The 109,320-nt window shown below is 41.1% G+C and overlaps 1 protein-coding gene across 1 annotated transcript; it reads right to left on the bottom strand.

The window, feature by feature from the left end:
* Nucleotides 1–12,217: 12,217 nt before the first annotated feature.
* On the bottom strand, nt 12,218–107,983 carry DOCK8 (dedicator of cytokinesis 8). Its single transcript, XM_014965122.1, has 48 exons — nt 107,879–107,983; nt 87,674–87,776; nt 83,287–83,462; nt 80,398–80,469; nt 76,995–77,118; nt 76,583–76,795; nt 75,952–76,037; nt 75,341–75,407; nt 74,947–75,096; nt 73,659–73,739; nt 72,701–72,860; nt 71,957–72,096; nt 71,631–71,724; nt 70,354–70,516; nt 61,413–61,530; nt 59,568–59,638; nt 58,771–58,909; nt 57,236–57,337; nt 56,364–56,459; nt 55,047–55,281; nt 53,967–54,131; nt 52,049–52,224; nt 50,196–50,291; nt 48,791–48,886; nt 47,873–48,022; nt 45,577–45,690; nt 44,406–44,561; nt 41,219–41,358; nt 40,451–40,620; nt 38,695–38,840; nt 37,819–38,001; nt 37,017–37,152; nt 36,353–36,440; nt 33,779–33,875; nt 32,738–32,872; nt 30,780–30,932; nt 29,579–29,737; nt 28,690–28,790; nt 28,057–28,249; nt 21,265–21,408; nt 20,203–20,334; nt 19,375–19,509; nt 18,773–18,862; nt 18,102–18,338; nt 17,322–17,465; nt 16,203–16,309; nt 15,142–15,309; nt 12,218–14,488 (listed from the first exon to the last, which is right to left on the bottom strand). The coding sequence occupies exons 1-48, from the start codon at nt 107,929–107,931 to the stop codon at nt 14,425–14,427; spliced, it is 6,318 nt and encodes a 2,105-aa protein (XP_014820608.1). The 5' UTR covers nt 107,932–107,983; the 3' UTR covers nt 12,218–14,424.
* Nucleotides 107,984–109,320: the final 1,337 nt, after the last annotated feature.

The raw sequence follows: 109,320 nt of genomic DNA, 5'->3' as shown, positions 1-109,320 counted from the left end.
GCCCCCCCCGCAGTGCAACCCCCAGCCCCCCCGCAACAGCGCAGTCCTTCTGCACCTCAGCGCATCCACCCCTCGATGCAGCCCTTCTGCCCCGACATCGCGGGGGGAGGGAGTGGGGAGGGTGGTGAATTGTTTTTGGGCCGGTTTAGGGGGGCGCACGGCGTGGCGTGGGCGTCCGTGGGGCGCCTGCCCCAGGCAGGTCCGGAGGTTGCGTTGGAGGGAGGGGGAAGGAGTTTCCTCACCTCCGTCCAACAGCCCGGGTTGGCGGGGCACCGGGATGCGGGAGCTACTGTCGGGGGGGCTGCGGCTGAAAAGACAGCATTTTGGGGGGAAAAAACCTGGGGGAAGCCTTGGCTGTACTCGGGCTGGAGGGGCTGATTCGAAGCCCACAACAAGAGCGTTGGCCTCGGAAGGGTTTGGGTCAGATCTGGTACCTGGTCAGGGCTGGTGCTGCCTGGTGCCAAGGGGTTCGCCACCGGGGGCTGTCACCTGAAATGCCTTTGTGGGTGTCAGAGCCTCGGCAGAATGTGCCCACCCGCTGCCAGCTGTTGTGCTGCGTGGGGCTGGACGGGGTCCTGGGCCAAGGCTTTCCACAGAGCAAGATGTGCATCAGCTCCCTCTGCATTGCTTCGTGAGCCTCAGCTTGGAAGCAATGTTTTTAATCTTCTGCCTGGATCTTTGCTGGCCAGAACAGGCTGTCTCTAAAGCCTTTCCAGCTGTGAAAGGATACAGTAGTCCCTGTTTTGTGAGCCCTGAGATTCTGCTTAACAGTTTGAATATTCGGAAGGGATTGGGGCATGGTTTCTTTCACTCTGATCTCAGGTGCTACCCCCGTTGCCCCAGGTCCCAGATCCCCAGGAGGGAATGTTTCAGAGGCTTTGTGGTGGTGCCAGGGAGGGTTTCTCAGCTCGGTGTGGGGCAGTCCCTCCCAAACAGAGAGGTCAGCAAGTGAATCCACAGGCCAGGAGTAAGCAAGAAGACTCAGCAAAGTCAGGGGTGTGACAACGCCAGTCTCCAGTGGGACCCTGGAGGTGATTATTGTCAGCTACTTCACAGCACAAAAGGACAGAACAGTGGCACCATCTCTCCTTGCTTTTTCTGGTTTCCCCTCTAGTGTTCTGTGAAACGCTGGCATCTCCTGACCTTCCCTTCTCACGTCCTTCTTTCTGTGTCATTCCTCTGCTTTTCTCCTGCCTTTGCATGCGCAATTCTCCTGAAATATTTCCATATGTGGAGATTTTTGCAGACAAGATACCTGAAGCTCATGAATGGAAGCCAGCAAAGACTGTCTCAATGAATATTGATTCCAGAATAGAACAAAGAGAATATGAAAGAAATTTGTAAATCTCTCTCTCTGTTTTTCCCAGCGGACCACACTCAAGTAATGGTAGACAACAAATGTTAGGGTTTTCTTGTTCTATAAAAAGCCAGCAGGCTCAGTGATATTTCTGTCTAAATCATTTCCAGTATTTCTTCCGAAATCTCTGAAGCCATTAAAACATTTTAGAGATGAAATCACATCAAGTATTTTTGTAAGTAAAGCTGCTATGACGTTGATACAAACCATCTCTCAAACCACTAAGCTTTTATTTAAAAAAAAAAAAAAAAAGCTTTTATACATTTTAATTCAAGAGCACATATTTTTAGAAATATTTGCAGTCCAAATCTGTGACCAGACCCTGCAACTCTTTAAGATGCAACTCTTTAAGATGTGCTAAGTTTCCATCCAGAGGCCAATTTTTATGGCTGAGTTACCAATCCTGGAAAAAATGGGGGACTGATGAAACAAATAGTTGAGACAACAGTGAGCCCCACTTACCATTATTTACATTAACAACCAAAAAGAAAGTATAGTCAGGCCAGCAAACAACTCCTTAGCATCAGCTTATTCATCCGAACAGTTGGGTCAGGACCATGTTGTACCAGAAACTGTACAAACACAGAATGAAAGCACTCCAGACTACGGCAATGAACAGAGCAAGCAGATAGGGCTCTTTCCACTTCTCCCACTTAATCCTTTCTTTCAGGGGTTGCCAACTCTTGACAGTTTAAACAGTGAAATTAAATAAGTAAGTCAATTGTTGCGTTACCTGCGTAAGAGTGACAGCAAAAGACTTCCAGCGTGGCTATGGAGTAGATGGGGCTTTTTTCTTTGATGGTGCCATTAAAACCACCAGGTCTTGGTTCACCCTTCAGCCCTTGGGGCTTGTCTGGCAGTGCAAAGAGCTTGCAAAGTGCACTAAGCAGGAACCTGAGGGTCTGCCAGATGGGACAGAGGAGGGGTACGAGAAAGCAGAAAGTGAGAAGGACCAGTAAGCAGATGCCACTCTGCCCCATCCACCCACCCAGGCCTCCTCCCTGGTTGGGAAAGGGGATGTAGACCCTCCATAGGCTGCCTGTAAAGCACCAAAGAGAGAAACTGGCTTCAGCCTAAACCAACCCAGGCAAAGGTTTCTCAAGGAGAAAGGGGGATGAGGATGTCAGTGTGTTCCTACCCCTCCACAGGTGGCAGGGGTGAAGAGCAGGGTACTGCTCCCCAGCTGGCTGGGGCACTGCCACTGGCCATGTCACCCTTGGAGATGCCTGCGCCACCCCCACTGTTCACATGGGGATGTGGAAGTGCCTGAGTTGGCCTTGCTTTGCCCAAACACCAGGGAGAAACACAGAGCAAGAAATGGGTGCTTTTGCAGGGCTTTTCCAGCTCCCTGGGGTGTTTTTCATTTGAGATCTGCTCTGGCAGGTATGAAGGCTGGAAACACCATTAGCCCCCATCCCCCCCAAAAAAACCCGTACCCACCTATTTCCTCCAAAAAGCCAGATGCCCCATGTCAGTAAGTAGGAAATTTAAGTGGCAAGTCCAGAAAACAGTAAAGGTAGTCCTTGAAGAGAGAGAACACATTGTATTTTTCCATGATCTGGATCTGGTCCAGACAAATACGATGTATGCTTTGGCATAGTTTTCTGTGAGAATTTACGTTGCACACAGCACAGATAAAGCCTACACACACACAGCACACATACGTTAAAAACAAGAAGGACTTAAGAGAAACCATCCCGCTCCGTGTCATTTTCGGTGCACTGAGCAGAGGCTCAGGCAGAGTGGGTTCCTGTGGGCTCTGAGGCCCCATCCCTCTGGCGTTTAACACTCACCGTGCCCGAAACCTGTTTTGTGTTGAACGTCCCACACAGGTTACTGAGGAGCCTTTGGGGCTGCCAGAGCATGAAGGTCACATCAGCAGCCTGGGAGGCTGGAGGTGCACCTGAGCGCAGGTGGTCTGGGGGCTAAACTTAGAGGCAGGTTGCACAAACCCTGCTCCCACCTGTGGCCCATACCCTGCTTGGAAGCGTGAAAAGGAATGGGATCAGACATCCCCTCTGCTCCTGTATTTGGCAGCAATTCTTTGCTTCACTGCAGCCATACAGGAGCACAAGACCCCACACAAATCTTAGATGTTGCCCTAGGTCTTCCCCTATAAAGGGGGTGGGCATCTAACGTCTCTGCAGCAAGCAGCTCCTCAGCAGGACAGTGGGTGGAAAGGGCTGAGGCTAACTCACCGTTTGCACCCCCAAAATCCGAGATGCTGCCGGTCCCACGAGGCTCACAGCTCCAGGGGAACCTCTGAAGCCACAGCAAGCTTCATCTGATTTGTTGGGGTGGTGGAAACGGCCCTGCCCTGTAAACAAAGCAATCCTACTGAAATTTTATAAACAGAATAATTCTGGGTTTGCCAAAACAAAAGGTTGAAATGTTCTTTCCACAGGAAATGTGCTTTCCTGTGCCTTACTTTGTCTATTCTAGACATATCATTGACCTGAAAAAAAAAACCTTCCATATTTTTACCAAAAAGAAGCTTTGGCTTGTAGGAAGCAGCGTTCACGGCACCTGCCTAAGCCTGGCCAGAGCACTATGGCCCTCTCCCGAGCCCCCACCCCAATTCCTCCCTGCCTTTGTGGGGTCTCACACAGAGAGGGGCTGAGGGGGGTCAGAGCGGCGCTCGCTGCTGGGAGCGTCTGCCTTCGGGGGCCTGGGGTGGGCTTCTGCCTGGGAAGGACACTTTGAAGTGCTGATCACTGCTAAGCAGCTGCCCTTGCCAAAGCTGAGTAGCAGCCTAAGGAATTAAGTAAAACCCGACTTTAAAAGCACCGGACCTTTTCTGCCCCGAATACCCTGCGAGCTGCTGTGAAAAGCAGGGGTGACACGTTGGGCTGCTGTGGATGACCCCAGGCAGTGGGCAAGGCAGCTGAGAGGCAGATTCATCCTCTCCGCTGGTGAGCCCGTAAAAGCCCAGCTTTTTCTCTCTGTGCATCTACTGTTCTGGCTGGTTTTTAGGGAAGCAGGGGTTTGGTAGGTGCGGGCGCCGTGGCTCCTTTCTCAGCACAGCACAACCCCCAGCACAGCTCGTGTCTGAGCACCCTCCGCAGAGGAGGGATGTGAAACAAAAGAGGGCAGAGCGTTTTTTTCTGCCCTGGTTGAGGACTCACATGGGTGGCAGGATGGAAACAGTACCACGGGCTTGGCTGTCGGTCCAAAGGGAAATGAAACTGGGTTTCCAACACCTGCCTTTTCAGTGCTGTTCGCCACACGCTGTCTCGGGTCTCACCATTAGGCCCATGGACGTCTGAGGCACAACGGTGTTCTTGATTTGTGCATGAACGCACAGGAATGCAACCCCAGAAATCATTTACTAGATGAAATGGAGCACTTGCCTTTCCCCTTATCTTTAAAGGAGCAGTGTCAAAATACCATACGCCCCAAGGTTTGACCAGCTCTAATAAGACAGAGGAAGAGCTGCCATAACTTTGCCTTCTAGATTTTATCTACCTTTTATCACTGAAATATTTTAAAGAATGCTTAATTCTCCAGAGCTCCAAGACCTTTATTTTACCTCTGAGCTGGGTGAAGAGGCCACTGCATTTTAAGTTGGATCAACAGCATCATGCAGTTGCATTATCAAGCTTAGTTTCTGCAAAAAGCTTTACTTGGACTTGACATCTGTCATGAGTTGTCTGAGAAATTAATATATAATTAATTCCTTAATGGGTACATTTATACAGCAACTGGAGTCCAGAACTACATGGAGGAATCATGCTAAAACCTAAAATTTATCACCCAAGGTCTATTCAGACATGTGTGCTGGGAAAGGTGAGCAGGTCCATGTGCCAGCTTAGGAGAGGGATTGCCAGCTTGGACAAGTTCACAGGATACCTGTCTCACATGCCAGGGCAGGCAGAAAACATTTCACGGCACCCCGACATCAAAATGGAGACTCATAGTAAAAGACAAAAGCAAAAGACAAAAGCAACAACTGTAGGAAGAAAGCAGGAGATAAAATGCTCTGGCAATTTCTTGCTGGAGCAAGAAGTTTGTTAAATGAACTGCCAAAGTCAGATTCAGTTGGCATGATCCTAAATTTGTGCATGTACACCCCAGGGAACTGCAGAATCAGGAAATTAATGATCACAATATTCATTTCCCTGATGTGTGGCTTCTTGGAGAAGTTCCTCATCATAAATTTTGGTGCCACAGCAGGAGGTAAACGGGACCTGAGGGACATTTCGCAAGACCCCTGCATTTTACGTGCGAGACATTTGGAGTTTTCTTTCTATTTTTGTACACTACAAATTCCCAAATTAAAATGTTCTCTGTGCCAGAATTGAGCTACCAAGGACCGTTCTTATGCACAGACAGATTTATTTACTTTGTGATGATTTGATTTCATCAAATTCATTAGTCAATTGTCCTTTTAGAATGGGGTTTCTCAACCTTCATCCTCGTTTCAAATTCAGAGGGGGATTTTAACTTAGAGACATGGTACCTTTTTTATAAAGATGTGATTAGGATATGGAGGGCCTTGGCTGTAAAAGTGCAAGTGGAAAAGCTTGATGTAATTGGGCATTTTGTTGAAAAGGGTGGTCAAGCTACCTTCTCCTGTTTTTCTTACCCTCTGACTGACTTAACAAATAAGGGCCCATCTGGTGGTTATTTAGTGACATGCTGAAGGTCTCACCTTGACCAGTGATCAAGCTGCAGAAGAGAACATGTTCTTCATTCTCCTGTTTTGCAGAGATCAGTGTGAAGCTGCTTTGGCAGAGACTGAGGAAACTTTTAGCTGTTCTTGGAACGCATGCCTCCCTGATTAATCCGTGATTTATAGCCCTGGAGGTGGGTGTAGATCCTCTCTCATAACTCACAGAGATTCTTCATTCTGAAACATCTGATACTGGCTGCTGCACGCGTAGGAAACTGGACGAGCTGAACAGCGTGCCAGGTCTAATAATGCTATATTTATGTTTCAACAAACTCATAACTAGCAGTGGAAGTCTTCCGCCTTCAAATGTACCTCCTGACAGCACAACCTGGCACGGACAGTAAGTGCAGACTCCTCCATGAACTAAGCTGACCTGTTGCTTTATTTTTGCCAGCCAGAGGCTTCACCCGGAATCTGACACTTGTTGTACAGACACAGGTACCCTCTCAGTGTTTCAGACTGACCTGGAACATATGAAGAGTCCCTGGTTTTTTGTGCATCAAGTGCAGTTCTCTTCTCTGGAAGCAGTGAGTGCACTTTGGTATTCTACGGCTGCAGAGTGCTCCTGAGGGTTCAAAAAAAATAAGCATGAAACCCCAAAGAATTTATTGGGTGTGGGCAGTTGGGGGTTAAGCAGCAGTGGGGTTGAGCAGCCCCTTTGGTGCTGGTGTGTCCCAGCTCTTCTGTGTGTGGTCCCAGCAGTGCTCTCCTCCAGCCACGAGCCACAACCACACCTTGGTGGCCGCTCCTTCCTACGCTGGGCTGTCCCACCAGACCCACCTGTGGGCTCACGGCAGTTGGGTAGAGAGACCTTGGGCAGAGTGGCAGAGAGCAGAGATGGGAATTGTTTGAAAGCCAACCGCTGAAGTTAAACAGAGGATTAAACAGGCTCCAGCTTTGCAACCACAAATGCCGTGTGTTGAATGCTTTTCCTTACCAGGCTGTGGGAAGGAAGGCTTAGCTGGCCTTTCTAGGAGGATTGCCTCCCTCAGCAGGACACTCCGAGAGCCAGTGCCACAGGGTCACCACCCTGGTGATGGCGCCTGGCTTGTGAGCAGGACCATGGGCACTGTGAAGCCACTGGAGGCTGCACTTGGCTGCATCCTCCATCCATCAGTATTCACCGAATTCACTGAATTTTTAGAGTTGGAAGGGACCATAGAGATCATCTAGTCCAACTCCCCTGCTGAAGCAGGATTGCCTAGAGCTTGTCAGAGCATGTTACTCAGGACTGCATCCAGGCTGGTCTTGAAAATCTCCAGAGAAGGGGACTCCACAACCTCCCTGGGCAGCCTGTTCCAGGGCTCTGTCACCCTCACCGTGAAGACGTTTTTCCTCATATTTGAGTGGAACCTCTTATGTTCCAACTTGTGCCCATTGCCCCTCGCCCTCTCACTGGGAACCACTGAAAAGAGTCTGGCTCCCTCCTCCTTCAAACCACCCTTGAGATACTTATAAGCATTGATAAGGTCTCCCCTCAGCCTTCTCTTTTCCAGACTAAAGAGTGCCAGTTCTCTCAGCCTTTCTTCATAAGGGAGATGCTCCAGTCCTTAAATCATAGAGATGGTTAGCAGTGACCCAAAACCACAGAAATAACACAGCATTTTGCCTGCCCCCCTGTTTCCTCACACGATGTCTCTCTATGACTGAGTAATTTCTCTCCTCAGCCCCCGTTTTGTGCATAGCCCGTGGAACCAGCGGTCTCTCACGGCACCCGTTACCACAGGAGGTGTGTGGGTCCGTGCCACAGCTCCCAGCCGGCCTGGACCCTGCACTGGAAGTAACGCTTGGTCTGCCTCCTTCAAGGGAGCCATGGCAGAGCACAGCGGGCCTTTTGTTTGCCACTTTCGCAGCTCCCCAGCTCTCGATGGAAACTAGCAAAATCCAGGCAGTCAGCATTAAAGAACAAAAGAAAACCCCCCCAAAAACCAAAATCTGCACCCACCCCCCCAACCTAAGAATATTTTTATTAGAAAAACTAGTATCCCCTATTTTATTATAATTATTATTTTCAATCTTTTGTGATTCCTTTTTGCCTGACAGCTTCCACTAAAGCACAGCAGCCCTTCAGTTTGGTGCAGTCTATAAAGTGGGATGCATTCCGCACTTTAACCTGCCCTTAATTCCATTTCCATGCTACTACTCCCTTTGTTCCCCAAAGTGTGTTGGGCTTTTAATCTTTTTCTCCCCAATTGCTTATTTATTTCTTTATGGATGGATTTCTTTCACTCAGCTGAAGCCTTTGTCCTAGGCTGCAGCAGGCCTTGGGGGCAACTGGGTTTCTCTCCAACCTGAGCTGAGCAATCCTTTCTACGCAGCCACGGAGGACTGGTTTTCATTCTCTTTAACCTGCCACAAGATTACAAGAGTTTTGTTCTTCTTAATTTAATCAATGGTTGAATAAGCCAACCTCTTTGAAATCTTTTAGACCCTGTGCATTTAATATTATTCTCCCAATTTTAAAAGCCAGCAGCATAAAATTACAGTGAAAATGGCATCCTTCCAGGCTGCTGAGAAATCTCCAACCTCTGAGGCAGCACTAGCAGCTTAATTTTTGTAAAACTGTTCTTGCTGGCAATCCCTTCCCTTTCCCCTTCCCCTCCCAGGAAAAATGCCACCCCAAAGGTTTAGGTTTGAGCACAGGATTTTATGCCTTAACTCAAGAAGGAACACTTTGGTTCCTTTGGGAACGTTCCCAACTGTTCTCTGATAGCTGAGAAGGGATTGTTCTTTTCTCTTAAAGCTGAGCTGCAAACACAGGAAAGCATATGGTTTTGTGCCTACCTCCTTTCTTCTCCATTTATTAAGTCCAGAAACACTTGTTGATTTAGTTTTTCTGGCTCTACATCTATCAGCAATGCTATGCTTGTTTATTTCAGTTTTGGGGTTGTTTGGTTTTTTTTTTCATGGAGCTCTTGGGGAACCGAAATTTGTACAGATGTTCCCATTTGGGAAAGTCAGAAATGTGTGGCAGCAAATCTTCCCTTCCAATTGTTTTACAGGTGTTTGTTAAATAGCATCATCGTCCTGACATCCAACTGAAATACCTTGACCCTTTGGTTATTAGAGTTTAACTTTCTTTGTAATTTGGGTTTCACCAGTCCTTGTAGGCATCCAATATATTTTTAGAATTGTTCCATGAATAGAGGCAGATAGGGAAAAACCTTATTCCTGTAAAAAGAAATAGTTTTAAAAGAGGCATTTGATCCACAGATAGACAGGAATATAAAATCACTTTTGTATGTATAGGAAAAAAGAAGTGTGTAATGATTTCGAGCATTTACATTCACATTTAGATATCTTCTCATTCTGTACATGTGGGATTTAAACAAATATATACCAATTTTTCCTCTCACAACTGCTTCCATTGGGAAGGTATATAGCTTATAAATAGTGCATCTGTGCAGTAATTGGGACTAAATGCACGCTTGGCTCTGGACACCACAGCGTATGCTGTGTAAATTCATTTGGGAAAATTAATTTTTTTAAAAAAAAGTAGAATTTAACTTTGTGGTTTTTTTTTTTCCCCTAATGGGAAAGTTCTGTTTTGAAGGGTGCAAAGCAACAGATTGCTTAGAACAGACAAGCAGCACAAAATGTTACAGCTTTCAAGGCTTCTTAAACTAATAATAGAAAACTACTACTGAGGGTCTTTGGGTTTTCAGTTTGTTTGTTTTGATCAGCTAAACATTTAGTTTGATGTTTTCAAGGGTTTTTTACAGAGCAATATTGAGTGAGTACATTGTTTGCAAAAAAACTTCATTGAGGTTAGTATTTAAATTCTTGAACTCTTGGAAAACAGTCAGTTTTTGAATAAAAACTCTTCATTTAAAACAGTCCCTCACTGAGGACATGCAGAGGCACAGAAATATATTCGATTCATGACGTCAAGCACTCAATCAATGCCAGATTTTACTGTTACCTTCCCAAACACTAATTGAGCTCTACTGTGAGCATGCATTGCATTTATTCATGTAATCAAAATGGGCTTTTTCATAGGGGCCCCTTCTCCTTTCAGTGCACTGATTAGACCGGAGCATTACCCAACCTGAGATGACTTATCAAGACCAGTTGATTATTTTTTAATCACTTTAACTGTTTTAAAAGATGGTTAAAACATAGCCAGTCGAGCTGCTCCACAAGTTACTCTGCTCCCAAGTTAATCACTAATGGGAACACCCGGTGAACACTCCTTGCATGTGTTCCTGTACCAGAAGGCAGCAGCACCATAGTGCAGTAAAACACAGTAAAACACTCTTATCGTGTACTTAATTTTCATAAAAAAGCATTGCTTTGAGAGATTATAACACCTTAGAGGGTCCTGGCTTGCTCTATGTCAGGCTGTCCGCCCAGCTTTAATTCCTCTTTTTGAGATATTTGAGATGATGATACTTCAAACCAACAAAAAGGAAAAGCAAACAAACAAACAGAAATTAAGACGTTTGCTTTCATTTTCCCAAGTCTTCATGTTGGTGGGAAACCTAACAAGGAAGCTTTCAGCTTCCAGAGAGAAATCATAGAATCATAGAATACCAGGTTGGAGGGGAGCTCAGGGATCATCTGGTCCAACCTTTCTTGGCAAAAGCACAGCCTGGACAAGTTGGCCCAGCACCCTGTCCAGCTGAAATTTAACAGTGTCCAAGGCTGGGGAATCCCACCAATTTCCTGGGGAGATTATGCCAAGGGCTGATTGTTCTCATTGTGAATAATTTTCCTCTTGTGTGTGACGACAATCTCCCCAGGAGTAACTTGTACCCGTTACCCCTTGTCTTTTCCACGTGACTCCTTGTAAAAAAGGAGTCTCCATCTTCTTCATAGCCACCCTTTAAATACTGGAACATGATGAAAAGGTCTCCCCTAAGCCTTCTTTTCTCAATGCTGAACAAAGCCAGTCCTCTCAGCCTTTCCTCATACGGCAGGCTCCACAGTCCTTTGGGCATCTTGGTGGCCGTTGTTTAGACCCTCTCTGGCTTGTCCAGGGCTGTTCATAGCAGGGACCAAAACTGAACACCGTATTCCAGGTGTGCTCTGCTGAGTGCTGTGTAGAGTGAGATACTGACTTCCTTATCTCTGCTGGTGATGCCCTTGTTGATGCAACCCAGCATCACGTTGTCTTTCTTTGCTGCAGCAGTGCACTGTTCACTCATGTTGACCTTCAGGTACCTTTCCACAGAGCCGCTCCCCAGGTGGGTAGATCTCAGCCTGTGCTGCACTCCTGGATTATGTTTTCCAGGTTCAAGTCCTTACTCTTGTCCTTGTTGAACTTCATCTCCATTATGAAGAAAGACTGAGAGAGCTGGCACTCTTTAGTCTGGAGAAGAGAAGGCTGAGGGGAGACCTTATCAATGCCTATAAGTATCTCAAGGGTGGTTTGAAGGAGGAGGGAGCCAGACTCTTTTCAGTGGTTCCCAGTGAGAGGGTGAGGGGCAACGGGCACAAGTTGGAACATAGAGGTTACACTCAAATATGAGGAAAAACTTCTTCACGGTGAGGGTGACAGAGCCCTGGAACAGGCTGCCCAGGGAGGGTGTGGAGTCCCCTTCTTTGGAGATTTTCAAGACCAGCCTGGATGCAGTCCTGAGTAACATGCTCTGACAAGCTCTAGGCAATCCTGCTTCAGCAGGGGAGTTGGACTAGATGATCTCTATGGTCCCTTCCAACTCTAGAAAATTCAGTGAAATTCAGAGCTATGGAAAACTCCCAGCCGAGACACCCGCGGGAATCTCAGGACCAGGGTGGGTGTAGTTCTGTGCCTCGCTGGCTGGCTCCCCCATGTAATAGTTTAGCCCTGGATGGAACTAGTGTGGACACACTAGTGTGGACACACGCAACTCTCCCTAGTTTTGGGTCGTTCAGACGGCGCGTCATTCAAGAATCAGGCATGTTTCTGCTCTATGCCGACACATCAGAGGAAGAAAGGAGGGCACTTCTGTCACTCAGCTTCCCACTGCCATTTTTCATGCACACTGGATGAAAAAATAAATTAGGAAGCAAGTTGTTGTTACCCCTCCAACACACACAATTTATCCTAAAGAACAGACCACCACCTCCCCTGCCCAAATCTTTGTATTTCCCATTGAATGATGCTTCTACAAAGAAAGGTTGTTCCTACTGAAGGTTTTTTTCCATTGAGGTATAAGGTGCAACGCAAAGGCACTTCTGAACATCCTGTGAAACAGTCACTTTATTGCAAAATGAATATCATAACAGAAAATACACGCAGTTCAATTCTTGAAAGAAATGTACAAACCACGTTTCATTTGTGGAAGGGACAACATGAGCCACAAACTGGGGGCAAGACTGGCCAATGGGTTGAGGGGTGCTCAGCTTGTAAAATCTAAGTTAAAAGTCCTTCAGTATTCATGGTATCTTGAGTATTGTTTGAGTTCAAGGACCACAAATCAGGAAACACTTCATTAGTTTTACCCGTATATTGCATACCTGTAGCAGGTTTTTGTTTACCTGAGGTTTTTGTTATTTAGGCTGTAAAGGATAAGCATCTTGTAAACAATGAGGCTGGATTATGGGTTTGAAAGATGACAGTATGCTGACCTTCCGCCTGAACAGGCTGTTAAAAACAACAGGTAACGGGCTAGGTGCTGATAGGCAGAGATCTCATAGCTTCAAAGCTTTGGGAAATTAATCATCTTTTCAACTTATAACTGTTTCAAAGTAACTTGAATACAGGGAAGCCGCTTTGCAGAGGCATCTTTTGCTTTGAGCTTTTTGCATTTGACAGAGCAATTATTCCTAATTATTGCATTTAACAATACTATGAATGAGGAGGGAAGTGCTTTCTTGCGCTCCAAGTGCTGTGTAAGTAAAGGGTTTATTTCACTGATTTCCACATCTCATCTTGTTGGATCATCCCTGTGAACATTCTACATAGCACATGCAAAATCTGACTTGCTCAGATGTCAATGAAGTGCTGGGAAAATTCATATTATCAAATAGCAAGGCTGCAGTTGACCATAAAAAGTCAAAATGTTTCCACTAACAGAGGCAGCCTCATTCTCCTTTATACTTCCAAAGCAAAGAGTCTTTGCATTTAAAAACACATGGCATCAGTTCTGAGAAAGTTCACTGTAATTTTCTAAAATGAAGTACAAAGAAAAATGTAATTCCATTGTTTCATTTAATTTGGACACTAAATTATGTATTTGGACAAATGGGATTGGTTAATTGAATCAGCATTAAACTGTAATTTCCAAAACCCTGAAAAGGTAGAAGGAAGTAAGTAATATTGAAAGATGCTTTCATCGATCTTTGTTTCAAAATACAAACATTACATGGTAAGCATGGTCACAATACAAACTGTGGCTCTGCCACTGACTCACTGAATTAATACCAAAGTCCTGATCTCTCGCTCTACATCCCCATCTGCAAAATTGTAGTATTACTTCCTTACTTCAAAAAGTGCTGTAAAGATTATTTAGTACAATGTTTCCTCAGGGTTCAGAAAAAAACTAAGTATTAGGTATTATAAATTATGTGCTAATTTCTCTTAAGATGCAGTAAAGCCTGAGTGAAGTGCTTTGTGGGAAATCCCCACTGCGCGCTTCTGTAGTTAATTTTGGATAAGGTTATTTACATAAGAGCATTGTATAGGAAAAGAATCACTTGTAGCTTAGCGTCTTCTTTTTAAACTATTACTTGTTAGCTCTGCTAAACATGACACTGATTATTAAGAAATCCAACTGCATGTCAAGTCTATAGTTAAAAAAAAACATTAGAAGATCTATAAGAATTATTTGTAGCTACTTCTTGCTTTCCAAGCTTTGGTTAAGAAAACTTGTGCAGAACTCTCCCTGCAGTTAAGGACCGTGATAGAAATTGGTGACAGAAACTGACTGAGGAAATTATTTTTTCTGCAGCTCCAGGAACACTGAGGAGGTTACCATGTCTCCCCTAATTAAGACAGCATTTAAACACGTGATTAACTTGCAGAATGTGCTGTATTGCCAAAAGCACATGAATAAATGCTGTCTTGGAAAAGGACCATAAATAGACATAATTTGTCAGTGTCCCTGAAACACGCTGTTTGGCTTCACAGAACACCTCACCCAAACTACACAGAGTTGTGTGTTAGCTACTGGTGACTGACCTCATAGGCCACTGACCACTCTAATGGTCCACTCCTCTGTATTATGTGATTATTTTACCATAAATGTAAAAGTATCTAAAAAGCACCCCCTTCTTCCCAAGCCCTCATGCGATATGGCTGATTAAGAGTCATCCCCCAGTTTGTGTTCAGTGCAATCTAAATGCTGTTCTGCATGCTGTCCACAAAGCGCACATGCTGTCCTGTGAAAGATATCTGATTTTATAGATGCTGAAATCCCCATCACTCCTGGCTTGCAGCTTGAAGCTCTTCCTTGGTCAAAGCAGCTGGTCCTTAGGTACTTTGTGAAGAAGTCTGGGCATCGTATTTCCTAAAACTGTGGTTTCGAAAAGATTCCCTGAAATGAAATGGATACATAAATAAAGTTGGAAAATTAAAAAGAATCCAAGAAATACCTGCCATGTGAAAAGTAACAGCTGGCAAATCATCAGCTGAAACATGTTACGTGTTTGCAGGCCAGGGGCATATTCCTTCTTTTGCTCCCACCCCACACTGAACACAATGGCAGTGTGAAGAAGCATATATTGATAAGCAAAGAACTAAGACTTTCTTGTCCCAGACATGGGACTAAAGTGTATTATGTTACCTGGGAGTGAAAGGATCATGCTTACCTCATGTTGGCTAACACCACATAGTGCCCTGTGTTCAAAACAAACTTATACCTGTTCTACCTCCTTCCTGCCTTCAAACGTTGAGGAAATGGCAAGAAGTTTCCAATATCTTTTCATTAGGGCAGAGGGAAGTCTCCTCTAACAATGTGTTAAAACAACATAAACCCTTTACCCCAGGAATGAGCAGCTTGAGACACAGTTAATACTACATTCCAGTGGACTACATGACCAGTGGAAGTCAGTAGACTTCTTTAATCAAGTATGAAGTTGGCACTGTATATTATGGCCTGTTTTTAGCTGCCAGTAAAAGTGCCTTTCTTTCTTGCAAAAATGGCATCTTTTTCTATAGCTACAACACGTAACCCTGTCCTAACTGTACCTTGTGCTATGGACCTTCACTACAGGTTTGTACAGCTCAGGGATCTTCCTCTCAATCATGGGCCTAAGGTTCTCCTTCAGCTTCCCGTAGTTCTTTTTGAGCTCCAGCTGATATTCTCGCTGGTCAGCAGTAATAAGGCGCTTGTTTTTCTCCACTGCTTCACCGCACCTAGGCAAAAGAAAAGAAAAAAAGACTTAACATGGATCACCTACTTCTGTTAAACTCATTAACTTTGTGTTAGGTAATCTGAATGGCCAAGATCCATTTCCTCTGGGCTAGGTATTCCTGTAATAATTTCTCAATTCCAAGGTGATAATGAATTTCTAAGAAACCTCTGTCTTTTCTAAGTACACAAATTGAGGTGATATTTTTAAGACATTAGAAATGCTAATAAAAAAAAAATTGATTGCAGAATACTGAGCTACCTTCCTACTTACTGTAAACAGATGCAATCACAATAGCATAGAGTAGAAGCTGTATCTTCTGCATAAGGCTCATTTTTATTGAACTCAAACTTATCCTTCAGCAATTATGCGCTTTTTTGGGCTAAGGAGAGGAATATCTTGCTATGTGAGTATGCTTGTTAAGATTTACAAACATATCTAAAGCAAAAGCCATATGTGGCTACCACTACCAATGTGTCTGCTTGATAGATAGATAGATAGATAGATAGATAGATAGATAGATAGATAGATAGATAGGGTCAAATGTCTTTTTATGAACAGCTTCCTACAGAAAAATGACATTTTATTAAAAGGAAAATCAAGGCAATAATGTGAAATGCTTGATTTCTGTAAAGCGTCAAAAGATAAAACAAATGGAAGATCCTAATTTCTACACAATTGGTTTGAAGAGTTAAAATTTCCCCCCATTTGGGATGCAAAGCCTACCAAAGCATTGATCATGAGCAGATACGAGTCTGAACTAAGAGTCTAAAGTACGAGATGTCAGGATTTATGACGGTAACTTGCATAATTAATTACACAGTCATATTATCGTTGCATTATTGCGATTATTGTCTTTATTAATTCAGTTCAGCATTTCAATTTTGTTTTACTGACCTCATTATAAACTCTTTGAAGCACAACCTCAGCTTGTTGTGATGTCGATAAAGTTTGGGGTCTGCTGGAATTTCAGCCAGGAACACTTGCGCTACCTCTAGCGGTCCCTTGTAGGAACAACACAGGAAAATGTCAAGAACACGGGCTTAGGCTGGAAAGAGACTACACGTTTGGTTAAGCTGTTATTTCTTGAGCAGAAGTTATAAAAGAAAAGTCACCATAACAGCATGGGGGGGGGCTGCTCCTTTTTTCCGCTTGATACTTCCTTTGTCAAGCAGAGTTTTTGCCCGACATATTTTATCCTCTCCTATTTCCACTTCCCCTCCAGCCCCACAAAAAAGGTAACAGACAAATTCTACTCAGCAGGGAAGAGGTGGGATAGCCCTACTGCCAACCCTGGTTACATGAGAGAAAAACAGCTCCTATTTGTGGCATTACAAGACCCCAGGGCAGTTAAATAAGACCAGTGCAGAAAAGGACCACGCAGCAATATGTTACTTCAGACTAGAAGCTTTGGTTGATGAAGAATCTGGAGAAACTGGGAGTATTTAGGCTTTCAGCAAAGAAAACAAGCTCTGTGAAATAGTGGATAATGCTAAGTTTTCTCTCAGTTTTGCCTTCATTCTTTAATTTTTTTTTAATTGCCTTTTTTGGTAGCAGGCATATTTATGTTATAATTATTGCATCTCAACTTTATTTTGGGCCGCTTAGGTCTTGACTTCACATGTTTTCTGTGGAACTGTGAGTTTGTGGTGGTCTCACAGCAGAATTGTTATTATACTCTCATTCCCCAAGGATACACATGGAGTGAACAAAATGGCTGAGATGGCTAGCATGCTAGAAATGGAAAATCCTTGGATGCATCCACAAGGCTCCCAGGGCCACAAGGTGCCCAGGTGCCACAAGGCACCTACAATCAAGCACTTCCATGGGCACTTTTACCAAAAGTATACCTAATGAACAGCATACAATGACTAAATATCAAGGGATGAAATGCACATTATGACTTAATGTGTGTGACTGTATGTACTTCTTCCAGTGTAAGAGATGAGAATGAAAAGAGTGCACAATGAGAAAAGTATGCAGAAACCTTTCATCTGGCTTATTTGGATACCTTACCTGATTCACAGTGGCTCCAACTGAGCCCTGCAAAACCATCTGGAGCATTTTGGCATCCGGTGGTTCTTGGTTGGTGGCTGCAGTTAGTTCCTGTGTTTTTTTCCGCATGTCTTCAATAGCAACTTCAATTGGAGTTAAAATAAACTAATAGAAATGGAAGAAAAGATGCTTCATTACCTGAATCATGCATGCAGTTGACCTGTTTTAAATCTGGCAACACCACTATCATTATCCTGTGCCAAAAGCAGCAGTTGTGAAACCCAGGAAGACAGTTTAATCTAAATGTCATCTTGGTAGATGCTGCATCTGATCCAAAGCTCTTTGACACCTTATCATTTCCAAGAATAGGATGTGGATCTGACTCCCTGTTTGCATAAATTCATTATTATTATAAGTTACTGACTTCATGTCTGAAATGGTTTTGCACTTTCTATCTCAATAAAGCTTCCCTGTCTCTAAACCAGCTCAGAGCCCAATTTAGTGCTTTGACTGCACTTTATCAGTTAGAAGTACAGCCATAAATACAGCTCCACACATCCTCCTACACAGCATTACTACTGACAGGTCAAAAAAAGAACATACACTCACTATCCTCTTTTTTCCATAGTAAAACCCCATCTTGCATTTGTTTACCCATTCTATGCCATTCCTATTATGAGAGTAACATGTCTGAGAAATTCAGCCTCCTTTTTTTCTGCCAAGCATAGAATTTGAAACTCTTCTCACCCAGAAACTCCCTCAGCCCTTGAGAAATTAGATCTGTCCTTGAAATGCAATTACCTCTTCTTTGTGAATGACGTTGATTCTAGTTTTGATGTAGGGGAAAGCATGCATTGTGGTTAGGATGGTATTCCTCTTGTATTGCTCACTAAGTTCTCCTCTGGGGCGCCCATCCATGGTGAAAGGCGTAGTGTACATGAACCGACAGAGGTTGAAGTTCTTCTCAAAATAAGTTACTCTGTCTTTCATCTCATACTCATCAAAATATGGCTCCACAAAAGTAATTTGTATGTATGCCTGAGAAAAGAGAGAACAACCATTACAGTACTTTACAACCCAAGAAATACAAAAAGAATGATATATGAGAAATATCCTATAGTTCACGTTGGCTGAGCATGGTCTAAAAGAGCACAGAGCTGCAAATCTTTTTGGGCTACTTCTCTTCTTCAGAGCTGACAAAACTTGCCTCCAGGAAGGGTACAGCTTAACCTGTGGGATCAGAGCCACAGCAGGGACCAGCTCAGAACTTCTAATTTCCACACTCTGTGACAAGTTACCAAAACAAGCCTTTCTCAGAACCTTTAAGGATATCCCTGGGCACAGACAAACAGTCAAATTAGGAATTTTTTTTGTGCCTTAATGTTTGAGCAGAAAAGTTTCAGGGGCATCCCCCTTTCTTCATTTCTCTACTGTGATAAAGCATTCAACACTCCCAGTAGGACTTTCCCTACCTTGTTGGGATCCAGCTTTCTTTTGTCTACAGGAGCAGAGTCCTTAATCACTTCCACAGCATCCTCCCCAAAACACTGGCCATAAAATCCCTGGAAAGGAAACAGAATTATCAGAGTGTCCTTAATGCACTGCTAATGATCTATATGCCTCTAGGAGAAAGGAGAAACCATGACAATTTCTGGAATCTGTACAGTCAGTATAATGCTTCATGAATCACAGCTGGCCAGGGTAAGGCATGTTCAATGAAGATCAGTGTGAACTGCTTACAAAAAAGCAGAACTCAAGGTAAAGTGATCAAAAGAGAAGCATGAAAGAGCTGAAAAGATGCCAAAGCATATATCTGGACTGATCAAATTGAGTTAATTGAATATATTACAGGCCTGCCCGTAAGAGATGTGGCCCCAAGAAGATCGATTACTTTCATCATTCTGTTGTAAACAGGGCTACAATGGAAAGGATATACACAAAGAAAATAAAGTGTGGTACAAATCACTTTGTTACTGATTTCTATATAGCAATAATACTATTAGAACTGTGTGGGTTCATTAGAAAGTATAACATAACATTAGAGATCACATTAACACAATGTTTTTTTCTTTACCTCTAATCTGTGAGAAATCTCAGGAAGTTTGGTAATTGCAGGCTCCTTATAAACAAATTCCTGTTCATCCAAGTCCCCAAATTTGGATCCATAGAAACCAACACGGAAGTAAGTTCCAAACATTCGCTTTTGACCCTAATTGATAAATGAAAGAGGAAATTTATAATTACTTTTTTTTAATGTCAATGTTGTAGTATTTGGATGCCTTTTTTCCCTGATTGAGAGATAAGAAAAACTCACTAATCCTACTTTTTCCCTATTTCGGAGACGTAAAATTTAGGTTAATCATGAAGTGACTTCTGCAAAACAAAGTAACTTACTATTTTTTAATTCCATTGGATACACATTAACAAAATTAAAATTTTGCAATGAAAATTGGTAAGAATTTGAAACTGACTAGACTTAGCAATAAGATTCTTCTGGTGAAAGAGAAGAAAAGGGGCAGTGTGAGTGCTGAGAATTTAGCCAGGCTTTTGTATTTCTTCTGTTTATAACTAAGAGCACTAGTTAACTGACAAGGAAGTCCTTTTTCTTAAATAGATGTGGCCAGGTGGAATCATGCATATTTTCATTCTAAGTTTGACTTGTTCAGCTATTTTTCTGTAACTTCAAATGAGTTTTATATTCATCTCTGCTTTTTCCTACAGAGAGGACAGAGCCTCTTGTCACTGTAGACTATCCTTTTTAAGTAGGCCAAAGCAGATGGAAGCTTTTGTTAGAAAAAAGAAATGGATCTATTTCACATAAACATTTTTATTGTCACCAGTCTTTTACAAAAAGTGCAGCCCAGCAATGTGTCTTGCTAGCTGTGCTTTGCCTCAAGACTACCTTATTAATAATGCTGTCAAAGGCCTTCTGCAGCTTGCTGTGTGTCAAGGTAAGCTTCCTGAAGTCTCGATGTGCTTCCAGTATGGGGATGACAATTTTGTACACCTCGTTCACAGTTTCATACAATCCCCCCTTGGGATAAAAGAGAAAAAAAAAAAAAAAAGAAAAATAATAGAAGAAAAGAAGTTAGTCCTCATGCACCCTGAAAATAAACTAGATCTCCATAAATGGCCTGGCTGAAAAGGGGATTTATGGGATTCATTTTTTAATCTGCTATGTTGCTTTTTCTAGCTTTCTAAAAACTACTAATAGCAAATGAATAGTTCTGAGCTGCAAACAACAAATTAGATCTAATTTGGATCTCTGATCTATTGGGCTTTCAAGCCTACATTCCCACGTAAAGCACATGGTTTCTACTTAGGGGCTAGAAAAAAACTATACATGTATAACATGTATCGTTCAGGGCAACCAGAGTTGCATCTGGACACAAGAACCCAAATGATATCTTCAGAGGTGCTAAACCATATATCCTCTTTAGCACTACAACAATATGATGAGCTACTTGAGTATTAACATCATGACTCTTTACATGGTAAGTGTAGATTATGAGGCTGGTGGCTGTATGCTGTGTGTAAAAGCATAGAACTAAATCTTATGGGTTTTCTAAAATCCATAGTTTAAGCAAGATAGCAAGACTTTTTTATATTTTTTTTTTAAAATAATGTACTATCCCATGAAAATACCAACTAAAGGGCTTGTTTCATGCCTGGTATGATCACTTTCTGCTGATGCTGCCTGTAGTCTGCACAGTAGAGGTGGCTATATGGCTCAGCTAAGCTACCTGAAAAACCTAGCTTAGCCAACCTGGCAGAGGCAGGGCTGGGTCAGCCATAAGATGTATCTTATGTCAGCCATAAGATGTGTTTCTGCCTCTTGTTTTTTACAGTTTTCACAGGCCTGATTTAGCAGTAAGCCTTTGTTTCCTTATGCACAGTAAAGTAAGATACAGATCTGGCCCAGACAGCACCACTCCATCTTCCTGTGATTTTGGCCCTCACTCACCGTGCTGAAGAGCTCTGCAGCTTGTTCCAGCAGCCCTACGAGGCCACTTTCTGAGAAATACCTCCCAGAACATATACCATCTTCATCTGGAGACAAAACATCATCTGAAATAGCAGATTCCTCCAGTGCATTGGATGAAATGTTCTAAAGTACATCAGAGCACAGAAATCAGAAACCTAGATCAAAAGTCTATCACGGATATTGAGGCAGAAACAGTTTCAACATATTTATATGACAGGAAGAAGAATGAGATTATACAAGTGCAGCCAGGGGATACACAGTTAAATTCCATTTAGAAGTGAATGTCACATCATAAATCTCTGCAGATGGCAGATCAGGAGTTTTGCTACAAAAATCCTAAACTTTCATTCTCACCCCAGGCTTAAAAGGCAGACACCTGTAGGTTGCAAAGGGGCCTCTCTCTGGTGGCTGGATGTCCATGAAGCTGCAATGAGCCCCACCTCCCAGCCAGAGGGGTCACAACCAAAATGTTCTTCCCACTGCTGGCACCTGGGGGTGGGAAATTCCAAGCTGCACCCCAGACCTCCTGCCACCATCTTGAAGAAGTTGAACTTTCAAGTTGTTGATTTGACTTTTGCAAGAAGAGGAGAGCTAGGACATAGACAACATTGCTTTAAAAACTCCAATAATTGAATGCTGCTTCTCTTTTCAGACTCTGCCATATTACACCTTGATCCCACAGTATTTTTTCAATTTCTTGTTAAAGTTATTGATCTTATTGCGTGTTTAAATAAAACTAGATAAAGTACACAATGTCAGTCACTCCTTAAGATTCTAGACCATGAAATAACACATCTCCAGTTCTTCAGGATCCTTTTGCATAAATGATGCTGGGTAGAGTTAACATTAAAATTTTTATAATATGGAAAAATACATGTAAATGAACATTAAAATATGTGTACATGCGGTATGGAACTAGCATATGTAACTTTCAACAGCAGCAGAAATTCTAAGCTTCGATTTGCTAGTAATTAAAAGGACTTAAATTAGTGTCATAGTGTCTCACTTCAGCAGAAACTGGCAATGACAATCTGTCTGCGTGCAGGATAGATGCCAGCTGGCTAGCTAGCTGAGTCCTTAAAGACATCTTTATAAAATGGCAGAGACACTGAGAGCTGTTACTATTGATCACATTTCAGATAACGAATTGGCACCCCACATCACTAGCAACACAGGACTTTCCCCCTTGGGCTTTGTGGATGTATTTATTTCTCCATGGGTGAAATTTACTCTAGCCATGCTGCCATCACAGTGCCTGGGCTTTGTGGATGTATTTATTCCTCCATGGGTGAAATTTACTCTAGCCATGCTGCCATCACAGTGCCTGGTCTGCGCACCACGTCAGCTCCGCTGGAAGGGTGAGCACAAAGCTCAGGACGTTTGCAGGAATTAAGACTATGTCTGAATTTCATCCAGAGGGAAAACTGCAGCATGTTTTAGCACACCCATGCCACTTTTTACCTACTAGGCTTATTGAAGATAATGATTTCAACCAGAGTTAGCCTCCTTGGTACATACCCAGGGCAACTCTCTGCAACCCATGCTGCGGCTCAATTTCTGGTTTTTCCTTTTTAAACAGTAACCATTGAGGACTGTTTTCACAGAAAGGCATGTGGCCTTTGGTAGCTTTTTTTTCTTTTTGTAGCAAAGGGAAAAAAGTCCAGAGAAGTTATTTATTTTGAAAGTAACCAAGAAAGTCAGATACCAATTATCTCTTCTTAGCCTTTAAACCTGTAATAACTAATGTCAGGCATGTATTTCCATGTTTTACAGTCCACGCACTGTAGTAGGAGAGAGCCCTCATGACATATTCCTGGTGCTTCCATGATCTTTCACAAAGTGGACATGACTCATCCCCCTTTTGCTTTGATCTGCCTCTCATATTGAGGAATACTATATGTCCCTTAAAGGCAATACACAAGTTACCATGCATATCTCTGGCAATTACTTTGGACCTCACAAGACTAGTTTTCTTTAAGGAAATAGACACCTGTGCAAACCTGATGGGCTTTACTGTGATCCCCAGCCCTTATTGCCATATTAGGTATGTCTAGAGTAGCCTGCAACCTAGAGAGCCAAAACATCACAGCTGAATTAGGCTACTGCTGAGCCCAGATTATTAGCGCTGTGCTAATTAACACAGCAGGTAGACACACACACTAATCCCTTGTCTGTGGTAATATAAAGTGGCTTTAAAGTCAGTTCATACGCAATTCATACTCTGAGACTGCCTTAACACTTGCAAAAGGGATTCAGTGTAAACACAAATTAAGGTCAAAGGGAATTTCACTGAAGGTGATCCCATTCTGATTTGAGATAGTTTTGATTGCACAGAGGGAAGCATATATGGTTTTGTCCAGCACAGTATAAGGAAACATGTTGCTCTACTGATAACCAGTTTCCTGGATGCAAACAAAGTTGTTGCAGAAGACCTAGGTCAACTGATTTAATCCTTTGCTGCCTCATTTTACTAATCTCTAACAAGGAGATAACACTTCTGCTCATGCAGAATAATCTTTTTAAATACATGTTATTATCACTCTAAATTCCACAAGTGAATGTATATCACTGATATTAATTAATTTCATATCTGAGCAAAATGAAGGAACGGACACAGAAAGAGTCAATGAACTCCAGGCAAGACAGTGTGAGTAGTGTTCCTCTCTTTTATCAAGGTCATCCAAATAAGATCGTCACAGGTGCTACAAAACACCAACCTGTTTGTAAAGAATGAGAGCTCTTCTCTTGAAAGGCTTTGTAAAAATGCAAAGTGTTATTATAGTTAATTATTGTTATTGAGCAAACTGAAATTCAAAATTATGCTGTCAGATAAAGAATTATGCAATTGGATTTCTGGTCATTAAGGCATTTTATTACCACTCTCCTATGGAGCAACTGTTCCATTGGCAAATGTATTTACACAAGCATTTTGATGAGAGAGATTGATTTGTTCCCTTTAAACTTCTAAGTTTTTGCTTGCCTAGTTCCTTGTAGCATAGACTTCAGTTCTCTGAAATATACCCGTTATGGCATAATCTGCATAATCTGGGAGCACTGGAAGGAGGAATTGGGAGAAATTGGGTCAAGTGTGTGAGATTATAAACTTTCAAGGCAGTTTGGGAACAGGATGACATTGGAAGGGAACGCAGATTTCACCTATATCTAAATGATGATAGTATGTAACAAGTAGGGAGACAAGTAAAAAGTAGAAGTAATGAATGCAAGTTAAAAGTTAGGAAGTACACAAAACTGATAAGGGATGCAAAACTGCAGAAGTATAAATCCATGGCCAGAAGTTTAGCCAGTAAAAGGGACCGGCCGCTTCTTAGCCAGAAGGGACTGACCACTTGGGAAGATTACAAGAATGCTGTTAGAGTATGCAGGGATGAAACAAGGAAAGCCAAAGTCTCCTTGGAATTAAAATCAGCAAGGGATGTCAAAGTCAACAAGAAGGGGTTTTTTTTTCAAGTATATTGGAGGTAAAAGGAAAACTAGAGAAAATGTGGGTCTGGTGTTGAATAAGACAGGTGCCATGGTGGCAGAGGATGCAGAGAAGGCAGAGTTGCTGAATTCTTTCTTTACTTCAGCCTTTACTGCTCAGGCCAGTCATCAGGAGTACCAGAGTTTGGAGGTGACAGAGGAAGTCTGGACAAAGGAAGACTTCCCCTTGGTTGAGGAAGATCACGTTAGAGAACACTTAAGTAAACTGGATATTTGCAAGTCCATGGGTCCTGATGGGATGCACCTATGAGTGCTGAGGGAGCTGGCAAAAATTGTTGCTGGGCTGCTCTCCATCATCTTTAAAAGGTCCTTGAGAACAGGTGAGTGCCCAAGGACTGGAGGAAAGCCAACGTCACTCCAGTCTTCAAAAATGGGAAGAAGGAGGACCTGGGAAACTACAGGCCAGTCAGCCTCACCTCCATCCCTGGAAAGATGATGGAACAGCTTGTTCTGAGCATCATCTCAAAGCATATGGAGGAAAATAAAGCTATCAGAAGTAGTCAAGACGGATTCACCAAGGTGAAATCAGGTGAGACTACCCTAATAGCCTTCTATGATGGCATGACTGGATGGATAGATGAGGGGAGAGTGGTGGATGTTGTCTACCTTGACTTCAGCAAGGCTTTTGACACAGTCTCCCACAGCATCCTCATAGATAAGCTTAAGAAGTATGGGTTAGATGAATAGACAGTAGGTGGATTGAAAACTGGCTGAAAGACAGAGCTCAGAGGGTTGTTATTAGGGGCACAGAATCTAGTTGGAGGTCTGTAACAAGTGGGGTTCCCCAGGGGTCAGTACTGGGTCCAGTCCTCTTCAATATATTCATCCATGACCCAGATGAAGGGATGGAATGTACCCTCAGCAAGTTTGCTGATGATACAAAACTGGGAGGGGTGGCTGATACACCAAAAGGCTGCGCTGCCATTCAAGGAGACCTGGACAGGCTGGACACTTGGACAGAGAGGAACCTGATGAAATTCAACAGCGGCAAGTGCAGGGTGCTGCACCTGGGGAGAAATAACCCCAAGCACCAGTAGAGGTTGGGGGCTGACCTGCTGGAGAACAGCTCTGAGGAAAAAGACCTGGGAGTCCTGGTGGACAACAGGATGACCATGAACCAGAAATATGCCCCTGTAGCCAAGAAGGCCAATGGCATCCTGGGGTGCATCAGGAAGAGTGTGACCAGCAGGTCGAGGGAGGTTATCCTGCCCCTCTACTCTGCCCTGGTGAGGCCACATCTGGAGTAGTGTGTCCACTTCTGGGCTCCCCAGTTCAAGGACAGGAAACTGCTGGAGAAGGTACAGCAAAGGGCTACAAAGATGATTAGGGGCTTGGAGCATCTTTCTTATGAGGAAAGGCTAAAGGACTTGGGGTTTTTAGTCTGGAGAAGACTGAGGGGGGATCTGATCAATGCCTATAAATACTTAAAGGGTGGGTGTAAAGAGGATGGGGCCAGTCTTTTTTTCAGTGGTGCCCAAAGACAGGACAAGATGTAACAGCCACAAACTTGAACATAAGAAGTTCCATTTAAACATGAGGAGGAATTTCATTACTTTGAGGGTGGCAGAGCACTGGAACAGGCTGCCCAGAGGGGTGGTGGAGTCTCCTTCTCTGCAGACATTCAAAACCGTCCTGGACAAGTTCCTGTGCAACCTACTCTAGGTGGATGTGCTTTGGCAGAGGGGTTGGAATAGATGATGTCCAGTGGTCCCTTCCAACCCCATATAATTCTTTGATCCTGTGATTCTGTGAAAAAGAGTATATATAGCTATCTTAAGAGTAAAGGAATTTAAGAATAACACTAGTCCATCACCTAACTGCTAAGGTGGAATTGCAAATATGCCCAACATACTAAACTCAATGCAAAATGTGCCAAGTCATTCAATAATGTTCATGTTTACTATTCTGAAGGAAAAGAAACAACAGATGGTATGGTTATATCAAGGGATGATGAACGTACCAACTTCTAGCGTTAGCCATTTCAAAATCAGCTGGACCATAAAACGTGTCCCTCAACAGTTTAAAAGAGCTAAGCAAAAGGATATTCAGGCAGAGACCATGGACTTGCTATATATTTTAGAAAAGTGTGGGAGTTCCAGAGGAGCCAATACGTTTTGGAGACCACATTTTTTAAAGTAAACAAGATGAGCAGATAGTGCCTGGTTTATCATCCTGCATCCAGGACAAAGTGATGGAAATACCTTTTTTTTTTTTTTACTTAAGGAAAAATTAAAGGTATTGTAATTAATCTGAATCAATACCAGACTATAGAAAGCTGATATTTTTAAAGAGATTACAATCTCATAAAGGTAATAATGCCCAAACAGTAGAAGCCTATAAAACTTCTGAGCTGATTCCGCAAAACATTTCCACTAATTAGTTGGAATGATTCATAATCATTGCAGCAAACACTCTGTAAATGAACAATGGTCTTCACTAGTCTTAGAGAATAATAATAAAGGAGGAAACATCAAGACATGGGAATATTTTCAGGGTTCAGCTATTCCTATTTTTAAAAAAGCTGTAAGATCACTGAATTTGCACATGAAGTCAGTTCAGGTAAGAGTAACCAAACCCGCATAATCTGAAAAATTGTGTATAAATATCTACATTTCAAAATGTCTAACTCTAGCAACAAAAAGTTATGCTTTCATCTATGTGATGTAGAAAAGAAGGGTGAATAACAAAACCCAAGAAAACTCGCTGGAAATGATCAATGTATTACTGAGTAAAGATCTCAACAATGCCAAAAGAACCAGTGGACTCTTTGGAGAGATAAACTGAGAAATACTTCCTAGGCTTAAAGAACTTACGGGACATTTTTATTTGACTTTGATGTGACTGCCTATAGACTATAGTGATTGTGTCATTCACCATGTTGGTTAGTAACTGGAGGACAGTCAAAGGATTGGACGAGATGCCTAAAAGAACTGTGTAGCACGGATTACCTAGATCATGAGAAAGATGTTTGAAAGATGCATATGTCACAGTTGATAAGTAACAGCCCTAGAAAAAGGCATGTGATAACAGAGGGGTTCTACTTAGCAAACAAGAAATTACAGTATCCATCTGCTGGCAATAGACGCTAGACACAGACAGATACTAAAGTACCAGTTTTCATCAGTAAGCATAAATCATCAGAACAGTCTACTGTGAGTGGTGATTGATTGTAATTTTTCCTCCCCCTTTTCTAGTCTGCTTAACACAAGAAGGAATACACATACCAGAACAGGCCATCCCAGCTGTCAGACCCTGGGAGACTTTCCTTACCTGAAAGCTGACGCTGCCCACTGGGAGATAGTTTCGATCTTCAAGCATGCTGAGGTACTCTGCCACCAGCGCTGCCGCATGAACCAGACACATGGCTGCTTCTGTGTAGCACTTCCTCTTGGTGTGCTTCTCTGCCATGTTCTGCAGCCAAGTCAGCCTCAAGTCGGGCGATGTCTGGTATCCTTTGGCAATTCTAACAACACAGGGCAGAAAGGAGGTGTGAACAATCACTTCTTCTCAAACAAAAGGAAGAACCTTTATAATTCTCCACTTTGGCTGAATGGAAGGAGACATCTCTGTCTTTATTCTGTGTAATTCACTAAGCACATGGGAAAAGAAATCTTTAGGCAGGAGTAGGCGGGACACACAGGGGCTATGAGGAGAGTGGAACTGCTGAACCCAAGACTCTTCAGTGTTCATCAGTCCCTGCCTCCTATCCTTGCTTAAGTCTATGACCATCTCCCAGTGGCTCCACCGCAACATGCTCAGTCCCACAGCCTGAGCTCTGCTAAAGTGGGAATGTACACCAACAGAACAGCTAGACGGTTTGTCCACAGCTTGTCCCTAAAACACACTGTTCTTGTGCTCACCTCACTGCAGAATTTCTTCATTAGCAAATCTAAATGGATTCACCTGTACATCAGATCCATGAGCATCTCCGGATCTTCCTGAAACTCCCTCATTTTTACTGTATCTGACAGGATGCTGTTCAGATTACACAGCAGCTCCTCTACCTGCAGTAATAAAAAGATCAACATCCATTTCTCAGGTGTTTATTTTTTCCTTTATAGAAAAATAACAGCATTTACACCAGATGGTGTTACTCTATTTTAGTCCCTTATCCAAGGAAATGTCAGGATTCTGAATTGCTACAAGATATATTTTTCCAACTCTATTCAATGCAGCAAAGACTGTTAGTGTAGCAAATACTATACACACATTATAATTAATAAAATGAGCTGGAATCCGTTGATCTGTTTATTTCTGGATGAAAAAAAATGATCAAACATACGTGCTAATAATCATCTTTAGTTGATCTGTGATCTGATAACAAAGCAGATTTTTGTAAGTCTTTGTAAGTCTTCAGCAAAAGCTGAGTTACTGTAAGAATTTTAGCAAAGCCTCTGCCAGTTGTCTGAAATGTTTTTCCTTATTGCTGCTGTCACCTTATGAATTGGAAAAGAGAAAGAAGTTTCCAAGATGCTACTTGTCTGAAAACATAATGAATCAAATTCCATCTTAGGAAACTCTTATAGGGTACAGTTCCTGCTGGAGTCCAGAGGAAAGCTGCACAAAAGCTAAGAGATGATTCTCCTTTCCATGGAACTTCTTAAGAGTTTATTCTATGGAATTATGCCCTCCACCTCTTTTCCACTTATTGTTGTGTTAGGAATGGACTCATGCAATAACCTCTGCATCTTAATTTTAATTGCTTTGGATGACCAAGGTCTAGGACTTGCTCCAAGCACATTCCTATGTGAAAGTTCCTAATAAAAGCCACAGATGTCATAAATTATTTGACCTGAATGGGAAATGGAGTTGCCTGCATATCCGCATCTTCCTCTGCATAGGCTAGGATGGTTCGTAAGGATCGTCGAAGGAATTCCTCGTTAAACTCAGGTGATTTGCCAACCAGAGAGGCTAGTGACATGGTCACCTGCATCTTCACTCTTGCAAAATTCTTCGAGGAAAAAAAAAAAGCATGAGTGAATGATGGCACTGCACCATGCATATAATTTCACACACCTCTGCCTAGTGTATAAACCAAACCCACTTTCTCCTGCCTACACTGAGTGTGTTAAACTCACCACTCACACAAGTGGCCTCTGGTGTATCAAAGCTAGTCCTGTTTTACCTGGTTAAGCCAAAGTTCCCTAATTCTGGCATGTCTGTACTTTGGGGCAAGACTATACCTTGAAATACATAGGGCGAAGCACCTCTTTTCCCCCTCTGCACAGTGGCCAGTGGATGTGAAAATCAGGCTACCCCCAGAGGAGAAGAAGAGGAAGCAGCACTGGGAAAACATTCTGGAAACAAGTCTGGGAACCAAAAGGCCTCTGAGGCTTTCATGTGCTGATGCATGATGCCTTGCTGAGCATGGTGTCTCAGAGGCACATTTTCCTCCTGCAAAGCCAACAGTTTTTATATATTCAAGGCTTTTAAAATAACAGCTAGTGAGAAAATGCTGTGCAAGTTCATATGCTACCCAAAATGCTAATGTATGTCCTTTGATGCTAAGACATTGTGAACCTACATGCATAACATATGCACTTTGCTCCCTATGTGTTGTAAAAACCAGAGCCTGCTCCTGGGACCAATATAAGCATACAGTAATTCTACTGAGGTTGTATTTGCATTAGAATAGACCTAGTCTAAGTTTAACTAGTTCTGACATAGGAGTGAAAAAAACCCAGCATGGCAAAATGAAGAGTATTGCTTATGCATTGTATAGTCCTTTCTATCAGAAATGCTGTTGCATTTGAAGATGCATTTACAGAGGTTGCAGAAAAAGTCACATTTTCCTAAACAAAGTAATGAACAGTTATTAAAACTACTTTACCCTCTACACTTCTAGCACCTCTTCTGGTTCAAATGTGCTAAACAGCATAACATATGACCATTTATCTGTAGATGCATTCCATTTGCTATCACAACTTTAGCTTCATATTAAATTGATTGCAAAAAAAGGTGGCACAAAACATACTGCCTTCTCAAAATCTTACACTGGTAGAGCTGAAGCTGTATCTCATGAGGAGATAAAGAGTGGCACAGGCTTGAGTCCGTGTAATATCTATGCTGCTGCTGCAGTGATGGAGAACTCTTTGACACAGGTCAGCACATTGTTCAACCTCCTCTTCAAACAGGAAATCTCCAAACTAAGGGGGATAGAGAAGAAAATATTCATTGCTCTCATTTCTGGCCATTAAAACATCATTACCTTAGTGCACAAAAATCACAGGATTCAAAGACTAAAGTTTGCAAAAACTACATTTTATACTTTTAAAATCTGGATTTCAATTCCTGTGATGCTATAGGTTCCATTTTTAAGCTTTTCTACATAGAAGAAGTGTTTGAAAATAGTCTTTGTTTTTAGAAAAAGAGTAGCAGAAAGAGAGAGAATGAAAAAATTTCTGAAAGCCCCATAGCTTTATGAGTTTTTGAAAACATCAGTTACTGCAAAATTCTTAGAATCACAGAGAGTTGCATTTTCAGAATATATAAATGTTGATGAAACATGCAAATAATTCCTTAAGCATAAAGAGCAATTACTAGCTTTTTGCACCAATGCCCTACCCTTCCCTAGCCCTCCAGCGTGTTCTTCCTCCTATGATGTGCCACAAAACTTCCACTGCCCAGACCCTCCTTTACAATGTCTCCACAATGCATCTTGCAAACAATAAACCTGGGGGGAGGATTTCTGCCCTAAGACACTCTCACTGTAGACAGCACAGAGGCACCAGTACTGTATGTACATATGTAGGACTGATAAAGGTGTGCAGGCAGAACACAGGTTATTATTTTCCATTTGCAGGCCCATTTCCCAGTTCTCAATCTTTCTTCACTCCATTATCTCCCTATTTTATGTCTAATTTATATTACAAGCCTGCTGGCACAGGGTTCTATCATTTTTATTCGTAAAATAACATCTATGTACCTACAGTGCAATAGAAATAATTGGAATGATTGCTTCATAAAATACAGAACTGAGTCAGCTTAACTGGAAGATCTATTTCAATGAGAATAACAATTGCTTCACAAAATTCATTATTGTAATTGGAAGTTAGCTTTCAAAGATAAGGTACAATGAAAACATAATTATGAGTTTCATAACTATGCAGATACCTACCCTTTAATTAGGCTTTGTCAGCCAATCTGCATTTAACAGCAGACAGGCATTAATTGGACAGGAGTATCCTGTTCGTTATTTGCATTTTAGAATAGTTCAAGGGAAAAAAAAGATTTCATGGATTTTTCCTTTGTGAAACTCTTCTCTTTGTAGAAGAACAAATTTTAAACAGATTTTAGAGAGTCCCCATGAAGCATCTAACCCATTATGACCCATATTATAAAAATGTTGAGTTAAATTCTGTCCTTATATACATTTTGATTTTTTTTTTTAATTGGTGATACAGAAATGAAAGAGAGGTTAGGATTTGGCTTAGTTTTCAAGCAGGATGAAGACATGTCAACATCTTAAAACCTACTCAGAGTTTTGGAACCCATCTTAGAAGTAAAAACCTAGAATGATCTGCCTGATCTCTGATGAGTTAGCTTTGATTTCCCCACTGCCCAACTGATTGGAAACTAGTCCTGATGATATAATAATTTAATTTTGACTTTATGGAATCTGTGCAATCCTTGGCATTAAGATTCCTAACTAAAATCAGAATGCATGTGAAATATAACATGGATGTTTTACCTTTTCATTAGTATATCACCTGTATTTAAGAGGAGACTGCTAAAACCATGACATTATTGAGATTCAGTTATTCCATCTTGTATGATCAATGAAACAGCCTTACAACATTGCTATATATACACATTTGTATTTACATATGCAAAACATCTTTAACAAATGCCAAAGGTGAAGTGGTAGGTAAATGCACACAGCTCTGCTCTAGAAATGCTGCTCTAATAACTTGATTGGAAGCATGAAAACTTAAGTATGTTAAGAGCATACCTTAGCAATGAGTGCTCTAAGTGTAGCAAAGCAATGAGTCAGGTAAGTGGTGCTCTGATCACAGCCAAGAGAATTTACCAGGACCTTCAAAACTCCTCCCAAAAGATTGTCTCTGCACTCTGCTGCAAAGCTTGCCTACACATGCAGGAAAAAAACAACAATACCTTTGTGAGGTTATTCAGCAATGAACTAGCACATAGGAACCGAAGTTCTGCTCTCCTGTCTATGAGACACATCCAGGAATTTAGAGATTGCAGATTTTTCATTTGTTAACCTCTGCTTCAAAACACTTTTGTAGTGATCAGGAAGACTGAGGGGAAAATGTCCCAAACATTTCTCAATATCTGCAGAACCTTCCATGCATTTTTAAGTTCAGCCAGCTTCTGCAGCGACTCTTGAAGCTCTGTTTGCGCTCCATCCAATCTTTCATATGCCTTGGATCAGGAAATGAACCTGTGGTGGGCAAGCACCATCCTTCCCCTTGTCCCCTCATGCTCTGATTTCCTGGGGCATATAGTCTAAATAGGCATACTGGTATGCTCTGATCAAACCCACAAACCAAACAGGGGAGAGACTAGGTGCTATGAGTGGTGTCATGCAAAAACCATGCCCAGTACTACAGGAGTCTAGTAGCTAATCATTTTTGTACTAACAGGTTTTCAAGAACTAAGTTTTCTCCTTGCTATCTATGAATATGCATGTTGTTCCAACAGTAGTATTCCCATACCCACGAATTTGGACTGTCTCTCCTAAACTAGGAGACCATGTTTAAGCAGAGCCAACTATCATGGTTCCAATGCTGTTGAAGAACCTGTGAAATTTTACTGCATCTGGCTCCTAGAAGCTAAGTAAGTTCTGCAGGCAGGCAGCAATTTCCTTTGGATTCATTGATCTTTTTCCCTTCAAGAGTATACAAGTTTATGGAAGATCTTTAATTAAAACATTTTGCACTGCCTAAGAAACAAAAGGAGAAATGAATCTTCTTTCACTGGCTTCTGAGGGAGCAGGGATTGGTACCAATCCAGCTCTGCCATTTCCCACCTGGATGATGTTCTCTTGCATATCAAGAACGATCAGGTTAGCTTCAGTTGCCAGGTTTCCACTGATCAGAGCTTCTTGATCTAGCTCAGCTTTTGTCCTGCAAAAAGGAGTTCTAATTAAAGCATGCAGAGAGTTCCCCAAGAGTTAGATAGTCTGCTGTTTAAACAAAGTCAAAATACAAACAATACCATTCTGAATGATCCTGTAAAAGCAAACAACGAAAATAGTGTTCAGAGGTGGTTCCTAAGACATACTGTGTCAAATGAGGAGAGCTGTTATCATAGAACAGAAGTCCCAAAGGGGACACCTGAAAACTAGGCGTCTGGATAGTTCAGATAGATGCTTCTGCATCCTTAATAGCAATCTGTGTAATGGCTACTCTGCCCTCAATATCATGTTCAATTGTTCAATAAGCTATGCAGTAATTTCTGAATGCATTACCTGTAGCAGGACACTAAAACCCAAAATGGAATAAAAGGCAACCGATCTGACACTTTTCAGGAAAAAAAAAAAAGTAAAAATAGAGGCTTGGGCAAAGGGGAAATTGCTTCAATGCCACAGCAGCAGTCTTTAATGTAAGTAATTTAAAATGTTGATTCTTGAGACTGTTGACAACATAACACAGCAGGTCCAACAGCTGCAGGGTCAATACAGTGGTGCCCCAGGCAGTTAAGAGAGCACCGAAGCATGTATAAAAGACAGAAGGTGGTGGTAAGGCGATGCGTGATACCCTGTTAGTTTACACTTAAGGATGAGCTGCAACACAGCTCCTCCACAACCGGATGCTCTTAAGCATAGGTGCAGCTCCTAACAGAAGTGTATTTTCAGAGATCACTTCTATGCCAGAAACACAAAGAGGAGGCTTTGTTCTTTCTCCTAAACTGCTTAGAAAAGGGCTGTTTCATGGCCAGAAGCTGCTGTCTAGAACTTGAAATTAGAGCTGCTGTCACTTGGGCCAAAGTTTGTAACATGAATGTCTATGGCTGGAGCAACACCCTTGCAATGACACTTCTGAGTGACTGCAAAATCTGTGGCTTTTCTGCCATGTTCATTTACCTTTTGTGCCCAGCAGTCTTACCCAAAAAGAAAACCAGAAAAGAGCTATCTTTTCGGGCACAACCAGATAGTTCTGGGAAGGACTAGGAAAGGAAGTCATGGAGTTGTACTATTGTTAATTACAATGACTCAAATCAACAAAGAACAGAAGGGTCTGCCAAAAGTGCCATAATCAAGCCAGGGATCGCTAAATATGAGTAAGAACTGAACAAATCAAGCAAACAGCATAGCTGTTTGAACCATTTCCAGCAATCATTCAGCCTTGTGCATTAACCATGCTGACTGAATCCTCTCTGACACCACACTTAGCTTATAACTGCAACTACAATCACAAAGCATGCTGGAGACTGAAGAAGCAGCAGGCTGAGTGAGGCTGAGTGGCCTCACTGTGCAAACCTGCCATGCCACATACTACCTGCAAACACCTTGCTTATGGGACACAGACACTAAAGGGATCCACAAAGAATGAGACCAAGGATCTCGCATACCTCAGTGATGAGTGCTGGGTAAACCAGAAAGGCCTGGACAGTATGAAGAGTTTACTTATGTAACCAGAAATTTTATTTTAAGTGGTTTAACTAAACTCCTGTAAAGAGATATTATAGAGTTGCTGCTTTAGGACTGTTTTGCTTTGATTTCAGTGAAACTGCCTGGGAGAAAGCAAGCTACTTTCAGGGCAAAACAAGAGTATTCACACTGGATCTGCACCTCTTCCAATCCGGCACAGAAGGTGGAAGGATTATTTTTTAAAAGTTTGGAGAAATTGCAAATTAACAATCTTGTGTTAAAAATGGTATGAAATAATCATGTCTACAACAGCATAGCTGCCACATAACAAAATTCAAGCAAGTATCTACGCACAAATGACACATCTCCTTTAGGGAAAAGCAAACAGTTCCATGCTTACAGACACTTAGCATGTACCATATGAAAATGCTGTTACAACACAAATCACCCACAAAAACACAGTTTTCCATAAACCAAGACACTACTACCATATAGCGCTGATAAGGTGAAACGTACTGAGACTTTAAAACTTAAAACCTGCAACGAGAAAAATATTCACTACAGAATCATCTTCCCCTACTCCTGCCAATAACTCTTCTCAATTTTAACACAGAATGTCACACCCAGCTCAGCTGATTTAATGTAGCAAAACTTATACAAATATACTGTATACGGTGAGGAGCCATAGCAACACCAAAATAAATGTCACAGCAAGCCTCTGTGGAGTATTTCATACAACTTGTATCAATAACTGGTGTTTATCACACTGCTAATCAGAAGGAAAAAATGTGTGGATAACTATTTAAACTTCTCATTCGAGTATTTGTAATCTCTTTGGTGTGTCATAGCAACAGTTAAATACTTCTGCCACATAAACATTTTCTATTTCTTTCTCTGACAGAAGAGGGAAAGGATTGCAACTGCTGATTTTGTAATAAAACATCTTAGAACATAAAAAACCCAAACAGCTTGGTTCTAATAAAAGCAGTATATATTTATTAAACTACGTACTTATCTTGTCTCTCATTTGCCTGCCGCCAGTGAGTCTGTTCCTTTCTCCAGCGCAGGTTTTCATTTAGCCCTGCTGACCTGTCATTCCCTGAAAGTGCAACATATATCAGTGAGATTAAAGCAAAAGGGGACACCTGAAGTCTGATAGCCCACTGAAAGAATGAGATACATGTCTGTAGCAGTTTGTCAGAACTAAAAGCATTCAACTTCACAGCCTCAGGGCTCTAGTAAAAGGACAGGACCCCATCACTTTTTTCATGTAGGATTTCTAGAACGTTAGCTTGCTTACAAATGTCTTCTAAGACCTAAACACAAATTGTTCCAATTATTAAAAAAAAACACCTTTTTTTGCTATGAACAATTTGTTCTTATGGGTAGTTCTGACACCATTTCTTGGCTTTTGATTAGACACTAACACAACTTCTCAGAATGTCTTAGGACTTCTTAGTTGGCCTTATATTCTTCAGCTGAGAAGAGCTCACTCCTGGCTACACTGTGGCTAGCTGAAAGCTAATGATACTTTTGTCTACAGCAAAACCAAGAAAGGCCTGCAAGGGAAAGGACTGTGGGTCAAAAATATAAGAACGAAAATGGGGCGTGTGCATAAAACCCAAAAAACTCATTTATGTCTCAAAAGACATGGGGAGATAGAAGTATCAAGTACCAGCTGGTATTCTGCAGCGCTTCATCATTTCTCCTCTGGCTCCTTCACCTCTCAGTAAAGCCTCTTCTAATCGGGCCTTAACGTCTCGCGACTTCTGCAGAGCTTGGGTGCTAACTTTATCTGAGCTTTGTTTGCCCTGAAAGTAAAGTCAAAGCAATCAACACATATGCCTCCATCTTTGGACATGAGTCCAAAGACATTATATCTCCAGAATCAGACACAACAGAAGGACCTGTAGAGGGGGCAAAAAGCAATCGATATGATTGAGTAATATATAAAGGTTAATTAAATTTGCAAATGAGGAAAGAGGTAGTATATATATTGCTAATAAACAGAAATATGTATCTCCAAGTGCTACAGAGAGAGAAATTAAAGCTCAGAGAGAAGGTTATTTGATACATTTCAGACAGTCCCTGTTGGAGAAGGGAGGCCTGATGTCTAGTCCCAGATCATCTACCTAAAGGGTCATCTACCACAAGCTTGCTTTGAAATGGGTAGAGTATAAGGAGAACAGCTGCAGTATTTACTTTTGGTTGTCCACCAAAAATAGCCCTCAAATCCCCAGAAAAGGAAAATAATAAAACAATTTAAGCCAGCTTCATATGACATCCTCAAAGGTTTTGACGGCATTTTGCTTGAAGGCTAGCGTCAGTTATTTTATCTGAATGAATTTGTCCATTTGTAGCATAGATTAGACAAGAGCTAATTTAACAATTGTCAATAACAATTCCCCCCTGACAGCTGGAAGGTAAGGTATAAAAAAAAAAAAAAAAAAAAAGGAATCAGGCCATGTTTCACTCACTTTGTACTCAAAGCATGAGACACAAATGAAGAGGAGGTCTAAAATCCTGTTCAACTGCATGGATGGCAGGTCCGCAATCCATTTCTGTATTAGATTCTGATCGGCGTTTTTCATGATCCAGAGGAAACAGATCAAAAGGTTGCGAGTCGTATCAGGACCTAATGTGGCACTCTGTCTGTAGGGCTAGCAGCAGGTAGTTGAAAGAAGAAAAAGAAGAGGGAGGTCATTCATGTGAAGTAGTATTACTTGAATTTCAGTGAAATCAGATCTCAGGACGGAACTTCAGTAAGTTTAATCTCTTCCAGGTCATATTGTTTGTATTTTTTAAATGTGTGTGTAGTTAGTGACAGGACCAGTTGCACGCATGGGAAACTCAGAAAGAAGCACAAGAGCTTTGTTTGCTACATTTGTGTATTTTAATTACCTTAGAATAATGTAGAAAAATATTATGTAACTTTTTGGTCCCCTTTTGTCACACAGTTATGCCAGTCAAGTTGTGTAGAAAATAAAAACAACCACGAAGAAAGAGACAGAGAGAGAAAAAGAAGGATCTTGAGTCTTATATCCATGGATTCAGGTGAAACTGGGACTGGGAGGGAGTCGGGGAGTCATAGGGGTATTTACTGATCTGGAAATGAGTCTAGGTTGGATGTGGAAATGGATATAGGCATGTGGGAGAAAAAATGGAACTACTTATGGTAAATAACTAGCAGAGAAAAGGAAGAGATGACAGGAGGAACATGAGGCACTTTTTGGAGCTGGAGGAAAGAAGTTCCTCATGACTGCAGTAATTAGTTGCAAGAAAGGATAAAAGGAGAAAACAAAGAAAGAGGAAAACAGATACAAGAAAGAAGATCGGCAGAGCACTGAACATACCAGGGACACCAGAGATATTCCAGAGGTCCTGAGGTTGAACTGATTCCCTGCAATTGCAAGGGCCACATTTTGATTGATTGCACCTGCAGAATCTTGTTCTTCTTCTGGATTTCCTGTGCGTCCTTTTCCACTGCGAGCATCTGAAACTAGATTTGAAATATCTCATTGGAGCTTCAGGAGCAATCTAGTTGTTGCCACTCTTATGTCACAGTCTTCCATCAGGCTGTAACGTAACAGAACAATTGGCACAGTCCTGAAACTGTTGGTCTGGCTGATGTATTAATCAGTGAAAGAGGTACAGCAGTAGCAAGACAGATTGCAGCCATCTGCAAAGGCTGCCAAATTGCTCAAATAAACACAGGGAAAGGAGATTCCAACAAGCTCCATGTGTTCAGAGAAGCTAAATTAAAAGCAAAGGCAGTAGTAAATGTGAGGTTGTCTCTGAAGTTCAAAGGTAAGGCAGTGCATCACAAGACTTGGAACCATCTAGTTCCAGTCCATTTCAGGCAAGACGATCAATGCAAAAGCCATACATGGATCTGGTGATATTCAACAAAGTATGTAAGTCTGCTAACAAGTGACAGAGCCTGTATTGCGTGCTGGCTAAAGAACAAGTTTAATTTTAGGCATCTAGCTGCTTCTATTCCCTGACAGTTCTCAATATAACTTTCAGCAAATAAATTTATTTATACCTAAGTTTTATAAAAATCTCTGATTCTGACTGTCCATTTTGTGCTTAACTAGTCCTGTTTTTCAGAGAAGCTGAGTGACCAGCCAGTCCCAGTGTGTTCAGAATGAAGTCAACAGCCACTTGTGACAGGTAGTCAAAGAGACAGACACTCTAGTACCTAGCCATTCTGGTACACTTGGGCTTCCTGATAATGTCTCCTTTTCATCTGTGGTATAAGGATAATACTTAATCAGAAGAATAGGGTGAGATCTGATTAGCCAATGTACAATAAATGCTTTCATCCTATTTGACTGAAAGTGCTAAATAATATTTTCATAGTGTTGTGTTTTGTCCAGACATCTAAATGCATAGTATTTTCAGAATGAGTGACAAAAATATATTCTTCAAAGATTACACCTTTTTTCTTTATAGCCTTTATTTTATTTATGGAAGTGAAATGTAGTTTTTCAGAGACCTATCTTACAAGAATATGTGAAATAGCTACTTTCAGCAGTATTATATGAACACACATGTAGGAAAATGCAAGGAAACATCTCAGATAACATTGTTTTAAAGGCTTGATAATGTAGATCAAAGTTTATAGCTGTAACGGATGATAAAAATATGTTTCCTGTGTGATGATTACATGTGCCCGAGATTAACTTTGGTATCATGTTAATAGCACTACAGAGCAATAAGACAAGATACAAAGAAGACAGTTATTTAATTGTGATCTAACACAGTGTCAGAACCACTCTTGTTATCTTCCGTACTTGTGTGTTAAACCTATCAATATCTCAGTATTTCTCACAGATCTTGAAGTCTTTATTTGCAGAATCATAATATTTGCACTGATACAGGCAGGAGTACTTACAGATACATCACGTGTCTATCATTTGCTCATGAAGTGAGGACACTGAAGTGTTCCTGCCTTTAATAATCCAGTTTACTTCCAAGTAAAGAAATATTCAACCTTACTAGATTGTGGGGGATTTCTGCACTTAGCACAAGCTCTTTTGTGTTTGACAGATTGTTTAGACAAGTGGCTCTAAGAAGCTGAAAAATATAAAGAGAAAAAGGTCTTACTTGTAAAATCATGAAGTTGTGGCAGTGAATCCAAAATGATACCAACCAAAGGGAGGTAGAGAGCTGCAATTTTAATCTTCACCTCTTTTTTGGAGCAACGTGGGTCTAGGTCATGGGAACTCAGCAGGCTAAGGATAGCACTGACAGCTTTTCTTTGCACCTTGCTAATCCTGTTAACACAAAACGCATCCACAAGTTCCATTAATGGGTCATGCACAAATTATTTATAAATCAAAGATTTAAGAAGCAGAGTGGAGGTGAAAGAAACAAATTAATACACCAATATTCATTATTTAATCTCTTCCATTCTGAGCAGAGATTCATACTCCCTGTAAAAGATAGCTATCTTATATCTCCAAGCCACTTCACCACAATCAGACAGCACCCAAGTCTTTCAAACTTCCCATAAAAATTCAATATGGTGAAGAGAGGTTCTTAAAGAAAAGCATCAGACTGGCAAAAGTTTAGCTAAACTCTTAAGCTCAGACAAGGCAGAGGTGTTTTAGAGAGAAGAGCAACAGAGAAGAGCAACTGAAAATTTGTGTTCTCATTTGTGTTGTATTTAGCTAACGCTACTGCAACAAATATTTTTATTCACTAGGAGCAACATACTGGAGATAAAACAATGACTGGGTTATTGCTATGTTACAGAGTGACTTACTGAAGAGAGTCCGGGAAACAGGACTGCCCTGCAATCAAACCATGACCTTGCCAAGAGTAATAATGTGACACGATTCCACTCTAAAATCTGCAAATTGGGATACCCACCCTTCGCAGTCTGCATCCAGCGCTGCTGCCAATTCAGTGAAAAGTAAGCCAGTCAGGAAGTGCTGCTGACGATATTCAGCTGAGAGGTCAAACATACCAGCAATTTTCTGGTCCTGGAAACTAGAGCAGGAGCTAGAGTTCTGCAGAAGTATATTAGAAGTGTTAAAGAATGATCACTGAAATCAAAGCTTCTTAAAGATGTTGCAGTCACATCTGCTAACGGAAAAAATCTCTACCAGAAGAAAAGCACAGACTTTGAAAGAAGGTTAGACATTTTGGAAGAAAACACCTGAGCATGGAATAAAAAGCATCTGGTTTCAAATTACATGCTTGCTAGGATGCAATCTCATCCTTTCCATTCTTTGTGAGAAACCCATTTGACATTTTTTGAGATGTTAAATTCCTAGCCTCTATTCATGAGTTTGGACAGGACACAAGGTCAGAATTTTCTCCATGTTTACAACTCTTTGTTCTTACTGTTGCAGAGCCGCCACTGGGCAGGAGGCTGCCATTACATTAAGAGGGACCTTGGTGTCAGAAGCTCTGCACTGTGCATTCTTCAGCACCCATGATGTCTAGCAGGGAAGTAAGGTCAGAAAAGACGTGTGAACAGTGTTTCCTTTCACCCTGGAAATCCTTGGCTGAGCTTGCTGGCAGCTAGCATAATTTAGAGCAGCCTTCAAACTGCTGTAACTTATGGCTATGACTGATATACAGCCAGCCCAGGAATGGAAAGTTGCTGCTATATATGTGTTGTGAACTTCTTAGCTTCTCTACTCATAGGTCTGTGCCACAGGTCACCTGGAATGTTTTTGTCCCCCGATCTGGTGAGCATAAGTCTTAGACTCTACTTCCCATTGCAGCTACTGGGGTTTACGAGTCCAAATTTTGCTTTTAATTTATATTCTTCAATATTCTTTCCCAATCTTTCTGTCAGTCACCCAGGAGTAGTCCCAGAAAACAAACACATGAAGTAGCAGTATACCACACTGTGGCAGCTGCCTTCCAGCATACTGGGTCAAATGAAACTCATGTCTCTAAGCAGGCCTGTCTATTGGATCCATGTACTTTAGGCTGCTCCCATCTCAACCTCTAGCAGACAGTCACTTGCTGTCTTTGTGCTATGTTTGTGTGGAATAACGTTAAAGTGAAGAGCACCCAGTTAAGTGAATTTGGCTTCTCTCCCAAGAATTCCAAAAGATTTATTCACAAGGCCACATTTCTTACTGAAAATCTGACTCTAGTAGGGCAGCACTCCTGCAGTCAGATCAAAATTACTGCAAGGGCGGTCAGCTAATGTATTAAATCATCCAAGGGCCGCAAAAGCATTATTGATTTGTGCAGGTTGTACTTCACAGGTTACTCCTAAAGGAGAAAAAGAGTTGATGATGTTGCTTGAAGTAAATAGTTATTAAACTGGTGTCTGCCCAGCTCTGACTTGCTAGAACTAGTTGCAAGAACTGTGCTGATTTCTTTTTTCCCCATAGGCAGAAGAGTCCCATTTCTAGGTCGTTGGCATCCAGGATTAGCATTAAACAAAACTATTGGGAAATCCTGACTCTAGGACCTTCGTGCTTTGCCTCTATGACCAGAGAGGGTGTCAAGAGGATGGGGCCGGTCTTTTTGCAGTGGTGCCCACTGACAGGACAAGAGGAAATAGGTACAAACTTGAATGTAAGAAGTTCCACCTAAACATGAGGAGGAATTTCTTTACTGTGAGGGTGGCAGAGCACTGGAATAGGCTGCCCAGGGAGGTGGTGGACTCTCCTTCTCTGGAGACATTCAAAACCGGCATGGATATGTTCCTGTGCAACCTGCTCTAGGTGGACCTGCTTTGGCAGGGGGGGTTGGACTAGATGATCTCCAAGAGGTCCCTTCCAATCCCATGTGATTCTGTGATTCTGCGGTTCTGTGACCAGGAAAAACTTCAAGACAATATTATTTGTACTATTAACGTCTCAGAACCCTTAAGGTATGAGATGTAGCACATCTTAGTATCCAACCAATTCTTTAGCAATGACACTTGAAAAAGACCTGTAAATTTGAACTGTTCAGCTCCTCAGTGTCTTTCTACTTTCCACCATTCTTAGCTTCAGTTCCATTCCCCTGCATCAAAGGGCTCGGGGGCATTATGGGGCATTGCACTGAAATGCTTCATCTCAGTCCTGACCTCTGCAACACCACTGAGGTGGAAAACAAGCAGGCTAGCACCCTTTTATTAGGGGGTATGCCCCATGGTAAAAGCAAGATACCATCTAAATAGAATGTAGAGAAGAGCACAAGACTGGCAAAATAGTGTATGGCATGCCAGACAACAATTTCTTTATTGAATGTGTTTATGAGCTCCAAGGCCAGGATGATGGATGGGGGGTCCTGATATTCAGAAAGTCTAGAGCTGTGTCAGTATAAGGTCTGAAAAATGTGCACATACTGGGAATTACATCCTGGAGAGATGAGAAGTGATGAGGAGGGGCATTCACAAAAAACATGTGGAGAGGCCTGCTCAGAACACCTGAGTGTTTCCACACAGAAAAAACATAAGGTTCAAATTAAAGGGAAAACATTGTCCAGAAAACCCAGTGAAATCATTGGCAAAGTCATAACACCAACTATACTACTGGGCTGGGGAGCAATCCAAGCAAATAAAGCTACTATTTGAGAAGGAAAGCACAATAATCCTGCTCTGAACAACACTAAGGCGCAAAAGAAATTAATTATTTCAGGATATTGAAAATTGCAGTGTTTTAGTCACTAACTTACATAGTGGTAGCATCTACATCTACTTTGCTAGAAGATAAATGCACAGAAAGTTTGCTGCGCACGGCCGTATGCCATAATTCTCTAAAAAAGATACTGAAATCTGCATTTGTGGTTGTGTATGCATGGGATATAAGTGTGTCTGTAAACTAGCCTTCAGAGCCTTTTAGACATTGCATGTCTACCTTAACAGTGGTTTTCAGTTTGCATGTTTCTAGAGGGGCACATATCTGTGTTGGGTTGTTTTAACTTGTGTAGATGCAGTTTTGTGGTAGTATTCCCTTAGTCTTTATTCTTCTGGCCCTTTTCTTTCAGGAGGGAAGTTGTCTCTGATCCAACAATGGCTAATTCTAACCTTAACCAATGTAAGTCTTTCTCTACATGTGTGCTTCATGTGACATTCATGCAATACTGTCTAACGGATGCCTACCTGGGAGGATAAGGAAGGGCAGGGGGATGCTGGAGCAGATGCGGAGGTCATGAAGAATAGGTTCAGATTAAGATAATTCTCATGGCTGCAGAGAATCCTCAGGAACTCCAGTCTCATGGAAATCAGGGTGGAGAGTGAATTCAACTTGTTCGAGAGCTACAAAAGCAAGCCAAAAAAGTGTCATGTGATGGGCGTGCACTATTTAAATTACCATCCTGCTTCCTGAAACGGAAATACACAAATAGCCCAGCATGCATTAAAATGCTTACTGGTTCCCTGTACCTAACCAGTGTTCGTCCATCAGCTGCTCTCTGTTTGGCAGTGGTGGTGTCCATCTCCCCACTTCCCTGCTGACTTACCAGCTTCCCAAGAGACAATCAACTGTGTTTTTTTCTTTCCCTCCCAAAAGAAAAACATACAGTATTTTTTCCCTTTTGCATAGCACAGAGATGAAAACCAAACAAAACTCTACTGTGTCTGTAGCAAACTATTAAAAATTCCTACTAGGCAACACAGAACATCAGCTGTCCCATCATTTCCCTTCAAATCAACAATGAAATCAGTGGAGCATCGCACAAACTACAGGAAACTGGAGTGGTAGCCCCCTTGCATTCTCCTACATACCACCAGCTGACAGAGGGCCTTCCTTTGGTAGAAAACTACAGGAAGTATATCAGGTCACAAAACAGAAGGAAAACTTTCTCCTTCAAATGCCACAAATAATTTCGTAACAACATCTTGCATCATCTTTAATTTTGGGAGTCATCCAGAGCAAGAAGACAGAGATGGATCATTTTGGTTGAACCCCCCAAATCTAAATACTCCATCACAGTAGTGCACTGGAAAAGCCAGAGATGAAAAGCTGCTCTGTATGGTCTGCAGACCCTGAGTCTAAGGGATGTAAAAAGTAAGGGAAGAAAAGTAAGGCTCCATGGATGCTCTGCAGCAGTGCAAAGTATGACATTTCTAAAAGAGTCTTAAGCTGCACTCAATTTTTTTCTGCAGACCACAAATCAAACAAGGTTTAAAGTCTCTGCATATGCAATAGAAAGGAAATTTACCTGGACCTTTAACACAACTCAAAGGATTTTGATGGATAAATGAATCAAACAGAACATAACACTGGACTGGCCGTAAGCCAAATGCAATCCCAATCATGCATTCTGCCTACCTGGTTACAGTAATGTTTGATGAGATTAAATACAAATCCTCGGTCCATTAAAGAAAGAAGATCATACAAGAAAAACGCCAGGCTGATATTAATTTTTTCTGCTTGCTCACTTTCCTTTAAAAAAAAAAGGAGAGAAAAATTGATGTATTAAACTTACATAAGGGTGGAAGACATTTTAGAATCATTAAAAAATAGTACAGGGAACAGCTCCTAGAACCATCTCATGAAACATACTGGACGAGGTTATTTCAGTTCACTTTATGTGATCTTGTTAAAATTATATAGAATTACTCCTGTAAATTATTTCAAATGTTGTAGCTCTCACAGAGGAATATTGCAGGATGAATGAACAAGTTTGTCTATGCAAGCCTTTGGGCTGACAGCAATTAAATGGAATTTGAGACCTGTTCTGAATTCCCTATGGGCTGCAATTCTGCATATGCCATTTTTTAAAAAAATGGAACCTTTAACATTAGAGAATGCTGGCTTAGGTACTTAAAACATAAAATATTACTTTAAAATATTAATAAAAATCTGCATTGGCTCTGCTGATGGAATGCCAAGTATTTTGTTTAGAAATTTTAAGTGTAAAACTGATTAAAAAAAATACCGGTAAGATAAACCTGTGGGGTTTACCATTTAGCAGCTAAGTTCTTACATGCTTAGAATTGGCCTGATTATCAGATATATGCAGCCCCCAAGTAAAAATAATGAAAAACTTCATGTGCCCTCTAAAATAAGTCTACAGTTACTTCAAATATACCATTTTAAATCATAAAATCTCTGTAGCATATGTAGTTCACCAAGAGGAATTTGTGGAGGTGTCTGAGGGATTTGCACACATTTAATGCTCAGAGCCCTCAGGTGGGTTCAATCAAGACTGACAGAAGAGATGACTGAGAAAAATGTTGCCCCTACTCATGTCTCTGACTAGTGAGAACAGGTGTGCAGCACCTCAGGGTGGTTATGATTTAATTTTTCATTTTTCAACCTTTTTGTTGCTGTTCAGGAATAGAGATTTATGTATTTCCTATGACCAGGAATTTACACAGCAAGACATTTTTCTACTGTGAAGAAAAAATTAGTTTTCCACTACCCTACTGGGTAGGTGAAAATATGCCAGACATATCACTGTAGAATCCCAGGGCAATCTGACATGCTCAACCATGTATTGAAACATAGATTATTACTCTTGGATTTAAAAATCAGACACACATTACCTATTGCTGCTCTGTACAACTAACCAATGGCCCTAATTCTGCAAGCACTGCAGTGGGATTTTCACACATAATCAGGTTCTATACACTCACTCTATCAAAATGGAATTGAATTAACAGCCCATAAACCCCTGTGTATTTCTTGTGAGGAAGCCATAAAATACTAATCTCTCGGCAAAACCTAGAGTTCCGTTAAAACATTTTTAATGTAACAAATTTTTATTACACAATGTATTAAAAAAATTATGTCACTGGCACCTTCAGTAAACATTTCTGTGGAGACAATTTCTCTGAACGTGGCTATCACAGAAGCACTCCAAAGGATTGAGCAAAGGGTAAAAAACTTCAGGAATGACTTCTTAGTGTACAGTGACAATCACTTCTGCCGTTCTCCACCCTCAGTTGCCTGGTCTCTCCAGCCTGGTCTGCCCTGTGGCACAGCACACCGCTGGGCTAGCACACTGCATTTGGCACTTCCAGGGCATGAAAACAAGTCGGTTGCAAGAACTGAACAACTTTATAATCCATTGGATCAGTGCAATTAGAGCTTATTTCTTGACCTTAATTTTCTTGTGGCCAGTGCTTCTTTAAAGAGATCTGGGGTGAATTTTGTAAGCCTCAAGAGAAATACTGCCTTCATATTGCATAGCCCACTGCAGTCAGAGAAGTCAAACGTGGAATAAACCACTATTCAGCAGAAATGAGAGTAACAGGAAAGGAATGAGCCTTGCCTGGGCTGCAGTTTGATGCCCTGCATAAGCTGGCATAAAGCAGCACTGCCACTGAAAATGGGTGTCCAGCCTTTCCCATCAATGGGAAAGGGGGCTCCCTTCCTGTACCTTGCAGCCACACCGACAAGCAGGCTGGGGAGCTGAGCTGAATAAAACCAAACAGTCTGCCAGGGGAGCAGGAGGCTGCCCCTTGCACAGCCACAACTCTCACTAAGGTCCATGTAAGGATACTGCCTCAGTTTTGGCCTAATTCTAGTGACACTGCTGAAGCTGAAAAGGGATTGAATACAGCTCAGTGTAACGCAGGGTGAGTAGCAAGTACCCGTGCTGCTTATTTCATGCATTTACCTTCTGTGGTTTGACTAAAAGCGCAGCAATCTCTGAAGTAACCACACTAACTATTGTGGTAATATCATCTTTGAAGCGATCGGAGAATCGGCTTCTTCGGGGGTTGTCTTGCTTCTCTATGTTGTGAACATACTGAGCCATGCTCTTTATCTGAAAAGCGGAAAAAAAATATATTTAAAAAAATGCCTAAACTGGAAGTAAAACCACTGCTTTAAGCTAGTCCATGAGAGTAAGATTCCCTACTTGTTTTTCCCTGAATGTAATCACTCTCATCTTCTCAGAGATGCAATGACAACAGAGAACCTAAGACTCAAACCCAGACGGACACAGATTTCTATTCATGTTCATGCAGTTGGCCACTCTCAGCACCTGAAATCAGAATGACCCTCCCCAGACCCTTGCATCTGCAGCTCTGAAATGCTGCTGCTTGCAAATTTTGCTCTTCATGTTGATAGACAACGAATGACATTTCTGGAATGAATTCTGATTTCTTGACCTGCTGCTGGTTTGCTTATATGCTGCCAGTGGAAATCAGTATGTTTTTTCGACTGACAACCATCACCTCAGGACTCCATGAAACGGCGAGTTTAAGTAGTCCTGTCACTGCTCCCATATTAACAAAATGGAAAAGACAGGAATGGGTATTCACAGAAGAGGAAGGTCTCAGTTTGATGTCCGTCTTTCAGCCTTCTGCAAGTTGTAGACCTACTCTGAATGTAGTTCATGCAGGACTTTGCCATCCCAGGCTGTCAGTGAGGAACGGGGGTGAATATGGGGAATTCTTTAGTTGTGCTTCCATTATTTGGGACTTCTCCTTTTCACACAGAGGCTGAGATCACCACCCAACTAAATCTGTGCCTGGAGTACCTGCTCCATTTCACCATTAACTTACTATAAAATACCACTGTCATATCTTACCAGGAGCTCAAAGAAGAACCAGGCATACTTGAAGACAGATTCTCTCACCATTCCTGTGCTGACCACCATCTGCAGTGCTAGCTCCTCGTGGAAATGCTAGATAATAAACACAGAGTGTTGGAAAATGGCTTTTCAATTGACTCATCTTCCAGTTTCAACATCCCCCCTTGTCCCTGTGGGAAACTCCCCCATCCTGGAGAGTCAGCAGCTGGATAGGGATGTGTGGACATCCCAGTAAGATGAGAAGGCAGATTTGAACAAAATGACATATAAGGCATGCTGACGGCAAATAGAGTTTGGGACCCATTTTTCTGTGGATCCAGGTCCCTGGATCACTAAACTGGGAAATGTCTTTGGGCTATCCTCAGGTCATTGGCTGCGTGCATGGCAGGGAGCAGTTGTTTTCCCCATTGACCCCTAAGCATTTCCATTTAGCAGGTCCATGTTTTTTAAGAGAAGGTAGATAAGGTAAGATTGTCTCTGTGGTGGGAGAGAAGGACGTAGCAATAACCACAGCAAAGCTTGTACAGAGGTTTGTAGTTGGAGATAATACTCTTTGCAGTCAGATCTGACCATAAAATGCCCAGTCCTAATAATCTAAACGTTTTGCAAACTAAAATCTGACTAAAAATGTATTGCAATGTCTATCTTCTATTCCTGACACAAGAAAAATAAAGATTCCTAAGCATACTTAGATTGAATAGAACATATTAATCCATCCAATATTCAGATTGGGTATAAACCACTATGTTTTTTGTCAGAAATCAAACCAATAAACAGGAGTAAGAAATGAGTTTCTTAACTGTAACTCAGATCTGAACTGCTCATTGCAGGATTTTTCCCCTGCTTCTTCATTCAAAGCCACTGCTGCTCAGCAATGCCAAACAAGATACAGCTCTGGAAAAATTATCTATTGATGTGGTATCTTCAGTGTTCTTAAAGAGATCTTTGGGAATATATACTCATGATAGGAACGAATTTCTTAGTTCCAAAAGCTATGAAAAGGGGTAAAGAAAAACATTCTTTATAGAAGAAAGAGATGGCAAACATTTCTGAAAGCAGTTTACTGTAACATGTAAAGGCAGGTATCCAAGAGTAAACAGCAGTGGAAAAAGACAGAGGCCCTAACACCTTGAGAATGAGAGCAAAGGGAGGATCTAGGCAGGCTACTACTTGTCTAAATATGTCCTTGAAAAAGAATCTAAAGACTACGGAGCAAAAAAAAGTTTGGGTAATATTTACTCAGTGATTTGATATTCCATCACAAATTCCTTATTTGATAAAACTGTCTGTTAATTTTATTCTCTCTCTCTTTCCTCCTCATTTAGAAGCACTAATTACCAGCACTGCCTCAGGAGGTTCCAGGCTCAGGTAATGTGCACCCTCACGCTTAGTGGTACGGTACCTTTTTATTGGATGGTCTTGGGGTTGCACAAACGCTTGGCATGTCATTTGTTCCTTCAACATAGAAAGACATCCGACTGGAGCTGTGATCCATAGGCTGCAGGGCATAGCCGGAAGAAATACATAATAATAAGTTAATACATAACTTAACGATCTAATTAACAGAGAAGAAATCCGCAGCGGTGGTTTTTTGGAAGGTACGCCCAGATGTTCAGCTCAGCTCTTCCCTTCTCCCACCGCCCTTCCCAGCGGTGGCCAGAGACCCTCCGGCTGCAGCCGCCAATGCCAACACTGCCACCACGTGTCCAGTTTCAGCACTGCAGCTGTGTTTCGGAAGCGCTACAATTCGCCTTTTCCGAGGTAACTCTCCTTTAAGTTTATCCGGTGGGTCTACATTGGAAATCAACTAGCACCTGGGAGTCTTCCTTCCATTAAAAGTAATGACAATTTAAAAGGCAGTGACATGGCAGTAGCCAATTGTAAACTGCTACATTTGTCAGTGTGATGAAGCGGTAATGTCAAACATTTTATATTTGCATTAATTTGGGGGGAAAAAGAAAGGCTTGAGCTCTGTTTCTTTTTTTTTTTTTAGGACACAGAGAGAGTAAAATTCACAAGGCTAGTGAGTTCAAATTTACATTATTAAAAATTGCTACGGATAAATACATATGCCTATATAAACCAAATAGATCAGCAAAGCCAGTATATCTTACTAGTTCTGGTTAAATTTGCTCAGGACAAGCACCCACTCACTTTAACAGGAGAGGCATCTTATCATCCAATGGAGTAAAGACTTCAAAATGTTTCTGAACATAACCTGCTTGAGAAGCCATATTTTAGACACATAACAATGAAAGAAGGGGAGGGGGGATACGGTTGAGAGCTCAGCAGACAGGCTGCTGCGGAGCCCTGCTGGGGCTGCAGCTAGGAGCAGGCTCCTGGCAGAGGGAAAAATCCTTTTGCCTGAGGCACAGCCTCCCAGCTCCTGCTGAATGGGCCACTCAAGATTTTGGTTTCCCCAGAAAGCTGAGCCCAGCCACCTTCATAAAGCTGTGAGATGAGCCTGGGTTACTGCGGACCAGCTGCCAGTCAGGGAAGCAAAATCTTGCTTCATCATCCTTTCTATCCTCCAAGCTGTTGGTGGCATATGTAGTCGTAGACGAAAAAGAAAGAGAAAGCTTGCGTTCCACTCTGTGGTTAAGTATTTGAAAAGACCCAGTTACAAAATATTCACATGGCATCTGTACTGTAGCCAATATAAAATCATGGGGTTGCTGTCATATAAATTGCCTGCTTTTTTTTTTTTTAACAGGAAGCTATTTAGCACCAAACAGGCCCTGTGTTAAAAAAAAAAAAAAAAAATAAAAAAAAAAAAAGAGTTAAAAGGAGCAAGAAGAACAAATTATTTTAGGAAAACTATTTCCCTTCTGAGAACTCTTTAACGCCTTTCAGAAAGTGAATCTGTTCTCAGTGTAATCAACAGTAGCCTTTTCTCACACTGACTGTGTGCAACCTCGACCAGCCCATGTCACCAGATGTGAACTTAAATGTCAGGAAGCACAGGAGAGTGAGGCATGTCATCCAAAAAGCAAATCCCCCTGTGCAGTGTCTTCTAATGTCAAAGCCCCAAACAAGAGACAGGATTCTTACTTCCTGCTCTCTTCACTGGTAAGAGACATCAGAATCTGGCAATGTGGTTTAGTGTGTACCTATGCCATATCAGATAAACAGCAAATGCTTCTGGTGATACACACAGTGCATTTCCAAGAAGCAAATCCAATCCTCAAGGAACAAATCAGGATTATTAGGTTTTGGTCCATAGAATTCTCCAGATACTTGAGTTCATTCTCTCACCTTGGATGACATGATGCTTTTCACCTCCTCATCAGTAGCAGTTTGTGTGACAGCGATGTCAGGATTGCTGCAGCTTATCACTCGGCTTTGCAGGAGTTTACTGCCAACAGACACTGCAGAAGTGCGTCCAAATGTGTAATAACGAGACTCTGTTGAGACGGCACTGCTGCCTGCACCTGCCCAGAGAGAGGTGTTTGAACCGAGACTAAAGAACATATATATGAGACATACATGAAATTCAAGACAGCTTTGCTAACTGCTGTTATAGCATCAGCATTTTGAAAAGCATAAAGCTCCTGAAAATCCCACCACCAACTCCTTCCTTAACAAATTACATAGGCATTGAATAAGGTGCAGATGTTTTCTGAGTCAACAGCTCACAGGGTAATTGCACAAGTAGTAACAAAAGGTTAACAGGGCTACCTGAGCAGCAGCACTATTACAAATGCTCTTCCCATCAGCTCTTTTTAATTTGCTGTAGATCAAGACAAGATTCACAGGCCTAAACACAAAATACCACCTTCAACACATAACATTTAACACCACATTCAAAGTACTCAAGGAAGCAGGGAACACTGCCAGCAGGAATTTCACTAAATGACTAACTAGTTTTCAGCTTCCCCATAGATCTTATTTTTCCAGGATAAAGAATTTCCAAGTGTAGGCAAACTCAGAGATTTTAGCACAGCTTAACATCAGACTAAATGTCCCTCAGGGGGCATTTAAATGGATATTTGGAAGAGAAAAGGGCCAACATATCTTTAGCTCCTATAGCACAGCTGCTTGGTGCCAAGTCAGAAAATACATAGCAATTGATCAAATTAATCCTATTGGCTTTAGGACTATGGACTGCAGCTGAATAACAGAGTGGTCGAGGTTGGAAGGAACCTCTGTGGGTCATCTGGTCCAAATTCCCTGCTCAAGTAGGGCCACCTAGAGCCAGTTTCCCAGGACCATGTCCAGACAGCTTTCTAATACCTCCAAGGTGAGAGACTCCACTACCTCCTGGGGCAACCTGTGCCAGTGTTTGTCACCCTCACAGTAAAAAGGGCTTCCTGATGTTCAGAGGGAACTTCTCCTGTTTCAGTTTGTGCCCTTTGTTTCTGTCCTGGTCATTGGGCACCAGGAAAGATGGTGGCTCTGCCTCCTTTGTAACCTCCCTTCAAGTCTTTCTATACATTGAAGATCCCAGGTGGAACAGCCCCATCTCCTTCAGCCTTTCATCACTGGACAGATGCTCGAGTCCCTTCATCACCTTCATTGCCCTTAGCTGGTCTCTCTCCAGTATGTCCATGTCTGTCTTGTACTGAGGAGCACAGAACTGGACACAGCACCCCAGATGTGGCCTCACCAGTGCTGAATACAGGAAAAGGATCACCTTTCTCAATCTGCTGGCAACTTACAGGATTTCATCCTCTGATGACATCCCTAATGTGATGGAGAAATTGGCAGAGCTTGGCTGTATGCCACTTGACGTAAGTTAGGTTTCACAGAAAGTGGTTTAGTGATGTACAGGCCAGTAAGAAATTGGCATCTTAAGGCCATTTCAATTTCTGGAGGAAGTGCCTCTAAAGCAAGCCTCAGTTTAGGAGATGTCTCTCACTTTCATTTTCATGAAGCTACATAGCATATAGCTGTGGAGTCCCCTCACCCCAACCCTGGATCTTAACTGAATGACTGAGAAATAGAGATTATGAGAAGTCCCAGTTACTCTTTGCAGCGCTGAGCTCCCTGACCTTCCTCTGACAAAAACAGTATGTCTGACCAGTGCTGTGCTTAACTGTATACAGTCTGTGTCCGAGAAGTTGTGTTTGTTATTTTATAGGCCAGTTCCCTAAGTCCTCCTCTCAGAAGCACCATGCTGAATAGCATGTACCAAGACAAAAGAATACCTCTGCAACCCTTGCACCAATATTACCTGGTTTGATTACTTCTCTTTGAGGGTCTGGCAGACGAAATACATAGTAGACGTAAGATGCCAGAAGGCAGTTCCTCCCATGCTGGTCTTTGCTTAGGTCTTTGCTGTTGTGGAGACTGTTCACTATTGCAACCACAGATTCAAAGGCGAACTGTGAGAAGTTGGCTGTGAAACAGAGGCAAGAATTAGTCCCAGTACTGAAGGGTATAATATAATGAAGCGAGGGCATTCTTGGTACTTACAACAGCTAATTCTACATGTTGTAATCCAATCCTTAATAAATTCAGAGCTCTAGGCAGCAACTGCTATACCTGACCAGACCCAAGGTCTACATAGGCCAATACCCATTCTGCAGTAGACCCACTGACTTTCAACACAATCGGTGCTACTCCACCATGTCGTGCTACATAAAAACAGATTGTAGCTGTTAATTACCATTTCTAGCAGCCTTCACGTATTTCCTATAAAATACCTACTTGAAAACACTAAGACTCATTATTCTCCATCTGACAGACAAATACAAGTTAGCAGGATTTTCCACAAATATCAGAGTGGATAACAAGTGTTGATAGAAAATAAATTACGCCACTGTCTCCAAGTATGCCTTCCCTACAGAGTTAATATATGTTAACTGGCAACTGGTGGCCTCAGTAACAGAAAAATCTGTGCGTGTTACTGTGTCCTCTCTGTTTTTGTGCTCACCCAATTCTGTCTAAACACATCGGAGCAGAGGCTACCTTAGCTGTGGGATAAATGATTTTGCTGGTGTTTTATCTGCAAAACAACTGAATACCAAAGCTAAACCACAACTCACTTTCTTATATTTCCAGAGAAGTAAATTTCTACAATTTGATGTACCTCCCAATCAGCGTTTGAGAGCCTTATATGTAGGAAGAAAGGGGAGAAGGCAGGAACTCAGTTAAACCTGATTAAATTTGCAGTGAAACTGTGTCTTAAGAGGCGCAACTTGTTAGAAGTAGAGTGCTCCAAAGACTAAATCTGAGCCTAGATATGTAGCAATCATTTCCCCCACATCTCTAGATTGCTTACACTACCACTCCAAATCCATGCAGTAAATACCTGTCTGGCCAGCTATGACCATGGGCTGTACAGCCAGCTGGAAAAGCTTATCTAGTACCAAATGTAAAAACAAGACAAGAGGTTCAAGGCGTGAAGAATTCAAACAGATAATGCTGAGTTTCAATTCATGTTCCAGTGCAGCCTCTGTAATCTTCTGGTCCATCAGTCGAATGGGGAATGTCACTTGACTTTCCAGAGAATGGCACAGTGTGAAGAACTTCTCCAGGTGATTGTCCTGCAAATACAGTGCACTCACAGTTAACAAAGTTGCTGTCAAGTCAGGCTGCTGCTAGGTAAACAGAGCCTGATTGTCCCACCTGATGGGATGACAGAAAATATTTTCACCCTTCTGGCTTGCAGTGGTGGTTAGCCCTAGAGACCAATTTGTAAAGCAGCTGTCACAACTTGTTCCTTTGTTTGTTCCTTTTCATTGGGCTTAAAATCAGACTCTGATTAGATCAGTTTAAAAGCAGGAGAATCAAAGCCCTTACTAAAGTGCATATTTTCATTGCATGAAAATATCTCCCTGATAAAACCCTGTTATATCATAGGTTTATAATCCCTCTGCCACCAAGACCTAAGTTCCAGCTACATACAGCTTGTGTGCCTTATGAGCATGCCCTACTTGTATTTACAAAGCAAGCTGCAAAGGGTGATGGACCTGCTTCAGACACAAGGCCTTCAGTTGTTAGGACATGGCCACATGGGTTAACTTGAACAGGATGATGGGTAGGAGACAGTGTAAAGCAGCAGAAGCAAAATAAAACTGCTCTGCCTCAAACTCAATAAAATCAGTGAAGCTCCAATTTGATATCAGATTTAAAGGACTAGAATCGTAGAGTTCTCATTCAGCGCTAAGCTTGTGTCCCCACACCACATGGCCTTGACAGCTGACCTGCCTAAAGCATTCTCACAGTATAAACGGTCCCTAAAAGGCCTAAAGGGATGTGCTATGTCTCTGCAGATGTAGACACATTGTCTGAACTAGCCTTGCAGAACAGAAATGCAGACTGCAGAAACTGGCATTGTGCCCTGCCAGAGCCCTTAAAACACAGCCTAAGCAAACCCTCACTAAGCCGAGAATACACCTATTGCTTGATGTGACTTGTTGTGGAGAGTGCTCATTTGTTCACTTGTACCAATAGATTTCACTTCACCAATGGGTTTTGTTCACTGAGGTCATTTCCGTAACTGTTAGTTGGTTTTAAACCTATGCAGGCTTAAACACCTCTATTTCATAAACATCCTAAGTTGGCCTGGACATGTGAATTCTCTTTGAAATGAAACTGCAGCTGTGTGTTGCTTCTGATGCATTACCTGAGTGTGAACAGATGAAACAGCTTGCACTTCAATGCCAAAAACACCCTTGTGTCCTTCAACCCACTTAATAGGTGGTGTCTGAGATGGAACTTTCTGTGGTGGAAAAAAAATATGGGAATCACCATCTTCCTTTTAACAATCAAACAGAAATTCTGTTTACATGGGGGCTATAGGGTATTTGAGATATTCACTTCATTTTAGATATTCACTTCATTTTAGATATCCAAATTCAGTGCTATACAGAGGACCACAGCTAGACACCTGCTTGTTCTCAGAGACTAGATGGAGAGCAGTTGATACATTGAAGAGAAAAATTAGGAGCACTTCTGCTGGATTTGTACTGCCTGTGCTAAGACAGTACAAATATACATCTTCCGATGGGATATTTTTAAAGTAAGAACTTCCCAGTAGAAGCACTGCCAAGGGCACTCCATGGTGATTTTTGTGGAGTTTTAACCATCTGGAAGTTTCCTACTTGGCATATTTACTCAGAGGGCACAGTTTTGTCCTCCAGTAGCAGCACCTGACTCAATTTTTCCTTGCTTTCCTACACAGCCACAAAAAATGAGCAAATCATCCTATGGAAGAAAGCAAATTATTGACTTGACACCCTCTAAACAAATGTAGCCCTGATTAGACAATTTACAAGGATTTGCTTGGATAACTACAGTGAAAAACCACAGTATAAAAATATAAAATAATAATACCACCAGTGATAATAATAACAACATTCTTCTCCAGAGATTTTCCCTTTTAAAATAAAAAGAAGAGGCATTGTCTACAAGCAGACAGCAATGTCAGTTAGTAAAACACTCAAGCTGATCTTCTACATTAGGAAAACATTATCTTTTCATAATTTCCTTTGTTACCTCAGGAGAGTGAATTGAATAGTGGAAAGGCAGCTTATCTAATGCAACAGGAAGACAATAACATCCAGTTTGCAGACGATCATTTAATAGAATTGGCAGCCACTGAAACAAATGAAAACACAACAATATTCATGACTATATATGATTAGGGTTATTTATCTAATTTGTTATGTACAGTCAACAAAACAACAAATGAGATATTGACCCAAGCTTCTCTGCTCTAACCCATTCAACAGTAATTTCTTTGCATTTTAAATTCACTGATGGCTACTGTAGAAAAATGTAGAAGACTGCTTTACAAACCATCCCTTTTGAAGAAAACACAGTGCTTTTCATGCGTGACACATATTTTTCTAATAAATCCTACCAGAAGCATTTAGTAAAGTCCACATTTTTATTTTTAAAATTATGTATCTTGAATAAACTGAAGAAAAACAATAGAATTAAAGTGTTGCTAAGGATAAATTGAACATCCTGGTCACGGTCACCATGAAGATTAAGGCCAGAATGACTCATCGTAACTCTGTATTGATACTTGGACACACCTGATTTTAATCCTATTCAAGTCTGAAAGAGGCTGTGCATTTGAGTATCACAGGGCAGAAACATTTTGGTTTTAGGCGAACAAAAGCTTGAAAATTAAGTCCTCACCTATGTCGAATCTTGCTCCTGAACTACCAACTAATTTATTTCTTACCAATCCCACTGACATTGGTGGGACTATATCTGTCCATAAAAGAAAGCCCATTTAAAAGGATTCTCAGTACTGGGATCAAAAACAAATACAAACTTTGTAGCAGGAACACATGGAAAGCACTTGTCTGGCCACACATCTCAGCTGCTGACTATAGCGCCAAGACATTTCCAAATTTGAAGTGTTATCATCATCTGCATTTTCATTTTCCTCTTATTTTAAAGTATCTCCAGTTAAAACTATCAACTGATAAAGAGTAAGGTCGAAGAGACTACGCTACAATGTGTATTTCTCAAGTTGTAACATGCTAGTCTCAACATGAATATAACAAATGCAAGAGAATTAAATTTTACCTTCTAGATTCTTTCTGTTTTGTAATGTTGATGCAGGTAAAACACACTTAAGACCATAAATGATATGCCATAAAAAACTATTTTAAAATATTATATTAGTTGTTACCCCATGTATGAACATGTTAGATAACAGTAAGTAATTGTAATTGCATATTGTTTAGGGCTTTTTTCGTGATAAATAGAATCTAACAGAATTAGGCGATACAGTACAAAGCACCGAGGTTGCAAATAGTTAGGTGCACATGTAACTTCAGTTGTGTCAGATGAATTCATCAACTTCAAAGACACTTAACAATGTAAAATTATAAGATGAGGATGTAACACAGCGCAAGTTGCATCTGGTTCCTATGAATTAAGACCTTCTCCTGTTTTTGATGTATTACCATAACCACAAAAGGAATGTATGACAAAATTTTTGACAGGCCAAGAATCTGTTTGCATGGAATGTAGATACATACACACACTCTTATATATTACACAGAACTTACTGAATATCCGATGGCGGTTTCCACAGATGCTCCTTGCTTGGGCTGGCAGCTGATGTGGTAGAATGTGAACAATAGATGGTGTTTTTCTGTGAGTTTTGCTGGCAGCTTAATTTTCACTTCTTCATAAAAGTCAGGGGACCTGTTAAAAAAAAAAAAAGTCAATGTTAGTTAGAGACAGATCCAGGCAAATTTGCCACTAGGCTTCTAGGTGCTTCTAAGTTATAAGAATTGTATAAATCTGAAAACAGCCTCGGAGCCAAGTTAAACAACATACATACATACACAGCTATATTTATGAACCATCTATGACTTTATGAGGAAAAGCAGAGATGGTATCAAATGGAATGTTTCAGCTTTCACCAATCTCTATATTTTAGGAAAAAATCAATCTTAATTCTAGGTTCCAGCATATTTAATGTGTAAATTCTAAAAGCCAAGGTCACATAAGGAGAATGAGAACATCCCGTTAGCTCTTTTGGATCTGTGAATTCATCAAAGTGAATGCTGTTACAAAGCTCTGCTGCTGCTTCCTGCTCCTGCTTCTCAATCTTCAGATTAGGAATACTCTCAACTAACCTATTAAAAGCTCCAAACAAGAAAAGTACTGGTTGCTTACTCAATGGCCACTTATGCAAGTGCATGTAGCAATCCAAATTAGATAAGACAAATCCACGTAAAATGTAAATGCTTAAAATGAGTTAGTACCAGCATTCCTTGATGAACTATGTAGGTGAAGAACTTTGTAAAGAAGTAATGATTAATACTTCTCAAGTCATACAAATAGTAACAATACTCACTTATTATGATATGTGATAGCTGTATATATTTCTTGCACAAATTCTGGACCTGAAGATTTCCCAAAAATTACCTACATTGAGAAGAAAAGAAAGTAACAGCAGTCAGGTCTAAAGCATTTAATTGTCATAATCTTGTAAAAAATTTAAGACAGTATCTGTCGGTTGAAAATGACTCTTCAGTTTTATCTTAGCACGTTAACACAAATGTCTTATTACCGAACATCTTCCCTACATGCTATTCAGGGTAAAACACCAGGAAAATGGAGCAAAAGATGATTTCTGGAGCCATTGACTACCCCACACCACATTTTCCAGTCATGCACAGAAAGTTAGGAATTAAGTTATGGTAAGCCTTTTGTCAGATTGTCATATTGCCTTTAAGTAAATGCAAAAAAGTTAAATTGAAATTATTTTTAGAAGTTTGTTTTACAGTTGTAGCCTGCTCATTTAGCAGTTTTGAACTGAAAGAGGGTAGATTTAGATTTGATATTAAGAAGAAATTCTGTCCTGTGAGTGTGGCAAGACACTGGAAGAGGTTACTCAGGGAAGCTGTGGATGCCCCATCCCTAGAAATGTTCAAGGCCAGGCTGGACGGGGCTTTGAGCAACCTGGTCTAGTGGAGGTGTCCCCGCCTGTGGCAGAGGGTTTGGAACTAGATGATCTTTACAGTCCCTTCCAACTCTAACCATTCTATGATTTAGGGTGAGATCCATCTCACCTTACTTTAGAGGTCCAAAGTTCATTTACAATCAATAAAGAGAAATAGGCATTTTTAGGGATTGATTTGCTTCCCTCATTTCAGACACAGCTTCATGGTAAAGTCCTGGAATCCAGTAACTTTAAAGGAAGCCCTGGGATGTGAGCTTAGACAAGGATATCTGTACAGCACAAGTCCATATATATAGAGATGAAGCACTCCCACAATGGTGAGGAATGCCAGATGAGCTGTGACTGTCCTAAACATTTGTCAAAACCTGACTATAATACGGACAGAGCTTAATCAAACCAACAATGCAGTATCATGTAGATGACTGTGTTACGTTCACATGGCATAGCTCCAGCTCTGGAAGCAAACATGGTGCTGATGCTCTGATTTCAATTCCAGAGCTCTCGTGGAGTAAGGCTGCAAAGTATGCGCTGTGCAGTGTCAGCACACTGATAAAAGCTGGTCAGGTGTCAGTTCTTGCTCAAAAATATTGTTGGATTAAAGTTCCTCCAAGTAATATTTCCACTCATTTTCCCCCCTCTAAAACATAAAATCACAAAAGATTTTATCCCTATGTCATTCTTAAATAGCCAATTATGCTATCTGAAAATTTCCCCAAAAATTCACGCTGAAGCAGATGTCTGGGTTAGAATACTTCAAACTGAACATCTGAATCTAAGCTGCATGATTTTGCATCCAGTCAGATTCAGGCAATAAAGATCCTAACTTCTAACTTCCAGTGTTAAACTTGAGTACTTGTGCACACATAGTGCATGCAGAGGAGTTAAACTGGAAGGTAGACTACATCTTTCTTTAAAGGTCTCTGAAGCTCTGTGAATATTACCATTAGAGTTTCCAACACAGCATTGATTTAATATGATGTCGCTCTTCTGAAAATAAGGTAGGAAGACTTTGATAAGAGGGAGTAATATGCCTCTTTTCCACTCGAGTGACAAGTCTGTCCTGTTGTGAGTAAGGACTCCAGCTCTGCTTTCTGATGAGAATGACAAGCTTAACTACCTCTCTGACATTAGGCTTCCTAAGATCCCACTAGAAACTGTGGTGATGGAAGTAAACACTGAGTTATCTCTTCAGAGGTTTGTCAGGAGTGCACATAAGCCAAAGTCAGCATTTTTTACCGGCATTGCACAGGATGGGTCTTCGCCACACATGAACTGGATCTTGATGGTAATGTTTCTTGCAGAAGCTGGTCGGTTAGCAAAATTCAGCCTCTGAGGGTAAACATAAAGGAGATTTCTGGAAGAAAGAAAAGGAAAAATAAAATGGGTAAATGGCAAGCATTTGCATTTCAAAATGAAGTGCACAAGCTAGGATTTTGCTGATTCCTCTCCCTGTCCTTCAATTCCACCTAGTAAGTGAAAGCTTTGTGAGAACTCCATTTCAGAAATTCACAAAGAAAAGATAAATCCTTGCCATGACACATAGAACATCCTATATTTAAGGTTTCTCATACAGTAAGCTGTGTCTTTGAGAAGGCAGTCTTCCTAACTCTCTTTTTTTTTTTTAAAAAAAAAAGCAATTCCCAGTTACAAAAGTATGAATGTAGTCTTTGATGTATCGAAAAGCAGGAATCTCTCAAGAAAGCAGTGAAGAATCAGGTTTTGGAAGGGGTAAGGAACGACTCAGAGGTGAAAAAACCAAATAAACCAGCAAATAAAATCAACAACTGAAGTTCATACTTTCCTAGGTTATAGCAACAAAATGATACATATTTCTAGATTATGCAAATCAAAAGGCAGCATCAATGAAGCAGAGTAAATAAAATGAAGAAATTTTGGACTGTAATTCTAGAAATAGAATCTTTTAGTAATGAATATGAATAATGCCCTAAAATACAGCATACTTTGCTGTTTACTAGCTTCTTTATATGGGCAGACCACTAAACTTAAAAATTACCTTTAATTTCTGTGGGGAATTTGGCAGCATAGGTGATCTTCCAGCTTCAAAACCCAACAACTGTGGTAGAAGAGTCAAAATGCTAAGGAATAAGACTGATGCTGGTGGAAACATCCTGGCTTCTACTCATGGGACTACTCATGGGATTTCATGCCTTCCTTTTGTTTGCAACAGCCAGAAGCTACACACAAAATCCTAGCTTATCACAGCTATTTCCTCAGCACCACTGTCATCCGAAAACATGGAGCAGATTTGGAGAATGTTGTCATTAAGTCAGACAGTCCATCTTCCACTTGTTGTATCCCAAGATCTAGAAAACTGTGGTTGCTTCTCTTCATTGCCATGGTGTGACACTACTCTTCAGCTACAGTCCAACCTACTTTCCTAGCCAACACATGCTACATGGGCCATGGCATGCCTTAGCAAACAAACTAGCATGTAACTTGCTTTTCCCTTTGTGCAGAATAGTACTCCTGATAGCCACACTAATGCATTTTCTTCCTTGCCTTCTTAAATGCAATTTCTGCTCTACCAAATTCTCACCAAGATGATATTAGGAAAAGCTAAGTGAAAAGAGAAATATATCGGTAACCTCCACTGAATTATGCCTGGTGGGAATGACATATTAAATGAAGGCTATTATCAATATTACATCTGCCAGAGGTGAAGAACTACATGTAGGAGAGGCTGCATAATCCAGTCATTGCTTCATTTATCTGCAGCCCAGCAGAAGATGTCACAAATCCATATAATGTCCCTGAGCACTGGATTTTACATTTAGATATGACTTGAGATGAAAGATATGTAAAATCACAAACAGAGAGCTCTCTGCTGACTACACAACCAAGGAAGCATTATTCCAGCAAGTACTGTACTGAAGAGCTAAAGCTTGTGCCATTTATGCTCAAGCAGTTTTAGGGATCTTGCTTACATGTGTATTAAAACCATCAGCACTGAGGAAGAACAGAGGCAAATACTGACTCTGGGTATCCTGCACAGATGAAAGTGATGACTGATTTTCTAAAGCAGGACCGATTTTCTAAAGCAGGAAGGTGGAGAGATGATCAAAAGAGGTTCCTTAACACAGGTATGAATTGTAGACCCATTGCTGACCACTGTATTAGTGCTACTGCCTGCCAGATCTGTATTCTCCAGAAGCCTGAGAGAAAGTAACCATAAGGAGCACTTCCACATTGCAGTTAGCAGGGATGTCAGACCAGCACATACTGGTGTCTTTTAAATAACAGGACAGTTAGCACGCCCATAAGGACATGGTGAGCTCCAGGAGGCATCATATCTCCCTTGAGGCTCTGTGCTGGACAGAAATACTCAAACAACATGCCACAGCAACTACTTCCGGTCAGTATGACTAAACTTTTTCCCTCACTCCCCCTACCCAAAGTGCAGGGCTCTACCTCCAGATACAGTCAGATGGGCTTACAAAACGCAAAAGAGCTATTTAGTATGGGTCTACAAAAGCGATGGCAGAGTCCCCAGCTTCACTGACACCAGAGTTCCACAGGATGGTAGAGTCCTGAGTGAAGTACAAATGCAGACAGCTTCTCTGGGTTGTAGACTGACCCAGCAAGGGACAATAAGATAAGAGGCTATTTCAGAATCAGTCACTTGCTGGGAAAGCTAAGGGTCCACCTAGCATGACACAGAATGCCATGCAGCAATTCCCATTTGAATTTTCTGACCTTCTTACACTTTCATTGGACTTAGCATTGGTGATTTGACCCCTTCCCATAGCAATGCAGACCTATCTTCTGTTGAAGTAAAATCTTTCAAGACTGTGGCCCTTCTCATTGAATATTCCCTGTTTGTAATTATTGTTTGTACATATGTATGGCATAATAAAATCCTTTTCCTTGCTAAATTACACAACGTGTGAGGTGTCAACAAGTACACCTCAAACGTCTAATGAGTATTAGGCATGTTAGGCATGTTCATTGGTGACTGTGACAAGAATGCCATATATAGCAAAAAACAATATTAGTCACTACAGATAAAAACCACAAATGTTCTCTAGGTGAACAGTGGTGGAAAGGTTAGCATTGCCATTTGATACTTATGTTACTGGAAATAAAAGCTGATACACCCGTTAGCTATAATTTTCAATCTTTGATGACTCCTGTACACCTTTGTTGGGGTGGGCAGGGAATCTTCAGAAAAAAATGGTTTAAGATTATAATGTAAATCACAAACACTTTGCCAAAGATGGAAACCCGTTTAGAACAAATAGCACAACGATGCAACTTTAACATGTTGCCTTCAAGAAAATGCATATGTGTCATATATTCTGTATATTTGTATAGATAATCTGGATAAGAGTTTGAATGATTTTTTTCATGTTGTTAAAATTATGAATCATCTAAAGAGTCAGTGGTCAGATCCTCATTAAATTTAGGCTGAGCATGATTGTCACTTTGTTCTGTCCATTAGCACTGGTGTGAAAACCTTAAAGGTTTAGTCAACACAAAAAAAATGTCACCACAAGAACTGAGTGGAAGGCTGACTCAAAAGACCAGATTTCTGCAGATTCAAATGACATTTCCACAGGCACTATGCGCTTCTGAAATTTCAGCTGAAAATGCTTAAAAACTTCAGTGAATGACATTGGTTTCAGCAGCATGGAAGATCTATGCAGCTAGAAGTCAAGAGTTGGAACCTGGAATTGTTTTAATTGTCTCACTGATGCATTTACATACTCTCCCATCCTGACCTGGGAAGGTGAAAGCTATACTGTGAGTGATGTCTTTTCCCTAAACTGTACACCTCAAAGTAACAATTTATCAAGCAAAAGGAAAAAAGAAGCAGCCCAGTGAGAAAATTGATGTCCTCTCAGTGCCCTGCAGACCAAAGCTGAAGCCATCTTTCTTACCAAAATGGAAGCCACCCACTACTACCAGCAATCTAGCACTTTTAACAACTCTTGGATAAAGTTATTGGAGCATTTTCATTTCAGTGAAAAGCAGACAAATGGTTTAAAGGAGAAAGAACAGTGTTCTGAGGTTAACAAAAAGATCTGCAGGCTTCCGAAGGAATGTTTTGATTCTAAGAGACCTGAGTAGGAGCTCTTTACAAAAGAACAATATTCAGGACCCTACTACCTAACCAGGGGCAGTGTCAGTGATCAGAATAGCTTCATTTTTTCTCTTAAGACATTCATGCAAGACCAAGGCATGAGCCACAGCCTGCTGAAGTGGAGCTGCAGCAAAAACAAATCAGTGAAGAAGGTGCTTTCATTCAAAACCATCTGGAAAGGTAGGCCCCTCACACTTCTTACGCCTTTTGTGTTTCAGTCATAGATTCTTTCTTGAGAGAAAGGTGAGCGTTTAGTGTTGCACTGACTGCTAATGATAATGAGCAATGAGCAGTACAGTTTTTCTGATAAGATATTGAGCTTGATAATGAAGTGCTTTTATCTCTACATCCTACAGGAAAAGAAATAGTGATACCATTTACAAGATTATTCTTTTAAAGAATAATTACACATTTCTTTAAAAGATTTGTTTTCATTGGAAATTTTAGACAAATCCATATTTTATTCAGAGTCTCCACACAGTGACTACACAGAGATCATCATGCCATGGTGGCATGTTTTCTTCTCTGCCTGTGTTCCATAATTAATGAAGTTTGTTATGAGGAGTCAGGTGTAATACCTCATTTGAAAGCACTGTGGCAAAGAAGATGCTATGGGAGTGCGTGCACCCACAGAATCCTGTTTGTGAAGTTTTTGTTTTCATTGTTTCTGCTTTGTTATGCAGTATTTGACGATGTCATTTTTAACTGAGTAACAAAGAAAAATTAGGAAACCTTCCATGAAACCTCTTACTGCTGAGGTAGTATAGTAGATGAACCAGGAAAGATTATGGAGCTTGGAAAAGAGCAGACAGCTATTTGCTTTGGGACAAAATCATGTGTACTAAGGAGCAGAATAAATCAGGACACGCTCACATCTCTGTCTGAAACTGTAGTAGCTAGCTTAAGCTATTTCCTCTAACTGTGCACAACAGTGTAATACTAATCTCCACTTCATTTACTCCGAAAAAGAAATAAGAAGCGCCAGCATCTCCAACTGGCACAAAGCTAGAGCAATGGCCATGTAGAAGATGCACAGGACTACTGTGCTCTCTCCGGATCCCACCGGCAGAGAGGCAGAAAGGAGCAGATAACGCTGTCATGGCAGTGACAGGAATAACAGACCATCATACGCCAACTCTCTTTCCTCACTCAAAACTAGGCAAGGATGGGGTAAGAATAATTACCACCAAAGAAGAAGGCCTCCAGGTGACACTGCAGACTACAGCAAGTCTAAGCACCGTGCCAAGTGGTTTGCAGTTAAATGCAACAAACCAGCAAAGTAAAGTTTTTTTGCCCTGCTCCCTCTAAAAGTCCCCTATGTGTTAGGCACTTCCCCTAGTGAAGACTGGCCTTCCTGTGCCTGGTTAAGCTGAGTTACTGCTGAAGCGATGGGACAAATCCCTCTTCCTTAGCACCAACATTTCATAGTGGCAGTAAGCAGCATCATTTTCATTTATATTTCATGAGAAAATAAAATGATAAACAATCTTTAAATTATATGATTTTTCCTATTAAGAATAGAAGGGTATTGAAAGAAATAAATCTTGGAATGTTTTGACATTTTCAGGGAACTATTTTTATTAAAGAAATGTAGGTACACAACAAAAAGAAGTGCTCAATTTCACAGTGCAGAACGAAAGGGGCTGGCTGATTTCTCTGGCATAAATCAGAAACAGCATCATTTAAAATAATGGCATTACACTAGTATAAAAACTAGCAAGAGCTAAGTTCAAAGACTATAACAGAAGACTGCTTCTACTACCACAAAGTAAAAAGTTATTATTTAAAAAAAAAAACAAAAAAAAAAAAAACAAAAAAAAAAAAAACAAAAAAAAAAAAAACAAAAAAAAAAAAAACAAAAAAAAAAAAAACAAAAAAAAAAAAAACAAAAAAAAAAAAAACAAAAAAAAAAAAAACAAAAAAAAACAAAACAAAAAAATTTTTCCTTTAAAATACGTTACGTTGGCAAAAAAACCCAAACCAACACAAGTAAACAAGGTCTTTGCATTTCTTTTAAACATTCAGGAGAAAAACTGAAGCTAGATGCTTCATTAATCTTTGTCTGGACATGTGTAGTGGTATTATTATGCCAGTAAGAGTGTATCAGACTGTATTTTTGTAAGTTTTCCTTCCCATATCTAAGTCCGTTTCTATATGTAATCCTCTCTTACGTTCATGGTAACGTTAACAGAAAACAGGTAATTATTTTATCCATTTTTCATTCTTTTAGTATCTAAATCTATAGCACTGGTAAAAAGTTGGTTTGTGGACTTCGAATCAAATACTAGAAAACATTAAATCACTTGTAACACACTAGCAGGCCGTGATACTCAGTTATGACTAAATGCTAGCACATTGCTTAATTAAAACAGCATGGTTCTACTTTTTAGACTAGAGGAAAGAGCATAAAATAGCATGAAACACTTAATATCTGGCTCTATTCAAATTCAGAGTTACTTTGCATAGGCTAGTCTAATCTCAGGCTCAAAATACTATTCACCATATGGAGAACTAAGCAAGAAAAACTGCATGGCAGTTAAATTAAGCAAATACATTGGCCTACATTCCCTAACTACACTTTTGCTCACCAAACGGAGCACTGGCATGATCGTGTGGCAAAAGCGTCTCAGGGCGATTCCGGCTTGTAGGGAAAAGGCGGTGCTTTCAATGGCACCACGCAAACACATATGTTACTTCCTGGACCCCACCAAATTCTAGACTCTGCCATTTCATAATCTTTGCAAAGCTGCCTCTTCTGACTTTATGGAGAACTACTGCTGGAGTTCATTAACAATTTCAGTTGGCAACTCCCCTTTCTTGCTCCAAATGTGTTTGTTGTCACAAGGCAGTTGAAACATGACCTAGCATTTCTGCATTATTTTCACCATTTCTCCAGTGTATCTAACTAATTGCTTTTAGGGTTTGATTTGATTATTAACTGAGTTTCCAGTTTAGAGCATAATAATACTTATAGTATGTTAGTTGTGTCATCACCATTGATTCATTAATTAAGGTAAAATTAATGAAGGCGAACATTCTTCATAGATATTCTCTTCATTATTACAAGTTAGGCCAGACAGATCCTACTTTGCTTTGTTAACATGACTTTTACCTAGAGTGAAATTCAAAACGGAGCGCAAAAATCCTGTAGATACTAAGCATGCTGGCTGTGAACTCTTGGCACAAAGAGTGTAACAGTTGAGCTATAGCAAGAATTTCTTCTAATGTGGGTGTATGTATTCAACGCAGACATCCTAGCAATTGAAGAACGCTGTCTGGAGACACCCAAACTTGCTTCAGGAGACACATAAAATTAATTTTCAGCAAGGTAGCTTTGATATTCATGATGTCTGGCTGCAGGAGTTTACCTTGGTGAGAACTAAAGAGAGAACGTTCTGTGCTCAACTCTTTCTAGCTCAGCAACACAGCCATTGCTAATGCTTTTCAAAAGTAAACCTTTAGACAGTACCAGGCTGCACACCGCAGTTGGCACATGCTACTCCTTACTGGGGCCAGGCAATGAATAGAAAAGCTAAAATTCCGTCTTATTTTTACATTAAAAAAAAAAAAAAAAGGTGTCATTACTCAAGTTCATTTACATTTGCACTTTTAATTGTGTAAAAACTACTTCCCCTATAGAAATGTCTGCATAAACCCCCTAAAAATGGGATGCCCCCTCCTCCCCCAAAAAAGACATGCATTTCTATCTTTGCTATGCACAGAAGACAGAAGTACTACAATACTCTGAATTTTAGCATTCTGGTGCCAAGACCTCAAAGAAACTGCCCTCAGGAGTTTGAGTACCACGTATTCATGACACAGCCCAGGAATAACTCCTCCAAAACTTCTAATGAGGGTCTACCCAAACTGGCTTACTCGCTCATTTTCCTGCTGACACCACATGACAAGTTGTTACTATAAGATAAGATGCCACTTCCTCTTTTTACTTTCCCTAAAAGCTGAGACCCAAATCCAGGTGTCACCAACAGCCACACTGGCTCTCCAGGTTCCCATGAAGGTGTGAAGCAACTCCTTGGGATCACCCTTGCAGTTCTGAGTTGTACTGAACCACAAATCTTGCCCTTCCCTTCTCCCCTGCTGGGGTGGATCAGGTGCGTGTGGGGGAGAGCGGGCTCTTTGGTAAGCTCTGCTGCAAGAATTGAATAAGCTTTGCATCCCTTTATTCAGGTTCTTCTTTCTGTGATTCCTCACTGATAGTCACATCTTTGCCACTAATGCAATTCAGTACCTACCTACCGTTTCGGGCATCAAAAAAGTGCCTTAGAATAGCATCAACTACTGTTTTAAGAAGCATTCTTCTTTACTTCCATGCCATCACTAACACAATGGTTACATGAAAGCTAGTATTTCTGTATCTATGATGCTGTGGTACACCCATTTTGACTTACTGATAGTCAGCTATTACCAATATCACTGTTCATTAGCACTACTGTGCTACACAAACATGTTGAAGCCCATTCTTTTGATACTCATTTCTTCTTAGAGACCCAGATGTGCTAGACCACAATGAGATTATGGGAATTGCTCAGCTGCATGCTAATGAACACTGTGGTCTCCTTGAAACATCCGGAATAAAACAGATTTAAGAAAAGAAACAACATAGCCTAGAGTCCTTGTTCATGGTGAAAAAGTACGCAGAGCAACATGTTACTTCCTCAAATGCTCGGATGACTCAAATTAACAGTGGAAACCACCCAGCACAAACGTTTACTAAAACTTACTAAAATTATAACGAGATCTTCTGCGAAAAAAAAAAAAAACAACACAGAAAAGGAAAGATCTATGTACGTGCCAAGTCAATGAGAGCTGTTCGGGTTTTTTTGACATTTAGAAAAATTTTCAAAGGACAACATAATTAGCATAGTAAATACACTATAGAACATCCTGCAAGTGTTTTATCTTGTAATGGCTAGTAAGATTAAATCATCAACCTAATGCATAATTTTTAACATTTAAAAAAATATTTTTAGTTTCTATATCTGAAAAAAAAAATTAAATCACAATTATTTTTGAAACTGGATCATAAGAATTTAAAAAATATATGTTATTTCTTACCTATAAATAGTATGGGGAACATATACTTCTCTAATTGGGAATTCCAAAATCTCCTTGTGAGGACGATTACGGTTTTCTGGAAATGGCTTCACTGGTAGTAATTCTGGTGTCAGACAATAACCAAGGTTTTCTGGAGCTGGGGAAATCTCCAGTTTAAGTGTTCCTTTAAAAAAACATAATCACAAAATCTCAGCAAAAATATAAAAAATAAGAAAGGCATAATAAAACAGAAATGAAAACAATGTATGAGGTTACATAGCAACAGTGCAGAAATAGGAACCGAATCTTTGGCTTTAAGGCTGCATGAGAATGAAAGCAATAGGTGTCCAAAAATGCACAAGAAGTAACTAGCCTACACATCCGGCCAATATATAGCTCTTTGTGTCTACAGGAAAGAAAGGAGGAATACTATATGCTGGGCTGATGTTCTAGTATCTTTCACACACAAATAATACAAAATTTGTCTGGAGGATAAATAAAAAAGGGCTGCTGTCTACTGCAGTTATCTTTCACTCCCCCCACTCAGATTCTGCTCTGGTTAATGTCTGCCAAAGTAGACACCACCCACCAGGAAAGCCAGGCTTGTGGTGGTGAGCTGTTAAACAGTTAATACTGATAACATTTATCCAAGTATAACCAGACTTTCAACTTAAATTCTCTGTTGTGATAAGTGAAAACCATTGGGGGAACTCAGACTTGTAATTTCTGGCAATCAGCCAAAAAGGCAAGACAGTTTTGCACTAAGTTAATTTTTTTAAGATTCCTCTACATTCCTCTACAACCCAGAAGAGCTTGAGCTGTAATTTATGCAAAAAGAAAAAATGAGCTGGATAGATTTTTGACAGTAGCCAAATACTATCTGTGCTTCTCTACTTTGTTAGTTAACAATGACCCAAATAAGATGAAATGTGTACACATTTTAATCTCCCTCTGTAAAATATGACCCATTTAAAAACATTGCAGGAAAATAGCAAGGAAAAATATCTGCTTTAAAGCACTGTCTTTGAACAGTTTAAATAATAACAAAAAACATCCAGTAGATAGACTGTAAATTAGGGAGGAATGCAAATCATTTTAGAATATCAAGTTAAACATAAATCTCTATACTCACAGAAAAAAACCCTCAAAAGCATCTGTGCTTAGGTAGACACTGTGGACCCAGGAAGCTCCACAATAGCACATACTATAAACTTAAAACTTGAGTTGATTACATTTTGGGGTTGGAATTTACAGAACAATTTTGGGAAGAAAATTAATTTCCATACAAAATGAGTTACCTGGTAAAGTCTTAACTCTTCTCTGCAAGGAAGATGATCTTTTGAAATCAGCTAAAAATTTGAACAGATCTTCATCACTGAGCCGGTCTCCTTCCTACCAAGAGAAAGACAAAAATCAGTACCTTTATAGCAATACTCCATAACACTGAGAAACGCTTCTGAGTGCCCCATGTCCTTGAGACATGCAAAACAAGTGGGTTACTGCCTACTTAACAGCATTTATTCTCTGTCCCCACGTGAACACCACTGGTAACTTTTCCCAACACAGTTCACATTACATAGAAGAAAAATGTTGTATGCAAGCAGAAATAAAGAGTATTCTGAACCTGTTTAAAGAAGGTGTTGAGGGTCAGAGAAATTGTTTTGAAGTTTGATGCTGGATAGGTGTCCTCTGAGCCGAGGCTTCTCTCAGAAAGTCTTCTTGACTGTAGCAGTGTTGCTCTCTTGTCACCAGTGGATCCTTTCCCTTCAAGGGAAAATTAAATGAAACATCAACTTGCTTTGTGTTGCTTCAGTACAAAGACTATCAGAATACAATAGAAATGCACAATTTCCCAAAAACATCAGAGTACCTAAAACATTCCACTATTTTTATATCAGACTACGTGAAATTGTGTAATGCCAGGACACACCTAGTGAAGTGACATTACTTCTACTAGACAGCACAAGCTTATTTGCATATTTAGTTCATGGATTATAATGCTCATTGATCAATGTTGTTGACCAGTGGTCCTGTATATTCTAGAAACTAAGCTGATACGTATTTTGATTGCCTTGTATTGCAAACGAACTTTATATGACAAAGGCCATTTTACTTCTTCAAAGCCAGTGTTTGAACAAAATGGGACCTTAAAAAAGGAAGAATATCTACCATACATAAAAATAAGTACACAGAGACGAAACAGTGAGCATACTAAGTTGTAAATGTTTGTAGCACTGAAAAGGAAGGCTTAGAAGATGTGAATTTGAATCTGTTCTTCACTCTTGATGCCAAAGTAAATGACATTGTTTCCTATGCACAGTCCTACTGAAGAGTTGCTTGGCATTAGTTAGAAAAGTTAGACAACTACCATTTAAACCTTCGGCTTCAGGTATTTCTCGTTCAAGTGTTGAAAGGTTGAAGAAATTAGTTAGGCTTATGGGAATCCAGGCAAATGGCATTCTGTATTTCCCCAACCGCTGACAAAAGGATTCAGCTTGGGCTTTCAGTTTTTCAATCTTTTCTTTTGTCTAAGACAAAGAAAATAAAGACTGTTTAAAAAGCAATCCGCTATTTTAATACTGCTATAGATAAAAATGGAAATTACATATTTACAGTCCAGTAAACAATTTGCATTCTTATTTCTCATGTTTTCTTGCTACATCACTGTCAGGATCATAGCTGGTTTCATTGGTACATTCGTTTCTCATTTATTTTCAATGAGTTCGTTTTCATTATAGAAATGGAGAACACAGATCTCTTGGCAGTGGCCCTCAAGCCAGGCATGAACAATCACCATGAAAAATTAGCAGGTTCTACTTCCTTCGTCAGACACAGAAACAATATTCTAATGCAAGCAATATTTTCAAGGTGAGAGACATGTGGAAGTCCAGCAAACATTGTCAGTCTGTTCCAGGGAGGTAAATGACCACGAATTCCTCAAACAGAGTTCATGTTATCTATGGATGACAGCACTGAACTGGCCACATACACACTACAACAGGTCATTTGTCTCTGAAATACAAATATTTCTGCTAACACCACATTGCATTGTCATCTTCTTGGCTCACCCCTATCTGCTTCATGACTCAAGACTTTGTCAGTATGGGTTTCCAAAGAGTTCAGTAATCAAAGTGCACCTTGCCTTCTCATGACTTCTTCCTGGCAGTGACAGACACTAGACTGCTTGCACCATGGATGAACCAACTGGCTTCCTCCTCGATGTTCTTGGGATTCTGTCCTATCCCAAAGGGCCTGCTCATTCTCTGTTTTTTTCTTATGCATGCATTTTTTAAAAATCTAAACACTCTTTATCATTATTTACTTACCTTGCCAGCCTCACTTTCTTTAAGAACCATGTAGGGTTCTGCACAGTCTCCGATTTCTCCTTGCTGAAGCACTTTTTCTATCTACAAAAAGCAGTAAAATAAGACACTCACAAAGCAAGAATATCACCCAAGTAGTAACATGTTCCTTCTCTAACAATATGAAAGAGGTGTGATACAGAATTCTTAAAGCTTATGGAGTAACTGATGCTAAATGTTCTCCTCGTTTTCCATCTGGTTGTTAGAAAGCAGAAAATACATATGTGACAACCCAGTCAATCAGGTACTACTGCATTTTCACTGAAATCAGAAAAATTAACACATTCAAAGTGAAGAATTCAGAATCACAGAAAGGTAGGGGGTTGGAATAGATCTTTGGAGATCATCTGGTCCAACACCCCTGCCAAAACAATGTCACCTAGAGTAGGTTGGACAGGAATGCATCCAGGGGGAGTTTGAATATCTCCAGAGAAGGAGACTCCACAACCTCTCTGGACAGCCTGTTCCAGCACTCCATCACCCTCAAAGTGACGAAGATTTTCCCTCATGCTGAGACGAAATTTCCTGTATTCCAGTTTGTGCCTGTTGCCCCTTGTTCCGTCACCAGGCACCACTGAGAAGAGCCTGACCCCATCCTCTTGACACCTGCCCTTTAGATATTTATAAGCATTGATGAGATCCCCTCTGAGGCTTTTCTTCTCTGGGCTCAACAGACTCAGCTTTCTCAGCCTTTCCTCATGAGAGAAGTGCTCCATTCCCCTGATCATCTCTGTAGCCATCCACTGAACTCTCTCTAGTAGTTCCCCAAATTCTTGAACTGGGGACCCCAGAACTGGACACAGTGACCCAGATGCAGCCTCACCAGGGCAGAACGGAGGGGGAGGATGACCTCCCAAGACCTGCTGGCCACCCTCTTTTTAATGCACCCCAGGATACCATGCCCCCACGTTAACTCAGTTTCAGAATTAAAGAAATAAAATGATGCAAAGTGCACTAAACCAAAGCCAAAAAACCTCCATAGAATTTAATTATTTTTTTATAAATGGCTTATTTCACTTTACTTTAAATTTCTCTTAGGTAGTGGTAGAAAATTCTAAATACTTAGTAGAACTAGAACACCGGGTATCGACATAATTTCTTGACTTTGGAGTGAGATATACCAGTAGACACCTTCATATGTGCTATTAAAACCTATAAAAATTAATCTCAGCTACGGGAAACTCATGTTCGTCAGCTCAACAGGCACGACTGGCAACAGGAAGAACGGTGTTGAAGTAGCACTGTAACATACCTTTATTACGAGGTATATATCCGATGAGGGATAAGTGACAGAAAATACCGCTGATCTTGCCTGAGTAGACAAGTCAATGGAGGGTGTATGAGAACGCAAGAATCCTCTTAATGAGTCAGGGTTGAGGTCACAATGAAAATTTTCTGAGATCTTGGAAAGAAAAAGAATTTCAATTAAAAGAAGCAAAAATCCATCAAATATTATTTTAAAATGACTCAAAAGTAGTAACTAGAACTACAAAATAAATTGCAAGCATGTGACTTTGAATAAAAGAAAATCCTGGGTCAGATTGCATGTGTGATAAAGTTCCATGGTTTTTGTAAGTTTTCCTAAATTATTACTCCAGATATAAAAAACCAAGCTAAATGAACAAAAATACTGTATGCACACTTACCTTTTTCCTTTCTTTTATATCATAGAGAGCTATGCATGCAAATAAAGGTTCAATCTCTATATCAAACCTGTTAAGGAAAGGCACATAGGACACTGATTAATACCACACCTTTATGACTCTGTATAATAAAAAAATTAAAGGGCTGTATTTTGACTGCCACTTCCACTAGAGAGTAAGGACAAATGTTTAGTTCCAGACCTCAGCTCTCCCAAAGCCTGGAGGATTTTTTTTATTTGGCATTTTATTAGATGATTTCAAGAAGAAAATAAGGGAAGTAAACTGCATGCAATGTACTTTCTAAATTTCTCATAAAGGTGATCTCAGATATCACTTAAAAATGATCAGACCGTTCTTGAATTTTTTTTTTCTGTTTATCAAGTCCAGTAGCATGTAAGGGACACCAATCTAGTTTGTTGGAAATAAAGAGTTTGGGCTCATTCCCAACTCCTTTTCACCCTGACAAGCTAAAGACTTCTGTAATGATGGATAAAAATAGTGACAAGCATGTAAACGCTTGCTGAACAGGACACCTGCCGTGGGGCAGCAGGTGTAGCAGCAGCACGCTGGCAAGAATTGAGAAATGGTGAGTGAGGCTTGTGAAGGATACTTACCTCAGAGTCTGCAGCTTCACCAAAATCCTGTTGCCCAGATGTTCCTTTGGGCGATCTGGCACTGGCCGTATCTCCACTGCATCTTCCTATCATTAAACAATTGTTCTAGTTATACTCAATTAAAACAACTGTAAATTTACATACTTACGTAAGACCTTCATGTGATATTAGCTGAGCCACTGCTACAGACTAGCACCTCCCCCCACTCTGCAGGCACTTCATCTCTTCAGAGATGACAGAAAATTGGTTTACATTTCTGAATATTTACACTTCTGACCCCCCATCTGGCATTTACACTGAATATTTACAATTCTGGGCCTCAAGCAAGGGTTACAGGGAAGAGTAACACCCCTGACACAACTGTACCATCAGCACGGGGCCTGACTCCCACTGAGCGGGGTGTGATGAAGCCTCCAGGCGACACCACGAGCCTGAGTACAACCCCCTGAGCACGCGTTCAAGGCAGCTGACAGGAGCTCACAGTGGTGTGCCTTCACCACGTTACTACCCAAGGGAGACACATTCCTGGGCCACAAACCCTCGTTTTCACCCGTGGTGCAGCTTTAACCTTGAAGAGGCCCAGGGCAGGCAGCTCGGGAAGGGCTGTGGTCCATCTGGCCTCCCGGCTCACCTCGTCCACGGCGGGGTAGAGGGCGAGGAGCTCAGCGTGCCGGTTGGTGCGCCGTGCCTCCTCGTTCTGCCTCTCGAACTCCTCGGGGCTGAGGTGCCGCAGCAGGTTTTCCAGGCGGGGGTCCGGCTGCAGGCTGCGCAGGTCGAAGTCGCAGGAGGTGAGGGTCGTCCTGGAGGCCTCCTCGGGGAGCCCAGGGACCTGCCGGGGCCCTGCCTGCTGGGAAGCAACAAAATGGTGGGGGACACCCGGCGCGGCGTGAAACATCTCCTGTTTGTCTGGCCGAGAGGGGCCTTAACGCCACCTCGCCACCAGGCCGAGTGACAAACACACCATCATAGACACCCGAGGACCCTTTCCTCGTTGAGGAAAGCTGCCGTGCTTGGTGGCTTTTCCCAAAGTGAAGAAAACGTACCTGAAAGTTTGCATCGCCAGAATCCAGCGTTTCCGATTCAAATGTCTGTTTTTGAAGCGTCTTGTGAAAATCTTTTCGGGATCCTTTGTTTTTCAGGCTACAAGTATCTGGATTCCCCTGGTTCCTTTCAGGAGCAAGTCAGGACAGCATGAGGAGGAGTTGAGGGAAAATAGAGATGACGAATTTAAAAAAAAATTAGGCACCTGGAAACATTACTGTGCAAAAGAGTATAGCACAGCTTTCATGCAAAAATGGGATATTTCACCGTGTTTAATTGTTTTATCACAACACTGCAACTCTACCATGTCTATTAGGAAAGGTTTTAAAAGGAAGGAAACTCATTCAGAACACTTTTGCCTATACTGTGAGCCTGAGACAGCAGCAAAACCTGACCTGGCTCCAAGCTCCTCATCAGACACAGTGATTATTTCAGTGACCCAAAGAACACAGGTTGGGATCACTCATCTCTTGGCTGGCTCTTTGCTTATATATCAATTCTACATCAAGGAGCTTCTTGCTCTTGACCTGGTCCTTGCTGGTATCCCAAGTTAGTCATACACAACAATCTGCGCCTCTCAAATAGAGCCTGCTTGTGAAGGGGGCTATTGCTACGGCACAACGTAACCCTCTCTGCTGGAAACTTCCCAAAATTTTGCAGCAAGGCACCAATTTCAAGTTACATTTTTGTGACAGATGGAAAAAAACCAACCAGCAGGTACCCTGAAAAAAACGATACCAGATGCATGCAGAGCTCTGTTTCTTCCACTTTAGTATGCAATTTGCTAAATCCTGTGATGACCTTCTTGCAACCAGATTCCTTAGTTGCAGTATCTTGCTTTGTTCGTTTTCCTTTCTGTAACACTCCCAAAGCAATATCTAAACATCTGAGTATTTTCATAAAGACATTGCCACGATAAACAATTATTGATCAGGGAGACACTTTTTTATTACATTTTGGGAGTAGCTGAATTATATGCTCTGGTGTGTTTTAATTTTAATTGTTTGCATTTTAATCGCTTAGCAGTTCACTGCAAATGAAAACTGAAGTCATAAAAGACACAATCCCAGCTCTCCTTGGATGTGACCTTGTTTTGGAACTGCCTTAATCATCCAGAATGAAAGAAAGAAATTCTGCATGAGTTTAAGACACTTCAGCATCCAAAAGAGGTTTTGTTGATTTTTTTTTTTTACTACCTCTGGTGGCATACAAATGATTAATGAAGAGATTTATGTACTTGAGATCACATTTTCCCTGTGGTGTATAAGACACACTAGGGACACCTTTCCCCTAAAGTATTCTGAGAAAATTTATTTGTATTGTTTATTTATTTTGAAAAGCCCAGTAGCAACTAAAACTCACCACGAGGCAAACCCTGCACATGTCAATTTAATGGCCTGAGTTAAGAAAATGGGAGAAGGAAAATGAACAAAGTACAACTGAAAGGAAAAATTGATAGGCATAGGAACAAGCCTCCCATTCCGCCTCTGATAAAACCACATGGACCCCTCATCTGTGTCCAGCCACCTTGTCTAGGGCATGAGGACCACCTGTGCTCATGCCACCTGCTGAAGACTCTTCAGTCTCCTGTTCTGAACCTTCACATCCATGAATGGACGAAAGTCACTCACACATTCATCTGTGGCTCACCAGACCATATGTTTAGCTACCTGTCCTGTGAATCTCCCAGGTAGGCAACTACAGTTTTTCTAGCCTTTCTCAAAACAATGAAAAGCTTCCTACAACTACATTTTCTCACTTCTCTTTTGATGTTTCTTCTTCCTCCTATATCTGTTTTTGAGATGGTGTCCAAGCATATCTTGAGACTCCCAACAACAATTTAGCAATGGTTTATTTGACACTGCAGCATCTTTTACATGGTCTTGTTCTGTGCAATTTTTAATAACTTTTTTGCTTGCTTTGTTACCCACAGCCACCAAAGCTCAGCTCTCTGACAGGTCCCTTCATCACATCTACCACAGACTTAACTGCTCAATAAAGTTTTTGAATGCGAACTTTGATTTACCTGAATGAATAGAATGGTAAAACGCCCGACAAATCTTTTCATGAATTTGTATTTCTATGACTCCGTTCACATTTCTGCAAGCACATGCCAGCTCGAAAATAGCTACGTGCTGTTTTTCACCTCACCCACTTTACTGGCTGCTCCCTACTTGTGTGCACAGACAAAGCTGCATGCTGGCTCTTTAGAGAGCGCACAGAACACCGCGTTGAAAGAGCTAGTGCCCCTGTTCTGAGCGATGCAGGTGGAGAGCCTGCAAAACCCACTAGCTTATTTTTAGTGACTCGCTGTGGAACAGTTCTGAGAACTCAATCAATTTCATCAGCACCCCCGGAGGAAGTATCTTAAAAACCCTCAGCGGCTGCTCTGTCCCTGCACAAGCTGCACAATTAAACAATGCAATTCCTTTACAATCAGCAGGAGTCAACCCGTGATGCACTGACCGCTGAGGTACAACCAGGTCAGAAAAACAGAGAGCAGCAAGGGTGGGCGAAGGGGCACAACAAAGTGGCAGCAAACGTGCCAGAAGCTGCTACCATGGCCTCTCGAGAACAGAGCATGAGCGCAGGAGGGGGTGAACAGGAAGCGGCACAGTAAAGCAGAGCTCCAAAGACCTCTTTCTGAAGAACGGGAGGAGGTGGTGGGGAAGGAGGTGAGCTCTGCTGACACAGGGCATCCCTGGGAGTCTGGGAACAGACACGCCTGCACAGAAAGCACTGACACAGTTCTCACATTTAATACATGAAATGGAATGAAAAAGTAAAGCAAAATAAAATAAAATAAAGTCACTTCTAATGACTACAGGTCCAATTCTGTGTGCTAAATCACACTGACCCCAAATGCAGATATCCCTTACTTATGCAAAATAGTAAAGTTGGATGTTACACTAATAATCCCATGAACACCATCAGTCACTGCTTGGAAATCCCATAATCCTCGTTCTTTTGCTACTAGCACTCTGCTTCGTTTTCTGACACCATTAAAAATCAGATCATGTTGAGTTTGCGCGGCATGGAAGGGAAAACGAAGAGCATACAAATATAATCTTTATCCCTGTTATCTTTCCTTTTAGTGTGATCAAAAAGTAGTAGCATTCCAGATTTAGATAAATCATCATTGCAGACAGGAAATGTGAATTTCTTTCTAGTTTATTCCCAGGGTGCCTGATAATTAAGAAGCAGTTGCAACAATATTTAGCTATAGCCCACTGGGTCAAACACAACTATATAGTTACATATATACACCACTGAAAAGTCAGTTCTTGTCTTCATTTGCTGACTGAAATCGTTATTCTTTAAGATTAGTTATAAAAATGCACATCTCCTCTCTGGCAAATAAGAATGCAAGGTATTTTCTATTTTATTTACTTGTACGTCGCTTACTTTCTGTTCACAATCAGCCACTCCCGGATATACGTCTGAACACAGTCTCTGACATGTGAGTCCAGTTCCACCCTGGGGAAAAAGCAACATATTGTAAATATTTTAGTACCTAAGTCATACCTTAAAGACAAAGAAATTTATGCAAACGTGCTGTTCAGAAAAAGGCCTCTCTACTAGTCCTCTCCTGTGCACTTATTTTACTGATAAATTATTGTTTGAGGTTTAAAGAATTCTATGTGCTGTATGAATTCACTGATGCAGATTTTTGTTACTGTGTTTATAAATTAACAAACATACATTTAACAGTGATAACTATTAACTGTACTATGCATTTCATGAATATAAGACCGATGTTACTATAAAATACAGCAGAATAAAAGAAGTGATAACAGGTGCCCATCTTTGTGATTTTCAAAACTTGGTAACAAGTCTTAACATACAGAGACATTATTTCAGAGGCATCAGCTCCAGGACTTTTGCAAATACATAGTCTCTTGTATGGTTTTGGTGTAATTTTCTCTTTCTCATAGAAATAAATAAAATTCTGAAAAGAGACCCTAATTTTTTAATCAGCAAAATAAAACTTCAGGATCTAAGAACACATTATAATGTGATTTTATTATTTTCAAATAAATCTCTTTTAATGTAGGGGGTTGTCAGTGCTGCCTGATAGACTGGGTACTGATTGGAACTGAAATATTACAGGATAAAGTTGATGTTCGTGAATTTGCTGTCATGATGTTGTAGCATAACTCCCCTACCCCTATTCTAAAAAATTTTAGTGACTTGTGCCAAAATTGGTTGTTATGTCCTCCAGTCCAAGCGAGTAAAACAGCAGGATACACATGCAATGCAGGAATGGGTTAATGGTTAATGGTTAATGGAACTCTTAACAGATTTGTAACTGATTACCAAGACCAGCTAACAACTGTTTTGGGTTCATGCCTGCCCCGAGGACAGAGCCTTGGCCAACACCAGACTGCTGTGTGCCTTTGCCACCAGTGGACTGACACAACACATGGTCACCTCCTGCATCTGTTTCAGGTGGGAGGTGTGCCTGAAAGCTCTGTTTCCTGCTGTCATGCAGGAAGACACCACAGACTGCGGTTGCCTGCAGGCCAATATTTTGTACGTGCCCCTCCTGAGCTCCCATCTTCCCTAACATACGCTGGTATCCTTGGCCAGGATTTTCTGTGGAAGCGCTAATATCCATAACGGTGGTGGGAACAGCTAGATGGGAAGCTGCTGTGTAAAAAAATTTGCTGAAAGCATATTTGTAGGTATTGACTATTTGAACAAAACCCATAATGTCACTGTGGTGCAAATGAGGACTAAAACTGTACAACATGGGTCTACATGTTTTCCTACCGGAAAAACAAATAGATAACTACTGTTTTAAACAGCAGTCATTCTGGAGAGTAAACCTGGAAACGGGGGAGAAATGGCCATCTTCTCTTTTAAATTTCATTTCAAAGTTGGATAATTTTTTACTATTTTTGTCCATAATTAAAATAAAGGGGAACTTCAGGCATGAAAATATTCACTCCCACATCCATTCTCTCTCCCCAGTCCACAGCAAAACAAGAATTTGTGATAAATGTTGGAACATTTTCCATGAGCAACTTTCAAGTGAAAATCACCTTTTGTCCAAATGCTACAAAATCCCCCACAAGCTGTGTGGTTCAAAGAATTCTCAGATGACCTAGCGTGGCATTTTGTCTTTTACTGCCTTTGCTCTTCTGAACCTCCTGAGAGGTGCATTGGACCAAAAAGGAACTTACAAGCTCAGACCTTCCTTAGAAAGAGGGGTTCGTAGCTAGTCCACGGCTGGAAAAAAACATATAAACTGTGGTTGCTGCTTAGCCTCACCACATTTGGTATGTTGGGCAGAAAACACAGAATAAATACCACTGTTGTATAGGCTCTAGTTTACACAGCTGGCTGGTACAAATTAGAGCAGACTGTAACAACTTTTGCAGGAACAGAGAGGGATGCAGGTCTACCCTGTGAGCCAGTTCACTGAAGCTAAGCCTATCTGTCCTTTCAGTGTCCAGGTTCAGCATAGCAGAGAATATAGACTGTGCTGTTAATTTCCTGAATATACTGGAAAGAGCCAGCCATCCATCCCAAACACTTTGCATGGTTAGCTGTCTTTACAGACATAGCAGTTTGGAGTCTGGCTGTTCCTGCTTGCAAAACTCAATAGGCCTTTGAGGTTCTACCTGAAGGTACCCTTTGCAGCAAAAGAGTATTTTGTGTACAATGCATATGACTCTACTAAACCACATCAGAAAACTCTCCAATGCATCCCTTTTTCTCATGCTGAAAAATTCTATTGCCCATAGTTTAGCTGTTTATTAGACCAGCTTAAATATTTCCAGAATGGCTGAGCACCAGTGTCAACAAATACTACTTATTTTAACTTAAAAGCTGTTGAAAATAGTGGCAAGTTTCCTGATTATTTCATTAATGTCAGACTGAAGCCAGAAGAAGAAACCCTCCATCCTATGCTTACTACAGGATCAGAATCAACTTCCACCTCTGGGATCACAGCTACAAAATTATTTTTCATACCACCAACATGCCCGTCTTTACTCTTCCTCCTGGCCTACACCTGCTTCACTTCTGCCACTACGAGGTAGCTCAGGAAGTCGTGTAAACACTTGCATAATTTTAAGTGTGCAAACAGGCCTAACGGGATCAATGGCAAAGTTCAAATGTTTGAAATTCAGCAAGTGCATGATGGATGATGGATGGATGGATGGATGGATGGATGGATGGATGGATGGATGGATGGATGGATGGATGGCAGACTGAGGTGTCTGGATCAACGTCTTCCAAATTATTTTTAAACCTGCAACATCTCAGAAGGAGAGAAAGTCTCCTTACCCATCTTCCGGCATAGACGGTTGCAAAGTCCTGCACTCTTTGGGTGTAAAGACAATGTCCAAGTCATCTTCAGGAAAGTCACCAAGTTCTTGTGCTAGTTCTGAGTCTGAGTTGTTCAGCCGCGTCATTAGGAAGCCTTCAAAATCTACTGGGTCTACTGCGTCATAAAAGGAAGGCTAATGGAAGAAATAAAGAGGTATTTATTTTAGCAACACAAGGTTTTTCTTAACAGTGTAATTTAGGCTTATTTTTTAAATTCTTGTCATTGTCCCATTATTTACTAAACAGTGGAAACAGACTTCTAACTTTATATATGGTGCCACTGCATTTAATGCAAAAGTTTGCTAATAAAACATTCAGCTCAGTAAAGAAAGGGAACAAAGAGAGAAAAGTTTTAAAACACAAAGAAGAAATGGAAGGTACTACAGCTAAATCCAAATTTGCACCTGTTTTCTCTGCTGAGCTTTCCTAGATGCTGGTAGAAGGAGGGCTGTACATCCTGGATGCCCTCAGATGTGCTGTGCTGGATTCACGTGAAGTGCACTCAGCTCCCCTTGTCCAATCCATGGTATTAATCAGAGTTATGAAAAAGGCAGTGATGAGTAGGAAGAACAGAGGACAAGGGCAGGTGGCCAAAATGACAGTGACAGGCAGTGGCAGATGGCGGGGAGCTGCCCATGGACTCTACAGGACATGTGACCAAAGGCACTACAAATAACAAGGCCAAGGCAGTAAATTTTGGAAGTTATACTGAGCTAAGGACCAACTAGAAGCACCGTGGCTGCCATCATGAAGATGCCACTCATTTGAGGTGCTGTGTCTGAAAGATATTGACTATTAGAAATGCTGTCTGCTTTCGACTCCAAAGTTGAGGACAAGATACACCCCAAATCAGAAGAAATTTTTATTTTCCATCTCTGAATGTTACTGGTTTGCACTTTATTGGAGTTCCAATTTTATTGGATTTTTCAAGGGTTAGAACAGTAACGACACAAAAGGTTACAAGAAATTACTAAAGTCATTATTGTAAACCTTAGATATCCCCCATCTCTACAGCATATGGCATTGCACCTTGATAGAGAGCAGATGTACCTGACTACATTTAATTGGCCATTCTTACACAGAACTTCCGATCAGAACAAAGTTGGACAAGTACAAGTGCTGCCACTCATACATTCTGGGAAGCTGTCTGGCCTATTTTATCTGCTCAGTCTTAAAAACAGAGGCAGAAAATCGTGTTTGATATGGCACCTACAAACGTTCCACATACACATAAATGTGACTTCATATGCTAAAAGCTTATGTTATTCTATGTATAGGTAAAACTGAAATTATTTTACTTGCTATACAGCCAACAAAATTAGCCTGTATATGTTTAGAAAATAAAACATCTGTCCAGCTGAGTACAGAGACCAGCATTTTATATTTTTAATTTTCTTGACAAGTAAAAAGTAGATCTAAAAGCTACAACTTTAGAAAACCTATAGTTTATGTTCTGTGAGTTCCAGAAAGGACAAGGACACCTCAATGCAGCCAGAGCACAGAAAAATAGAACATTAGAATAATAGCACTGGAATAACTTATTTACTAGGAGGAAGAATTTTAGCAAAAAATAGGTATCAAATCATCCTTGTCTGTAAAGAGTAAGGATTGCATCGCACTGATTAGCCCAATACCTTTCACAAGACCACCTTCTGAATCTGTCAGCAGTAAATGGTCTGAATACAGATCAGAGAATCTAGCTCTAAGGTGCTGTTGATGGGGTGTGGGAAAAATAAAGCACCCAATATCCCTGATATCAACTCTGCCTTTATATTCAATGTTACTGTGGCTACTGTCTCATCTAACGTGTTCTGGGGCTATGCTCCTTATACTTCAGTGTTCTTCTCCACAAGTAAAATCTGTGGGCTAAAATCATGAAGTCTTCACTCATTATTACTGAGTCCTACTCATGCAAGGCTCCCATGGAACTTAAGAGGATTTTTTGCCTGAGCATGAAGTGGCCTCTGCACACAACAGTGCTACACCCACAACACCAGGAACTTTAACTTGATAGGAAAATAAGGAATTCCACAATTTACAAAACATGCACAGGTGCTCAGCGGTGGCAAAGCACTGGGTAACTCTGAACTAAAATGGCTCACGCGCAACATGCCACGTCAGTCACTGTAGATAGGAAGATGAGTTAAAACTGATTAGTGGTAAATATGAGTTTTGGAGAATTCTTAGTGTTCTGGAAATATGTGAGGAAGTTATTCAGCTAATAAAAATCCAGAACCTTCTTGCAGATAGTGAAAGATCTCTAGAAGGAATGTGTTAAAAATATCAAGGAGAAGGAAACCAATTTAAACTTTTGAAAAAAAACACATGTGGTAAATACTCTTGCAAATGATGTAGTAGAGACCTTTGAACACACCCAGCCACCACTGCCTGCCCCAGGTTCCCCTTTTATAGGGAAACTGTATTGGGCTCTCTAAGCAGATAAAGTCTCACCCCTCTGTATTTAAGGGATCGGTTGAATTCTCTGAAAACACCTTTAGGAAATTCTCTTTCTTTGCTCATTTATCCAAAGCAGAAACCTAAAACCAGCAATAAATCCAGCAAATCATGAGGCTGCCAGCTGAAGAAATATACTGTGCTGTTAACACATTTTTTAGGTTAAGCACTGTCTCTGGTTTGTACCTGGTGTAGTCCTGAGCACACTGTATCAACTGTCATAAGTAAACAGTGATCTTTATTAGCTATGGATTTTTTACTAATTGTTATCATAATATCCTGGAAGTTCATCACTGTACGGCCAGTGGCTAAAACATTACATGTTAGTAGAAATATAAGTGTGTCTATATATATACATATATGAAGATCTACTAAAAATAATCATGGAAGATTAAAGTAAAACACTGCTTGAAGTATACAATAGCATATTACATCTTTTCAGTTGCTGAAGTTGTAATGTTTTGCATGCAAAATAGTTTTGCTTAATACGTTCTAATTTTTGATTAAGCCATGTATTTCCTTTTAAAAATCACACCTTTGCATTCTAACAAGTCAAATCCATCACATCTCATTATATTTTCTAACTTTTTCTTGTTAAAATGTTAATAATCATAATCTTTAATTACTAGAAATGTGTGGGTTTGGCTATTATAAATTAGATACAAATGTAAAAAAGATGGTGGAAAAGGTAAATGCAGATGGAGGGTACAGGTCTCCCTAGCAACTGCTGCAAATTATCAAAGGACACAGAGATACTGTTTCAACTTAGAAACCAACTGCTCCTTTTCACACGTTCTACAAGCGTGCAAAACAAATATTGTACAGAAAACTGGAAACATACCTTTTTGAGGAAGATGGATAAGAGGCATGTAGACTGTGACAGCACACAAAATGGCAGCTACGGTGTAATACTCAGTAAATGAAATGCTATCAAGTTTCTCAAGAGCAAAAGCAGTTGTCTACACGTAGAAGAAGGGACGTAGCCTCCCCGGGCTGCATAACCGCAAGAAACAAGTTAAAACACCACAGCACTTCAGATTAAGGAAGTGAGCAGTGGCGGGAGGCCCTGACACACAGGAAGTAACTGCTTACATCTAGTGTTTTACATTTTTCACAACCGCTAGTGCGCAAAACAACTCCTGCTTCTACTTACCGGGTCTCACAAAAATCAGAAAAAAGGGGTAGGAAGAAGACTATAAAAATCTTAGTCAGTCTTTATTTATGCATAGTATGTCTGCAGAACACTCATCCTTCTGAAAGGCCGTTAAAAAGATGTGGCGTTTTTTCCCTTTGTCATAAGGGCAGCATCATATGGCCTGACTTTTTTGGAGGGGGATTACACATGGAAGGCTGAAGATGATTTGGAGGCACACAACAGTTGACTCAATTATATCTATGCCAATCAGGGCATACTTTGGCATTTCTCACTTAACATGCCTACTCTACAGCCCCAAAAAACAGGTCAGTGTGCTGCCTCTGCTGATAGCTTTGGAAACTGCTTATTAAGTCAGGCTAGCAAAGCCTCTACCTGTCTTTTTTTCTCTTTACTCACTGACCTCCTTTTGCAGATCATCTGTGATCACCACACAATGCATTTCCTTGATAGAGTTGCATGTTTCCAGCAAGGAAAGGATGTAATATGCTACAACACTTACTAATTAACTTTGATTTATAGCAGTATGCAGAAAGGCTGTCTATTTCAGGCACCGAGGACCTTTCTCATTTTTTTCAAAGGCATCATTTCCTCAGCGAACCAGGGAGTATTTTTTAACAGCTTCAGGCACAAGCCAGTAGAAAGTAAGAAAACTTAAGAAGATCACTTAATTTACCCTAAAAACATCAAGCAATGTAGATGCCAAACCTGCATAAAGAAGAAAAACCCAGAACTTACCAGATGAAGAGAAGAAAAGCCGGGGGTACTTAAGCTTCGTTGACAGAACTGTGCAAAGCCTGGTTGAAGAGTAAATTGCTTTCTTATTTCTGCAGAGGAGTGCCTTTAATTAAACAGAGAAAAACCTTTATAATTACAATTATCCCCATACAAATACCAAATGCCAGGCTTTAGCCAATTTAGTCTCCTATCCCAGTGTCTAGAAATGTATTTTGATGATGTTCTAGACCCCTCTTGTTTTGTTAGATGCAAACCTCAAAAAACATTTGCAGCCCTATATAATTAAGATTCTGACACTCTTCAAACAGATTTCTATTATTCTACTACAGAACTCACAACTGGGAGAGGCTGTGCAAGAAAGAATAACCTTGCCCTTAAGTGAAGTATGACTGCAACCTGTACAGCAATACTTGCAGATTCATTTCCGCAAAGGAAAGATACAGGATAATAGAGCTAGAGAAAGAAAAAATAACATCACAGAGGCAAATATTTTAATGAACTAGTAACCGACTAAGGGATAAAAACAAGACAGAACCACGCCCTCAGCAGTGTAAACCCAGATTTATGTTAATAAAGCAGTCTGCTGTGAGAAGCACAAGACAAACCAAAGCGTTAACTCAAAAATCAGCCTATACTGTATCAGCTGAATGTTTGAGGAAAAGATTTCTTAAGTGCTAATTAATTGATTTCAATGGGAGCTGAAAGAGGCCAGTACCGAATTATTCAGATATTGCAGAGTGATAGTACAGCTGCATGTACCCAATCTGAAAATTCACGAGTCAGAGTCCCTTAGTTATTTTTCATGGAAACAAATAAATTAATTTTTAATATGATTTAAGAATAGTCAGTCATGAAAAGATAACAAAACATTCTATGATATATTTCACCAGGACAAGATTTTTAAAAGAACAAGATGCACTTTAAGCAGATTCCAAGAAAAAAAAAAAAAAATCCTTGCCGCCCTACCAGGGCAGTCAACTGGGAGCCAAGAAAATACAGAGGTAAGAAGACTTTATTTTCTGTATGAGACTCTCTCCCAACTCCAGCAAGTTTTAAAAGGCGTCTTAGAATTACTAGATGCCATAAGACAGTCTCCCTGTTTGGTCTGCACCTTCTCCCCTCTGTGGCAGCTTAATTTCTATGATTACTCTACCTATTCTGTGACAATCTCCTAATATCGCATTTCTTAATAAGCATGACAAAACCTAAACTCTGCTCAATGCAATTCTGCTCATGTTAAGAGACAGGCATCTCACAGAAGGTATTAAAGGTATTAGAGGTATTAGGCCTGATTTTGAAAACAAAAGATGCATAAATAAGGGTAGTTACTCGTAGGTCAAAAGACCATTCCAGGTGTGAGTGGGACATTGCTCCAATCTGAAGACAGCAGCAATTGCAGACAGAGCAAAGTCAGAGGTATAGAGAAAAAAAAGAGATCCATTTGGAAAACAAATTCATATTTATCAACAGTATTCCAAAAGTCAGACAGGATAAAATGGGATTTTTTCAAAGGCTAGAATAATAGAATCATAGAATGGTTTGGGTTGGAAAGGACCTTAAAGATCATCAAGTTCCAACCTCCCTGTCATGGGCAGGGACACCTCCCACCAGACCCGGTTATTACAAGCCCCATCCAGCCTGGCCTTGAACACTTTTAGGGATGGGGCATCCACAGCTTCTCTGGGCAACCTGTTCCAGTGCCTCACCACCCTCACAGTAAAGAATTTATTCCTAATATCTAATCCAAATCTACCCTCTTTACCCCTTGCCCTATTGCTACACTCCCTGATAAAGAGTCCTTCCCCACCTCTCCTGTAGGCCCCCTTTAGGTACTGGAAGGCTGCTATAAGGTCTACCTGGATCCTTCTTCAGGCTGAATAATCCCAACTCTCTCAGCCTGTCTTCATAGGAGAGGTGCTCCAGCCCTCTGATCATCTTCATGGGCCTCCTCTGGACCCGTTCCAAGAGGTCCATGTCCTTCCTGTGCTGAGGATGTCAGAGCTGGACGCAGTACTCCAGGTGGGGTCTCAAGAGAGTGGAATAGAGGGGGAGAATCACCTCCCTCAACCTGCTGGCCACACTTCTTTTGATGCAGCCCAGAATGCAGCTGACTTTCTGGCTACAAGCTCCCATTTCTGGCCCATGTCGAGCTTCTCATCCACCAAGAGTCCCAAGTCTTTTTCCTCAGGGCTGCTCTCAATCCATTCTCCGCCCAACCTGTATTTGTGTTTGGGATTGCCATGACCCAGATGCAGGACCTTGCACTTTTCCTGGTTGAACTGAGTGGCATCCTTTCCCTACAGTGTGTCAACCACACCACACAGCTTGGTGTCATGAGGAAACTTGTTGAGGCTGCACTCAATCCCAAAGTCCATGTCACTGACAACTATGTTGAACAGCACTGGTCCCAGTGCCAACCCCTGAGGAACATCACTTGTCACTAGTCTCCACTTGGACATTGAGTTACTGACGGCAACCCTTTGAGTGCAGCTGTCTAGCCAGTTCCTTATCCACTGAGTGGTCCATCCATCATATCCATGCCTTTCCAATTTAGAGACCATGATGTTATGCCTGAGAGTGTTAAACACTTTGCATAAGTCCAGGTAAATGACATCTGTTGCTTTCAGATGTCATTTCAATAGTTAGTTAATAGGTTATTCAATAATTATATGAACAAGAAGCCACAACAGGAGAGGAAGTCTGTGTGTTCCTTAGATTATTTTTGCCCTATTTTAAAAAGAAGAGCTGCTTGTGTATCAAGTTTATTGTTATTCACTGCAAATAGTCCCTGATCATGGATGTATGTAACAAGGTATAACACAAAACTCAAACTCCTCAAAATTATTATTTTTCTTCAAAATGAGTCAGTTTCTACCCTGTAGAACAGGGTACTACTACCCTGTAGAACAGAAGTATCTGTTCCTGATGTAAATAATAGATGTAATAGCAGATGTTGTCTTAATGTATGTAAAAAGCTGTGTAACAGTGTATTGGAGAAGTTGCTGCTGTAAACAATGATATAAAAACATGTCTGAATTACACCAGATATGGGGTTATCAGACTCTTTGAAGAGAAAATGGTATGAATTTTCATCTATAAAAAAGAGGAAGCATGTATGTGGATGAAGGGCCAAATTTGATGTCTGGTAAAAGCCTGTTAAAGCCCAGCTAACTGGGAGGAAATACATTTCTCAAGAGCACTGATGTTAGTTCCAGATTCCCCAGTGTTCAAAGAAAAACATGAAAACGAAAAAAGTCAGATGGAAGAAGAATCCTGTAAGCTATAAAGGTGATTTTAAAATAGTTTAAGAGAGTTCAATTGATTGATTTCGTGTTTTTCATATCACTGAAGGAAGAAAGGGAGAAGAAATACAGTGAGAAGAAATACAGAAGGATAACAAGATAGTAAAGCTGGTTTGAACCAACTCAGAAATTACTGTTAGGATCTTCTAGGAATAGGTAAAGGAAAAACATAGCTGTTAAATGACGCCAAACTAAAAGCACAAGTTAGCTACGCCAACACAGAGAGAAGGTAGGTGTTACAGTCAGAGATGCGCATGGAAAGTTTTGACAACCAGAGAACTAAAGTGGAAACAGATGTCCTCTAGACGGCTCTTTGATAATGCCAGAACAGCTGTGGTGTATGAGATGCCTGTTTTCTCATCGAGCAGGTAACTCAGACACTGCCTGGGTACCCGCAGGAAACTGGTGGTCCACATTAACCTAGTGCATGCGGTGTCCCAGCCTTTATGGACACTGCAGTCCATCTATGCCATGGCTGTACTCGTACCCTCCCTGTCTGATTCCGAGGAAAGATTTACTGTCTCCTTAGCAGCTATAGTCTAGCTATGTGCTGAAACACAATACAGAAAGAAGCCAAGTGATTAAGGATGAACGCAAAGCAGTCACTGAAAAACATGAGAAAAAATGCAATTATATCTCTAGAAAGGAGGACTCAAATAATCATGGATCAGTCAACTCAAAAAGGTAATAGAGCAACCTACTGGACAATCAGCTTCTAAGTAGCAGGAACATCAGGTCCCAGACTGTGGTCTCCAGTTGAAGGAAAGGAACCATGAAATTATACTTGAGATTGAAATGTACGTCACCTTAGTAATGCCTGTTTATTAATGGTCTGATGATAAGTGTATGGTGGGAAACTGTAGACTGTAGTAAGCTATGGTCCAAAAAGTTTGGAAATTATTGGTATATTATTGACAATTATTAGGTAATGAAGAACATGGATTTATGGATTTATGAAAGGGCAGTCATGTAATGCTTTTCTGTGATAGTTTAACTGGTTTCGATAACACTTTTGCTAGTTTCCCTCGTTACACTCCTATAAAAAAGGTAAAGAGAAAGTGGCTACATGGAATCATCTCAGCTGGTTCCAAAACTCATTAAAAAATATATTCAAGGTGTAGTCAACAATAGTTCAAAAGAAGATTGTGAAAAGATTTTGAATGATTTACTACTGTAAGTGAGAAGCAAGTTAATCTTTCTGAGGTCCTGTTCCAGTCCATATTTTATTTTACACTGATGATGGTATATGTAACATAGTAATAAAACTTGTAGATCACATCAGACAGGAAGGAGTTGTGAGTGCTCTGTAAGGCAGAACTAGCACTCAAAATGATCTTGTATTCTCAAACAGTTTGAAATCAGCACAGTTAGATTTAGCAAAAATAAATGTAAACCACTAAACTTAGGAAGAAAAAAAATCAAATGCGGAAATACTAAAAGGGAAATGAGCTGTCTGGAGAAATATCCATGCCGCAGAAGCTCTGAAAGAGTATACTGGGACAAAGTACCACAAGTGAGGAAAAAGAGAAGTTACTCCTTTTTGTTTAAGCCAATGAGACACTCCTTAGGCTGAGGTACACACTTAGAACACCACAGAGTAATAAACAATCAAATTTAAAAGGTTCCAAAGGAGAGCAGTCAGAATGCTAAACATTTTGGGAAGGATGATTAGTGATTAAAGATTAAAAAAATAGATGTGTTACATAAGACATGACTGAGGGGAGACAGCAGTTATCCTTGACTATGTAAAAGGTAGCAACCTGTAAATAAAATAGTGAACAATTCATGTCCATAAAGAGCAGAAGAGGAAGAAGAAGAAGAAGGAGAAGAAGAGGAAGAAGAAGAAGAAGTAATAAATAAAGTCTGAGGGACTTGGGTCTTTTTAGTCTAGAGAAGAGAAGGCTAAGGGGGGATCTCATCAATGCTTATAAGTACTTAAATGGAGGGTGTCAAGAGGGTGGAGCCAGTCTTTTTGCAGTGGTGCCCAGTGACAGGACAAGAGGAAATGGACACAAACTTGAATGTAAGAAGTTCCACCTAAACATGAGGAGGAATTTCTTTACTGTGAGGGTGGCAGAGCACTGGAATAGGCTGCCCAGGGAGGTGGTGGACTCTCCTTCTCTGGAGACATTCAAAACCCGCCTGGATGTGTTCCTGTGCAACCCGCTATAGGTGGATCTGCTTTGGCAGGGGGGGTCGGACTAGAAGATCTCCAAGAGGTCCCTTCCAACCCCATGTGATTCTGTGATTCTGTAATCTGCTTGAATTGAAGGAAGAGAGATTTGATAAACTACTAGGAAAATGTGGCCGCTGCAATGGCAGCGGGGCACTGGAAGTGGTCATCTGGTGATGCCACAGTGACAAAAGCACACTGGCAATGTAGATCATGTCTCTGAACTACCCGGAGAAGAGACTCTGGGCAACTGCAAGCCTCTCAGAGGCCAGAAATGGGACTCAGCAGTGTTAATAGCTTTCCAGACCTCTCATGTTGGTATCTGCCCCTTTATTTAGGATAAAAAGGAAACACTGGCTGAAAAGAAAATGGTGTAGATTTGGGAGAGTTTTTTTCCCACAAAAGTCACTGCTGAATTCACAGTCAGTCAGCATTCACATGGTGTGCTGCAAGATGCTGTAAACCTGTGGAAAGATGGGAGATGATAGCAGCCTAAGGCTTTTCTAGACTTTTTAGATCCTTGGCTGCACCATAGTGTTGGAGCAAAATAATGTCCACTGGAATTCATTGCTCCAGTCTGTGTTGCCATAATCCTCCGGTGTAAAACTTGAAAAAGCTGGAACTCACTAGACTTTCTGATCCACCCAGATGTGACTGGAGGGTGAAAAAAGAACAACCACCAAACCACCAAAAAACAGATGCTGCTTAATCAGAATTTCACCAATGTCTCTCCTACTGGCAGATGCAATCCTCTAGCCATTCTCCTGAACGGCTAGCAAAAGTTGAGACATAGTCTGTGTTTCGCAAATATTCTCCAACGCAAAGCGTACATTTTGTAAAATATATTAAAACAACAGTGTAACTGAAGTAACAGATTACACTTGCAGGTTCTAAAAATTAAATTTAACTTGTAGGCCAAATTCTGAGATGTTTCTCAGGGCAGAGCTTATTGCAAGATTGGGAACTTGGAGATTTGGGTTATTAGTTGGGCCTAGATGAGGTATTAGGAACGGAAGATAAAATAGCCATTTACTTTCTCTGTTTAACAAATGCTAGATCTATGACTGAACACCGTTGGGTTCTATAATTAAAATTATATGAATGCTCATAAAGCATAAAGCTAGTTCTGTAGTTTCACTGTAAATTCTGCTCAACAATATAGTTCTGTGAAATGTGTAGTTTAAAAGCTGGCACAAGGACTATTTTGCTAACATGTAGATAAAGTGAAAATTCAAACACAAAACAGCACTTCAGAAATAAAAGAAAACAGAAAGAGATCAGCTTTAAAGATCATCTGTTAACTGGAAATCATAACAAACCCTGTTTTTAAAAGTATGCTTCACATGCCTACTGGATCAAGGTATCCAATGTTATCTACTATTAGAAGTTTCCTACTAGAGGGAGGCAGGAAAAATAATCCCTAACACCCTTCCAATCCCTTCCAGCTGGCTCTGCGGAACAGTGAGTTGTCTTCTGCAAGAGCTGCATATACAATTAGTCAGCAAGCAAAGATGAAAAAATGAAATAAAAAGACTACCAGAACTATCCCTAAGGACAGAGAAACATTCACAATTAAATGTAAACAGATGGAGGAATCATAAAGTAGAATAGTGAAAACTTTTGCTTAACAGGTAAAATATTCCGTCTTGGCTACCCTGAGGAGTGATCTCTTTCATCTAAACCTGACGGAGAAAATTCTCAACTAGCTTTTGTTCTGTTTTTGAGCCTAACATGAAACTTTTCTAGTTACGACTAAAAACAACAAACAAAAAACTCTGAAAGAGAAAAACGTAACAATTACCTACCCCTCTCCTCTATTCCCACACAAAAACACACACAAAGTTTTGGGCAACAATCCAGATCTTTAACTAGCAAATATGGGAATCTTGCTTAGAACTCTTTTTCTTACTGCCAGTGGAACTGCCAGTTTTTCTTCTAATTAGTCCTTAAGGCACCAGAGCTCTGCTTTGTTAGTCACTGTTTACAGCAGTGGTCGATCTGAACTAGCTGCTATTTTCTTGATGGCTCAGGTAGGCTATATACCCTCTGGCACACCTCTGCTTTGGGGTCTACCACATTAAGAGTCTAAATCAGCTAAGGCAATAAAGATCCTATTTGAGATGGTTGAAATTCAGCCACAATGTTCTCAAAGGAGATGGTGCAGGAACAAACGAAGTCTAGGAGGGGAAATCATGAACTTCCTTATGCTGGCAGCTTGTTACAAAGTAAAACAGGCAAGAGGTCTTTTTTTTATTTTTGTCCCAGGTAATGTACACCATTCATTCAGTGAAGATTTTTCACTGCCACTCAGTTTTGCTGTGTCTCCCTCAGGAAGAGGCATAAGCACACATAAAAATTAATTTTCTAATCCTGACAGTGGAGGTAAAAGACAGCCATACTTTCTTGCCACACAAAGAAACTGAAGATTTGGTCCTGATGAGCCATGCTTTTATGTGCTTTTTAATCACTGTGTTCTATGGATAAATATGCAAAAGCTATGATATAACATTTGAGAAAACATTGTGCATGCATTGTTGACTGTCTGACTCTTGCAATGAAAGTGGTTTTAGGTGTAATGTTTCACATGATAGTTTAGAGGGACCTCCTGGAAAGCAAAAACTGTAAGCAAAGACAGATAAGACTCTATCTTATCTGTCATCCTATTATAGACTTAAACTGATCATGATAGTTTATACATGCAATACAAAGTTTCTAAAGAATATGCTAATTAATGATGTTAACAGAAGATAAATTTGTGTTAAAACAACAATTATTTTGTTGTCCCCATTAGCCTAAAATCTACGATCATACACAAATTATTATTTATATACACAAATCTTTCATACTGAAGGGTTTAACCTCAATTTACCTACGGATAATTGTCTTTGGTTGGCTCAATGCACTCTCTGCTTAGTACTAAACCTCGCACTGGTGCCTCATTAAATGTGCATTTCAACTGAGATGGCTGAAGAAAACCTTTTTAACAAACTATTCCAGAAGACTCTATGAGTCTATACTGAGGGCAAAACTTTGTAGTTAGGGCCTACTTGTTCTTTTTTTTCTTTTTTTTTTTTTTCTTGTTCTTTGCTAAACTGTTTAAATTACTTCCAATCTTAGATCATCTACCACAGCAATGATAAGGACAATTTTAAAAGCATTAGTGATCATACGTGCCGTCTTCCTTTTACACTGTGACTTGAAATGTGACAGAAGAATATCAGTTTGTGATTTTAGATTTTTGTTTTGTCTGCACTATCCTACCAATTCGAAACAGGGTGAGTGTGAAATAAACACAAGAATTTATTTTCCAGCTCACACGTATTACCTGAGCTTCACAAGGACTTCACTACGAAAATGCTACCATAATGCTGATAATCCTGTAAAACCCATACCAAGTTTAATAGTTTTTGTGCTTTATTTTTACTTTCTTCCTAATAGACACTTATTAATAGTAAGTAGAAAATCAGATGTTAAGCATAATAATAAAACCCATGTAATGTTACTCTAGGGAATATTTTCATATTGCTCCTACAGGATTGGTTTTATTTTTATCAAGGTCACAGTTGGCATTTTTATCAAGAAGGAAAAAAAAAGTGCATTTTGTCTTTTCCATGACTGACAACTTCAGAGAAATTCACAATATATTCACGGATACCGTCACTACTTCAAAAGCTAGGGGAGGAGATAATGTAAACGTCATAGAACTGGAAAAATAATCTGTTAATATTTTGGCCCCTCATTTCCCAAGACCACAGATTTGTGGAGTTTCAGTGTGACCTTTCTGTGACAGAAAAACCACGGGTTGTTTTTTTTCCAGTTACTTCTTAGAATACCATTTTTTCTTTAGAGCTCTAAGCTTAACTAGAAAAAGTAGGATATTTTATTAGGGCAGTATACCTGAAAAAAATGGCCCAATTTCAAGTACATGAAGAGGTACTGCCATTTTTAGAACAGAGAATTCTGATTCAACTTCAGTGGGAGCCAAAGCAGTAACTAAAATACACTTGAAAGCTGGATCTTCCACTCTCACTTTTAAAAGTAAGAATGTCCACAGAATTTGGCATATGCTAACAACTATATTGTTAAAAAGAATGCATTTTCGTATCTGCTGGCTATCACTACAAGTACAAATTCCATAGAAATTATATTACACACCCTCACAAACGCATTTGAATGATGTAACACATTTTATATCAAAAGTTACAAACTGAATTTCACTTCGCGATTCATGTGGAAAATGTCAAGCTTGGGAGAAGGTTACGTTTTGGTCTAACAATGTTCTAAACATGAGGTTTTGTTATTATAATGATTGTAAAGCTCAGCACATGTGACATCTGAAATAAAAAGTACTCTTACCTAATCCAGTTTGCTTGACTTTAGGGAATACCAGGTCCAGGTGTCCTGACTCCTTTATAAAAGTCTCCAGGTCAGTATCACTGAAGCTCGGGAAACTGTGATTCATCATATGCAAGTACTATTCTCCAAAGTTCGCAAGGAAAAATATTGTGGACTTTTTATATGAACTTGGCCCAAAAGCTGATCTAGGCCTGGACCTATTTTTCTGTAACTGCATTCCTGATGGCAATCCTTTAGTGTGAGTATATTATCATGTAAGCACTTTTCACAGGCTATCCTTTTTCCTTATGCTACAAAGTACAGTATAGTCTGGTGTTTCTTTTTCAAATCAAATTTAAAAGAAAATCAGGTCAGAATAAAAGAAAGGATAAATATACAGAACTATGCTCATGAACTGTAATTTTTAATGACTGTAAAAACTAAAAGTGGTAAAGGACATAAAATGCAACATTAAATATGTCTTCCTTTCTGTTTTTCACTTCATGTCTGAAAATGAAAACTGTTTGGAAAGATAAATAAGTAATGTTCACATGCAGGACGTGGTGGACATAAAGATGCTTCTCATTTGCAAGTTCGTTTTTCTTGGGTAAGCTTAGGATTTCCTGTAGTATAAAAAAAGAACCTCATCATAAATTGCAGCCCAGACTTCACAATGCACATAGAGGTCTGAAGTCTAAGAGGGACAAAAGATCTTAAAAAACCATTTTAAAATGCATCTTTTCTGCTCAGACCCTAAAGTCCATTTCCAGCTCATGAGCCATCCCCCAGAGACAAAGCAAAAAACTCAATATTCTAATCAAGTATCAGGGATTATTACATATGATTCCAGTGATGGCACAGATACATAAGTACAGTATAATGCCAGTCTTCAACAACTGCAATAGAAAATAGATTTTTTTTTTTAACACAATTTGAGCAAGCAGTCAGATGAAAAGATTATCTTGCTACTAACAACAGATGTCAATAACATCTGTCTTGCCGATAACAACAGTATTCTCCTTGTGTGGCCAACTGTTCTCTAAAGGCTTTGTTTCTACAGCAGTCTGCTTGGTGATAAAGAGTCCAAGTGTTTTATGGGGTCTATCTTTCCTGCACTTGTATTTTTTCAGAGAGGTTTGACTGGATGAGCCTGTGTTTGTTATCAGCTCCCTCCTTACGTGGTTACTATCACCTTGATTGTATATCAGAAAAGATGATCATAAAGTTCGGGGGGAACAATACAAACCAAAAGTAAATCACTGTTGTTGTCCAAAGGCATTTGTATCCTCTTAAAAGTAGTGAGAGGGCATTTTTGTACATTGGGCTCTTTCTTTTCTACTTCCTAAAAGTTAGATGTATTTTAGGCAGGAAATGTTGTAATCTTTTGCACAGTGTACTAGAGGAAAGGTCTGTGCATTTAGCCTGTGTGATGGACAATAGGATGTCAAATCTAGTAAGAGCATCTGAATAATCTTATATTTGAAAAATCAGCAGATACTTTCAGGGATTTTTATTAGCAGTATGAATTAATAACCTATAGCATAATCTTCATAGGTAATATTACTTTCTTCCTCAACTTGTTCCTGTAACTGATCTACAATCCACCTCTGCTAGAGGAGGAAGCAACCTTCCTACAGCTGCACATCAGAATTAGAAACGTCTTACGGGCACATACAGAGTTTTGCACAGACAAAGATGACTGTGCATTGTTTGCTTTTCTTTTTTATGAATTTTGTGCTTGAATAAAACATGACAGCTTGCAATCTAAGCCTAGTCCATAACAAATATTATGGCAGCGTTCCTCCTTTCATGCAGTTGTCTCTCTTATGGCCTCCAGCTACGTTCTAGCTCATATGTTCTACAGCACAGCTTACTCCCAAGTGTAATTCAACAAGCTCTGTGGATGCAGACAGGCTTGGATATAGTTGGGCTTAAAGGCAACAATTATCAATGCCAGAACGTAAGATGCAAATCATCTAATACTGGTTTGAATTATACGTCGTGGCCAGTCAAACTGTATATACCACTTAAATTTGTCATTTGCTCAAGCATAGTTGTAAAACATGTTTAGAAGCACTGCACGGATCAAGATTTAATCTAATTTGATTGCTCACTGGGAACACCCTAGCAAAGGCAAATGAATTCTCTTTAGGGCTGATGAAAAGATAACCTCACAGGCACAAGGAAGTTCCCTTTATTATCTTTAGAGCTATTTACAATAAATAGGATCCATCCCCAGCCTGCTTTACTACTCTTGACTTTGTGGTACATTTAGAAGATCGTTATTCTTGCAGGTTATGTCTCACCCTTGGACTACCTGCAAAAACATCCCCCAAAAAGAGAGAGAGGTTATTATACCTAAGGAAATAGCCATCTGGGGCATTTAATGGCTCTTTAGTCCTTCACATGCAATGAGCAACCATAACTGATAACAACAGGAATGAAACTATGGTCTCAACTCCTCCTTATCTTTTCTACTCATGCATATTGCCTTGAATCTAAATTGTGGTGGGAAGGGAGCTAAAGTATCTACATGCAGAGGCTGCAGCGGGGACTGGCCTTTAAGAGTAGTGTATGAAGTAGAGCTTTCTGTCTTCTCTCCCCACTCTGCACCTGCTCCAGAGCCACATACAATCTATTCCTTGTGCTGAATGCAAATCCAGAAGACACTAAGACAATGATGCCCTAAAAAGCTAGGAGAAATCAGCTTGCAGTAAGTCAGGAAGACAGAAATGCTTTTTCCTGGGAAGAAAGTGGTTAGGTTCTTCCTATGTTTAAAGGAAACATGTCCAAAGCTAGTGAAGTACAAGGTGGATGAGCAGACAATGAGGGGGACAGAAAACAGGTTGAATAGCCAGGCCGGAGGATGGTGATCAGTGGCATGAAATCTAGTTGAAGGCCATTAACTAGCAGTAGACTTCAGGGGCCAATATTGGGTCTAATCCTGTTTAACATCTTCATTAATGATTTAGATCTTGGAGCAGAGTGTGCCCTCAGCAAGTTCTGATGACACAGAACCGGGAGGAGTGGCTGATGCACCAGAGGCTGTGCTGCCCTTCAGACACAGCCTTCCTCAACAGGCTGGGGAAGAGGCTAACAGGAACTTCATGAAGTTCAACAGGGAGAAGTGCAAAGTCCTGCAGCTGGAACATCCCCACACATCAATACATGCTGGGGCCACCCAGCTGGAAAACAGCTTTGCAGAAAAGGACCTCGTGGTCCTAGAAGACCATGACCTTGTTGGTCCTAGGAGATCGACCAAGATGAACATGAGCCAGCAATGTGCTCTTGTAGTAAAGAAGGCTAATATTATCCTGGGGTGCACTAGGCAGAGTACTGACAGCAGGTTGAAGGAGATGATCTGTTCCCTCTGCTCAGCGCTGAGACATGCCTGGGTTCTGTGTTCAAGTCTTTTATCTTTATATGTTATATGTTGAAGCATATGAAATACAGGGAAGTGATTAAAGACAGCCAACACGGCTTCACCTAGGGCAAAATGTGCCTGACTAATCTAGTGGCTTTTTACAATAAAGTGACTGTATCACTGGACAAGGAAAGAACAACTGGTGTCATCTACCTCAAATTGTGTATGGTCCCCCACAACTTTCTTACCTCTAAATGGGAGATTGACGGATGGATTTTTAGTTGGATAAGGAGCTAGCTGGATGGCTGCGTCTGAAGAGTTACAGTGAATGGCTCAATATCCAAAAGAAAACGAGTAACAAGTGGTGTTCCTCGAGGGTAAGGACAAGGACCAATACTGTTTTATATCTTCACTAATGACGGATAGTAGGACTAAGAGCACCCTCCGCTAGTTTGCAGACAACACTAACTGAGTACTACAGTCGATTCACTTGAGGGAAGTGATGCCATCCAGAGGGACCCTGACAGGCTTGAGGGATGGATCTTTGTGAACCTCATGAAGTTCAACTAGGCCAAGTGCAAGGTCCTGCTCCTGAATAAGGGCAACCCCAAGATCAGTACAGATTCAGGGGTGAATGGATTGAGAGCAGTCCTGATGAGAAGAGCTTGAGGGTACTGGTGGATGAAAAGTTGGACATGAACCAACAGTGTGTGCTTACATTTCAGAAGGTCAACCATATCTTGGGCTGCATCAAAAGAAGCATGGCCAGCAGGTTGAGGGAGGTGATTCTACGCCTCTACCCTGCTCTTGTGAGACCCCACCCGGAGTACTGCGTCCAGCTCTGCGTCCCCCAGTGCAAGAAAGAAATGGACCTGTTAGAGCAGGTCCAGAAGAGGGCCACAAAGATGATCAGACGGCTGGAGCACCTCTCCTATGAGCACAGGTTGAGAAAGTTGGAGTTGTTCAACCTGGAAAAGAGAAGGCTCTGCGGAGACCTTACTGCAGCTTTTCGATACTTAAAGGGGGATTATAAAAAAGATGGAGAGAGACTTTAGTAGGGCCTGTAGCAGGCAAGGTCCTGCTCCTGAATAAGGGCAACCCCAAGATCAGTACAGATTCAGGGGTGAATGGATTGAGAGCAGTCCTGATGAGAAGAGCTTGAGGGTACTGGTGGATGAAAAGTTGGACATGAACCAACAGTGTGTGCTTACATTTCAGAAGGTCAACCATATCTTGGGCTGCATCAAAAGAAGCATGGCCAGCAGGTTGAGGGAGGTGATTCTACGCCTCTACCCTGCTCTTGTGAGACCCCACCCGGAGTACTGCGTCCAGCTCTGCGTCCCCCAGTGCAAGAAAGAAATGGACCTGTTAGAGCAGGTCCAGAAGAGGGCCACAAAGATGATCAGACGGCTGGAGCACCTCTCCTATGAGCACAGGTTGAGAAAGTTGGAGTTGTTCAACCTGGAAAAGAGAAGGCTCTGCGGAGACCTTACTGCAGCTTTTCGATACTTAAAGGGGGATTATAAAAAAGATGGAGAGAGACTTTAGTAGGGCCTGTAGCAGTAGAACAAGGGGTAATGGTTTTAAACTGAAATGGCCAATTTAAATTTGTTATTAGGAATAAATTATTTACTCTGAGGGTGGTGAAACACTGGCAGAGGTTGCCCAGAGAAGTTGTGGATGGCCCATCCCTGGAAATGTTCAAGATCAGGTTGGGTGGGACTCTAAGAAACCTGGTCTAGTTAAAGATGTCCCTGCCTGTGGCCGGGGGATTGGACTATGTGATCTTTGAAGATCCCTTCCAATTCAAACCTTTCTATGGTTCCAAGAGGCAAACCTGATCTTTATCCTCCCTGCACATGCAACTCCAAGTAACTTTCTCTGAAGGATTTAAAAAATCAACTTCTCATGTATTTTTATGTAAATCTAAGAAAACTGGCCATTTACTATAAGCCATGACTAACATATACACATAACATATGAAACTTAAACACGTCCTGCTTTATTAATCTTTAGTCTGTTATTAGTGTTTAGTATTCTCTGTACCAAATACAAAAACACTACTACTTCACACATGTAGTATGCAAGAGATAGTCTTTTCCCATAGCAATTACATATTGGAATTTTTTTAACCTCCCTTAAAAGCCATAGTGCACCGTATATTTATGGTATGGAATTTAGATTAATTCAAATGGGTTATTATTTGATCATTTGAAAAAATTGCCTTGAAGATAAGTCTGCAAAGGCTTATTAACTGGAGCTATCCTCACTTAGATAGATTCCCAGAATGCAACTCATCAGAGTAAAGCAGGATTTAACCCTTTCATCAACTGTGCTCTCCTTTGTGACTCTCTTTCTTGAATGAGGCTGACTCAGTAAAAACGAACACAGAATTTTTGATAATGCCACTGTCCTGGCATTATGTTTCATAAGGCTCTGGCTCAGTGGGCATACTTGATAAGAAGGATATTTCTACAAGCAGCTTTTAAAAGTTGATAAAGTATGAATGTGCATTTTAGGTTCGCAGGAAACACATGGAAAATGCCCTCACTATTAGCAGACTGGTAATTTTATTAAGGTTTTTAATGTATTACTTTATGTAATAAACTGACTATGATAATTTACCACATCTTTTAAAAAATACACTAGATCATTTTACATCCTACATATGTCTGTTGTACATACAAAGGACTGAGGTTCTCCCCGCATCTTATTTAAGGTTAAAAAGAAAAATTAATTGAAAGAAATAGCTTGACCTATACAATGGAGTTTGGACAATGTTTTTAAGTAACCAGCATTTTATTATATCCACGTAACAAGGATTTTATTGAAATTCAATCAAAAAATGCTGGCCTCAGCCCCATAAAGGGGTAACACTGGACAGAAATCTGCTGTCAGAGTACAAAGGAAATGGCCTGTTCTGCCACTGCCACCATTTTGCACTGTACCTGACCCCTCTGCAACAGCCTTTGCCATTTAGGGCAATTTCTTGTGAACCTTCAGAACCAAGTACAATACAAGATATCAGCTAGCCTTTTAACTTCAGGTAAAAATAATTTAGATGTATTGTCATCATTAATGTAAAGTAGAATTCATGGTACCATTTGAGAATTAGGTAGGACTTTTATCATAGGCCTTTTAAAATTTGAAATCTTTAGATAAGTGTTTGCTTTAATATCATGTGGGTTGTTTGTTTGTTTGTTTGTTTTTCATATAAATCTATGTGTGTAAACTCATGCTTAAGTATGTCTTAAAACCAGAGCAGGAAAAGAAAATTTTATTTGGCAACTGGACAATTTCAGGGACAAGGAAATTAAAAGATAGAAGTAAATGCTAAAAATTTGTTTTACAACACTGTAAAATGCAGACATTGGTTGTCTGTAAAGATAGTTAAGGAGTATGTCTATTGGGAGGATTTTTAACTGCACGAGTCACATAATTGAAAGTTAAGTGATACCTTAGGGAGCTGTATTGCTGCTCTTGAAAGTCTTCTGTTTCGTAATTTATATGTTGAAATGTTTTGAGTGTGCAGCACTAGTGGCCAGGGCCCCAGGTTGATGCTAGAGCACCATTTTCTTCACTTGAAGTCAAACCAAATAACTACTACTGAAAGATCTATGTGGAAGATAAATAGTACACTACGCTTACTAAATAAAAGTAATAAAAATAGAAAATATCTTCTATGAATGCTGTGTTTATCCTACCAGATTGCTGAGGCAAACTGATTAAAATTCAGCTTTTATGGTCTCTCAAACATATGCTGCTCAGCTGGTACATGTTAGAGCCCACACTTTTAGCAATGATAAATTGTTTTTTCTCAGCAGTTTACAAAATTATTTTTCAATTTTCTTGGCTTCTGGTTATAAATAATGTGATTAGAAAGAAGACACATTTACTACAGGTGATCCAGATACCTTCTAATTACTATCCAGGACTTGACTCAACAAGGATGATCTGCTTTTTCATGTCCCATGCTGGCTTCCAACCACCACAGACGCTAAAGACTCTCGGAGAGCACCACAAAGGTTTCTTAGTGTTGCACATTAATGAGGGTTTTCTTCCCCTTCCTTTGTCCAACAACACAGGAGGCCATTTGGAAAGCTACTTACAACTTACTTTGAAGTGATACTTTAGGCTTCATTTTGAAGAACACATGAAGTTGGACAGGAATTTAATTCGTCATACAACAAAAAAAAAGTTACTTGAAGAGGATGTTTTCTGTCATGCTACTCAGTTTTCAGCAACTTAGGTCTGAGTAATACTCAGGTAAGTGGTAGGAATGCTGCCTAAGATGAGGGATACTAAAGGTTTGCTCCTTCACCTCTACGTCATTATACATAAGAGTTATCCCATCAAACCAGAAGAAACTACTCACATACAGGCATTAAAAACATATGTGCAAGTCTTTGCAGGATTAAAAAGGCAGGAAGCAACAGGTTGGGGCAACAGACACCAGATGGGTGGAAGGAAGAATAAAGTGGTAGGAAGACATGGTTATGTGGGCAGGTTGCGTACACACTTAAAAGTTTGAAGGCATTTGAAGGTCTGATTTTGAAGTTTGACCTTGTTTTAAACAAATGTGATGCTTGCCATGTAACTGCTGTTCCTAAAGCATCTGCAGCTCCAGTGCTCATGATCAATACCTCACACTTTAAATCATGATGAAACCACCAACACAACACTTCAGATCACGTCATTGATAATTTTTTACAGAACAGTGTCTAGTACAGTTGGTAAGGTGGTCAGGTAACTACCATGCTTTACCAAACACAACAGGGCACACGTTGGGTAACTAGCAGGGAGGCAGCTGATGTTTTCATTCTGAGGAACCAGTACAGAGCCAAGAATTCTGCTGGTCCTCATAAAAACAGTATATAGCTTATATATACTGGCAAGAGATGGGTGAGAAAGAGAAGAGCTTGCATTCACAAATTTGAGTGAATGGAGGTAATTATACAGGCAATGTAGTAACTCCTATAAATGATGCCTTGCCAGTAACATCCAGCTTTCACTAAAGAGTTGCATTTTGAAGAAGTAAACTGAGGAACTCTGAAGAAAGAGGAACGAAATTTTATAGCTGTAAATTAGTCTTTTGTGTACAGTCAAGAAAGCTAACGGACTGACCTGTTATTCCTCTTATTTTGAAAATTCATTTCAAAAAACCCCAAACACCACATTAAAAACACTTCTTGTGAGATAGATCATTCTATTTCAGTAGAACAAACTGCACTTGAGTCACGGAAAAATGACCTGCTCCTTTTGGTGAATGGGAAACTTGATGGTATGCTAGCAAATGCATGTAATCTACCATACTTTGTAAAAGCAAATATTCTTACTTGCAAAATCAACATGCAGATTGTTAAAATGGAATCATATTCAGAACATGATGACTAACATATTTGAACATTTATTTTGCTACAGAAGTACTGAATGCTTCACTATCGAATCAAAAGAAAAAGAAATTAAAAGATACTGCAACAATGGTTTAATTTCACAACAGTTCTTAGTAGCAAAACTTTGTGAGTCTTTGTGAAACGAAGCCAGATAAATTGTTATGATTCCACTTCTTTGTGAGGCTTTAGTCATACAGATGAACAGTGACCATCACCACTGCTGGAAAAAGCTGCCAGAAAGCTGACCCTAAAAATAGTTAGAAAGAAAATAACCCTAACCCTCTAAATATCAGCCAGTTATGCTCTTTATTCAAGCAAGTCTTCAAAGGACCAGGAATTGTGGCAGGATCCTGTAGTGAACTCCTCACCTGATTGTTTCTCGATACGATTGTCTGACTTGTGAATATTCCACCGTAAATTTAAAGTGAATTCCCAAAGGATGTGGGAAGGTACACTGATGTGTATTCTGCCCTGGGAAAAGCACATCACAGCAGAGCTAATTTTATCCTCTGCGACTGCAAACCCCATGTCTTCCAATAAATCGCTGAGGAGGTGGAGTTTTTCTGCATACTTTTCTCTCTGGCACAGAGACCTATCCTCAGTTTATATTACCATTATGTTATTTGTTCTTTTACGCTTCAGCAAACTCAGTTACCTTGTATTCACATCAACACCCTGGAACAGGGCTTTTTGCCTCAGATGACAAGACCTCTTGAACAGGAGGCCTGTGTTTTCCTTTAACCCAGTGTGAAAATAAGTGTCTTGGTTTCATACTGGCACCACAGAGCACAGACCAGCTGAGAGTCAGCACTTCCCTGGGAACAGACACCAAAGTCTAGCAGACAGCAAGATCAGGCAGAAGAGTACGCGTGTTCCGACACCTGAACTCTAAGTTACTTGGTTTAGAGAGGGAAGGAGGGAGATAGATTTATTTTAAATCAGAAGGATTTTTTTTGTTTCACAGATGAAAGGCTGAGCAGAAAAAAAAATATCCCAGGGATGCATGCCGTTGCAGAATTGATGACCTACATAAAAAACTTTATTTCCCAGGAGCACTAATTTCGGCACCAGGCTGTTTCGCTGCTGTGTAGGGAGGAGGAACCCCGACCCTCTGCCCCACCACCACCGAGCAGCCCCTCCAGCCAGCTCGGGTCTTGCTGGGACAGAAGAGAAGGGGAACAAACTCCTGGGGTGAGACCGGAGGTTCTCCTCCCGGCCGGAGGGCACAAGCCCACAGCTGGTTTCGTCTGCCTACCCCTTGTCAGAGCAAACTCGGCTGCGGGAACGCACCCTGCAGCTGCCCCTCCGCGGGGCGGGAGGGGACCGGTGGGGCCCGTCGGGGGCCACCGCTTGCCGCCGGCGGGAGCAGCCCGGTAGCGGCGGGGGGAAGGGGTGCGGGCCCGAAGGCTGGCTAGCGCGGGGAGGGGGTTGCCGGCCCGGAGGCTAGCCAACAAACGGGCAGCGGCGGCGGCGGGGCCAGGCGGGGTGTCTGGCGGTGGCAGATGGCTTCACCCGTCGGGGGTCTCCCGGGGAGGAGCCGTCCCGCCCCCAGCTCCCGCAGCCCCGTCGCCTGCCTTGGCCGCGTCTCAGGCTAAGGCTGGCGAGGAATAGTTGCGAGGTACGAGGAAAACCCCTTACCTGTTGATTTTCAGGGCGAACGCCCTCCTGTCTGCGGCGGGTAAAGTCGCCATGCGGAGAGCAGCCGCGGGTGTCGGCTGCCGAGGCGGACGGACGCCGGCTGTACGCAGGGAGGGCGGCTTTACTTCATTTATTTATTTTTCCTAATTGCATGCTGCGGGCTAAAAACCCGACGGTCTCTCTGACAGTTCTGGGTGGCAACTTCCGCATTTCACCTTCCTCACCGAAATCGGCGGGAGTGGGAGGGATCTGCCCCTGTGCTCAGCCGGCTTCTTACACACACACCCCCCCACTCCCCACAACCACCACCACCACCACCGGCGTCTGCCCCGGCACCTCGCGGGGCTGCCACGCACCGAGCGGCTCCCGCACCCCGGGGGCTGCCACGCACCGAGCGGCCCCGGCACCTCGGGGGGCTGCCACGCACCGCCCGGTTCCGGCACCCCGGGGGCTGCCACGCACCGAGCGTCCCCGGCATCTCGGGGGCTGCCACGCACCGCGCGGCCCCCGCACCCCGGGGGCTGCCACGCACCGCCCGCAACTCTTCTTCACACTTCCCTGCGGCATCCCAACCGCCCGCGGGTTTTTTTTGGGGGGGAGGGAAGCAGCGGGGAAGGCAAGCGTTCAGGCAAGCGCAATAAGGAGGGAAGACGCCTTGTACCCCCTCCCCCGCCCCAACTCGCTTTTATTTTGGAAACCGAGGTGCGGGGGTCAGACGCCCGCGGCCGGGGGAGGAGGCAGCGGGCACCGCTGGGCACCGCTGGGCGCCAGGCGGGCCCCGGGCGCCGCCGGTCCGGCCCGTCCTCCCCCGGTGGAACGGGCGCGGCCGGCGGGCAGGACCGGGCAGGACGGGGCAGGACGGGGCACGGCGGGCCTGGCAGAGCTCCTCAGGGCAGGGCGGACCGGCACCCACCGCCCCCCGGGCAGAGGAGACAGCCGGCATCCTTCTTTCAGCCCCATGGGCAAAGGGATGGAGCTGGGCGGGCAGGGAGAGACCAGCTCTTCACCCGGGATGATGTTCTGCCGTGCCCCCAGGATATATGTTTCTCTTACCCCTAAACGACTTGAGTGTGTGAGGGAAGCTCCTACAGACCAACACCAGATGCCAGCTCAGCCGGGCACAGAGAGGGCCCTGCTGCTGTTCTCACCACCTGCGCTTACAGCTCGGCTTTGTAAAAGGGCCATTTTTAGTAAGTGGCTTGTGGTTGTCTCGCAAAGTGGTGTTAGCCTGACTCTGGTATTTTTCTCTCAGCCTTGGTGCAGATTTTGCTGCTTCTGCAGATAAGCAGAACTCCATTTGAAAGGGGAAACAGAAGCCAAACGTGGTTTCTACAGGTGAATTCTGGGGTAGCAGAGGGAACTCAGTTATAGGTTGTCCTTTTTTTTTTTTTATTAAATCCATGCCTTGGTGGCAATAATACTAGGATTCAACCACTGAAAAG

Source organism: Calidris pugnax, unplaced genomic scaffold (assembly GCF_001431845.1).
Source record: "Calidris pugnax isolate Ruff unplaced genomic scaffold, ASM143184v1 scaffold273, whole genome shotgun sequence".
Taxonomy (NCBI): Eukaryota; Metazoa; Chordata; class Aves; order Charadriiformes; family Scolopacidae; genus Calidris; species Calidris pugnax.
This window is presented reverse-complemented; position numbering and strand designations above follow the sequence as displayed.

Excerpts from the sequence above, each read along its gene's own strand:
- DOCK8 (XM_014965122.1), bottom strand. The coding sequence starts at position 107,931 with ATGGCGACTTTACCCGCCGCAGACAGGAGGGCGTTCGCCCTGAAAATC. Across the intron at positions 45,691-47,872 it reads TTTTAGTCAAACCACAGAAG|GAAAGTGAGCAAGCAGAAAA; the intron begins GTAAATGCATGA and ends TTTTTTTTAAAG. Across the intron at positions 33,876-36,352 it reads GCAAATGAGAGACAAGATAA|GACAAAAGCTGAGCTAGATC; the intron begins GTACGTAGTTTA and ends TCCTTTTTGCAG.